At 40.5% G+C, this 104875-nt stretch overlaps 1 protein-coding gene across 1 annotated transcript; it reads right to left on the bottom strand.

The window, feature by feature from the left end:
- Window positions 1-18579: 18579 nt before the first annotated feature.
- Window positions 18580-94088, bottom strand: LOC119744613 (tropomodulin-3-like). Its single transcript, XM_038220647.1, has 9 exons — window positions 93882-94088; window positions 75942-76075; window positions 54099-54258; window positions 48028-48150; window positions 45109-45201; window positions 41555-41685; window positions 23898-24005; window positions 18965-19072; window positions 18580-18671 (listed from the first exon to the last, which is right to left on the bottom strand). The coding sequence occupies exons 2-9, from the start codon at window positions 76065-76067 to the stop codon at window positions 18621-18623; spliced, it is 900 nt and encodes a 299-aa protein (XP_038076575.1). The 5' UTR covers window positions 76068-76075; window positions 93882-94088; the 3' UTR covers window positions 18580-18620.
- Between the last annotated feature and the right edge of the window lie 10787 nt (window positions 94089-104875).

Genomic DNA, 104875 nt, shown 5'->3' with positions numbered 1-104875 from the left:
TTCAAAATAAACAAACTCCAGCGCCAACAAAATGCTGCAGCCCAGCTGGTTTCCTTGAGCAAGAAGCGTGATCACATAACACCCATTCTACAACACCTGCATTGGCTGACTGTGAAGAAGCGCATCATACACAAACTCATGCTTTTAACTTTCAAAGCCATCAACGGTCAAGCACCAAACTACCCACGCGACCTTATCTGCATCAAGGAACCTTCTCGCACTCTTCGATCAAACGCTGCTACCATTCTACAACGACGAACTGTGAACACTGTAACATACGGCCAGCGATCATTCTCATATACAGCTTCCGAACTCTGGAACCGGCTTCCAACTCATATCAGAAATGCCAAAACACTGGAACTGTTCAAGACTCTACTCAAAACCCATCTGTTTATCCTTTGACTTTGAACATCTCCAGCCAATCATTCTCGTCAATTTGTGTTGGTTTTATTTACATATGCCGTGTTTTTGCGTATAATTTGTAATTTTAAAGATTTACTCTAATTGTACACCTGTATGTTATTATGCCTGTACAGCGCATTGGGGTCTTCTTGACGGAATGCGCTTTACAAGAATGGGTTATTATTATTATCACTTGTTTCGACCAATTTTAGCTTAGGGTCCTAGTCTGTTTGAAGTCAATCTGATTGTATTTGATGTCAAATTTACGATTAACAAAAATATGAACATTTTTAAAATCAGGTGATGATGTCACCGTGACATCACTTAAGATTTTGAATACTAGTATCAATATCCACCTACCAACCAAGTTTCATAACGCTCACATGCGTTTATATGCGGTTCACAAAATAACATTTTTGATGACATCATGATGATGTAACACATTCTTCAAAATTTCGTGTATTTATCTTGGACCTGCCAAATCTTATACAAAAAGAATTTTGAATATAGCTTGTTTTGTTCCTAAGATATGCAGATGAGATTAAAAAATTGCAAAATCAATACAAAATCACATGATGATGTAATCTTGGTATGTGACCTTGACATCATTATGAAGGTTGGCATGTTGCATCTATGACCCAAGTGTGATTCCAATTGGACTTTAACTTTTGAAATGAGACCAATTTTACATGTTCAGCCTATTTTACAACTTGACCTCAGATGACCTTTAACCTTGGTATGTGACCTTGGACTTCATTATCATATGAAGGTTGCCATGTTGCATCTATGACCCAAGTGTGGTTCCAATTGGACTTCAACTTTTAAAAGGGGCCCGTTTTACATTATTAGCCTATTTTACAACTTCACCTCAGATGACCTTTGCCCCCCTTCCCGACGCCCATGGCTGGAAAGTTAAATTTTGACATGACGCAGACAGAAAAAATGTTGCAACCTGACGCCACTTTTTTCTTCATATATCATTTCAATGAAGGTCACTCTTTGCAAAAATGATGATAAGACATGAATCTGGGACTGAGAAATATTTCCAATTTTGTTAGGAAATTTTCTTGATTCTCCATAGACTTTGTACACAATCGCGGAAGTGGCGTCAGGTTGCAACATTTTTCCCAGGCTACATCCGAATCAATTAACTGTCTAGAGCACGTCTACGCCCATTGAAAATACGCATATAATTTAAAAATTAATAAAAACAAAAACTAACAATTTAAAGGATTAAAAGTGTATAAAATTATCAAAACAGATAGGGAATAAGATCATATAAAACTATAACCGTTAAATTATAATCATTTAATAAAAGAGATTATATATAGTGGAGTATAAAAGTCACTCTTGGCAAAGGACTAGAAAGAAGAATAATATGACAAAAAAAATCTGGTAAGCTGGATGTAGGAATTGATATTGCACACTTAAACACTGACAGGAGGAACCAAGTTGAATAAACTGGTGGAACAATTTCCATGGAAATATCTGTTGAACAGACTGAGGGTGTCATCTACAATGGGAAAGGAGTAATGATGAGCCCAACTCTTCACTAACCAAATAACGATCCGTCTTCTGCACCCGATATAATAGAGATAAATGGCAGGCAGAAGCTCCAGCCCATATGTGGCAACAGTACATTCGACTTTCGTTATTATGAGGTTTTCCGGACTTGGTTAATTTCCTCGTATTATCCGGAAGCTTGTCTTAAGCGGAAAGCCGTGTTTCCCCATGATCATGTGCACAAACTACGAGTGGATGCATCACAGGTGTTTTCTTTTTGCTTTCAAAACTCTTTTCTTTTTGCTTTCAAAACTCTTTTCTTTTTGCTTTCAAAACTGTTCTAATGTATAACATATTAAAGTGAAATGCAAAGTTATAGTGCATAATATGAAGCAAAAAATGTTTAATGTAATAAAGAAGAAAAGGAGAAAAGAATAAAACTGACTGACAACGTGCCAAAAAGTCAACGAACCCATCATGCGATGTCAAAGCAATAATGTCAACATCGTGCACAGCACACGTGAGTACATTAACATAAGCTGGTAATCATCTGCAATGAATGCATGCAATGTACAAGGAGGAGGAAAGTAAGAAACCACACGTTTGGAGTGGATAATAGAGAGTTCTTCCAGACTGGAGCACAGTACTCAGCCACTGAGCAGCAGAGAGCTAGTGCTGATGAGCGGAGTGTCTTTGCATTTGCTCCCCAGGTCGTACCGGCAAGCATGTGGATTAGGTTGTTTCTGGTCCGAACATTGGCAGCCACTTTCTGTAAGGTGAGATTTGAAGGTGAGTGTTCGGTCCAAGGTGACGCCAAGATAAGTGGGTCTAGAGACGTGGCTTAGACGATTGCCGTTGAGGAAAATGTCCAGCTCTTGGTCACTTCTAGCATTGTGCAGGTGGAAAACACTAGATACTGTTTTGGCTATGCTGGGCTGACGTCGCCAGTGTTTGCAGTATCCGCTGATCTTGGCTAAGTCACTGTTGATGGTAGAGCCAAGGTTTTCAAACTTTTCAGCTTGATGGGCAAGGCAGATGTCGTCGGCATAGATGAACTTCCAGCAGATTGTGGCTGGGTGGTCATCGATATACAGGTTGAACAGAATGGGTGCCAGTACCGATCCTTGTGGCAAGCCGTTCTTCTGCCTTCTCCAGGAACTGCTAGTGTCTCCCATGTGAACACGGAACTGTCGTTGTTGCAACAGCAGCTCAACTGTGTCGACAGCCCAGCGTGGTAGGACTTTGGAGATTTTAACTAGCAGACCTTTGTGCCATACAGTATCGTATGCAGCAGTTACATCGAGGAAGACAGCGCAGTCTTGAAGCGTTGCTGGTATCCGTTTTCGATGTAGGCGGTGAGGGCAAGAACCTGATCTTGTGTACTTCTGCCAGAACAGAATCTCGCTTGCTCGATGTGCAGTACATCCTCAACAGTTGGCTCGATCCGGTGGAGGATGATCCGCTCTAACAGTTTGTAGCACATTGAGAGGAGATCAGAGGGTAGCTGGAAGCCAATTTTGGGTCTTTCCCAGATTTGGGGATGGCGATGGTTTTAGCAGTTCTCCAGGTTTTGGGAAGACTTTTCTCCAAAGTAACCTGTGAAAGGAAGAGTGCAAGCCAGTTTCTTGCTGCATGTCCCAGATGTTGCAGGAATTCAGGGAGGATGTTGTCGTATCCTGGGGCTGTTCCACACTTCAGATCTTTCAAGGCTGTGTTCACTTCTTTGATGGTGATTGGGGTTACCGTTGTAGTTTGGTCTACTGGTCTTGACTTCCTGAGTGAACGCCATTCTTGTGTGATCTCATGTTTGATCTTTTTGTCAATCGGAGCTTTGCCCACGTTGATAAGATGGCTAGCTACTGCATTTGGTTTGACTGATGGTCTGGTTGAATTGGGGGGTTGTTGATTGGAGCCGAGGTTGCGAATAAGGTTCCATCTTTTTCTGACTTGAGTGTGTGAAGTTCAGGTTGCTGGTGGTTTCCTCCCATCTTAGTTGGTGGGCATTGTCAAGACATTCGATGAGGTGATCAGCAATGCCTGGGTCGCCTGAACTTGTGTACTCTTCTAGAAGTTGCCGACATTAGGAGTCTAGGCACGGGATATAAATAGGTCGGAAGCCTCACGGAATGTTGGCCTTGGCTGCTTTGAAGATTGCTTTCGAAAATCTAGTGTATGCTTCAGTCACTGAGGGCCCTTTGATGGGGATGCAAACGACACTCTTCTCAAGCTGTTCAGAGAATTTCGTCCAGTTTGCCTTACGAAAATTCCAGCATGGTTTTTGTAGTGATCTGGTTATTGGGATGCGTAACCCAACATGTGTCACAATAGGTCTGTGTTGACTCCTTGGGAAGTCATCCAGTACTTTTACGGTTGTTCGTAGAGGTTGGCCATGATGTGAGGTGACCCAGCACAGGTCAGTCACGATTCCAGCTATTTGCCTTTTCATACCCCCAGGTTGCATGGTGGCTGTTGAAGTCTCCCACATAGATGGCTGGGTGTTGATGAGCTGGCAGAGCAGCGTCGATCCAGTCGGTGAAAGGTGGCTTGTAGACATTGATGATTTTATAGCTGCCCACACGGATTGTATCAAAAAGTTCTGCTGATTCAAGGAGTTCAGTGTCAGCTATGTCAGATCGAAGGTGGCTCTTCCGTACTGCTGATGACCTGCGAAGGCCACAAGGTCGTAGTTTGCGATCTTGAGTCTGCTTCTGGGGTCCTCAGCACCAACGTGTACTTCCTGGAGGCAGATGACGTCAACTTTTTCTGTGGAGCAGATTGTAGCTAGGATTTCACGCTTTGCAGCAGAGATGCCTTCAATGTTGAGCTGGAGGATTCGGACAGCAGGGCCAATGTCTAGAAAGACATTGTCTGCGACTTGATGTTCGAGATCGGGGCCAGGATCCAGTACAGGATTTGGCCAGCTGTTTGGATCATCAGTTTCCCCAGGCAGACCTGGGTACTCACGGGGGGGTGCGACAAGAACGCTGATCCATTATCCATTAGTTGCGAGGTGGTAGCCAGGAATGGATTTTTATTTTTTTCTGCCTGGGATTTTGCTTTTTGAGGAATAATGGGGTAAATCAAATTAGGTTTTGCCCTTCACCGATGTTTAAACACTGTATACTCAGTGTGTTACCTCCGGAATGAAAGTTGGAAAAATCACTCGGGTTGGACTCGAACCCACGACCACCTGCTTTCTAGTGCAGATGTCTTACCACTCGACCACCGAGCTAACAGGATCGGTTGGCTGGTTCGAATCTGATGTACATAGCAAGGGGTACCGCATAAACTAAAGAGAAGATTGGGGTCAAAAATTCCACTAATTGGAGCACCTCGTTTATTTTCAAAACGTCACGTCGGTGAAAGGCAAAACCTAATTTGATTTATATCACCCAGGTGCAAAAATTCCATCTTATAATAATAATGGGGTACTTCAAATGAGCAGCCAGAAAATGGTGTCTCATCATACACTCTCATGGCAACAGTGAGTGGTTACTGGTACGAGTGTGTGAATTCATTGCTGGAAAATCAGGTAGGAAAGTGTACTCTTCCTCCAAAATACTATCCCAAACTAAAGAGAAGATTGGGGTCGAAAATGCCACAATTTGGAGCACCTCGTTCATTTTCAACATATAAAATACATGTACTTAAGTTAACGCCCACAGAGGTGGGCTAAACTACACAATGCCCGAAAATGGTTGGCCCTTATTGCATAAATTGGTACTTACTTTGCTTTATGTGCCAGACTCAAATGGCGACATTTTGGCTGTTCTCGACTCGAGACCAGCAAAATATCGAGACCCAAGGGGACCGAGACCGAGACCAAGACCGAGACCACAGCTCCTAAGACCGAGACCGAGACCGGCAAAAAGTGGTCTCGAGACCGAGACCAGTCTCGAGACCTACAACACTGATTGTTACACTCTATGGCGGAACACTGATTGTTACACTCTATGGCGGATATTTTATTTTAATGAACGATGATCGGGGTGGGCTTCATTTTATTTCTGTCAGGAAAATTCTTTTTTAGGCAAGGGTATGGATGGCGTTAGGCGTATTTTTTTAACATCGTTTCTTTCCCTGGTGGAGCGGACTTGGGCGGATTTTATGTAACGTACGTGAACAAACAACTGGAGTGTAGGCCCTACCTGATATCCCCGCTCTTGATTTTTTGTCAAGTATGTTTGGGTGGGGCAGGACAATTTTTTTTTTTAAATGGGTATTTTATTTTTATCGCTCAAAAACAATGCTGGGTTTGGGTGTTATTTTTTTGCCATCACTAACAATTCCCTTTTTTATTAAAAGCATTGTAAGGTTCTCTCTCTGGCAACACGAGAGCTACCGCCCCGGACCCAGTTAGCGGCAACTTGAAGAGAATCACAAGTGCATTGTCTGTCTTTTGTAAGTTCCAGTACGATCGAGATGCAAACAACGCCAGTGCGTTTTTGTAGTGTGGAAACCGCAGTGCAGTATAAGCGAGCATTATCATCGTGATGATCAACAATTCTCCAATTTTAATTGTCCCACTGATTGACACAAGGGGATCGAAAAGTGCTCGTCTTAACCGAAATCTCATGGAATCGAAGCTCGTATTAAGCATTTTTTTCCTCATAAGAATGGGCACAAATATGTCCGGACTGGTGAAATATGGACTGTGCCCATGTCCTCATGTCTGCAACGCTCTGCGGACCATCCGTGTTCTTTGCCTCAACTATGCATTGCTCTGAATGACAGACACATGGAAGGTCGAGCAGCAGGACAGTGAAAATGTGAACCTTATCTGTAATTTGGTTTCAAGTTAAATAAATGTAATTCCATTTCATGCATATCCTGTTCTGTTGTTCCTTTTGTTTCCTTCATTGTCCAGCGGCCCATAAATTGTTGCTCTTGTGTTGATAGCAAAAGGCCTATCCTGAACATGTGTTGGCAGTGTTTTCGGGTAGTCACAAAGAAAGGTCTGTATCCTATCCATGCATGGCTGAATATCTGTGAAAATTTCACTGAACGTGATGACCGATTGTTGGCCAAACAATAACCCTGGTCACCTTTCCCATTTTTGTGGGAGACAAGAAACAATCCAAAGGGACTTTTTTTTACTCACCCTGTATTGTCAAGTTGGTAAGGAATTTCAAACTGGGCATATTTTGCAAGAGCAATAATAGTTTACAGTTATATGTAGGGTGAAACACAAGGACGTTTACAGTTATATGTAGGGTGAAACACAAGGACGTTTTGCAGAGGTTACATTAAAAGACGGCTTTATTATTGTTGGATTGAAAGCCATTTAATCTCTGTTCACCTGTTTCAATATTCCTCAGAATGGCATCATGTGCTTGTACCCGTGGTCCAGCATGCTCAAAAGCAAATCCAAGCTTGAGAAGAGTAGAATTAGATTCCAGGATATTGGCAATTTCACATTCCAGCTTCTGGCCCATCTGGCAATTCTGCATATGTCAAAATGAAAATTGGGGGGGGGGGGGGTCAAATTTCGATGAACTTCATTTTACCACTCAGATTTGTTAAAGTTGGTATATATATGCTTTTTGGGTGTGGCACCTTGAAAAATAGATTTTCAAATTGAATTGATAATATTCTAGTATTACATAAGTTATGAACTTTCCAATGCAACATTGAACGAAAAAAAAAAAATCGAACCATGACAAGTAATCAATTACAGTGGCACGTCGCTTTACACTGCTATACCAAACATTTGGCTACACTGAATATCGTCTTCGGCCCCCGATTTTTGTGTACAAAATGTACTGAACATTGTTGTTGAAGAATATAAACAGAAAGTGACAAGTGGCTATCATTTCCCCAAGGAATACAAGGGGAAAGCCACCTATTGCCATAGGTAATAAGCTAAAAAATTGTGTAATTACATAATTAAATTGTCGGCATGAGTTCAAAGTCATCTTTCAGTAACTACATGTATACCAGGGCATGCATGCAGGGCATGCAGGGCGAAGTTCTGAAGAGTGCTTTTTATTTAAAAGTGAGCATTGCCACCTTAAAATCGCTATACCGAACGATCGCTATTACGAACAATTTATGTGGATCCCGCGGTGTTCGTTATAGCGGCGTTTTGTCTAATGCCGGCAAGTTAAGCCACGATGGCCTTGGCGAAAGGCTACACGTAGCTATGCTCGGCGTTCCAGGAGCTGAAACGTCACTAGATATGAATATATTTATAGCATTTCGCTCAATTTTTTTCTGAACTGGAGCGTGCCATTTAAAACCACTTTTTAAAACTGTACAAAGGCCTGCAAAGCAAACAAGCAAATCTATTCGTTACAGGACATTATATTCCTTTAAATTTCATTCAGAAAAGAAAATTGAAAATTTGAAAAAGCACGTATATACCAACTTTAAAGAAACCATTTACTTAACTTTAGACAAATGAATTTATTTCATTTAAGAAAAGTTGAATGCAACCTCTTCATACCTGGTTTGCGATCCTGAGTTCAGTAATAGAAGAATTCTTCCTCATTGCTTGCATTATTGAATTGACACCAACTTGGGTGATGAAGTTGGATTCCACATTTAGGGAAGTCAACACGTTGTTCTGCCTGATGGATTCTGCTAGTATCTGTAATTAATGCAATCCACAAAATTTAATGTACATGTATTCTTTGAGATCTATCTATCATGTCGTACTCAATTTGCTGTTGACCAATGTTGAGCACAAAACTGTGCTGTGATGGTGTAGTTCACTTTTTCTAACAGCAGACATCTCAGAAGATGGTCCATTGTCTATGGAACGCCAAAGAGGCATTTAATGTGATCATCGAATCGGTGATGCACTTTTGCAATCGGTGATGCATATTCACGATCGGTGATGGACTTCTGTGATGGCGATCAACTTTTACTGGTGATGCATATTCACGAGCGGTGATGGACTTTCGTGATCAGTGAAGGACTTTTGCAATCGGTGATGGATTTTTGCGACCGGTGATCAACGACCGGTGAACCGTCACCGATTGCAAAGTCTATCACCGATTGCAAAGTCTATCACCGATTGCAAAATATCACCTATCGCAAAAGACCATCACCAATTGAATGCCTCTTTGGCGACACAAGAATGCCAAAGAGGCATTTAATCCGTGATGGACTTTGCGATCGGTGATGGACATTTGCGATCGGTGATGGACTTTCGCGACCGCGTTATCAGTTTTGCAATCGGTTGTTGTGTATTGCGTCCAATCATTGACCCGTTTCACACTGATTTATCAGTTCCTTGCTCCATGATATCACTGACTTGTTGTAAGAACTGGAGCAATATTTACAAATTTATATCATTTGTAGATTGTATTAAACTAGATAATGCATTAATTAATGTGGCCATTGCAAATGTGCAGAGACTTATAGTTTGCTTTTCCAGTATTTCATGCCTTTCGCTAGCCTAGGATAAGTCACTTCATGAATAGTACGTAACCGATGGAATTTTTGAAACATTTCTTGGCATCAATTAGTGATTTTAGCTGTATAGCCGACTACAGTTATTGACTTGCAGTTAAATTTATGAAGAAATTAGATTTGGTCCCATGGAACAGCATATACGCTTCCTTTATTACAGTTGAACACAGTTCAGTATTGAAAACTGTTTATGGGTTGAAGACTCATGGGTTGGAGCAATGTTTGAAGAAATGAAGGTTTGATGGAAGATTTGATGAAAGGAAGGTTGTGTACGTAATTGGGGGTGTTGCCAAAATTGGGTGTCTAGGTGTATAAAATAAAAGCATGGATGTGTGTTAACTTGGACACTGTCACACAAATGCACAGTGCCCTAGCAAGATGAATTATAGTACACTAGGGACACGTTTTGGTCTGGAGTTGTGAGAGGTTGCTATGGGGACCGCCAACCAGGCCTGGCCTGGAAGAGTGTTGAAGGTCGTCGAGGGATCCGGGACTGAAGTCAAGGGATCTTACACTAAATTGTACCATAGAGCTAGGACTAGACCCAAGGAGTTCGAACTTCCCGGGCTGAAATTCCAACCAATTAGCGTTATCTCTGGTGCATAGCCACAGCGCAGCGACCGCCCGCTGAGATCTCGTAAAATTTTACGACCGCAAGGTCCTTTGAGCAGTACGATGGTCGCCGCTTTTCGCTGGTAACCCACAGCCATTGAATCGACATCGTGTTGAAGCATGCTGTACTTAATATTCCTACGTCACTTCGCTGCATGCAAATTTCACACTGGAGTGGATATTCTTCAACAAACAAAACTCTAAGCATGTGCAGATTGGGCGAATGATCGACATGTAGTTGATGGCAATGGTGGATTGTTGTTGAAAATTGTAAGAGCTTTCGAACGATGTTTGGTTTGTCGAAATTGGTTTATTTCTCGGTGAGTTACGTTTCGTTTTGTATAATTTATTGCCCAAAATACACGTGTTATTAAACCTGATATTTTGAGTAAATTCACGAATTTTCTCGGCCGAAAAATGATTCATTTTGACGCACGTATGCTGGGCTTTCCATCGGTACCATTCACTTACGTATACAACCCTATCCAACTCGAGACCGATGTCCGAAAAAAATATGAATATCTTTTTCTGAACTACCATTGAAGCAGCATACGTGTGCAGTGATTGAGGGATACACTGAAGGATATGATCAAGTTTTTTTTTCCAAAGATACAACACTGAATGTTCTTAAATTAAGTGGGGAGGATTTGCTTTTCCTTTTAGTTTTTATTACTAGTCACATTGTAAATACGAATATACATTCTCGAAATTAATTATTTATAACAGACTGGACTTTTTTGGGGAAGGGTCGACAGTATTTACTATTGCATGTTTTTTATGTTGCTGTTTTAGTGTTAGGCCTAGTACTGTACCTAGATATTTTGGTTTGTTTTCTGATTTTCTGACAGGATAACTGACATTGACAAGTCATTGTCCAAACAAAATTATAAAAATATTTATTGTGTGGCCCAGTCATGTACATTGCAACAGGAATTTTTCAAATTTTTGATTTGCTTTAATTTGAAATTTTTTTTGGAATTGGAAATTTGGAAAAATGTTTGCAACCTGATGCCACTTCCGCGCTTGTGTACAATTTACAAAGTCCATGGAGAGTCAAGAATTTTTTTTTTCCTAAAGTATTTCCTAACAAACTTGGCAATATTTCTCAGTCCCAGATTCATGTCTTATCATCATTTTTGCAACAAATGACATTCATTGATATGATGTATGAAGAAAAAAGTGGCGTCAGGTTGCAACATTCTTTCCGGATATTTATTTAGACATCGCTGTTTTTTTTTAGTGAATGTTATTAAGCCATCTGCTGTCAAGCCACCACAGGCTCCTTGTGCATACATGGCAGTAGTGCAGGTTTGACTGCAGTTCGTGACAGGTTTTCGTTTGTTTTAGTTTTTCTCTCCAAAAAAAAAAAATGCTTTTTTTCACTGTATAAAATTACATCTTCAAATTCAATTAATTGCAGATATTTATATTTTTCTTATTCTGATTCTTAACTCTGGAGGATTTGGGAAATAAAGTCCAAACTTGGAAACGAGTATTATGAAGTCACAACAACAATGTTGGGTGCGGATCCAGACTGACATTTGTCACCGTGCATGTTCAGTACCCAGACGGCAAAATAGCGTTTACAGAATAATTTAGCTGGCGCCGGCTAAATATCAACTGCCTTTTTGATCCCATCTTTTTAAAGACTTTTTAAGTGATGTTTTTCAAGGGTTTTTTGGCGACTAGCATGTCATTGTTTGTCAACCATATCACATGACAGACTCAAAATATTAATCATGTATATGCTTATCTGTTCAAAAAATATCGAATAGTGAAATACCTCTTTGCCTTGAAGTTTCAAAATTAGAAACTAATCACAAGCTAAACCACAACGTAAAAAGCAAAATTTGCTAAAATTATAAATATGTCTTCCTTGAACATGTACTTAGATGCATTATGTACATGTACAGTCGTGCACAGTCATTCTAAACAAGTTACATGTATGATGTGTTTAAGTGTTTTCTCTCTTTTCTCTCTTTCTTTGCACAGGTTACATCAGCAATATGAATACAGCGTATTAATCTAAGGTTTCCAAGGCCAGTTACTTGTTCATGGGAACATTTTTCATGAGAGTGGCTTAATTGTTGCCTTCAAGTTGATTGCATTTTCCAGTGTTGCCTACATCCTAGCATGGTCTGAGAATTACTTTATATAAAGTAGTTCTAGTTTGAACATGGATGTACTCCTTCATATGAAAGAGGAAGTGAAGTAAGTTGTGGTGAAGGTTTTTAGTTTGTCATTAAGCGGAGATTTTTGAATGGTGTACATGTACGTGTATCTACATTTTGGCAAACAGTTTTTATGGGGCCTCAGAGCATCGAAGCATGGCAAAAAATGTAACAGCCCTGAAATGTATCTGTAGACTATGTGGCAACGATGGAGCAGTTAAGCCAGGAAGGACACCATATGCCAAAGAAGCCAATGCTGAGCTTATCAGACGAGCTTTGAAAGTTGACGTTGCATATGACATTCCCAGCATACATCCGCCTTTCATATGCCTCAGTTGCTATCAAAAACTGAAGTTATGGTGGGATAAGGAGAAGCGGCACAAGAAGGATAACACTTGCAACATACGGGTGTGTGCATTTGAAGATACTGCCTGTCCCCATTGTGATCTATCGTTGGTTTCTTTTCGAGATATCGCCAGTCAGCATGAATTGTTAGTATGGCAGGGGTCTCACTTTGTCCAAGCAATGAAGATGTTCCACAACGGCCAGCCATGTGCACTTATCAAGATGTTCCCGGACAAGTCATGGAATGTATCTGTTTGCAGTATTACAGTCGAAAACGGAAACACCACTCTTGAGGGCCTTCCCACTCACCTGCATCAAATCTCAGATATTGTGGCAGCTGTCCACGTTATCTCTTACAACGATGTCTGTGAAGGAGTAGATGAGTTTCCAGCTACTGTAAAGTCAAGGCACGGGATGAATGGGGAACTCCCAGTTACAATAACTGGTGGTGACATTGTTCAGTTTCATCCGTTCATGACAGTTCGCCACAAACAATGTGCCCTCTTGGTGCCAAAATCAGCCACCAGATGCCAAGTTTGTAAACTTCATAAGAGTGACCTTGCATCTTTGGATCACAGAAGGCTTACTGCAAAAAGTTCCAGCACAGATGTCAGCACTAGCTCCTCAACTAGGAATGATTTGTTGAGTCAGAAGGATCTGATCCAGAAAGCAAACCTGCTCAGCACAGAAAGAAATCAACTCAGGAGGAGAGTATCTATGATGACGTCGAAGATAGAGAGAATGGTGATGAAAGAGGGTACAGTTCTACCTCCAGACCAAGAGGATGAGTTACAGCTCTGCATCCAAAAAAGTGACAGTGCTCTGAAGAAGCTTTTGGGCGACAATTCTCCTGGATTTCTTCTCTGGGAGCAGCAAAAGAAAAGTGCCAGCACAGGAAAAGGTATGAGGTGGCACCCTGCTTTAATTCGCTGGTGCATTGCACTGCGTCACAAATCCACATCTGCGTACAACCTCATCAGAGACAGCGGTTTCCTGAAACTTCCTCATCCGAGCACTCTCCATCCATACTCTCATTTTGGGAACCCCCGCACTGGTGTCAATACAGACATGTTGACAAGAGTAATGAGGGACATCGACATCAAATCTCTTCCTGAGTACCAACTCAATGTCTCTTTGGCATTTGACGAAATGAAGGTGAAGACAAACCTAGTATACAACACACGTTCTGGTAGAATTGTTGGGTTCCTGGATGTGGGAGATATTGCGAACGCAATCAGTTCCTTTGAGAGGAAATGTCAAGGAGATGTTGATCCCCCTCTTGCATCGCACGTCCTTGTATTAATGATACGTGGTATCTTCCACTCGCTACATGCTCCCATTGCCTTCTATGCCACATGTGGGGTTTCAAGCTATCAGCTGCTGGCACTAATGGATGAAGCCATCATATTGCTGGAGACAGCAGGTTTTAAAGTTAAGGCCATGGTTTCTGATGGAGCATCACCAAACAGAAAGTTTTATCGACTGTTTGGTGAGAGTCAAGCCGATGGGACAACATATTTTGGTGTCAATCCAGGCCACTCAGCAAGGAAGGTTTACATGTTTTGTGATGTTCCACACCTGCTAAAACTACAAGGAATAACTGGGAAAATTCAGGATGGAACAACAAGACGAGGAACTTGCATGTGAGTAAGATTTGTCTCTCTTGGTAGGATTGTGATATCTTCTGATAGAAAGTTTACAACTAACAGGATTTGTTATTGTCGAGTTTGGTTTGGAATTTTCCCTTTATTTATTTTAGTTTTTAGAAATATCTAGCTTTTCTCCTGGTTTGAAAACTTTATTCGAATTACAGTGTGTTATTTAGTATCTGATAATTTTTCAAGTAAATTTGTATGAACTGCATTTCCTTTTGTTTCTATTTGTAATAAATTAGTTCCGCAAGCAAGACATCAAGTGGTCCCACCTGGTTGACTTGTACAGCACGGACGTTGGCCTGACAAGAGCATCTCCTGGTCTTCGCAAGCTTCACAAAATCACGCACGAGCACCTCCACCTGACACCCTCATTACGGATGCGGGTTTACATGGCTGCACAGGTATTTCAATTTTTGTTGTTGAAAATTAAGGAAGGGCTGTTGTCATGTTTCAGCAATTTTGGACTCCAAAAAAGGAAAGAAAGAACAAAAAATTCCAAAAGAAATAGAAGACATTGAAAGTCTAAATATCCTCCCCCTTAAATGATCTTGAACTTTATTTTCAAGCTTTGAATCATAATTTGCCTTTTCATTTAATGTTCAATTTCCTCTTTAAACAGGTTCTCAGTTCCACTGTGGCGAATGCCTTCCAGACCCAAGGGAGACATGACACAAAATCAACAGAACTGTTCATAAAACAATTTGATCAGTTCTTTGATTGCCTGAACGTGGCAAACCCCCATGATGGAAAACGCAAGCGGAAACCAGCCCTAGAGCCCTACACATCACCGAACGACTGGCGGTTCAAGGTAAAATCTGTTTTTAAAAACTCCATTATTAATCATCGAATGCCCATACAATGAATGAAATATGGCCATTTTCATGAACTAAAGAATTGGAGACCAGTGAGGGGTTTGCCTGTTAAGTATGTTTTACATGTACATGTATTTTGTTTCAGTCTAGCTTCTTAGTGTGTTTAGACAACAACTGTCATCCATTTTTTGATGTTCTTTGTCTTGCTTTCTGGTCTTCAGTTGCTTCAAGAAGATTTCCTCGGATTCTTGGATGAATGGAAGAAAGAGGCAGAGAGCCACCAAGATGTCGACAAGAATGTCCGGCAGAAGATGTGTCTCAGCAAAGAGACGCTCCAAGGCATCAGGATCACAAGTAAGTAGTGTGTCTTAAACTTCCTCTTCCTCCTTTTAAAAAAAAATCTAAAAGGATGTTCTTAAACTTCTCTCTAGTTCATTGAAATCTTTAGCCATTATGTATGAAAACTTGATCTACCACATCAGTTACATGATACTTTTATTCACACAAAAACAAATGTGAAGTGAACTTAAAGTAAGCTATTTCTGACCTCACCATTTTTTTGGCTTTTCTACTTACAGCTACTGAACATAATTAAACACTGATCAGAGCCAAGATTTTTTTTTTATTTTCTGCCTCCTTTTTATAAATTATTTCATTTTCAGTTCGCTCCTTCGTGGATCTCGGAAAAACTCTGCTGACCGAACCAGGAGTACTTATTGACCGAGAAGTTTAGTCAAGAACCTCTTGAGGAATACTTTTCCAAGCAACGAGGCAGTGGGGGGAGCTCAAACAACCCAACTATGGAGCAGTTTGGGCATAATATGTTCGCACTCCATGTTGCATCTGCTGCCGTCAAGACATCGAAGAGGGGCAATGTTCGTAAGGCCCAGCAAGGACAAAGCTCCGTAGACCTGGACAGCACCCCTCTTCCTAAGAGACCAAAGAGTAAATATTGATTCTGATGGAAACAAGGTATAATTCTACCCACATCGAAAAAAAAAACCGGATAATGCAAAAGTGCCCCAGATGTAAGCAGCCGGTACATCTAATACTTGTTAGCGATTGGGTTTGCTAATTTTTATCCTTGTATTTTTTTTAATTTGGGGTAAGGTATAAGTCCTTAAATACATTAAATCTGCTTTTTGGGGGACAGGGAGATTGTTGGGTGGGGGAAGGCCCAAGTCCTTTTTCGTTTTGCTTTTTTATTTTTTTATGCTTGATAAATGTAATTTAATATAGGGTCAGGGTATGTCATTCATCATCAAGTCGACTCTTGAGATATCCTTTTTTTTGTAATTAGGGATGAGGCATATCCCTAGAAATCCCTGAAAAGCTGCTGTCTGATGGGAGGGGGTGGAATGCTCAAGTCCTTTGTTTGTGTGTGTTAAGCTTGAATCATGTTAATGCACATTTGTACATGTATCTGGGTTTTTTTCTCTGCAGTAAGAGATTAGATTTCCCTAATACATGTAGTTGCCGAAGGGAAGAGGCTGAAGTCCTTGTTAATGTTATTCACGGTACATTGTATTTTTCTTAAATTGTCAAAAATTTCCCAAAAACTTGTCATTTTGGGGGGTGGGGGGGGGGGGCCCTGAAGTCAGGCATGTAGCGTAGCCAGGATTTGGTTTTCCCATTGCAAAATACAATTTCCGTTGTTCAACCCAATTTCGTTTTCCCGGTTTTGCTTTCAAATATCCATCTATTGGTAATCTGCAACTGTGCGTCCCCTATGCTATTGGCTGAAGTCCATTGACTTCAATTATTATGCATGACACACATGAAAGAAAATAATCACAGACATATTATTTTGTGTAAATACATACATGTATGTACATATTATATTTTTTAATTTCCGAGCCATATGTACAGTAGTAAAATAGTTGTTTTTGCTATGAAGTGCCATTACTCTCTACCTTATACATGTGCACATAGCCTTCAGTTGCCTTAAGATTTTTCCTTTATACATGTACACGTACACTTGTCCTCTAAATCTCAAGTTGGATGCAATTGATGTCAGAGCCCTTTTCATTCATACAGACATGATTTGACCCTGAAGGAAATATTAGAAAAAGTTCTTTGCAGACCCCCAAAAGTATAACTACAGTACAGAATGTGGAAAATAGAAAGAAGAACATGAAATGAAAGGGGGAAATTTGAAATCCTATTAAATTCAGAATAATATCATGGCTGTTCATGATCAAAACAGTTAACCCATATTTGGGTGGGTATGCCATATAAGCTACATGTAGCTCCTAGCTCTATGGGTAGACGTGCCTAAATGCATATCGGTGGATATGTACATGTACATGTACTTGATTCTATATAACGGATCACATCAGCGTGAAGTAGGACTTACTTTTGATTTAATTCTTTTCTGAGACCTTTTTCAGCTTTCTTGGAGATATTTTTTTCTGCCTTCTTGATTTGTAGGTAAACATTTATAAATGCATTTGTTCGAGTTTTAATATAACACTTGGCAATAATTTCCATCAATTTCTTTGATGGATCACCACTTATTTTATCTGCAATTAAACCACACCAGTAAGTTTGAACCTTGAAATCAGAGGCTATTTTTGTAAAAAGTGACTCCTTAATGTCAACTCCTTGAAGGCCGTCTAAATGTTCCTTTGTTAGAAATGAACGTGCTATAAATTCCATTGACCGAATGAAAAGATACACTTTATCTGAAACATTAAAAAGTCCACCTCTATTTTGCACATTGATCCATTCTCTGGTGTATTCAAGCAAGGTTTCAGCACATTTTACACTAGGAACTTGCCATGATGAAAGGAATTTGCAATACAGTTTTGCCGTAGGATTTATTTGTTTTTGATATTTTTTTAGAAGTGCAAATGGAATGTATCCAGCAACATATCGTAGAACTTTCTCTTCAACTGTATCTAAAGGTTCCTGTGTTTTATTACATGCTTGTTCTGGACAATCAGTACTATTCCTTGCTTTAATCAAGCGAGCGTATACAGAGTGAAATAAAAAATTTAACGTTATAAGATTGTGCTCTCCAGGAGTATAGATACTTAAATTCCTCAATAGATCTTGCCATTGTTTGAGGAGAGAATGACTTGCTCTTTTGAAGCCAACCCACATTGCTTCATATACCTCTGGCTTTAACTTAGTTGTACTGTCAACTTTTGCGTAAGTTTCAGGAGTTATCGCTGAGTCCCATATTAAAACCATACAGGCACAGCAGAACTCCGCGAACGCAGTGTTGTCAAGGCATGATGTCAGGAGGTGGGTCACAATGGCCAATGATTGCAATGCTGCTAGGCTGTCGACATTGAAAATCAGGTGCTCTTCGGCATCTGCACATGCTACCATCGCCATCGATACTGTCGGCTTTTGATCACAAATACAGTATTTGTCTTCGTTTTGGTCATTCACAAATACTGACGAAACATCTTCGCCGACCGTTGGATCAAAATCCTCATCAGACCAGTCCGAAAAATCGTCCGGAACGTCGAAATTGTCTTCGCAAATTTCAGCGTAAGTTTCAGGAGTTATCGCTGAGTCCCATATTAAAACCATACAGGCACAGCAGAACTCCGCGAACGCAGTGTTGTCAAGGCATGATGTCAGGAGGTGGGTCACAATGGCCAATGATTGCAATGCTGCTAGGCTGTCGACATTGAAAATCAGGTGCTCTTTCATTGCAAGAAGAGAGTCTTGGAAGAAAGATGGGGCATTTCTCACAGCATCTTCTTGTGTGTACTTCGCCTCTGGTCTTGACAACACTTTAGCTGCAAAAAAGAGAAAAATACAGATTAAATTAAAAAAAAAACACAATTTTGTATTTATGGCCAGCCCTAACCCTCGAGGCTTAGATTAAATCACAAAGAATCTTCTTGGAATTGCCACTGTTGGGGATAAAGGAAGTTTCATTTAAAAAACCTGCAAACAGTTTCAGGGTTTTATGCCGACACGAGAAAATTTGCTTTTCAGCAAGGACTTGGAGATTTTTGTTCATCATGAACCCATACACCTTTAGTGATTTTTCAATACAAATCTACAATAAACATGGGAAGCAACTTACCTCTTTTATTTTTGCTCTTTTCCCCTTCTGCTTTCTTTGACGGCATATCCACGGACGTACACGTATCCTCCACAACTCCTTGCTGACAAGATGACCTGGCTGCCATGCCTGTAAAAGTTTAAAATAAAATTAGTAGGCCGAAACAATCTGAAATTTTCCCACATATGCTATCGTAATACAGGCGTAAATGTAGGGAAAGATTCCCATATCTGGCCATCATTAATTTTTCCTTTCAGTGACGTATCAGCCATCAAAAAGTGATAAAATGTCTCAAGTTTAAAAGTCAAAGTTAGCAGGGAAAATATTGAAGTGGAGAAATGTTGCAACTTGAGGCCACTTCGGCAGTTGTGTACAAAGTCTAAGAAGAGTCAAGAAAATTTGGAAATAAAACTCAGTCCCAGATTTATGTCTTATTATCATTTTTGCAATGACTGACCTTTATTGAGATGATATATATGAAGAAAAAAAGTAGACATTTTTTCCCTTCGAAGTATTTCCTACTGAGAAAAATTAGAAATTTTCAGACCAGTCTCATCGCTCATTTTCATACGGTTTGTGCACAGCATGCACAGGGTGAAAAGTGCTGGCCAGATATGGGAATCTTTCGAAAAGTATAAGTAGTCCAAAACAGATGCTCTTTATTGCAAAAAATCACACTTTTTCACCTGATGCTGAAGGCCTACAATTTTCACAGATCCAACCCTCCGGGACAACGCATCTGCCGTCCGCGTCCATCGGTAGGCCTGCACACTCGGGATGGTACCATTTCACTGCACATTCGGCATCTGCACATGCTACCATCGCCATCGATACTGTCGGCTTTTGATCACAAATACAGTATTTGTCTTCGTTTTGGTCATTCACAAATACTGACGAAACATCTTCGCCGACCGTTGGATCAAAATCCTCATCAGACCAGTCCGAAAAATCGTCCGGAACGTCGAAATTGTCTTCGCAAATTTCAGCGTAAGTTTCAGGAGTTATCGCCGCCATGTTGGATAAGCACTGCCGGTCATGAACGCGCATGCGTAGTACCGAGGACGTCGCGCCCGAGGCGCAGCAGCGCCCGGCCAAGCGCGCTAATTGGTGTTTAGATAAGGGTCGTAAAACCGAGCGATTGTGCCGCAGGGCAGTGTCGGCGATCATCCTTGTACTTTTGATGTCTTGGAGTTCGAACTCCTTGGGTCCTAGCTCTATGATTGTACAGACATGGTCTAAGCTAAATAATAAGGGAAAACATATTTTCTAAACCTAGAGATGATTATGGTACAAATTAAAGACAAAACATAAGAAAAGGAAAATAATTCACAACGTCCGCTACTAGCTATTATCGTTAATTTATATAATTACCTGGATGCAGAGTTTTTAATTGCTTATATGTTTAATGAATCAATAGTCAATGGTATGTTTTTCTACAAGAGTTTAGATTATTTTCATTTTTAAAATTTGAAATTATTATTCATTTTTTCCGGTTGTGTACACTGTAAAAAAAAGTTGGGCAAATGGGTTGATAATTCGACCAATGATGGTCGATTTATCAACTGCCTACAATATACACTCTAGTCTTGCTCAAATTGTTCCTCGCCAATAGTTTGACAGTTTTTACCTAATTCAACCCAATATAAGGTAATTTCATGCTGTGTAAATTACCGTTGCCCAACAATTGCAATGTTGGTAGTCTCGTCAGAGGGGCAAAATAACAGATTTTCCCACTGTGGTCTTAGACATACAATGAATACTCATAATAGTTCGATAAACCACTTGGTTTATCGAACTATTATGAGTATTCATTGTATGTCTAAGACCACAGTGGGAAAATCTGTTATTTTGCCCCTCTGACGAGACTACCAACATTGCAATTCTCTGCAGAATACTTCCATATCAACTTTCACTACTTCATTATTATTCATATAAGGTTTTCTTCCAGCTGACTGACTTTGTTTTATCACCCCGGCCTCTGCATTATCCTTTTGTGGTTTGCCCAGGAATGCGAGGCCAAGCAAACATCAAGTGGATCTATGGACGGGTCAAGCTCGAGTAATATCCGTTTGGGTTTTCTAGCCACCAACAACAGAACACACTGTGTAAAGTTTCTTAAAAGGGAAGGGTTTTTACAGCACTGGCTGCGCTCTGTTGTCGTGGATCAAAATCGTTTTTCACTCATATTCCACGATAAAGTTGACTGGAAGTTGTTAAGTTTAAAACACCCCCCCCCCCCCACACATTTTTGTCACATGACGTTGTTTTTTTTACTTGGGCTTGGCCTCCTAATATGCGGATAAATCACCTGTTGCTTTGTGTTATTGGCTTATCATTATTTCCTTGTAAACAAAACAATTCCAAGATCTTATGGTAAAGTAATGTATTCCCTTGCTTGTATGACAGCTGTTGTTGGATTTTTTTTCAGTAGCCCAGAAATATTAAACATGTACCCAGAGTCATCAGTATTTTGGACGAGCTTGTTTAATTGTGGAGTGCAAACAAACAGAAAAAACATTCGCTATTCAACCCAAATGGTTACATATTCTTTCACTAATAAATAATGATTCACCGGTGTGCATAGTCTTTTTTTTGGGGGGGGGGGTACTTACACATCGGAGTTTTCAAAGAAAAACATTGAATAATGTTTTTAAAAAAAAGCAAAATAAAATTTCTGAATAGGACTACAACCACAACAGTAACCTATGTAGTCAACCCGACAAAAAAAGTCTCTGCACATTCGCAATGGCCACATTAATGCATTAACTAGTTTAATAAAATCTACAAATGATGTAAATTTGTAAAAATTACTCCAGTTCTAAAGTTGGTAATATCATAAAGCCATGGTGATATCATGGAGCTAGGAACTGAAAAATCAGTGTGATAAATGCAAATGATTATAACGCAACACACAACTGATTGCATTTGCAAACCTGATCACACGGTCGCGAAAGTCCATCATGACCGACATGACCGATCGCAAATGTCCATCACCGATCGCAAAGTTGATCACCAATCAAGAAAGTCCATCACCGATCGCGAAAGTCCATCACCAATTGCAAAGTTGATCACCAATCAAGAAAGTCCATCACCGATTGCAAAGTTGATCACCGGTCGTGCAAGTCCATCACCGATTGCAAAAGTCCATCACCGATCGCGAAAGTCCATCTCCGCTCGTGAATATGCATCACCAGTTAAAGTTGATAACCGGTCGCAAAAGTCCTTCACCGATCGTGAATATGCATCACCGATTGCAAAAGTGCATCATCGATTCGATGATCACATTAAATGCCTCTTTGGCGTTCCGTAATTGTCTGAGATTCTGTTCCACAGTCACTGTCGTTGGACCTGTAGCGTATCCCCACGTATCGGACAACTCTGGTGCAAAGGTGGTTAAGTGCCTTTCAAACAAGCCAGATCTTTCAGCAGCTGGGATTTTCATGTCCAGGCATGGATGGGGGGGGGGGGTCAAAACCCCCAGCTGTCAAATTTTTTTTTCCATAGAACTTCATTACAAATAATGCTCACTTGACCTTTACTTCCGGTTCTACTGGAAGGTCAAAGTTAGGTGAATTCAAAATGAAGACATTAGCCTGAAATCAAAACAAAGCACATTTTCTTCCAAACGGTTTACGGTATGGTCACAAAACCTTGTGTGAACTTGTACCATGTTACGAAGATGTTATACATTTTGTTACGTCATCATGACATCATCAGGTATCAAATGACAAGTGATTTAAGGGCAAATTTAGACAAAATAGTTTGCGTTATATGTTTTGAACTAAATACAGTATTGTGTTTGTTTCCTAACCCACTGATTCCCAACCCCTCTGTCAGTGGGGTAGCGAATGTTGTTTTCCCAAACTACATGTACATCTATTAAACATGAGCGCCATCTGTAGACAATACTTTTATGATACCTACGCACGTACTTGTTTAATGCCATGAATTTCCATGATTGGTCAAGCAGTACGATAGCCGGGTTGGATAAGGGCGTGATTTTGGACCACAAGGTTATGGTGGGTTCTAATATCCATTTTAATGTAAATTTATGATCTAATTGTTTTGTGCATTTTTATAGAAATGCTCGACAGTTGGCCTTAACGTTAAGAACGTCTAATCTCTGCAGATTTTATTAACCCAAGAGGTACAAGTAGTTTTATAGGCTCAGCTTACAGGTCTTTCGCTTATTATTGTTGAATGACTTTTCTCCATTTCATGCATGCAAGGCAGGTTTAGAATATACAATCTCACTGTACATGTACTTGTCTTCAAGCAACCTGGAATTATTGATCCTGATTGGTCGATCAATGGCAACAATAGTTTGGTATTATACCCTAATACCATAGTCCCATATCGCACTCTGCATACAGGCTATTCCAAGATACACGCGTCATTCCTGCTGCATAGACGTGTAATAGGATAACCGCTGAACATGTACAGCATGTGTGTTTCATCTTTACTGTACATCAAGTTTGCTTGAAGATAAATTCATTATCCCACTCGCACTAATGGAGCACGGAAAATGTGATGGATCTGCATCCCACATATCACTCAGCCTTCGGCCTTTGGCCTTGTGGCATGTGGGACACAGACACATTATTCCGTGTTTGCTTGCACTTGTGGGATAACTAATAATGTACATGTTGTACAAGCTGTACAAATACATGTGCAATAATATTTCGCCATTTACTGACATGTTTTCAAGCCCTGTATGTACAGTACAATGCTTTCTGACAGCAACGGAGACAAAAATTCCTCAGCTTATTTAGGTGGTATGTAAACCTACTATGTTATCATTTCGACTACCTTGAAAGCTTACAACATCTTCTTTTTTACAAAATCTCAGAAAACAATTACAGAAGACAGTGCTGCACTTATAAAATTACAGTGCTGGAGGGTAAAAGCCAATATTAACATGAATATCATAAGTGATCCTAATACACATACTTACCTTTGCAACTGGGTCAGTAAGACGTGTGTTTGCCATGAATAACTCCTTAAGCTGTGTGTTGGATCCAAGAGCTGAACAGATGTTCTTCATTTGTTCAATAGACATGTTCTATTGAAATCATAAAAATAAAATAAAATATATAAATGTTATTAATTTCAAATACCCGTTAGCCAGTCCATTCCACTTGTTTACAGTAAGCTGCAGCAGGTCGAGTCAGTTTAAACCTTTTAGCAATAAACTTAAACAAGCTAAGTGATGCAATGGTTTTTGTTTTGCCTTCAAACAAATTACTGGGTACACTTGAGGACTTTTCACACTTAACAAAACCTTGAAAGGGGCCCAGGGTGAGCCAGGGGACATTTCATACTTAACATTCTCAACCCTGCTGGGGACCAGGGTTGAAATTCTCAATACTAAGCCAATACTCATCTTGGGGTGAAAGATATAGTGTGAAATGAATGGAGTGAATTCTCCCTGCGCTAAGTATCCGACCGTAAAAATACACCCAGAACATGTGTGCACCCAGAACATGTGTGACCTCATCTGACGACAGGTGATATAGCCAGCCCATTTTGGTCACTTACAACTTTAAGACAAGTATTGGTCCCAAAGGACACCATTGGAAAACTGCAACAAAACATGTTTCTGGGTGACCAGCAGCTGTGATGAAAGAACACAGAGGAAAAATAACAGCATTGCTGTTGAAACCCCTCAGCTAGAGTCAAGTTACCGGTATCATCTGGAAACCATTAACCTTTAACTCAACATGGCAGGGTTGGTTGATTTAAATCACGTTGATTTAAATCACTGATTTAAATTGCGATTTAAATCAAATGATATTTTTAATAAAAATCACTGATTTAAATCACTTTTTTGTAAAAATCATATTTTTGGCAAAATCAATTGATTGAGGTCTCTTTAATCATTTAAATCAACTGATTCCACTTAATTACAAAGTGTAAGATGATGTTAACACATTCAAACACCCCTACTTCATCACCATTCGACTCAATTTAGGTTTTGCATAATTACACAAAATCATTGTTTTGATTAAGTCAAGATCTGAGTTTAAAAGTTTTTCTTCAAAGTTGTTAATTTTAAAGAGAGCACACTCACATTTGCTTTAATCATTCCTTGATCTATTTTCAGTAATATTGTGAATCAACTGCACTGGTGTAGGCTTACATGAACCATCAAAAAGTATATCGAAAGTCCCAATTGATAGTCTTAGTCCTAACGTTTCTCCCTACAGATTTAGATTGAGATTTATATAAAACCTTTTAAAGGTGCGAGGTCTGATTTCTGTTCTCCTCCTTGGGCCATTAATCAAACACTATAAGTTTCACAAGGATCAGTGCTGCCAGTTTTGAAATTAGAAGCATTTTTATGAAATCAACATGCCCATGGAGAACTGTCGTATTTTTGTTTGTATACCATGTATACAGGTACCATAAATCAAGTTTTCATTCATATCCACACACAACGTATCTCAGCTGTATCAATCAAGCAATGAAAAAGTGTCTTCAGTAATAATGTACATGTACCATTGAACCAATGATGTAGACTACATGTAGAAGAAATCAAGTGATTTTTTAAATCACTGATTCAATACAATTTTTTTCAAAAGCATTTATCAATTTATTGACTTTTGTGGATGATGAGTATTATAGGAACATGTAAACTCCTTTGTGATAGGTGTGAGGGTGCATGGGGAGATTTAGACACATGTTTAGACATATCAATATTTTGAAAGTAAAAAAAATCAAAAAAATTTGATTTAAATTTTAAAAATCTGATTTAAATCAAATAAATCCATTTTTTTTGTTTTTTTTAAATTAAAAAAAATCGCCAACCCTGCAACATGGGGACCTTGACCTTTGACCACAGAACCAATCCCAACATGTCTGTACCAATGGGCAACCCCCTACCGAATTTAGACACCAAAATTTCATTTGTACCTCAAGTTATCATCGGGAAACCATGTACCTTTAACTCACCACAGTGACCTTGAGCTTTGACCGTTTGACTCCAAAACCAATCCCAACTTGCCTGTACCCAAGGGCAACCCCCTACCGAAGTTACACACCAAAATCTCACTTCCAACTCAAGTTATCATCCGGAAACCATATAACTTTAACTCACCACGGTGACCTTGACCTTTTGACCTTTTGACCTCAAAACCAATCCCAACTTGCCTACTCCTAAGAGCAACCCCCTACTGAAGTTACAATCCCAAACAACCGTAATCATCCAAAAACAAATCATTTCCTGTAGTCTGGTTCCCCGACTCCATTTAAGATGAAACGGAGTAATTTGTAGACATTGGGAATTGTAAGGTCAGGGAACCAGTCTAGCTGGCTTGTACCCATTCATAGGTGTGTAATCGATTGCAAACAAATGCGATTGCAAACAAATGCGAACTAACTAAATATGGTCAACTGGGGCCAGTATTTGAAAAAAAGCCAGATTTTTCCAACGCTGGTCGGCCAACCAGCGTTGGAAATTGATACAAAAATACAACTTTTCTTGAAAATGACAGTATATCAGGTGCCATGATTTTACAGGATGCTTAAGACTGTCATTCACTAACAGTTTAGCAAGGTATTTCAAAATAATTTGGTAGTTTTATTTTGTGATGTTTGCAAATGCTGTATTTTCCCTTTAAGTCTGAATTTCTGCCAGGAAATTAATTCTGGATAAAATAGGAGCATTTTGAAACTACTCTTTCAAACTCTACAGTTTTAGTACACGATGACAAAGAAAAGACTCCACAAGGATTCAAATTCCAGTGTGTGTGTGTTCGCACTCGAAGTACGCATGACTTTCTGAATGTGCCAAAGATATTAGCCACAGCGTCTTCCCATGAGCCTCAAGCGTCGTCAGTGGCACACCCGGGGGGGGGGGGGGGGGGGGGGGCTTGAGGTTGTCAATTTACCTGTTACCTAACAAACCAAATACAAAAAGAATTTTGCATTTAGCATGTTGGGTTCGAGAGATATGGTGATAATCTTCAAAACTTCAAAAATCGATATAAAACACACGATTAGGTCATGATGATGTCACCTCAATTTTTACCTATAACACATCCCAGTCTACCTACATACCAAGTTTCAACCCAATCGGACTTACAGTTTTTTAGATATAGGGTGTTTAAGTTTGCACATTTAAGATAACGTGTAAAAAGTCTATGGGATTTGAGGGTGGAATAAAAAGAGAAAAAAAGAAAAACGAAATAAAATCAGAACAAAAAGCAAAAAAATCTTTACGAAAACAAAGGCTGTTTCGGCAATTAATGAATGATTTTAGGGGTTGATGTAACGTTCATGACAATTTTGTTTATATTTACACCGATATATCCCAAACAAGATTATATGTTTGTTGTTTTCCTTGGCGGATTGGGACAATGCGGAAGTGTAGAACAACCTTAAATTTTTGAACTGGTATCTCACCACGTGGAATTAGTATCCCACTGTACGAAAACCCAGAGGACATAGTATCGGGAACATTGAAGAATTTTGTTTTGTTAGTCTGGTTCCCAGACCAAAAGATTCAGACTATTTCTCTAATCTTAGGTCAGGTGGTTTTTGAAAATGTCCAAACTTTGCCTAATGCATTTCGTCGACTATCTCGGATAGCGCCCAAGTACTTCTGGGTATAAAATAGTTTTTAAGACGAGATAAGTTTGCGGTAGCACCATGTGAATAAATCTCTTTTGGGAGTATGTGTGGTTCTGAAAAGAACCGGAGGGACTCAAAGTTTCAAACAGTATGCTCTGCCCGTCGTCAGGAGAATGAGGGATTCAAACGATGATGCGATGTTATAAGGATGGTGCGGTGAGGCGTGAGAAGGATGCAAACTGTTGAAGCTCGAAACCGGTGAAGCAGAGAAGGATGCAAGTTGACTGAGGGATGCTGGATGATCACTGGAGCGTGTCAGTACACAGTGAGGGGGCAAAGGGGAAGGAGCTCAGGGTATAGGTGACCTATAGGCGAGAACTGAAGCTAAGTTGTCCTAGGGTGTAGGAGACCCATCCGACTTGGACTTGAGGATGGGGCGCCAGATGTTGCTGATGTAGAAACCGATGTCTTGGGGAACAGTGTTGTGCTAGATGATCTCGATGGCTTCTCTGATGCGTCGTGGGTACCAGCGGTCGATGCTAGTGAGTAGTTCTGCTTGGCTCCATTTGATCTGGTGGTCCTCGGTGTGGGAGTGTTTGACGATGGAAGATTTCTCAAAAGTCTCCCTTCCTGCCACGGGCTTTGTGCTCATTGAGTCTGGTGGGGAGGTCCCTGCCAGTCTCGCCGATATACATTTTCCCACATTGACATGGAATCTTGTCACCTCTGGTCTGCATTCTGGGTCACACCAATCCTTGCGTAAAGTCAGCAGGTTCTGCATCTTCAGAGAGGCTGTGTGGAAGACTCGAATTCCATGCTTTTGGAGGATGCAATGAATGAGATGAGAAGTGGTGGCTAAGTAGGGGAGGGTGATGGAACTAGGGGCCCTAACTAGTTGGCTTTGGGTATAGGAGACCCTACGGCCGGGAATGGTTCTTGGGTCTTGTGTCTTGACTTGGCTGGGCTGGTATCCGTTGCGTTGCAGTGCTGTGGTGATGTGATGGAGTTCTTCAGGTAGGTGTTCATCGTTCGCAGACGTTGTACGCTCTTGTACGAATTTGTCCTGCCATCTGAAGCTAGATGAGTTGACACATGTGAGGAGCAGATCTTGAAGCTGGTCAGGGGTGAGGTCGGTGCGGTCTTGGAGAGTGGTGTCTGCTTGAAGTCTGTCCTTGGCGATGGTGCAGGCGTCTGAGGTGGGAATGCTGGTGAAGAGGGAGACGACATCAAAGCTGACCATGTTGTCGTCCGGCTGGAGGGTGAGGTCTTGGATGAATGCTGCAAACTAGTCGGAGTTCTTGATGTGGTGTTCGGTGTTTCCTACCACGGGGTGGAGGATCTTTGCAAGATGCCTGGCTGTGTTGTATGTAGGTCCCCCTTCTGTAAGCTACAATGGGACGCAGGGGAATATCCTTCTTGTGGATCTTGGGCTGTCCGAAGAACCTGGGGCACTTGGAACTAGATGGTCGTAGCTGTCTGTACAGAGGCAGTCTCCTCTCGATGGATGGCGTGGGGTACTTCTGCAGTTCACGGTAGCAAGGTGAGTAGAGTATGGCCTCAACCTTGCGGTCATACTCAGCCTTGTCCATGAGGACAGTGGCGTTCCCCTTGTCCGCTCAAAGGATGTGGACGGACTTGTCTTGGCAAAGTGATGCGATGGCTGACCAGTCTTGACTGGAGATGTTAGGCTTTGCTGGCTTGTGTTTACGGAGGGCTTACTACTACCTGACCTACAATATAGACGTCAGGGCGTCAGGGAATTGTCAGGTCAGGGAACAAGACTAGCTTTTGTTATTACGTCCATGACAATCATACGTACGTACAATGTATGTGATAATAATACATACGTACGTGATGACAACACTCGTTTTGTTGGAATCGTTTGATCGATATTTCGTTTGAAAGCTACTGCAACACTGTGAAAATATATTAAGTCTTTAGCTGTAGACTGTTGAATCAGTGTTACGGTAGCTGATTGATGGGTGGGTATGGCAAACCACGGAGAAAGCTCTGCTTAGTACCGAAATTTATATTGGGTCGTATAACAAAAATTTATACTGGGTCGTATAAATTTGCATGGTTAGATATATCAGACGTTGGTCCGGAGAAGGGCTCCGTCGGACAACGGGTGATTCTCAGACTACACCAAAACAAGAAAAGTCTCAGAACTACAGTAGGATTTTCTTCAAAGAGACAAATCAGACAAACACCTACATGTACGTTCTGTTAATGTACATGTGCAGTGCACTGTACATGCATTGAAAATAAAATTACGGCTGATTTTAACTAATGAATTCCTGCAACAAACGTGGCCCCTTAACCAGTACAAACAAAATTGTTACATTCGAAAATATATTCTTCACAAGTTTGTAGTTTTGAAGCGCAATTTTTTTTTAACTTCATAAAGCAAATAATTTTACATCGTGTTTTACTTAAATTTGTCTTAGTGGAGAATACATGGCTGCATTAAAAAAGAGTAAAGTTGCTGTAAATTTTTGTCAGCTCATGCTCGCTTGCATTTGTTTTCCTTTTTCTGCAGCGCACATTGTCAATGGAATCGTGATTTAGTATTCCTCAAATCCAAACGGATTTTCCATGCTTGTAAGAAAACACTCACCTCTGTTTACCTACATTTGCATATAAGCACGCGCAAGCACACAAACCTCACTGAATAAAAAGGCGCCCCAGCCACACCCTCGACCACTGCATGTCCCTCATAAGGCCCTATAACACAAAGGCTCGTACTACAAGTAGTATTTTTAAATTTGTTTAATTTTTTTTATAAATAATCTTAAAAAATGGGAGGGATGGTAAACAGTGATGAGTGTTTTCTTACTAGAATGGGAAATCCCTTTGGACTTAAGGAATTCCATTACAGAAAACACCTCGCCTCTGTTTACCTACATTTGCAGAGTAGCACCAAAAAGTTCTAGGGAGGGGCGGGACATGCAGCGGCAATGGAAAAGTCTTAACTACATAATAATAATAATAATAAGTTAACATTTATATAGCGCCCGTCCATGAAGAAAATCATGCTCCAAGGCACTACATGCAACTACACACCCACATGCAACTCTAAATAGCATGGAGGGGTTGTTTAGACATACCCAGGAGCTGCCTATCTATTCCAAAGGAGCTTTGCGAGCTTTGCAGGCTGCTGATCGTGCAGTTTCCTGGAGGAATTTTGGCCCATGTGACCCCCTGTTTGCACAACATCTTCCAAATATTGTAACAAGATGTGATGGTGCAAGGGTTCTTCCAGCAGGCCGCTTTCCTGATTTCTGAAAAAGAAACTTTAATTTCCTGATATCTGAAAGAGAAACTCCAAGCAGCTGGGCCCAATACGTTGACACGATGAGTGTTTCCTGGGCTTGAGATTTCGATCATCGATTATCGGAAGGACTTATTGGATTCCGATATTCATTGAGCGATCATGGTCACAGAGGCTCGCACAGGGCACCACCATATATCCTCTGACACTGATGAAGAGGATGTCAAACTTATACCTGCGGAATTAAAATAAATGCCGCCAGGACCAGGTTCCCAATGGATATGACCTGGTTCTATTGACAGAGCGTGACGTTCGCTTCATACGGTGAGCTGTTGCAGCGGCCAGTAAAAATATGGTTTTTCCTGTAAGCTGATAGAGAGGAGAGCTACCTACTGGCTGAAAAAAAGGATGGTACCCAGATCCCAAGATATATGGTATCAAAATCCAAGTAGAAGGTGTGATTGGGATGTTTTTGAGGAGATTGTTCACCATGGGAACCCTGATTGGGAACTACAATGGCTGATCTGTAACCCATGATGGTGGAGATCTGAAGACCGGTGCTGAAAGATTGCAGAAGAAAATCCCCAATTGAAGCTACAGATGCAGAATGGAGACTGACAGCTCTTTTCTTGCACCATTTGGTGAAGTGGAGAAGCCTACTATCATACGTTCTCCTGGTGGAATCCTATATGCTCCTGGCTGTCAAGGCTGTAGTTTCAGCTCGGCATCCAGGCACAAAGATGAAGAGTGGCTGGGTCTGGGTGTAGGATGTGAGAATGTGGTCTGGGTGGTTGGGAAGCATGATTGATTGCGAACAAGGAGGCCCAGAAGTGAAGGAACCATGGCTGTCGTGGCCAAAATGGAGCTATGAAGATTATCTTGGATATGACTGCCTTAATCTTTGCCAGAACCCGTTATATATATGCGTATGTCTCAAATAAATCTACAATTAAATAATACAATTGGTGTTAGTAAGCCATTGTATGGCTAGATTGTCTAGTTCCTTTAAGGTCTCCTCGCCCGAGCAGTTGTGGAGCAGGCAGTTGCTGGTGATGTGAGCAGCCGTTTGGAAGGCAGCTCCGCACTCACAAGCTGGACTAGCAATCAGGCCCATCCGGCACATGTTTGCCCGGAATCGACCATAAACAGTACGGCAACTGTTCAATCTGCACCAAGCTACTCTGCGTAGGTGGCATCCAAGCGGCTTGTTGTTGGGTTTGTCGATGTAGCCATGAAGCCTTGATGTGGACATGGACCATTGTTCCTCCCATTGCAAATCGCCCAGGTTTCCGGGGTGTGACCGTCAGCGGCTATTAGGAGGTTTTGCAGGTGATTCCCAAGTGGTTTTCTAGACTTCAGTCTTGGATTCTGGATTTGGTCAGTGGGTAGATCGTGGAGTAAGTGGTTCCCATTTGAAAGTGTTCTTAGCACAAGTTGATGGTGTCGTTGTTCTCATCTGATGGCTGGTGGGCTTATGCCACTAGTGATAGGCAGATGGTCAACAGGTGAACATCGAATGCACCCAGATACAAGGCGCATTGTGTTGTTCAGGGCCTTGTCCAATAGTTGGCAATGGCTATTCCTGCACCATACTGGCGCGCAACATTCAGCAGTAGAGTAGGCAAATGCGAGGGATGAGGTGCGGAGAACGGAGAAACTCGCGCCCCAGTTTGTTCCAGCAAGGCGACGGACCAGGTTGTTCCTTGCTTGCACCTTGGCAGAGACTTGCTTCAGGTGTTCCTTGCATGAGAGCGTTCTGTCTAAAATGACTCCCAGGTACTTTAGAGACTTCTCAAAGGGAATCTTTCATTTCGGCACCTCGAAAGTTAGGCGTTGGCATGACGATTGGCCAGGTGGAACAGGCTACAGACTGTTTTGGTGGTGTTGAGTTTAAATCTCCAATTATGGAAGTAGGTGCTAAGTGATGTGAGGTCTGTTGATAGCTTCCTTTCTATAGATCGTAGTGATGCGCTGGTGTTCAACGATATCGATATCATCAACGTATACATACTTGTATGAGAGTATATCGTTAGCAATGTATGTTCATGAATTCCCGTCCAGGCAAAGCTTTTCAGACCATAGGACCATAGGATATGGAGTATGACGTGAGCAAAGAGCTGAAAGCTGGTTGTTCAAATGGGATGCAAACAGGTCCAGAAGCATTCTGAGAATGTTGAGGACATATTTGAGAACTGATGGGTGAAGACACCATTCTGCTGCAGTGATTCGACCCCTGGAAAGAGCGCCGGCACGGACATTCTTTCCGACAGATGGGCCACTGAAAGGGAGATTTGTTGTGGATTGCACCAACTGAGTAGCTCCCAAGTGGCAAGGCAGTGAAACAGAGAGTGAGTTCTCCCTTGATGGTTGATGTACAACACTACATTTTGTACTGTGGAGTTGTCCGTCTATCTTAATTAGGACTCTGGATTCAAGTAACTGCAGGGCTTTGAGCACTACCACAAGCTCCAGGTGACAGATATGTAATTGACTCTCTTAGGTGACCAAGTGCCAGGCACTGATAGGCCATACAGATGGACTCTCCAACCCTGCCCGAGGCATCCATTGTGAGGGTAGATGATGCAGGAGGTTGAGAAAAGACCACCCCCTTAGTAGGCTGTCCTGAAATAGCCACCAGTGCAGCTGATCATGGATAAGCTGGGTTACTAGAATCCATTTGAAGATGGATCTTTGTGTAGATGGAAATGACACAGGAGATGCTGCATGGAGTGCGTGTGCATCCTGCACCAGGGGACTAGATCTATCAGACTCACCACGAGGCCCAAAAGCCAAAGCCATGCCTAGGCTGGGAGGATTAAAGAAGACCTGAAAACTCTGACCCAATCACGTAGTGTCTGACGTTGTTCCCCAGTCAGAGTAGCCCCACCTGTAGCCAAGTTGAGAACTACTGCAAGGTAGGTTGATTTTTGTGAAGGAATCACAGAAGATTTTTCAATGTTGAAGATGAAAACAAGATCGAAGGTCAGTTGGGCGGTCTTAAAGAAGGCTATTTACATAATCTGGAAAGTAGGGCCCATTATATAAAGTCAATCATCTAGTTACAAGAACAAATGAATCTGTCTTTGATGAGAGAATGTTACCACAACAGTGGCGATTCTTGTAAAAGACCAGAGGAACTGTGGAAAGCCCAATGGGTAGGCAACGAAACTCAGGTGCAAGATTCCCTGGTAAATCAACTGAAGGCAGTTTTTATAATAGTTGAGCAGTTGCAGGTTGTTTTATAATGGGCCGCCATTTGTCGGACGTTTACAGAGTGACGAAAAATGCTGAAGTAAAGCCGAGGCCAGTTCCAGTTGGAAGTAGATTGACGTAGTTCTTCCCCCAGGGAAAAGATTTCCTTCTCTAAAGCAGCCCGGCCTGTAAATTCTGTTGGAACAGGAGTTTGTGGTCAGAAAGAAACATAGCAGGGTGTTGCTGGTGAATTCCAAAGAAACTGTCTAAAAAATCTAGATGTCTGAGGTTTATACATGAAACCACCCCTGACTGGACCCTGCAGGACGACCACCTACTGGACATGAGGCAGAGGGATTTAAACTCTGCTGCAGTCAGAAGCCCTTGTTAGTTTGTGACCTTCAAGACTGGAAGGGCCATGCAGATCTGGGGGGGGGGGGCGTCTTCAAAGGTAGGCTGTGGAAGACCGATCTACGTCACTCCTGGGCTGAAAAGAAGAGCCCTGGTCAGTTGAAACATGCCTTGCTTCTTCTTAATGGCCTGGCTGGGAACAGAGGTAGAAAGGCATTTGGCTGAGCACTGATGAAGATCCAACTTGTCTCGAGGCATTGTGGCTTCCTGCTTCATACTCTTGCCGAACCTGTCATTAAACCAATCGCCCCCTCTCAGGGGAAAATCTAGCAGGCGGTCCTTGGAGTCGACTGATAGGAGGAACAAATTGTCCAGGACAAGTGTATAGCGCACTTAAGCGCTCGAGGGGGCTGGTTTATGTAGAACTTGATTAAATGGATGACAAGACGATTTCTGACTGATGTTTTGAGCTGTTTATTGTTGATCCAAATCACCCAAAATCACCGTGAAAACTGGAGACATAAATTTTCAGAAAACAAATTACAATCCAAAACACTCTCCTGAAGACGGTCAGAGCATACTGACCGGAACGTCAAGTTTATACCTCTGGTTCTTTTCAGAACCATTCTCTTGGTTGAGAAATTATTCGCACATGGTGTTTCCGCAAACCTTTCATTATTTAGTATCTCCACCATGCAAAGCCTCAAATCTTACTTACAATCCAATTTAAATGACAGCCATGTATGTTTCTGTCCTCAAAATGAGATGGAATTACATAGAGCAATTTTAGAGCCGAAATCCCCTAGAGAATCAATGAAACCAAATGCCATGAATGCAAAATCATTCAGTACAACTGGCTGTAATGTGAGCACAAAATCCCTAAAACTTGTCACTTCGATCAGAAAATAAGGGTCTGCAATAATCATGAACATTAAGGCAGACATTTCCAAATATCATCAGAATCTATCACAATTCTCCTGGAATCCTAAAAGTATTGTACAGCATCCAAAACAAAGCAGGTACATTTCTAAAATAAATGACATTAGGCTTTACAGAATACATTTGTAATTATTACTGCAGATGCAAATCCTACCGTTCACGCCTTAGCCCAGCTTATAACGTCCTACACTCAACTCTGGTCACTGACATGCATGGCTACTGCAACTCTATCTACTTCTAGCCTAAAGTTAAACATATAATAGAACAAACCTAGAGTTACCTTACATAAAACATGTTAAACATAACGCAAAACACATGTTATGTGCACTGACCATGCTGACTGAAAGATACCAAATGTGGTCTCGGAAAGTTACACAATATACCGTTAATTGAGCACACATTTTACCAGATTATGCAGGTGATTAAACAAGCAATATCTCTGTTACATAGTACAACAAATAAAGGAACATTTTTTTTACCCATTAATACTTCAAGGGACAATAACAAGCCAATATTTCACCTAAATCTTTACAAAGTGTCGCCTACACATGGCGGTAGCGTGCAATGTAACAAAATTGGCTGGAATATACGCGCACGTTCTACGTGCCTAACAACCGCTCGAGTACAACAACAACTGACGGTCGGGCGATAAGCATAGACTTGACTTCCAGTCAACAAACACTTGTGTATGCGTCCGGGCCCGTCACTTACAAAGTGAACGTCATAGCAGGAAGCAACAAATCCCAACAAGTGGGTGTTTCGGAAAATATGTGAAGAAAACTCTGTGTCTCACCTAGGAAACTCGATTAAACGTGATGACTGTGGTGAGCTTGGTGGTGGTGGTGTGGTGCCCCAGCCCTCTCTGTGACCAGGCGGGGCTGGTCGAATAACCGAGTGACCCATGGTGTCGAACCCCCAGCCCCCGCCGCCAGCAAACACATTTGACAGTGAAGCAACCTCCGACTCAGCTGCCTGTATGTGCTCTCATAGACTATCAAAGATGTGCAGGATTTCCTAGGGAGTAGCACTGACTCTAAGGCTCTTCCCCAAGGCATTTCCAACCATCAAACCCGAGGGAATAGACCCGGTTTGCTGTGGTGGAAATATAACGCTTGAAGTACTGGAAGAAGATTTACTCGATGAATCGTACGGCTTGAGCTTGAGCTTTTCTTTTTCATTTTGGCGACGTTCGCCATTCTTGTAAGCACAACGGGATATGGCTTTTTTTTAGTTAAGTTCACACTATGTGGACGCTACATTGAGCCTTTGTGTCACAGGGCCTTATGAGGCACATGCAGTGGGCGCGGAAGGTGTGGCTTGGGCGCCTTTTTATTCATCGAGGTTTGTGCGCTTGCGCTGATATGCAAATGAAGGTAAACAGAGGTGAGGTGTTTTCTGTAATGGAATTCAGTAGTTTTGATGGGAAAGTTATGTTTATCCATGAGAAAAGAACAATAACGTCACACCGTCAACTAGTTTAGGGCCAATGTTTTTCTGTTTCAGAAAAGTGGAAATTCCGTTTTCAAAAATCCTAAATTCCATTTCAGGCTGAAAAATTCTGTTTCACATTTATTCAATATTAAAAGGCATTAAAACAGATACCATGTACACAGAAAATAATTCCAAGACGATAATAAAATAGTCGTTTGGTTGAAACGCGGGAAAATTGCCCCCAAAAGATTGCTTTTTTTATCAACGGCCGATCAATGTACAGACGTAGTATTTAACTTCCTCACAGTCAAGTCGTATAATGCACCGCCACTGCCACACTTGGAAGAAACATGCAATAGCCGTACAGGCCAATCCCATGACGTCACACTTCACATCAGCTGGCCGAAGCGAAATTCATGTCCGCCATTTTGTTTTCGCACTAACGTTAACGACAAAATAGGATAGTTTACGGTAGATTTTTGGACCTAAGCACAACATGCATTTCAAAAGAGCCAAAGTTAGATGTTATACAAATAGATGATTGATTGAACGGAGAAAAATAAACCTGCCGATGGAGCAAAAGAGACCCGCAAGAGCGTGCCGTGAGTGTGATGATTTTCACCCGTGCGCTGACCGACAGCTACGGCATGCATCGGGACTGTCACTCCCATGACTACGCGTAAAAATCTCATAACATTTATTGCTCTGATCTGGAACATTTTTGTCCTGCCAAAATCGTGATATATACACCGCTCATTTGTTATATGGCTCGTCTGTTCAATAAATCATCAACAATTCGTTTTGCACTCAATAAATTTAACGAAATTATGTTTTTTTATCAACAAAATTGCAGAAGTTATTTTCTTCAGATTCAAATTCCGTTTTCCGTTTCGAGGAGCAGAGTAGTTACATGTGCATTAAAGTATTTAAAGAACAGCTCTTGTGAGGTGCCACAATAGCCTAGTGTATAGTGAGCTGAACTATGTGCCCGTTTTTGGTTTTTTGTTTGTTTTTCTCCCTCCTTTTCAGCCATTCCCCATAGCATTTGTACACGTTTTTACAGTGGAAGGCACTTAGGGCATTAAAATCACTCGGATTGACTTTATACTCGGCACACACTTAGACCAGCATCTGAAGATGTGCGCCGAACATTGACGTCATCATGACGTCATCACGAGTCAAATGGCGTCACATTATATGCGATTTTTCTATTGTGACCATTTTCTAGCAGAATTCGGCTAGATCTGACAGATTGGGCGTTATCTCCAGAACTACCTGTCCGATTGGGTTGAAAGTTGGTATGTACCTAGACCAGAAATTTACTTGACGTCATGATGACGTCATCACGTGACATATGACGTCTAACATATTTTGAAGGCCTATATCTCCAGAACTGCTAGTCCGATTGGGTTGAAACTTGGTACGTACCTAGACTGGGATCTGTTATAGATGAAAATTGAAGTGAAGACACGATGACGTGACATGTGATGTCATTTTAAAGACGACACGTGACATGCATATTTTGAAGGCCAATATTTTCAGAACTGTATTGGTCCTGATCACTCTACCGCACATGTTGTCCTATCAACCTTACATGACATAAAAATACAATAACAAATTATTTTCTTTTTTGATGTGACGTCATCATGACGTCATCACGTGACATGGGACGTCATAATTCAAAGCCCTATGAGAATGAAATCGCATATTTTTATGCCACCATTTAATATATGGGCAATTCCACACCAAAGTGGACATGACACCAAAAAATTTAAATACATGCGACTTAAACAAATTTGGCATCAAATGAAAGCTAAAAGTCTATATTTTCAAGATTTGAAGTCAGAATTTTATTTTTTATACATTTCGGTACCAAAAAATAGGATTATGTAATAATCCTGTTTTAATCCTAAAAATGTGATTAATAGTGATATGAAAGTATTCTACCAATAGACACACAAAAATATGTACTAATGCCATCAGTTTCTGTCATGAGAAAGTATTGGTCTTGAAAAATTGACTAAAACTTGTTTTTAACATTTTACGTAATTTGTTTCGCTTCAGTGACTTCTAATATTTCAGCCTTCGAAAATGTCCTTCCGTTACCGAAAAAATACATATTTTTAATTTATTTTTTAAACTTGCAGTATGAATGCATTGAAAGTTATTGTGCAAAGCAAGTTTAGGTAGGCCTTCAATATGACATTACAACTGACACTGCTGTACTTCTCGTTTTTTAATTACAATTAATTAAATCACGTCCTTCCGTTACCAAATTGGTAACGGAAGGACGGTAACGGAAGGACAAATCGTATTTTTATCAAATGTTACTACATTTGCGCTCATGTTTGAAAAATGAAAATCACTGCAAATACATGCATGTATAATGAGCATTGAAAGGACATTCATGTGACCCACCTTCACAAAAGCGGGATAAGCAGGGCAAGGTGTTTATTACAAAGGAAGGCACAGGCATGTACAACATGTACAATGTACATGTACATATATGCCGATGTACCAGTACTTGTACATGTATGGAGTTGTTGCAGAAATTCAAATCAAAAAGTTGCTGCCATCAGCATTCATGGACAATAGAGAAAGATACGAATTCTATGAAGCCATTCCAGAAGCAAATTAAGTCAAAAATGAGATGGCAGAAAGTACCGGTACTTTGGGGCACTTTCATTCAATTTACATGTGTAAGACATGTGAGGTGCAATCTTTGACAAATTATGCCCAAGTTAACAATTTCAGTTTGGATGTTTATAAATTAATTGTTACTACTCTAAATCATTGTAATTTGATTTCAAACATTGATTTTAGAGTTCAATAAAAGGAAAACCTCACTGAAGCCATCAGTTCTACCGGTAGATGTTTTTACCTTAAATGTACATGTAAGCTGGTCCCCCCCCCCCCCCACCCTTTAGGTAAACCTTTGAACCTACCGGTATTATTATTAAAAGTTGTTGGTGAACATGTAACCAATATACTCAAGAGTTCAAATACTGTGTATTTAAACTTTTAAGGATTGAGGTGATGGGTTTCAAGTCTATTTCTGTAGTAGTCCTGTGTTCGTGAATTATGTGTTTTGGGTTGTTTTTGTTTTTCTTTTGTTATCATTAATTAGCAGGCTTCTATCTTTATCTCAATAGTTTCTTGGGTATAATTATTTATGCCAGGTCTGCATATTGTTGATTTCACATTCAGTTACACATTTCAGCAATTTGTTTAACTTGTATAATTAGTGTAAATTCACATTTTGTTCATGCTATAATTGAGTAAACCTTTTGTCCTTCCGTTACCGTCCTTCCGTTACCAAATTATAATCTGCTTAAAACGTTGTAATTATATTACCGAAACACTTAAAGTCAAATGAAAGGCGGTATAGTATAGATAAAGCTTCAGGGATTCCATTTCCTACCTTTAAAATAAAATTGCCCCATAAAATTCACAGAGTTTACGCAAAACGCGAGTAAGTTGGAAAACCCTTGTCCGTTTTACCGTCCTTCCGTTACCGACCTCATTAATATTCATAATTCATAAACGGGAGGCATTCATGCCCCCCAAAAGTGTGGAAAATGAAAGTAGCATTATAGCAATACAATTGTGACATTTGTTTGCTGTAACTATGAACAGTGTCTGTGATACACACATTTGAAATTTTGTTTAATGAGTGAAAACGTCCTTCCGTTACCGTGGAATTGCCCATATACATAACCACACATCCTTCCTGGATGGGACTTATACTTGAAACATATATATGTCACAAAAAGTTACTGAAACAGCCCTGTGTTTGTCCACAAACATAAATCTAGTTTATCAATTATATTTGTTCTCCAAGTTCATCTTTGGGATAATTTTAATGGAAAACAAGACCTCGAGTAACTATGTGTTTTCCACACAGTGTGATAACTTCTCATGTCAAGGAGAGAGCGTGATGTGATTGATTATAAATTTGCCAGGATTGACAATGTCTGCTACTGAACAGAAAATTGCCACCCGCCCACCTAAGCATGCCTAAAAATAAATGTTTTCAAAGAAACCACACAGGGAAACTGACTAGGTTATGATCATTTTAAGGTCGAACAAAGAAATTGACTGGAGCGAGGTTTGAACCTGCAAGCTCCGGATTACCGTTCTGGTGCTCTATCAACTGAGCTATCCAGCCTACCATTGGCTCCCCATTTAGTCAATGTCTTTGTTCAAGAGACGCTAATCAGAAGCCATAAACCGGGGATCACTCAGAGAGGATACACTTTTTTATTACAAAGAAACCATACAGGGAAACTAACCAGGTGCATTATAATTATTTTAAGGTTGAACACCGAAATGGTAATCAGGTTGTAGGTTCAAACCCTGCTCCAGTCACTTTCTTTGTTCAACCTTAAAATAAAAATAAATGTAAGAGGAAAAAAAAGGACTTCAATGTTTAAAACATCCTCAAAATTGGTCTTTGAGGATGTTATTTTGGGATTGGGGAGGAGGTGTAAACAGTAATGCTCCTATTTACATGCTCCGTTCACAGAAATAGCTTCTGAACATGAAGAGCATTTCATGTAAAATTTTTCAACAGAACACTGATGGAATTTTGGGGTTTTTTTTCTAATTTTTGGAACTTTTACAAAAATGGTACATCTGGTTTAAAACCGGGTAGGGACACGGTCAGTATTTGGCTTCATTTGGCCCTTATCAGGTTTCATTCCAAGGGAGCAACCACAACTTATTTCACAAGATACTGGGTTGAGATCCAACAATCAGACTTTCACCCACAAATGCACATGTAAATTTATGTATACTAATAAATAATGTGCCTGTGTCATTGTTGAACAAAATGTGCGTCAAAATAAAACACTTACAATGATGTTGTTGAGATTGAGCGTCTTCAGAGAGGCGTCATTACTCTTCAGAAGTTTAAGGGATTCTTCAACATCTGTGTTATTTTTCTCATTTCCATGTACTGGTTTAGGAATACTAAACTTGGCGATACCTGAAAAGAACAACACAAATGTGGTAAAAAAGACATCAGGACTCCACATCAAAATACCAAAGTAGTGTTAAAAAACACAGAAATGCCTCGCAACCATGACTGTTCCCATGACATAACACCACTCTATTAACATCAACTTACCTGGGTCACATGGAACGTTCATTGGCATGGTTTTTGTTCTCTATAGGTTACCGGTTTATATGTAATGTATTGATGCCTATGATCCCAGAATATTTTTTTTTTTACTTTTCTGTTGGGAAGTCATCGTAAGTGATTTAAGCAAACTGACTGGATATTTTCAGTCTTATAAAGCAAGACATTTCTCAAAGGCGAATCCTTTGAGCATAATGATTTGAGCATAAGGCCTATATGACAAGGAAATCAGAATGTTTACATATTCAAAAGAAAATATGGTTATTTGAATAAGCTTAAGTTATCATCATGACATCATTTCTTTTGTTTTTAATAATGAGAACAGTTGGCCTATGGGGTCCGAAAGTAACTCGAAATCCTAAGAACAACCCACGGAGCTGCACATACATGTACCGGTACCACGGTGTAAGTCTCAAATTGATTTAGTAATACATGTACATGTGTACGTATGTTGAGAAAACTTTTTCTGTTGTTTTAATCATAATAAACTTGACCTTTGGCCTAAGGGTTAAAAAAAATATGACAGGTTTCTGGAAGATCCCCAGACTAACCGAAACACCAAGTTTTATGTTGATACATGTATGAAAAGTTTTGTTTGTGTTATGGTGGGAAAACTAGGAATGAATGTTTTGTTTATTAAGCCACAAATCGTGGCCCAAAGGCCAAATTGGATGTGGTATTACAACATTTCAATTAAAAATAAGGGTGGAGAAGCCACATTTTTTATTAAAAAAAAGCATGTATAAACAGTGTATAGGCCCCCTAATACTCTAGTGAGTGATTAAATTTGCACATGTATACTGGTTTGGTAAAAAAATAAAAATAAAAAAATTTAAAAAAAAATAAAAAAAAAAAATAATAAAATCAATAATAAAATCAATAAAAAAATCAATAAAAAAATCAATAAAAAAATCAATAAAAAAATCAATAAAAAAATCAATAAAAAAATCCAATCCAATCCAATCCAATCCAATCCGATCCAATCCGATCCAATCCGATCCAATCCGATCCAATCCGATCCGAATCGATCCGAATCGATCCGAATCGATCCGAATCGATCCGAATCGATCCGAATCGATCCGAATCGATCCGAATCGATCCGAATCGATCCGAATCGATCCGAATCGATCCGAATCGATCCGAATCGATCCGAATCGATCCGAATCGATCCGAATCGATCCGAATCGATCCGAATCGATCCGAATCGATCCGAATCGATCCGAATCGATCCAATCAATCAATCAATCAATCAATCAATCAATCAATCAATCAATCAATCAATCAATCAATCAATCAATCAATCAATCAATCAATCAATCTAGAGGTTGTTGGAACAACCGCAAACTTTGCCACACACATCAACTCAAAATGCATGTTTAAATCCATGTTTGACTTTTTTAAATGCCGCCAGAGGGCACTTTAACATTTGATGACGTCACCTGTAATGTTTTTGTACAGTACTGCCTAGGCAGACACTTACATCCTTGAAAGCAAGTTTGCATCTTCTTCAAATTTCAAATAATGAGACACTTTCAGTTATAGGCTGTTTCCCTGTTCGAACAAACACGTGTGTGCCGCGCACGTCTGACAGAAATAGGCACCGCAATTTCAACATGCTATACAACACAAGTTGAAGGAGGAATCTCGTTTTTGTTGTGTAACAAAAATACTGTAATAATTTGAGTTTATGATGTTGAGAAATGAACATCGTAAATTGCTACATGTTACCTTATCAATGCCCAAAATTTTCCCACACGTAATGACTTGATCCGAGCATGGTCTGAGCATGCCCTGAGCACTAAAAACTTGCTTCATGGCAATTATTGATGATTAGTTTTGTTCTAACAACAAACGGGTCCTTTTACTGTACTAAACCTAAGAAATCATTATTATTTTTGCAACAAGTTGAAAAATACCGGTAGCTATACCCTAAAAAACAATCAACATTTTGATTCGCAGCTTTCATCAAATTCTCTTTCTGTGGACAGATCCATTAATTTTGTAAAAGGGTGCTCCACCCTCTTTTGGAAGATTACATCGTTTTTCAAAAAAAATATACTGTGACGATTCTGAACAAGGGAAAGGCTTCTGACTCCATAAAACGTATTATTTGTTATTTGGACACGGTGAACAAAACTGAAAATGCTGGTAAATTGTGCCGAGGAAAGCACACCCTTCACTGCAAATGGTTTGGTCCAAACGAATACGTCACACTGGAATTATATTGGCTGCGCTGTCAAAGAGCACGCTTTTCATGGAGAGAATTGCAGGTGCGTACGATTTTTTCAAAGCATATCGGCCCGATATATCCTATTGTATGCCTGGCTAGAACATCGTATACAATGAAGATGAATGCGGTGACTTGTCAACACGGTAAATTCAATCATCCGTGCGCTTTAGGTTTGCCCTTTCATTGCAAGCTTTAGCATGCCTAGGGCAATAAACAAATGCTTGCCGAACTCTTCCAAACCGACATTTGGTTTCGGTTTGGTCCGGGCTCGGTTCGGAAGGCCAAGTTCGGCTATTTTTATTTCGGTTCGGCGGTACAGCTGCAGCACTAGTGGTAAATCCCAGCTGAAGTGTGGTCCACACTGTCCCTGTTGTAAAGTGGTGAGTCCCTGTTGTAAAGTGGTGAGTCCCTGTTGTAAAGTGGACAGTTCAAGTAGATGTATGGCCGAGTCTACTCAAGCCTGACATGTGAAGTAAGAAAAAGTTCAGCATACGCATGACATAGTACTGGCCTGCACTGATGTGAATGATTTCAATTCTTCAGAAGTCCAGTTGAAACAAATTCCACAAGAGTTTTCCTGTGAGCACAGATGGCATCTGAAGTATGTTGTGTGAATGTCAAACTCCACAGGGGATGGAGATCCTGCACATTTCACAAGACCTTTTTGTGGTCTCCCTAAATGTCCATTTCTTTGTTTTAGTAACACGGAACTGTCAGAAATAAGGTCTAATAGGCCTGTATTGTGTAATGCTTGACAGCCAACTAATTTGCATCGTGTACACTCAGCAGCGCGCACGCTGGGAAAAAGGTGCGAGTTACCAAGTAGTTCTTGGGCATACACTGTGTGCATGCGTGGTGACGGAATGTTCTTCCATTATTGTCAGTGGAAGTGTTTCTGCATGTCCATTGGAAATTCTTTTGTAGGTATCGAACGTAAGGTATTTTCACTAATAGAATTGAAAAACAATCTGAAACGTTAGAGGAAACTTTGGAAACGTTGTGACACCAGCTGAACACTGTAAAAAAGTTGACTGAATTACCTTGAAATCTGCCCTGGTTATCCACAAGTCTCTCATTTCTTTGTGAGGCTTCAAACTGTTCTTGATTCAGCATACCATGAAGACCGAGAATTCCTGTTTGGGTTCATCACAAAAAGTCCCAAACGTCATGTTAATTCCCATTAAAATTTTTAAAAGAGGAGGGGGACCCAAAATGAGTTATGCAAGTTACACAAATTCCCTGCAACCATGTCTGTTCCCATGACATAACACCACCCTTATAACATCAGGTTTCCTTGGAACATTCATTTATATCACCATTGTTTTGTTTATAATGATTTTAACCAGTGGCCCTTTAATTAAAAATGAATTTTGTTTTGCTATTCATGTAAAAGGAATAATAAGTAAAAAGATACATGAACAGTGGGTACAGGTCTACATAGTACAAAATGTGAAGCACACTACAAAATAATCACAAATATCACATACATTTGTAAACATCACTTTACAAAATTTAGAGATGATCTCCAATCTTGTAGTCATGCATAACCTGGCATCTTCCCTGGAAACTATCCATGTCCGACAATCTGTGGCTTCCATAAGTTTCTTCATCAATTCCCCCGATTGCTCTTTCAAGTAATCTACTGGCTTTCCTGCATCATCACGTCCATTCACTATTCATAAAACTAGCAAATTTGGGATATATTTTTCCCCTTAATACTACCTTCTCTTTAGAACTCCTTACCTGAATCTCGCTTCCCTTCTACCTACAATTTTCCACATTCAAATTAAAATGTGAACAGAAACCTACTGTCAATGACTTCCTCCACTTCCAATCTTTCTAGTTTGTAGCTAATATCTTTGAGTGTACTCGACCTTGTGATCAGTTAGCCAATATCCATTAAATTTCTGTTTGCAATGTTTTTGTTCTTTGTTGATGACTAGTGCAGTGCCCGTCTGAAATGTGCATGTTCGGGAAGGGCAAATCGCTTGGCCACTGGTTGCTTGCGGCGTTTTGGAGAACTTCTCGCGCAAACAACGCACGCGATTCAATGGTGTTGTTTTCACAGGTTGAACGCACACGTACACTCACAGGTTGAACGCACATTTTTTAATATGGACGGAATTATAGTAAGAAAACATAGAAAAAACTGTGCTATTGTTTATCCTATTGTTGGTGATGGAATAGCCCCCCTTCCCCCCCCCCCCAGTGAACTCCCCATTGTTGATAATGGAATAGCCCCCAGGTCAGCTAGCTCTTTGCACACGTACGTACACACGTGTAGTTAATTGTGACATCACACAACATTAAGGCTTCAGAAAATGCTGCTTTTGTGCCGCTTTTTCGAGAACCGCTCATCCAAACAACTTCAAACTTGAAACTGCACATTCTGAGGTCCCGAGCATAAACCCGCCAATTTTCAACTTCATACGGTGCCCGGTTCTGAAGATAATCGACAAACAGAGAGACACACACACACGCACACACACAGAGATTCCTGGAATTATAGTAAGGATGAGCACGTTCTAAAAAACAAATCGCTGAGAACGGCCTTCCAAAAAACTGCTCATAATGCAAGAAATAGTTATTGAACCCATAAAATTTGCCCCAATGTACACGTAAGTTAAAAAATGAATAACTTGAGCATCTCCATCAAAGATTTTAAATGCGAGTGCCCGTCTTAAATGTGCATGTTCAGGAAGCACAAATTGCTTGGCCACTGGTAGTGGTTGCATGCTTGCAAATTTTTTGAGAACTGCTTGTGCAAACAACGCACGCGATTCAATGGTGCTGTTTTCACAGATTGAAGCACACTCAAGTCAAAGTGTGTGCCAAGTTTGAAGTTGTTTGGGCGAGTGGTTCTCGAAAACGCTGCAAAAAGATAGGTATTCACCCCTACTGGACATTGGTATCGCCCTGCATAAGGTTGCTCAGTCAACCGCCAACAATGGTCGCTCAGTCGACTGCAAAAATAATGTGCCCGTGCAGCCACCACGTACGTGTACATACGGAAACATGGTATGCAGTGCTATTCACCCATACTGGACAATGGTATCGCCCTACAATGCACGTGCGCGTGCCCTTCCTTTTTGCATTGTTTGCGTCATATTGAGCACGCGCGCTTTAGCTAAAACATGACGTAAACAATTGAAAAGAACATCAGTACGTGGTGGTCTAGGCTATATGCTGGCACGTTTGCCTCAGAAAATATAACTTTTTTGCAGCTTTTTCAAGAACCGCTCGTCCAAACAACTTCAAACTTGGCACTGCACATTCTGGTGTCCTAAGCAATACACCCACCGATTTTCAACTTCATAGTTCATACAGTGCCCGGTTCTGGAGATAATCGAATTACAGACAGACAGACAGACAGACAGACAGACACACACACAGAAGGATTCCTGGAATTATAGAAAGGATGAGCCAACAGTGATGGTTGCTCAGTCGCCTGCAAAATGCATGTGCCCGTGCAGCTACTCACGTAAGTGAGTTACGGAAACATGGTACGCAGTGCATGCTATTCACCAATACCCTGGGCAATGATCGCCCTACAATGCGTGTGCCCATCCTTTTTCCATTGTTGCGTCATATTGAGCGCGCGCGTTTTAGCTCAAACATGACGTAAACAATTGAAAAGGACTGTGTGTGTTTTAGGCTATAATCTGCAAAGTTGAGGCTAAAAAAATGCTGCTTTTTTGCAGCTTTTTAATTTTCGAGAACCGCTCATCCAAACCACTTCAAACTTGGCACTGCACATCCTGGTGTCCCAAGCAATACACCCGCTGATTTTCAAACTCATACGGCACCCGGTTCGGGAGATAATCAAAATACAGACAGACAGACAGACAGACACACAGAGATTCCCGGAATTATAGTATAGATGTCAACTACAAAATCTTAACTGTTGCAGCTGTAAATACGGATACAATCTTTGACCTGACCTTCATATTTTGCATTACCTGCAAGATTCACCAAGTCTTCTTCTGTAGCCTCTTCTAGAGCATGTTCCCATTCAGGATCTAGCTTCACATTTTCTTCTGTTTTCTTCATCAGCTCTGCTTTCTTGGTTTCATATATTTTACCTGAGGAAAAACACAATCTCAAACCTTCAAACCAGTTCTACTTTTAAACCCAAGATTTGTTTTCACACAGTGAGAAAAACACAGATCTCAAAACAATTACAAAAAACAAACTACAGGTACAACACAATAGTTTTTCACGTTTTGTGATCAGAATAAAAATATACATACATGTATGGGAATTTTTTCCAAATGCAGAGTACATGTTTATGACATCATAATGTCATTGTGATGATACACTTACTGTCGCAAAGTAAAATTTGATTGAAAGAGAAATTACTTTTTTGTGTAAATCAGGGGTGAGATTAGACAAAAATGAAAAATCCACGAACTTCGGTTGACATGTATACATGTACATGTACATGTATTATATGTACATGTATTACATGTACATGCACGTATGTCCGTATATGACATGTACATTTTATGTACCATAATTTCTGTAATGTTTGGAAATTTTGTCGCTTCAGTAAAGAAAAAAAATGGGGGGAAAATGAGGAAAAACATAACTGGATATTAAATAATATAATCCATACGTGATTGATTCAATAATGTCTTTTTCTGTGTGTGATGTTATTACTTTTGCATGTTTGCAAAGAGAAAGAAATGATTCACACAAAAAATATTAACGGTGTTAAGTTACTAATCTTACTCATAAACTCAAAGGCTTCCAAAACATGTTTGTGTTGGTGGTGGCTGTTTTTTATAAAGCACTACTGCAGCTCAAACTGATTTCCATCCACAATGACACTTTATTACCAGTTCTTCCAACCATTCTCTTAAATTCCTTGATCAAAATCTCGCACTGCTGATGGGTCTCATCGCAACAATTTTGACACCAATGTGTTTACGAATTGCTACATGTAGCTCACGATCGTCACTGCACAGTACATGCACAATACACACACATCCACACGCGATATATACAAACACGAGGTGCAAACCCATTGAAAATTATTTTTAGTCTGGTCCTCAAGTACTCCACTGCGCACACTGCATTGATGTCTATCAGGTTCTTGACTGCATTGCTTATGAAACTTGTCACCAGTCCATCCATTATTGTAAATTAGGGCCTATACTTCACCAGAAGTTTTTGGGCAATATTACGGAAACAGAAAACGTTGGAAATCCAGAATCTGCATAAAATTCTCCAATAACAATAACATTATTGTAAATTAGGGCCTATACTTCGCCAGAAGTTTTTGGGCAATATTACGGAAACAGAAAACGTTGGAAATCCAGAATCTGCATAAAATTCTCCAATAACAATAACATTCACCCAGCCAAACCCATTCCCTGGTCAGCTTTCCATACCTCTTCCCCCCAAACACTTCCTTAACATATTTTTAAGTACATTTTCTAGTGTTTTTATGTGCATCTATACACCAGTCTGATTTTAGCTTTTAGGATCATTGTTCATTGTCGATTTTGTTTTAACTTTAATGTTTTTAACTATAGTAAAATGACCATAATTCAGCCAATTCTTTTGTAAAAATTGAATTCTGTGAAAAGTAGGTCACCATGACCTTTAATGTTACTGTGACCTTTGACCTAATTTCTGTAATAATGCATCATTCCGCTATTCAAAGGATAGGAACTCCAGAGAATTCTACGCCACGCTCAACACCGTCTACGGTCCTAGATGTAAGAGCACACACCCTATTAAAACCAAGGATGGTGAGCTGTTAACATCTCCAGAAAAATGCAAGGACAGATGGGTTGAGCACTTCTCAATCTACCAACTGATGTTGACTTGGATATTGTTAATGATATACATGTAGAAGATCATCCAATCACGGAAAGTCTTGATGACCCTCCCACTGAAGAGGATTTAGATACTGCCCTGAAAAACACCAAACTTGGAAAAAGTCCAGGTCCCGATGGCATTATTCCAGAAATCCTGGTTCATGGTGGACAGCGTCTGAGAGCATTTCTTCTATTAAACCCTGTTTACAATGTTCTGGACTACTTCAGATAACATTCCTGCAGACCTGATAGATTGCAACATCACTATCCTCTTCAAGAAGGGTGACCGCAGTCACTGTGGCAACTATAGAGGCATAGCACTACTTAGTGTAGTTGGCAAAGCATTTGCTGATATTATTCTACAGAGACTGCAACGCCTAGCAGAGAATGTGTATCCAGAGTCTCAGTCAGGATATCGCAGTGGTAGAAGCACCATCGATGGCATCTTTACCCTTAGACAACTAATGGAGAAGAGCAGAGAGCATCGCACAAATCTCTATATTGCTTTTGTTGATTTTACAAAAGCTTTTGATTCAGTCAACAGAGAACTTCTCTTCAAGATACTTGGCAAACTTGGCTGCCCTGCTAAGTTTGTACGGATCATTGGGAAGTTTTACACTGATGTTCATGCTCGTCTCATCGTTGATAGTGAGCTCACTCAAGCTTTTGAATATAACAGTGGCGTTAAACAAGGATGCAAGCTTGCACCAACCTTATTTGGCATTTATGCTGCTGTTCTTCTCTACCTTGCCTTTAAGAACATTAAGCACTCATGTAGCATCAAAGTGCGCTTTCGTTATGATGGCAACATCTTTGACTTAAAAAAGACTAAAGGCCAAGTCCAAAGTTCTCAACAGCTACACACGTGAAGCACAGTATGCCGATGACATTGCCATCTTCAATGATACCTCAGTTGGTTTGCAGCTTCTTCTAACTGCATATGACACTGTAGCAAAGTAAATGGGTCTCAAAATTAACACAGCTAAAACTGAGTGTATGTGCATTGGAAATCCAGCAGATTTTTATGTTGATGGAGTAAAGTTGATAAATGTCGACGACTTCAAGTACTTAGGCAGTCAGGTCAGCAAAGATTGCTCAATGAAAAAGGAAATCAATGCTCGAATCGAAGCCACATCCTGTTCTTTTGGCAGACTCAGAAAGAGGGTATTTGATTCTAGAGATCTAACAGTAGAAACCAAGATAATGGTCTACAGCCAATGTCTCATGCCCTTACTTTCATATGGAAGTGAGACTTGGACCCTGTACTACCATCAAGTTGTACGTACTACACAGCAGAGACATCTGAGGCTAATTTTAAAGTTTAAATGGGACGACTTTATCACTAATGATGAAGTCCTAGGGTTAGCTGGTGTTGAGGACATTGAGTTGAAACTGGTCAGGAACAGGCTACGCTTGTTCGGCGAAAGACCAGTAAAGAGCATAATGTACTGTGAACTTGCCAATGGCTCAAGATCAGTTGGACGTCCCAAACTCAGGTTTAAAGACACTTGCAAAAGTGCACTCAAATGTGGGAAGGTACTTGACGAGTGGAGTAGTACTGTAGATAATCGTCCAAAATGGAGAAAACTTGTAAATAATACATGTCAAAGTATAAATGACAAATGACTTCAGCAAAACAAGAAGAAAAGAGCCAGAAGGCACATGAAGAAAGAATCTATGTTGAAACCCGTTTCGGGCAGATAGGCGATATATATGTTTCTATACCTTATGTTTAGCCTGAAATACTCAGTGAACCCCAAATAAACTGTGAACTGCTGTGTGCACATTGCATTATTTTGGTGAGTCACAGAAAATATCATGCATTGTGTGTTTCGAAGCAGAGAAAATGAAGGAAAAAAAATGAATTGGATTTACTTAAACAAAATCTGCAGTTCATATCAGTTCTCTTTGGTTCCACTGGTTGTACAGGGTACAAGGGTAATGGTAGTATTCAGAACAGGATGTCAGCATGATGATTAATTTGTAACTCTCAAATGTTGGTTTCAGGACGATTCTAGTAACATGGAAGGGAAGCCTTTGATGAAACAAGATCCTGCCGAGAAGCAACCATGAAGCGGAAACTACAACTTTAATATGCGTCATTTTCTCATGGGAGCAGGCCAAATGCAGCCCCATCAGCTGGTTGAGTCTGTTGCAGTAGCAAGTGTGACAGTTCAACGGTAAATGGGAAAACAGTGACATTTTCTTGGAAAGAAGATACCCCTAACCTATGGGAAGCGATTAAACCCAATGTTCAAAGTGCGCTGTATGCTATACTACAATATTTAGCCCTGACAACACCAGCATTGCTATCGAGGAAAAAAAATGTTGCACTCTACACATGTATATTCAACAATCCAGTGGATAAATTACATACTTGTATGTAAAGTCAAAATGCAGACGTCTCCAGACATCAAAGGAATGTAAACGCAGTGGCCAATCAGCAGTTATGCCTCTGTGGAGCCAATTGCGTTCACCGCACACACGACCACGGTCACCGCGTTATGAACATATTTCAATAAGATTGTAAGTCAGCTGCATTGACTTGCAAAGGAGGCAGAAGTGCTTGATGTTTTGCTCGTAACTAATGATCGGTCAAACCGCGATGGATCTGGTCAAAACGCGGTTTGAGCTTTATGAGAATACGCTTAAGTTTCCCATTAAAATATAACTACCAACTGACCAAAAATTGACCAAATGCAATGCAGTCGTCAGTAAATACACTCTTGGCAAAACTTTTTGGAACACGCCCCTTTGTCTCGATAGATGCGCGTGTTTGTCTATTTTGCATATATGAAGTGAGACATTTCGGAACCAGGCCAGAGCTTATTGTGCATTCGTGCTTAGGGGTTTTCTTTATTAATTTTTTTTTACTGTCTGTATTTTGTTTGTTGAGGTGAAATTAATAATAACAATATATATTATCTTCAAGCAAACTTGAATCTTCGATCCTGATTGGTCGATCCATGGCAACAAGCCGTGCTACATATAACCATACCGCACTGCCACGGTCCATACCGCACTCTGCGTATTCCGCTGTTCCAAGATGCGGGCAACATTCCAGCTGCATACGCTAAACTGCTGAATGTCCGTGTAAAGTCTGCTAGTTCCAACTGTACTGCGCGTCAAGTTTGCTTAAAGATAAATTCGTTATCACGCTCGCACTCGTGGAACACTGAAAATGTAGTGCGTCTGTGTCCCACATTCGGCCTTGTGGTATGTGGGACACAGACGCACTACAGTATTCCGTGTTCCACTCGCGCTCGCAGGATAACTAATAATATCCTGCCAACATACCTTGCAAAACGCATGTTGTTTTATTTTCTGGATGTTATGATAAACTCAAACTGCTTTCAATACTTGTCACTATAAACTGTCCCTTTTTCGTTGCCTTGGAAGTCATGATGATGTCACAAGAAGTTCGAAAAACGTTTCGTAAAAACTACGAACATGATGAAAACACATACTCACATGGCAATGTTAGGGCCAATGATTTTCCGTTTCAGAAAAGTGCAAATTCCGTTAATAATATTGCTATAATATCCATACTGTATACAAACCGAAAAGCGAGTGTGTGACAAACACGCTGTTCCAAGTCGTTTTCACAAATTTTTCGGCATTACAGTTTTGGAATACAGCTCGTATTTTCGTAATGATTCCGCCAAATTTGGAATGGTTGGCAGGTATATATGATAAACTGCTGGATTGCTGCTTTAAAAAAAAAAAATTCGCAAAAACAGCTTTCCAGAAAACACGGCCAAGCCTACAATGTATACTAACGTCTGCACATCCGTACAACCACGTTTCACAGCTAGCCGTGAGTGGGTCTGTATATCGGTCTGACTGGGCCTGGGCCAATTACGCACAATGAACCATTTGCCGTATGGCCGTTTTCGGACATAGAAGTACTTGTACTCGGAATACAAGTACTCGTACTCATACGCGGAACTACAAGTACTCGTACTCGGAAATACAAGTACTTGTAGACCTGTACTTGTACTCCAGAGGTAAAAGTACTCGTACTTGGTAACATAAGTATTCAGCAGTACTTGGTACTCAGAAAAAAGACTACAACACTGCCAATACCCAGTGGACCAGTATTCAGTTCCGATCACTATGCACATTACAACAATTGTTATCCTTTAATGACCATACAAGGACAAACTTAGGAGTACATGTATCTTGAAGAACAACTCGGATCTTACCTCTTTTTTCTCCAGCTTTATACGGAACCTTGTCTTCCCAGTCTTTTTCTTCTTTAGCTTTCTTCTCTAGGAACTCAATGAGATGTTGTCTATCAAAAGTGCCTGTAGGGCTTTTCCTTGTCTGGTCTTTTTGCCTTTCAGAAGCAGGTAAGGACTCATTCTACAAGCATGAAGAACAACATGGTCATTTTTAAAAAGATATTTTATAGTTTTACAGTGCACTGCAATAGAAATGCAATGTTAAAAAATTTCGATCTTTTTTCGAAACTGTTTTTACCAACCTACCTACCCCAAATGTTGATTTTAAATGGTGAATGACTATTCAATATATCCTACGAACAAAGTAATGCTTCATGAAGCAGATATTTTAGGAAAATGCTCTCCCAGCTAAGGAGTTTTCAATGGCTTTTTCAAGCTTCAAGCATGCAACTTTTAGTAGAAACAGACGGAAATTGCCAGGCACACAAAACTTTGAACAATGTTTTCAGTTTTCTAAAAACACTATTAAACAATTAAAAAAGGGTTATTTTGGCTTCGTTATGATTAGCTTGTGCTGTGTCCAAAAGTGTTGTAGATCACGGCTGTTTCACAAAAATAAAAGAGTGCGCCCTCTGTGGTGAAAGATTGATAGTGCGATTCACGCTGTAGCGCGTACGCGACGTGTAGCGAGTCTATGTTTGCATACAGTTACGCGTGAAACGTGGCTTGTGGGAGAGGCCAAAAATTACTTGTTTAAAGACAAATATGAGTTTTCCCTCAAGAAATCAAGATTGCAACCTGGAGAAGAGATGTTGGCTACTCTGTTGGAGTAGAAAAAACACAAGGTACAGCGGGAAGATTTTTTATATTTGCGAATTTGTTTGGCTATTTTCACGTGTATTTTTTATGGGGATGATTAGAAAGAAAAATGGCGGCCCCCACTCGCCGTATGTCAAATGTATGTTGATTGTTGTTGCCGAGAAAAATTTGTTTTTCGTGTGGGATTGTGGATGTGAATTCACCAAACTTCTTGCATAATACTATGGGTGGCCAATAGGGCAAAAAAGACCAAAACAAATACAACATGTGTAAAACAAAACCACAAAATTAAACGAAAATACAAAAAAATAAACGAATAACTCAGAAATAAACAAACAGCTTAGAAATAAACGAACAACTCAGAAATAAACGATCAACTCAGAAATAAACAAACAACTCAGAAATAAATCATCAATGCAGAAATAAACAATCAACTCAGAAATAAATGAACAACTCAGACATAACCGAACAACTCAGAAATAAACGACAAACTCAGAAATAAACGATCAACTCAGAAATATATACGAACTCAGAAATAAACAAACAACTCAGAAACAAACAAACAACGTGCCCAGGGTGTCGAGCAGCAGTACGCGCCCACCATGTACCATACAGTACAGAAGTGCAGATGAATGTTTACCGCGGCATCCAAGATGGCGGACACCTTGCATCGCTTTGCGCGATGAACATGTAGAAAAAAACGGAGGATAAAATGTAGTGGTTTTACGTCGATGACCTCCGAAGCCAGGAAGAAGTCTATGCGAAAGGTTAGCCTGGTTGCAGTTTGATTTTCATGATGGAAAATGTCGACTTTGTAAATGTTTACAATGGTATCCCATCATGTCTGTACGGCCGGGTTTGGCCACTGTGTACTGGCGCGGCGGTGCGGTGGTCAGACCACGGACCATAAATGGTCAGACGGTGGATTATCATGATTATCCGATGTGGAAAGATTCCCATATCTGGCCATCACTATTTTTTCCCTTCATCAGTGACCTATCATCCATCAGAAAGTGATAATATATGTACTAAAAAGCAAAATTAAGCTGGAGAAAAATATTGAAGTACTTAGGAAACACTTAAAATAGAAATGTTCAGACCACTGAGTCTCGTAAGGTTTGTGCACAGGGATGGCCAGGTATGGGAATCTTCCCATCACTAATTGTTCCCTGCAGTGACCTAACAGCCATCAGCTGGGGAACATATTGAAGCAATTACCGAGAAAACACTATGATTTTTTTCAGACCATTTTCATAGGGTTTGTTCACATGGACATCGCAAGGGGGGGGGCAGGGCGCTGTCTCCCCCCCCCTCCCGCCCGGAGCCCAAAAAAAGAGGGAAAAAAAAGAAATTGAAGGACAAGAGGAGTGAAGTCATATTTGTGTACATTTAATGTGTGGGGGGGGTTAAAATGTCCCTGCCCCCCTCTAAAACTGATAAATCGAGAATATGTTGAGAAATACAGGAATTTTTTGGGAAAAATATCTTTTGCCCCCCCATTAGAAAAAATACGAGCGACGCCCATGTTTGTGCACAGGGTCACCATATGGTCACTGTCATGGAGATGTCCAGGGATCACACTATTTCTGGATAGCTTTATGATATACGTATGATTGCACTGTGTTTTACTCTACATTGCCACCATCAGGCCCCTGATTACAACTTGATTAACATCTCTGTAGGCCTGGACTTAAAGAGTTTGTGATGAGATTTTGGCAACTTTTCATGCTAAACCGTTTCACTTATTTTGTCATTTGTCCCAACAGAGTGCAGGATATTATGAACGGTGGTCAAGCTGGCTACATCAATGATCCAGATGGAAAAGCAACAGAAACTCAACTGAAAGAAAGCAACTTTAGTCTTGTCTGATAAGTGCTGCATTCCACAGCCCATGCCAAATATGGACTGAAATTCTAGCTGAACTACCAGATCTTACATACAAGTATGTAGACAGCAGCTGGCTACTAGTAGCCAGTGTTGTAGTCGAGACCGGATAGTTTGAGACCGAGACCAAGACCGAGACCTGAAGCTGCGAGACCGAGACCGAGACCGAGACCAGCCCCTTCAAGACGGACCGAGACCGAGACCGAAATGGTCCGAGACCGAGACCGAGACCGAGACCGCGGATAATAAATAATAATAATCTAAATAAACAACAAGACACTAATTACAGCTGAACAGTCTGTCCTTGAGATGTTGATGTTCATGGGGATGTGAAGGAAGTGATTGAAAGTTAGGAATCACTTGTACCTGCTTAATTGTGTCATGCGAGTGCTCTTCGTGTTTGCTTCATGCCATGAATTACAACATGGCAACAGAATTTGTTATTGTCACAATCAATTAAAAAAATATTGTTTAACTACTATAAAGTGTAAATCTGATGAAGAAACTCTAACTTAGGAGTACGACAATTTGTACTAGTTTTTGCAAAACTTGAACATGTTGAAACTTGACAAAAGTAAAAAGTTAAAGGTGGATGTTTCATCTGTTATAGGAACTCGGACCCTAAACTCCAGAGCCAGCCCTTGGTTTCAGCAATGACCACTAACGGATATTTAAATGCAACTTTAATTTTACATTGGACCTCCTTGTAAACCTGATTCGAAAAAAATTTGGAGCAAGAAAATATTGATTTATTTTTTTAAATTTCAGTCATGGAATATAGACTTGTTCATGTAGACCCAAAAAATGAGAGGTGGTAGCCAGAGGGGCCTGGCTTAGGCTGAAATGTAATGCCACTTTATTTGTGTATAATGTCAATACCATTACATATACAATGTACTATAGAAGATCGATGGACCATATTTGCCTGATCTATCTTCTGTTAATCTGCCCGCCGTCATCATCGCCATTAGCCTATTGGAGAATATGGCCGACACAATAGAAGGGCGCTGTCACAAACTGAATGTGGTGGGCGAGATGTACATGTACTTTTAGGATTCATGGCTGCGTGTGCACACCTATTTTGTGTTTTGTACCAGCGTATCGCCCGCATCGGCTACTTTGCCGGGCGATTTACTTAAATATTTTAGTAATTTACAAGTACATGTACAACAAATTGCCAATATTTCATTTGTTTATTGTGATGGCCGTAAACAGCATTTAGCGAGTATGATAAAAAAAAAAAAAAATGGCACCCTCCACTTCATAAAAAAATATGATTGGGATAAAGAACATGTTATTGAGTAGTAACTCTGAAAATTTCACGTAATTTGCATTCTCTATTCCCAAGTCGTGTCTATTTTAATAAAGAGCTCACAAAATTCAGCTGTCCACCACTATTAGCAATTTAACGGTCTACGAATTGATGAATATCCATTAATAAATATAATGAAAAAAAAATATTTCCCACCTCCACGAATAAAGGAAAAATTGAAAAGGAAAATAGAAAAAAAATCACCAATATTTCTGGGGAATAAGAGTTGAATTGTTTCCCATATTAAAAACAAAAAATCTGACGGTAAGAATAATGTTTCAATCTTGATTCATAAGATTTTAATCCCAGTTGTATTTGGAATCAATGAGGATGGCTATAAAGTGCTTGTTTCAACAAACCATCCCACAATAAAAACGAGAAATAAGAAAAGGAGCAATGATTGTTGGACTATGCCTCACTCACAAAGTGAAGAGAGACATGTCTATTAGCATCACACTGCAGTCACATTTGCCCTCAACTGATTCTTTGTTTAATCCTAAACTGGGGCCGAGGCGGAATCCGCCCCCTCACTTTTTGGCTGGTCTCAACTCGAGACCGGCCAAAATATCGAGACCAAAGGGGACCAAGACCGAGACCAAGACCGAGACCACAGCTCCCGAGACCGAGACCGAGACCGAGACCAGCAAAAAGTGGTCTCGAGACCGAGACCGAGACCGAGACCGGTCTCGAGACCTACAACACTGCTAGTAGCTGCGGCTCCCTGAATACATGTACCTTGTAAAATGGCAAATGCACTTTTAAAGTTATAGAGTTTTTTTATTACAAGACCCCCCAAAATCCACAAATACATTTATGAGAGAAAGTTCACTCGCAACCACTGATGAGCATCTATGCAGATGATTCAATTAGTTTGGAACTTGCTCGGCAACCCCTGTCCAGGTTGTCATTGAGGATTCTGTCTGAGGACTTTTTGAGGTGAAGAGTCTGTCAATGTTGAGAGAGGTGACACTAAAGGAAGTGATTCTAGCCAAACAGGACTGCAACTTTCCTTTGCAACTGAAGGAATCAAAACCCATGCTTAAGGAGAATCATGCATAGTTTCATCAAGTGCAGAGGCAGATGGCAGTTGTAAGTGTGCCTTCTTGTTGTGACCTTCGAATTTTCACCTATGCCCACATGCAGCGATGTGCTCATAGTACAGGTACATGTTTCATTCAATGAGGATTTTTGAAAACCATTGAGGACAAAATCCTCCAATTTCAAAAAGGTCAATGTTTTACCATATAAACCAGGGTTTGGGGATAAAAAGTTAAGGTTGCAATTTTTATCGAGACACCTTGCACAAATTTTATTTGGCAAAACTAGTTAATTGGTCTTGCCATAAATGTGATTGCTCTATAGTTCAAAGAGTAAAAGTGCATGTACATGTAATTAAAATTATATTTTAGACATTAACATTTTTTGTCAACCAATTGCAGACTTTTTAGTCATCTTTAAAAATCTATACTTTGCAATGAATAGTTAGTGCAATTTTAAGTGAAATATATGCACCTACATGTAGGACAGTTCAAATACATTTTTCTACAAAGCAATTTGTTTTTCTACAGAGCTAAATGTGACATTAAGAATAGGAGCAACTTAACATGTATATGTACAAGGATTGAATGTATTTCATCAAGTTTGGTTTTGAAAACTAACTTCAGAGACTGAATGTAAACTGTTAATTATACGGCAGTCCACATTTTGGAAATAATTCCATATACGGACGTCACTTGAGACCATGTATACAACTTTGAGAGTGGTCTGAACATTTCTGTTTTTAATTCTTCAATGTTTTCCCTGCTAAATTTGACTTAGTGCAACATGTTATTGCTTTCTGATGACTGGTAGGTCATTTCAAGGAAAAATTATTGACGTCCAGTCAGTGCGCAGCGTGCTAGATAATGAGGCACACAACGAAGTTTTATTTTCAGGGAGTTGTATGGTCTCGGACCTTCGAGAATTCACGAGGTTTCGCGAGCGTTCGGCAGTGCCCCTGGAAGACCAACGAGAAACCCGTTTTCGCGGCAGTGTTGGGCCAACATGGAGGGGTAAGTGAAAAAATATTTTTTGGCGTCGAATGATACCATTTTTTAGTGATTATATTGTTGTAAAGGTGATAAATTAGGCTTGCAAAATGAGGTATGAAAATCCTTTTTTGTTAGCACTACCTGCACGTTTTCAGTGATCCCGACTACCTCGGGATCACCTCGGGATAAAATTCCTGGACTCTTGAAGAGTTACATGTATGCTTTAAAACCGTACTATTCCCATCTCTGCAGGTTTTGTGGGCAATTTATATTTTGATGTGAAATATACGCGAAAATTGCATGATTTCGGTTGGCAACGTCTGATTCAGATGACGTCACTCGTGTATGCAGTGTATGGATGTGTATTACCACTACTATATGTACATGTGTACATGTACGTCCAGGGGGCATCGCGACTGATGTCGACAATAGGTTCCTACCCGTTACTTTTGCATGTCGCATCAAGTACGAACAAAACAAATACACATCCCATGTGCATGTAGGCTATGCATTAGGAAAGAATGTAGTATCCAGACGCCACTTAATTCAGCGGTTGTGTTCAAAGTCTATGAGTATGAAGAGTCAAGAAAATTATTTTTTTAAGTATTTCCTAACAAAATTGGAAATGATTCTCACATTAATCTCAGTCCCAGATTCATGTCTTTTTAGTTTTTCAAATTTTTGCAATGTCAACGACTAACCTAATATTTCTCTCCCAGTAAATGTACATGTATATTGATTGATTATAATTTTTTCTCTCCTTTCTCTATTCTTTAATATACCCTAGGTCAAGTACGCAGAGTGATTTACCCATTTTCCCTGTCAAGATAATTGGACACAACATCCGCACTGGAAGATGAACATGACCAATTTCAATGGAACTCTAGTATTTTACCATGGATTGAACTATACCACTTTTGTGGTGCGACCGGATAATGATTTGGCATGTTTAATACAATGACGTGTGATCAACAACTCACAAACTGACGAATCAGGCGCTGGGGATTCTTACGCCATGTCGCATGGAATATTGCATGTATTGTTCGATGATAAAAAAACCCTGAGGAATAAGCACTTTCATGGTACATGTAATATGCGCCATCTTGTTCACATGGCAAAAAGAACAAGCATTGCTAGATGCGGACACATTTTGAAATGGACACATTTTGGAACGAACGCATGATGACTTGGAAGCACAAAAGGTTTTGTTTGATGACGTGTACATGTAGACTGCAACGCATGTAAATTTGCCTGGTACGCAAGATGACACATTACAGTGAAAAAAAAAATAATCAGTTCAATCAAAGTTCTCTAAATAACAACTTCCAGTTTTATTTAAAAAAATTAATCAATTTGTCAGTAGCGTTTATGCTGTACATGTATATTGAAAATCGATAATACAATACAAACCTCTGCGAACGGCTGTACACTGCACTCGAAGTCCATATCAACGTTCAGAAAATACGCAGACTGCGTAACATTATGAACCACTGGCAACTTTGCTGATCGTCTGCGAGACAGTTTGCGTCTGTCTGAGTTGTCGGCGACACTTCCAGATGAAATGTTTCCATATTATCTGTTCTGCAGTTTTGGTCCCTTTTTTTTTCGTTTCACTTTGCGTTTCTTACGTTGATATGGAAACTAGCCTGAACAGAATTGATTGCTTGATAGTTTTTAACCATTGCAATCTTAAATATTTATTATTTGTTCTTATATGCCTGCATTCTTACCCTTGTAATTATTAAGAAATATAATTATTGTTGTTGCCAAGGGCTGGAGCGGTTGAATGATCTTGTTATTGTCTTAAAACGAATTGCTGACAAGTTGTGGAATTTTATAAGCTCATGGTCTATACATGTAGCAAGAGTATAGTTACTATATATGTACATGTACATTGTACATCAGTGTTTTCCAGAGCATTAATAACCTCACACACAAAAAAGAAACTGTGCCTTAATTTTCGTGTTCACTTTTTTTCAGTTCTATATTTTTAAGTCATTCCATGTTGTGAGAAACTTTCATTTGTAAAGTTTTTTTCTTGGAAACTGAAAGTGGTTCAAATATTGAAGTGTTTCAGTATACCTCAATGTTTAATGTTTTGCTAAATGCAGCTGAAAGTATGTAATTGTGATTTGATGAATAAAGTGTTTCCCAGAATTTCAGTCAAGAAAAGAGACGACTTGGTTCTTTATACATTGTATTTGTTTTCAGGTTCATGTCCACTTTCCTACTTAAGATAAAGCCAAAAATATAGCTAAAAATATAGCCAAAAATATAGTGATTTATTTTGCGAATTTGTACTCACCCATCCCTCCCAATAAATCCCCACAATGGTTAAGAAATAATTATTGCATTGCCAGTATAAACACTTAGTATAAACACTTAGGACCCCCCCCCCCCCCACCCCCCTCCCCCCAAAAAAGAGACCCTGACGAAGTCTGTTTATAATGCGTTTACATGAAACATCGTTTTACTTCCCTGTTTCGAAAGACACGCAACCAGTTTATTATAGTCAGGCACCTTTACTCCGCATTTACTTATAGTAATCCCGTGTACGTGTGGAGCAGGGCACGAAACCGCCGCGCACGTGCTTTCAGAGCGGTGTTATTTTCGTGACCTGGGCACTCAGAATAGACATTCTTTTTGTGTGATCCTGACTACCTCGGATACTCCAGAGAACCAAAGTTATAAAATAAAGGTAGCTTAATAATGTAGCTTTTCATCAAGGAGGCACTGGAGGATGGGACATTTGGTGAATTGGGTGGGGGATGAGGGGGGAGTGTGAAGTTTAAACTTGTGATTGGCCCCTAACACAACTCTCTTTAAAATTTACATGAATCTGCCAAAGATTAAATATGACAATGCCATGAATGCTGTGCTGCAGATCCAGAAGCTTTATTGTATAGCACAACTTCTGTTACAGTTTTGTAGTGGTACATGATGTCAGGCACAGGCACAGGCACAGATTGACTACAATAAAATAGAAAATAAAATGTATGTGTTACAAGAAATTACCCAGTGTTTGTGTAACCTTATTCTAACAGAATTAGCTCATTACATATCACTTTCATGTTCTAAACACATGCACACATGCACATGTCCAAAGCAATGTTTATGTACAGTGTAAATACACATGTAGGCCCCTACAATGTACATGGAGAGTGTATCGACTTTGACCTAAATCCAGTGTCAGTCCAACAATTGCATTTACACCAGCTACTCCACATTTAAAGAATACTGAGGTCAACATGCAAGAAGGGTTTATGTACACCCTGTATAAATCTCGACCCGCAGTATAATACATGTGCTTTCAAACAATAACATGATCCAAAATAACATGTGACTATGCAACCTTCAAATGCGTTGAAAATACAACTTTTAGGCTTATAAAACAGTACTTAATATCACACCAATCACTAAATCATTGATATAAATTGTTTAAGAGTAAACTGCTGTACCAACCATTTAATAAACCTCAGCAGGATTATTGCTTTGGACGAAGAATTTAACACACAAGTTGCAAACTCTAAAACGCTAAAGCCATGTTGCTTTGAATGCTTGGTTATCGTCTTTCTGGTACAGCGCCCTCACTAGGCAAATAGACGAAATCTGAGTTTGGCCGCTACATTACATGTATCTAGTCAAAATTAAATAATTTTCACAAATATTTGCAGAACAAAATGTAGCACCTCTTCTAGTTTCTGTGTGCAGAAGTCGTACAGTTACAATTTACATGTAGAACTGAAAATGTGACATGCATTTAGATGAGTGAAAACGAAGACTAAAGTACATGTGGGCTACACAGACCCAAAAAAAATTGGCCTACTGCATTTAGTGAGGGCTAAATATTGTAGTATAGCATACAGCGCACTTTGAACATTTGGTTTAATCGCTTCCCATAGGTTAGGGGTATCTTCTTTCCAAGAAAATGTCACTGTTTTCCCATTTACCGTTGAACTGTCACACTTGCTACTGCAACAGACTCAACCAGCTGATGGGGCTGCATTTGGCCTGCTCCCATGAGAAAATGACGCATATTAAAGTTGTAGTTTCCGCTTCATGGTTGCTTCTCGGCAGGATCTTGTTTCATCAAAGGCTTCCCTTCCATGTTACTAGAATCGTCCTGAAACCAACATTTGAGAGTTACTAATTAATCATCATGCTGACATCCTGTTCTGAATACTACCATTACCCTTGAACCCTGTACAACCAGTGGAACCAAAGAGAACTGATATGAACTGCAGATTTTGTTTAAGTAAATCCAATTCATTTTTTTTCCTTCATTTTCTCTGCTTCGAAACACACAATGCATGATATTTTCTGTGACTCACCAAAATAATGCAATGTGCACACAGCAGTTCACAGTTTATTTGGGGTTCACTGAGTATTTCAGGCTAAACATAAGGTATAGAAACATATATATCGCCTATCTGCCCGAAACGGGTTTCAACATAGATTCTTTCTTCATGTGCCTTCTGGCTCTTTTCTTCTTGTTTTGCTGAAGTCATTTGTCATTTATACTTTGACATGTATTATTTACAAGTTTTCTCCATTTTGGACGATTATCTACAGTACTACTCCACTCGTCAAGTACCTTCCCACATTTGAGTGCACTTTTGCAAGTGTCTTTAAACCTGAGTTTGGGACGTCCAACTGATCTTGAGCCATTGGCAAGTTTACAGTACATTATGCTCTTTACTGGTCTTTCGCCGAACAAGCGTAGCCTGTTCCTGACCAGTTTCAACTCAATGTCCTCAACACCAGCTAACCCTAGGACTTCATCATTAGTGATAAAGTCGTCCCATTTAATCTTTAAAATTAGCCTCAGATGTCTCTGCTGTGTAGTACGTACAACTTGATGGTAGTACAGGGTCCAAGTCTCACTTCCATATGAAAGTAAGGGCATGAGACATTGGCTGTAGACCATTATCTTGGTTTCTACTGTTAGATCTCTAGAATCAAACACCCTCTTTCTGAGTCTGCCAAAAGAACAGGATGTGGCTTCGATTCGAGCATTGATTTCCTTTTTCATTGAGCAATCTTTGCTGACCTGACTGCCTAAGTACTTGAAGTCGTCGACATTTATCAACTTTACTCCATCAACATAAAAATCTGCTGGATTTCCAATGCACATACACTCAGTTTTAGCTGTGTTAATTTTGAGACCCATTTTCTTTGCTACAGTGTCATATGCAGTTAGAAGAAGCTGCAAACCAACTGAGGTATCACTGAAGATGGCAATGTCATCGGCATACTGTGCTTCACGTGTGTAGCTGTTGAGAACTTTGGACTTGGCCTTTAGTCTTTTTAAGTCAAAGATGTTGCCATCATAACGAAAGCGCACTTTGATGCTACATGAGTGCTTAATGTTCTTAAAGGCAAGGTAGAGAAGAACAGCAGCATAAATGCCAAATAAGGTTGGTGCAAGCTTGCATCCTTGTTTAACGCCACTGTTATATTCAAAAGCTTGAGTGAGCTCACCATCAACGATGAGACGAGCATGAACATCAGTGTAAAACTTCCCAATGATCTGTACAAACTTAGCAGGGCAGCCAAGTTTGCCAAGTATCTTGAAGAGAAGTTCTCTGTTGACTGAATCAAAAGCTTTTGTAAAATCAACAAAAGCAATATAGAGATTTGTGCGATGCTCTCTGCTCTTCTCCATTAGTTGTCTAAGGGTAAAGATGCCATCGATGGTGCTTCTACCACTGCGATATCCTGACTGAGACTCTGGATACACATTCTCTGCTAGGCGCTGCAGTCTCTGTAGAATAATATCAGCAAATGCTTTGCCAACTACACTAAGTAGTGCTATGCCTCTATAGTTGCCACAGTGACTGCGGTCACCCTTCTTGAAGAGGATAGTGATGTTGCAATCTATCAGGTCTGCAGGAATGTTATCTGAAGTAGTCCAGAACATTGTAAACAGGGTTAGACGAAATGCTCTCAGACGCTGTCCACCATGAACCAGGATTTCTGGAATAATGCCATCGGGACCTGGACTTTTTCCAAGTTTGGTGTTTTTCAGGGCAGTATCTAAATCCTCTTCAGTGGGAGGGTCATCAAGACTTTCCGTGATTGGATGATCTTCTACATGTATATCATTAACAATATCCAAGTCAACATCAGTTGGTAGATTGAGAAGTGCTCAACCCATCTGTCCTTGCATTTTTCTGGAGATGTTAACAGCTCACCATCCTTGGTTTTAATAGGGTGTGTGCTCTTAGATCTAGGACCGTAGACGGTGTTGAGCGTGGCGTAGCATTCTCTGGAGTTCCTATCCTTTGAATAGCGTTCTGCCTCTTCCGCCTTTTTCTGGAACCAATCATTCTTGAGTTTTCTTATACGCTCACGAAGAGCATTCCTGTACATCTTTTTGTCTTTCAGCAGCCTTTGTATTTCCTCATCCTGGTCGTCAAACCAATCATTCTGTTGCTTCTTTTTCTTTCCAAAAACTTGTTTGCCTGCGTTCTGGAGCACACTTTTACATTCTTCCCAATTTTCGTCTGTACATTCGTTCAGCTTCTCTGTTATGAATTGGTCCAGCAAATCTTTCTTCTCTATTGTAAGGTTGGTGTCAGGTTTTCTTGGTGGCTTAGTACCTCTTTTCTTTGGTTTTATCGAGAACAGACATTTGCAAACCAAAAGCCTGTGGTCAGTGAAACAGACAGCTGTTGGATTGACTTTAGTGACTGTGATCCATTGCCTAGCATCTTGATTAGCAAGAACATGGTCAAGTTGATGCCAGTGCTTGGACCTAAGGTGCTGCCATGTGTTCTTAAGGGTGTTCTTCATTTGAAACATGGAACCCATTATGGATAGCTGGAGGCGGGTACAGAGCAGCATGAGGCCATTTGAGTTCATTTTGCCAACACCATGCTTACTGATGACAGATGGCCATGCTTGCCAGTCTTTTCCAACGTGAGCGTTGAAGTCTCCAAGAACAATGATGGAGTCATTCTTTGCTTTGGTTATACATTCGCCTAACTTCTCGTAGAACGCCTCTTTCTCCTGTGGTGTTCTCTGCATGGTTGGCCCATACACACTAATAAGTGTTAGGTAGCTTCCATTCTTAAGCTCAATCATTTATAGGTATGGGATTAATACCTTGGGCAGCTAGTTTGTTGGTTATGGCAAAACCAACACCAGCTGTCTTGTCTTCTCCACCACTCCAGAAGATCGTGTGGCTCCTCTCAACAATGTTGCCAGCGCCAGGACGTCGTACTTCGCTGAGGGCACAGATGTCAATGCCGGCTTTTTCTAGCTCCCTACAGATGATTGCTGTTGCAAGCTCTGGTCTAATTGAGGTGCTGGAATCATTGGTAGTACGAACATTCCAAGCTCCCAGTGTTAGAGGCTGTCCTCTGGAGGCTTTGATCTTAGGGACACAATCTTGATTGTCGGCTTCCCCGGACGCGGTAGCTTGATATGGTCTTCGCACATTTGTCACCACTGCCATACGTTGTGGAGCATCGGTTTCCCCAATGCGATAGCATTAGCTTCATTCCTTTCGTTGTAATCCATGTTAGGCTGCACCTGAGATGTCGACACCACTTGGCGCAATGTGGTGTCCCTTCGCAGGATGCTCTGTGTATCGACGGCACAGCATAGCTGTGACAGCCGCAGGAAACGTCTTGCTGCAGGTGTCACTGGCTGCTACCTAAGGTCTCCTCTCTGCGCCCTCTTCGCCGTTCGTCAAGTTGAACTTAACCTCCGCCGCAGGGCTGGTGACTGCCCTGACTATTTACCCAATAGCTGGGATGGAAGGACTATTTAACCCATAGCTGGGGCAGTGACTGACATGGCGCTAGGGCGTGTCCACAAGCCGGTGGGCCTGCACGTCATGTCTCTGGGGGCCCACTGCTGCTCCGAGATCCCCTGCAGTTCAGCCTGGGGCCGCAAGATGCCCAGTTACCGTGTGCTGCCACGAGGAGGCACGGCAGGAGTCTTGATGGTGGAGAGGCTATGTACTGGCAGAGGGAGACTTACGCACTCGGCTCCCCTTTTCGCCCCGAACGGGTATAGCCAGCGGCAGCAGCTGAAGGTAGAAAGTGGGGTGTGCAATACTATCTACAACTACACTACTGCACTAGACGCATCACACACACCCTGTGACAAACACTAACTGTATAGAAACAGTTTAACAGAATAACTAACCATGTCAATGGCTTTAAGCATTTGAGAAGCAGTTCGACTGGTGGCAGCGCAATCGACAGATAGCATCACGATCAACCAATCGTGCTCAACATTATGGTACTAAGGGCCTTTTCCGTTTGTAAACATTGAAGCGTAAAAATACTAAAAAAAAATTCAACTCGAACTGAAAAATAATGGGTAAAACGTCTCTGTTATTAGAATTATGAAAAAAAATTTAGAGTCACGGAAGTCGTTTGATCTTTAAAGCAGCAAAATGCTTAAAAAATAAACAAGACATATGGACCATGCCCGTCCGGGGAAAGAATTCCATAGATGGACGTCACTTGACACCCTGTGTACAAACCCTATGAAGTATGAGTACATGGAGTATGACTATGAGTATGAGACTGGTCTGGAAATTTTGTGTTTTCTCACTAGATACATGTACTTCAATATTTCCCCTGCTAAATTTCACTTTATAGGACATTTTACCTCTTTCTGATGGCTAATGAGTCATTAAAGGGAAAAACTAGTGGCATACGTATATGGAATTCTTTCCAGTCTGACCACCGTGCTCATGGCGCAGTGCCAAGCCGCGCCATCCCAGCCCAGTACAGTGGCTAAACCCAGCCCAGTACAGTGGCCAAACCCGGCCGGCATTGGCATACCGTTCGTACACGTGACGTACAGACTAGACATGACGGAATGCCATGGTAAACGTTTACAAAGTCAACGTTTTTCATCATAAAAATTAAACTGCAACCCAGGCTAACCTTTCTCAATAGACTTCTTCCTGGCTTCGGGGGTCGTCGACGAAAATCACTACATTTTTACCCTCCATGCAAGGTGTCCGCCATCTTGGATGCCGCGGTAAACAACATGTCGTCTGTATGTACTGCTACTGTACTGTATGGTACATGGTGGCGCGTACTGCTGCTGGACACCCTGGGGATGTTGTTCGTTTATTTCCGAGTTGTTCGTTTATTTCTGAGTTTGTATATATTTCTGAGTTGGTCGTTTAACTCTGAGTTGTTCGCTTATGTCAGAGTTGGTTGTTTATTTCCGAGTTGATTGTTTATTTCTGAGTTGTTCGTTTATTTCTGATTTGATCGTTTATTTTTGAGTTGTTTGTTTATTTCTGAGTTGTTCGTTTATTTTTGAGTTGTTCATTTATTTCTGAGTTAATTGTTCGTTTATTTTTGAGTTGTTCGTTTATTTCTGAGTTATATTCGTTTATTTCTGAGTTGTTCATTTATTTCTGAGTTATTCGTTTATTTCTGTGTATTTTCGTTTAATTTTGTGGTTTTGTTTTATATTTTTTTTTTTTGCCCTATTGGCCGCCCATATAATACAACCTATGAGAACTCATTGATCATGATGATATTTCTTTTGTAGCTAATAAAAGTGACATTGATTGTGTTTGTTGACGCCTACCGGTAGCCTGTAAACAAATGCATCTGACAAAAAATGTTAAATGTTAGTTTGCATCGTTGCACATTTCCTTACAGTTGCAGTTATTTTATCTCAGGAATCTACAACATATTCAAGATGAGATGGTTATCTGATTATGGATGTCGGGACGTGGACCAACCATGCAGACAAATTTTATCAGTGTACAGATAGGGTGGTAATGGACATGCAAATGATGAGGGAAAAAAATCCCTCTAAAAAGTAAAATCAGTTTACAAAATTTTGTTTCTCAATTTCACGTACAGATACGCCTGACAGATCTTGAAGAACTGCAGATCCAGCATATGCGGTGGGATGGCTTTCTTTGAAATCGGAAGATATATGGCAGGTTAGTGATTTTTATTCAAATTAAGATACATATTGAGACATTTTTCTATTTTGGTAATTGGTTACAATTTGTACGATTTCTTACTGACATTTATGTGCATGTACTTTTATGTACAAGTACAGGTATGTACAATGTACATTGTACCTGTACATGTACACTTTGTTACAGTGCGTGTACAAGTACCAGTTAGGATAAATGTACAATTTTAATGCACATCATGTACATGTACCGGTACATGTTCCATGTATAACCATGCTCCATTTCAACATGGCACAATTTTGTATCCATGCACGTATTAAAGTTTTACAGAGTAAGCACATAGCTTTCTTTCCACTGTGCCAAAATTGGCGAGATTAATTATTACACTACATATGTGTACATGTACATGTATATGTACAAAAAAATCACTGTCAAAATGGGAAATGAAGTACCGGTAGGAAACCTGAAGACTGTACCAGTAAAAGGTGCGTGCATAACAAATCCACATTTCTTTCAAATTCTACAAATTTGAACTGACATTATTTTTCTTCTTTCAACTTCCAGTGAGGACTTTTCCCTGCACATCTGGAGTCATGGCAGGATGATGACGCTTCATTGTTCGCAGGGGGTTTGTACAGAAGGAGGACTGAGTAAATTCATTGGCAAATTGTACAGATGAAGATGGTCTCTTCCTGGGGATCCTTGACTAGTACATGTATCTCCAGTTTATGTGAAGGGGTGAATGGGGTCATACAAGGTTCTAAATTAAATGGATGTACATGTACCACTTTGTCATAATCCATGAGTGTGCAAGGATGTGCCATGTTTTTTAAACAGTTCACAAATATTGCACTTTCCTCTTTGGGAATGCCTGTGTCATTCAGGAAAAAGTGTGGTTTTTAAGCTGGTTGCACAATATCCCAACACATCACCGACACAATTTAGTAGGATAACCACAGGGCTCGTTCAACTATAGTGTGAAAACAGTGTTCAATTTTTTCCTGTAATCAGTACAATCAGCTGAATGGTTTTCTGGATTCCCATAGTTATTAGTGTTGTTTGATTCCCCATAGATACAGCAGAGCTTTCGCAGTGCCTGTTTTTGATATTCTTAAGTCATTTCTGAGTCACATCTATAGGGCAAAAAAGGATTAAGTCTCTTAACTGTACAATAACAGTGTCCCCATGATGACTCTCAGTTATTACTTGATCCAAAATCAAGGAGCAGCTCTAACTGTCTAAGCCTTTAAAATACTGTTATATGTATTGCTTTCATGGGATTGAAAATGTCATCCTGAGGGTCATAAATTGTTTTTCATAATAAATGGTCATGTTGGCTACCATTTTGAAGCTGATAAGGTACAAATTACAAAAAATTCACTCAATTTTACATCAAATGCAAAATTGACATGACAATGGGTGAAAAAAAGCAGTTATTGGTCAAAAAGCAAAATTTTAATAAATTGCAATTTTAGGTATATTTTGCCAATTAATTAAGTATATTTTTCTTGAATTTTGTAATTTAAGCAAAAAAACACGTTTTATTGCCTAGAATTACAAAATTGAATTTGTTTTGCATTTTACCCAAAATCCTGCCGCTTTTAAATTTTACCAAAACTATGTGTCACTGTCAGTCTGTTACCGAAATATAAAAAAAAATTTTTTTTAGTGTTTTACATGTATATTAGTTAGAATAACTTTCTTTTTTGGATTCTCTGTAGTCATCAAGCTATAAACAGAATTGACAAAGAAAATTCATGTACCATTTTGTTATTATTGAAATAAACCATGGTAACAGACTGACGCATGTGGTAACAGACTGACGGTAACAGACTGACAAATGTACAAGTCTATGGCTCTAGATGCAAGGCATTGTGGGTAAAGTGCATAGTTAAATCAAAGGCCCAGGTGAAGGTATTCTTACCACTACTTCAGCCATGTACTTCGGCCTATTTTCCTGAAATTTGGCAAGAATGGTGGTTGGTACATGTAGATACTTAAAGTTGAACTCATTTGGTTGTGCTACTGCCACCACAAGAGGGCGCTTTACTTTTTTTATGTTTTTGCATTTTTTTGTCAAAAAACAGTATTTTGGCAAAATTTGTACATTGTGCATTCAAATGCTTTTAAATTTGGTACAAATATTGTTTGAGTCAATATAGAAGTATTCAAACAACCTTCGCCATCCTACGGCAACACTAGATTGGATAATGGCTGCCAAAATAATGAATATTTATTAATTGCATAATGCGACCAAAGGTTTATAAACCAGACGGCCCTGGAGTAACAATAATTACTGTAAAACACCCCCTTGACATCTTAAATAATAGTTCAATAATATTTATATAGTTATATATAGTTTGGGTCGAAAATGAAATGAAAAGGATCAAAAATCAGAAGTGTATGTACCAGCTTTACCAACATCGAGTACATGTACATGGTTTCATGTGCATACCATTCTTGTTGTGAATAATAATGTACTGTAGGCCAAAAGATAATTAAAAGAAATAATAATAACAATAATAACAACAATAATAATAATAATTTTTTTTTAAATTCATTTTGTTTTACTGTCTGTATTTGTTTGTTGAAGTCAAATAAATAACAACAATAATAACATGTGCGCATTTTTTTTTTTTTGAGATGCATGCTATCGATGTTGAGTTTCGAGTTCGTATCGTGTTTTTACACACAATGATTTAGGGCCACCGTATGTTAGAAATATCCTGCCAACATACCTTGCAAACGCATGCTGATTTATCTTTTCTGGACGTTGTGATAAACTCAAACTCTATTACCAATTATTCCAACCATACTCTTATTAAATTCCATGATTAAAATCTCGCACTGATGGGTCTCATCCCGGCAATAAGCGACCAAATGTGCTCACGATCGCCACTGAAAAGTTCTCACACATACAGTACACACACCCAACCACATATCCACGAGATGCACACAAATGGCACACCATTGAAAAATATTTTTAGTCTGGTCCTCAAATACTCCACTGCGCACACTGCATTTATGTCTATCAGGTGCTTGACCGCATTGCTTATTACTTGTCACCAGTCCATCCATTATCGCAACATTTCGCCAGAAGTTTTCGGTCAAAAACGATACTTTACAAGTATTATTTTTTTTCGTTAGGTAGAAAATGGGAAATTCGTAATGTTTTAGTGGCAAATCGTATTTTCGTAATTTAACAAACAATTCGTAATAATTACGAAAAAATCGTAATAGTTGGCAGCTATGTATATGTCGATCATGGAGGAATAAGAACTGTACGACTAATATATCGACAGGGTACGACATGTATGTTGACAGAGTACGACTAATATACCGACAGGGTTCGACATAATATGTCGACAGGGTATGACATATCAAACATATGACATAATGTCGACAGGTGACGGTACGTACCACATATATGTCGTGCGTACGATCTTATATTTCGGGTCGACAGGGTACGATATATGTCGCATACGACTTTGTCGTACATAAGTACGACTTAATATCTCGTGTGTACAACATACATGTATGAATGTTTACTAGTCGTACGTTCGACTTGTTTGTCGATTATGTCGTACATACGACATATCTTGTGAGTACGACTTGTATCTCGTACGTACGACTTATGTATTGTAACTCGTATGCATGACTTGTATGTCATACGATTTATATGTTATACCTACGACTGACATGTCGTACGTATGTCGTAGGTATGACATACAATTTGTACGTACGCATTAAAATACATGTGTCGTACATGTATGTATGAGATATATTGCACATGGTACGAACTCAGGGAGAGAGATTTTATTCGTATATTTCCATCCCAAAGTCAATAGCTCATTTCATGGCAGTCAATTCATACAGTTGCGACATGTCTTATAGATACGAGTTAACCTGCATTCGATAAAATGTGTACGATTTGACCTGGGTCCGAGTTGACCTGTTTCCTACATTCGCTGTCAGAATGTCACGGGTAGGTACGGGTAGTGGCGTGATAATGAACGCTGTTGCACCGACAATAAACGTCGGCGGATATAACTGTCTTGAACTGTCCAATTCGCAATACATTGGAAATAGTATCATTTTGAAAAAAAGGTGTTCATTCATATAGCGGCATATTTCATTTGTTTGGAATAAAACTGGAGAAATGGTTTAAAATCGGATTGAAATACCTGGACATTTTTCTTGAGTGAACATACGTGGTGTTTACGGTAATTTGCGGGCTCATGAATATGTATGTCGCGGGTCAAAGTTTACGGGCTTTGATTGGATATCGTGTAATATATGCGAATCAGAAATTCTTGGCCGAGTTTGGCCGAAAATATAAAGAATCACATAAAGAATTCGCCACGGTTGCGTCAAGGCTATCCTCCGCCTCGACTTACTGTACGACTGTTTGCGGAAGTGTGTGTGGGGTGTACAAATATGCACACAAAGCACATGCAAGGGTCGTTGAGGCTAACGGTATAGTAGTGTAGCGGCACACTGTGTGTGCGGTAGCAGGAACAAGCTCGTATTGGAACAAGCTGATAGCCTTGGTCAAGGCTAAATGCGCAAGTGTCAGTCTGTTACCATGGCAACACATAAGTTTACCAGACCCCAAAAAAGAATAAATTTGGAAAGAAAAACTGCAGGTTATAGGGGCACTTGCAATGAACAAAAATGTACTTGAGTTTTGGTCCTAACTTACTACAACAACCTTACAGAAGGGATACACTGTGAAAACCCCTCCCAAAATGTCAGTCTGTTACCCATGGAATTGCCCCATACAAGAAAGTCAGTCAGTTAGTTCGTCAACTAAAGAAGGCTAAAAACAGCATTTACAACGGCTGTTTGGTGTGTGAATTTGTTCGTTCTCGAAACAGTCGTTGGATCACCTCAGCTCCCCATTTTGAAAATTATTTTGTCCGACTTTCTTCGGAATCATTCGGCAATTCAAAAAATTATGTTACGAGTGAAATAGAAATTAATTTACTTCAAACATAAAGTTGTGAGTGTCTTGTATCAACCTTGATAAGTTGTGCAATAACGGGTTCCACGACAGTCCCGTTTTGCTGGTAAAATATGTCATTTTCAGTCGCTACGCCACAACTTACGCCACCTAAAATGATTGCGCAAGATACGCCATAATTTATTGCGCAAGTCAAGGACTTATGAACTATCCAATTTTCGTGAAGCATGTCATAAGTGAAATGTTGCGCAGCGTGAAATGTTGTGCAACTTATGCAACAAATTTTGGCGCAAGCAGAATTGCGCTATTGCATACGGTTTCGTGAAATTGGCTACAGGTATTCTATTCTCTCGGTCAAAAAAATGAAAATCACAAAGAATTGTATTGAACAGTTTTCCCAACTTCACAATGAAAGAGAAAGGACCTTCCGTTATTCCAAAATACATTGTGCTTCAATAGTCAAAAGTGGTACTTAAACACATGACATTTTGAACCAAATTGTATGTCTGACATATGCAATTAGTTTACGAACACAATATTTTCTTTGTATAAAATTTCAAAAGAAAGTTTCAGCTATTAGAGGCCATGGGCGTCGCCAGGATTTTTTCTAGAGGGGGGCAAAACATATTTTTCCTAAAATAATCCTGTATTTCTCAACATTATCTCGATTTATCAGTTTTAGAGGGGGGCAGGGACATTTTGCCCCCCTCCCCACCCATTCAATTTACACCACTATTACTTTGCGCCTCTTTTTCTTTTCTTGTTTCTCTTTTCTTTTCTTTTGCGATGTCCATGTTAGAGGCTCGTTATCATGATGAAGTAATTTGCTTTTACATAAAATAGTTTTCTTTTTTTATTTAAGAAAATTCCTGCACAACAGAACTTCAAAAAAAAACAAATAAACTACATGTTCACTTCAGACAATCAATAACGCATAGCTTACATCAGGATCCAATGAATCAGCTAACTGTTCAAGTTCCTCCGCAGTCAAAGACTTCAAGATTTCATCTTCATCCACATCCTTGTATTTGTCCAAATCTCCATAGATTCCATATTTTGTGTTTGCCATTGTGCGCACTGGTATATTAAAAAAAAAGTAAAGATCGCCAGAAATTAGTTCAGTGTTAAGCTTAAATACAATTAGTATATGCATCATGTTAAAATTTCCCACTCCTGCAGACACAAACACCGACTTTGTACATAAACATCAGATCTCAGAGCAGGCAGGTTCATAAGTCATTTTGCCAATGATATCATTCCGGTACTTGTACAAAATGTAGGTATTTTGTGCGAGGAGGAGCAAGCAGTACTTTTCTGTCAAAAATCTTGGTACATACAGAAAAGTCCTGCTGTCTTCAAAGCTTGCGTTCTGTATCATTGTTTGCAGAACCACTGACAGAACGTTTTTCCTTTTTTAATATTTTTTTTTTTACCTTAATTTAAGATCCATTTTGTTGAAGCAAAGTACACCAGTATACTATTACATGTACATTTAGTTGATTTTGATAAGTTGAAAGTTCTTGTGCTCGTGAATGAAAACATGGCATACACGGCCGCGGATAAAAAAAGACAGCAATAGTCGCGCACCAAGGAGGGGGAGATATAGAGGTTCCAATGGACAGACACATTCAGGAACTGAACATGGTGAACATGACAGTCCCACAACATGTCTTCGATACGATGTACTTTGTCTTGAAACATGACATGCCCTTTACTGCCAATCCAAACTTGCTTAACCCTTTCAACTAAGCCCTGTGTAAAAGCGATCATCGGCAATCAAAATTTTCAGAATATTGTAATTTTGTGTTTGCCGCCCTCTTTTGACTCATGTTTGATACCTTTTTTTAGCTTCATAGACTGGCTACCCAATGGTGTTGTTTGTTTATGCATTGAAACGTAAAGTTTTCATAGGAAAAAAAAAACAGATTTCTGTTGTTTACCATGCGTGCTTTGCGATTTGTGTTGTGACTGTTCATGAATTCAAGTTGTGACCGTTCATGAATTCATGATTTGTGTTGTGACCGTTCATGAATTCAAGATGGTTTAGCCATCTTTTGAAAAAACAAAATAAACCGAAACAGAAATTCAGGTGATGCAATATTATTGACAGACACTGTGACTGCAGCCCTTGTGGCATGGTGTGGCCAACGTGCGTACTATCAAGATCCCACGGTATTAATTTCTCCAGTTGGATCGGGACTGACAGTGAAATACATGTAGATAGATTGAAACAGTTTTCATGATACCGCGTGGTAATACCATGCGTTTGTTCAATCAGTGGAGTAACTCTTGATCAACCATATGACAGAGAGAGAGAGAGACGATGGTTTTGCAAAAGAATTCATGCCACGTGGTTAAGGGCAGGCACAAAAAAGTGGCACTTTATCCTGGCCAGATATTCGGGGGGGTTTTCGGATTGGTTCGGGTGGGTTTTACCTTATTTTTTTGTCGGGTCGGGTCGGTTTGGGGGAATTAAGATCAGTTTCGGTTGGGATTCGGTTTACATTGTATGTGTAATGTTTCCGGTCGGTTTGGCCTGGTCAACCTGACCCGATGCACATCATTAGTCTCGAGTCACAGTCACAAGTCACTTGTTTTTAGTTGTTCACCAAACTATTCAAATTGTTTTTAAAATTATTTTTCAATCATCCATTCTGTCTTTTAAGTAAATCCCAGTGTATATAGTTTACCTTCTGTGTGTACATGTTGTTTAGACCAAAAATGTGTTTTCCTTTTAATTCCCATCCCTAAAAAAACCTCCCCCGTCCTATCCCTCCATGTTTTATCATCCAAACAGTATTCCTCAATTATCCATTCCCAAGCAACTTGTGTACACACAGAAATGCGTAGTCTGCTATCCAACATCAGCGCGCACAATAAACGTACCTGTGCAATTGGGAAGCACTCCGGAGTAATGCAAAGTAGTGTTCGCCTGGTATTAGGTTAATTCGGGATAAGAGTTGCCAACTCATGAATTTTCAAAGTACATTTTCTGCAAGTCATTTTTTCTTATAAAGTAGACAAACCAAGCTTTCAGAAACAGTTTTTGCTTTCTACTACTGCACTTGGATTTATCTTTATCAAGGCTTGAAGTTTCGAGAAACAGAAGTAGCATTTTCCTCTATTTTTTGATGGAAATGTTAGTTCCCCTCTGTCCCAATTCTTATACTTCAAAGATTTTGTTTTTGCTCGACTATGAAGTTTCATGCCGTCCCTATCCAGCACTATAGAATTTTAAACCAAAAGATGAAACATCACAGTCTTGCACCATTTTGAAAAAAACATACAGCACGGCGCGGTGCTAAACGATCCATGGACAGCAGCGCGGGGAGCTTGACTTTCACTACGATAATAAACATGATATTTGAGCATTTATACTGCTGTATTCTTGTCATTTAGTTGCCCCTGACCATGAAAATGCATGAATTTGGTCCAGAAAGGAAACGAAACTTACAAAAAACTACATGAAGCAACGCAACTCAAGTCCATAATGATGTAAACAGTGTCGACACTATGCGATGTTTGCACGTCCATACTGCATAGTGCCATACAGTACGTGTACACGTACACACAATCACTCTATGCCAACAAACCGCGTGTGGTCAATTGGCCAACCACATGTTTTACAGGCCGACCTCGTGTTTTGGCTGACCCGGTCTGTCTGCACTTGCGACACGGGTACGCGTGGCCTTTTCTTCCTCGGGAGGGGCAACTTTGGAGACGATTATTACATGGAAAATTGGCACTTATTCATGTTATTGGCAAGATTAAACCATATTTAGTGACTTTATATCCCCATTTTGCATAATCCGTACGCGCGTTCTAGAATTATGTGAAATTTCTGCTTGTTTTGGGAAAGGACATTTTTGGTAGGTTATAAAATCTCCCCCCATCAAAAAAATGACAACCGCGCATACTTCACTGGAAAGATGACGTCTCCTTTGTAAGTTGTTACCTAATTGGTCAATTCACGATTGGGTTCTCCGTATCAAAATGACATTTTAATGTAGCGCTGAGAGAAAATGATGGGGACAATTTCCGGGTTGGCATCGCGCTGCGCACTGCAAGTATAAGTAGTCTGGTACCACTCCGACCAAAATATTTCCCTTTCTTTAATGTACACATGTGAAGGGGAATGCGCCTGGTTATTGCCGTATCATATCCGAAAAAAAAAAACATAGCATGCAGGATCAGAACAGCCAGCCGATCACAGTGCACGCAACTTAATTATAATATGCTAAATCGAGGCGCGCGGCACTGTGATTGGCTGGCTGTTCTGATCACGTATGCGATGTTTTTTTGGATATGATATACCACACGCGGTACCCTTCACGTGTATATGTAAAAGAAAGGGAAATATTTTGGTCAGAGAACCAGACTACTTAAACTCGCTGCAGTACTTGTCATGAACTTTCAATTCGGTAGACAAATTATTTTTTTTTAAGAGACCAATTTCACCAGAAGGAAGCACGGGGAAGTCGTAATTTTGGGGGAATATTGAGAGGTACGGGTAAGTGAACCCACCTTCCGAGTTTGAGTTGGAATGATTGAAATAAAATTGTTGGGTTTTTTTGTTTTCAAATCCTCACTTTTGGCAATCAATGCACGTATGGCCCAGGATGTAGAGTCTACTCAGTGCGGGCCATAGACTAGGGCTAGGCTACTTCTACAATTAGAAGGCCTCTCTCCGTCAGCCTTCTAGCATGGCGATTTTTCGGGAGTCAGCACTCTATGGCTTTTGGAAATGCCCTTTGATAGACGAAATACCTTTGTCTGAAATTCTACTTCCTGAAACACAAATCCACCAAAAAGTTGAGCTGGTTGATCTATAACTCTGAAATGTTTTAGAACGATTGACATTTGAACCATGGGACAATTTTTTGGGTTGAAAATCTGAGTTTTTATTCACCAAACCTCGCGTTGCCGATCCGACGAATACAGCGGTCATGTTCATGTGTGTTTACGTACGTTGCGCGTGCGCTGATCTTTGCGTGACCTCAGCAGGTCGGCTCGACCATTTGGAATAGGGGAGATTGTATGCTTTGCATCGCGAAATAGTACATGTACATGTACATCATGATGTACATCATTTTGGCGCGCTGAATACGCTGTGTTGTGTCGTGACAAGTTGTCAGTTTTGGTGGACTGTTTTTAAATTTTAAAGGATGAAAAGATCCATCAGTAAACATACGTAAACACACATGAACATGACCGCTGTATTCGTCGGATCGGCAATGCGAGGTTAGTGAGGAAAAAAATCAGTTTTTCCACCCAAAAAATTGTCCCATGATCCAAATGTCAATCGTTCTAAAACATTTCAGAGAACTTTATAGATCAACCAGCTCAACTTTTCTGGTGGATTTGTGTTTCAGAAGGTGGAATTTCAGACAAAGGTATTTCGTCTATCAAAGGGCATTTCCAAAAGCCATAAAGTGCTGACTCCTGAAAAACCACCATGCTAGAAGACTGACGGAGAGAAGCCTTCTAATTCTAGAGGTAGGGCTAGGCTAGACGATACAGTCGTTTTCCTAGTTCCGGATAGCAAACATCATTCAGGCTGCTTTCGGCTCAACTACTACACGAATTCAAGTGACATTGATTAAAAAGTTTACCTTGAGTGATGGAGAGACCATGAAATCATTTTCAAAATTTAAGCTCTTTTTATTTTGATTTTACGACGTCAAAAGTACCGATGTCACTTTTCCTAGTTCCGGGTCGATTCAATCAGTTCCAAATAGATCAAAACTGCTTCACGCGAAAAAAAAAAAAATCACAGGAAAAATTCTTCTTCTTTTTCAGCCAGAACCAACCGAATCAAGCATACAATGTAGGCCTATTTTCTGATAAAGTATTATTTCATTTTCCAAAAATAGTTCATTCAAGAGAATTCCAGCAAATTTTAAAAAGAGAAAAAACATGAATGATTTTGAAACTTTTGTCTGCAGCGCAACGGCTCAAACTCCCGCACGGACTAGAAATCTTTGACCCAGCAAAGAATACCTCACACAAAATAGATTAACAAGTGTGCAGTTGGGTCGTAAGTGCACGCGCTATCCGGAACTAGGCAAAAGCATACGGTAATTTGTTGGCGCATTTTCAAAAATTAGAGACTTTACAACTTATTTTGATTCAACAAGCATTCGATGGAAGAGTTAATATACGACTGTAGGCCTAGTGTAGTCCGAGTAACTTGAACCCAACTTATCGCCTTTTTAACATACGGACATGGTCTGGCGATAGTAGGGTCCAAGCTAATCCTTATATGCCGAGCTACACAATTCTGTCATTAACCCAAAAACCCAACATTGCCCAACAAAACATCAGATTTCACCCTCAAAACGGCCTCCAAATGACTAGATATGCCACCTGAGGTACAAGTAGACATCGGTAATTAAGATGGTTGTACTGAAGTTTACTTACGATCCGGATGAAAAGTGAAATTTCCCGTTCAATTCCGAGAGCTCCCCTCGCGATCGTGAACACTTAAATTGCGATGTGGTCTTCATGCCCAGCATTCATTCGATGGCCCCCGTATCCCGATTACGTTTGTAAACACAAGTGCATTTCGAACGATAATAGGGAGTCGGGAACTAGGGCAGATTTTATGGACGGAAACCAGTTCAAGCTAGTTCCCGACTCCCTTTTTTCGTTCGAAATGCACTTGTGTTCACAAATGTCATCTAGTCTACTCATTATCATAATCGATGCATCGCGCATGCTCGGTTGCATCGCGCGCGCTCAGTAACGGAATCACACTCGGGATATGGGGGCCATCGAATGAATGCTGGGCATGAAGACCACATCGCAATTCAAACACGGGTCTGAAATTGAACGTGTTCACGATCTAGAGGGGAGCTCTCGAAATTGAACGGGAAATTTCTCTTTTCATCCGTATCGTAAGTAAACTTCAGTGCAACCATCTTAATTATCGATGTCTACTTGTACCTCAGGTGGCGTACATGTATCTAGTAATTTGGAAGCCGTTTTGAGGGTGAAATCTGATGTTTTGTTGGGTTTTTGGGTCAATGACAGAATTGTGTTGCTCGGCATATAAGGATTAGCTTGGACCCTACTATCGCCAGACCATGTCTGAATGTTAAAAAGGCGATAAGTTGGGTCCCAGTTACTCGGACTAGGCCTAGTGTATGAACAAAATATTCGAAATCACACGGTACAACTACAAGTGATACACCGCAGAGAAAATTTATTGTAGATTCGCAGCTTCCGCGATTTTCTACAAACCGTCCAAACATGTCGAAGTGCGAGTCTGAAATCTGGCCAAAATTCCTCTTCTAGATATTTTATCGGAAAAATCTTTGTGTATCAAGGAGCTTACATTTTTCTTTCAAAATATAGTCAGAAAAAAAAAATATTGGAGACTAATCCAAAAGAGGAAGGTTTTTATTTGACGGTATCCGGAACTAGGAAAAATCCAAAAGAAAAACGACTGTCGTGACTGTAGCCAGCCTGTATGTCTACGAACATGTTCGGGTTATTGTTAGGCCTAATGTAGTCCCACTAACTGGGGCGCTAGAACTCCTTTTTTGACATTTGGGATGTTGGTCTGTCGTACTAGCGTCCCACTACAGAAGTATTGTCAATGTTACAATTTCAAAGTTCACCACAAAAATCACGCAAAATACTTGACAATAATACCTTTGAAAGCACCTACTGGCATTCCACATGTCAAAGACGAAGTAATGGGGCTTCAATGATACTCACAAATATTTTTTGGGTTGAAAATCCGTGAAATTCAACCACTATTGAACAGACATCATACAGCGATCATTCAAAAATGTTATGGCTTTTATCTACTTTAGAATGCATTGTCTATAGTAGTATGGACGTACATCATGTGCACATGTATACAAACACGTCCGTGAAGCAGGGGCCGGGACACGACCGCGACCAGTGCCGAAAAACAAACTCCGCATGTAGATCGGGGAATGCGCCTACGACTGTATTCTTGTACCGCGCCTTGTCATGAAACAGTCGTAGGCGCATCCCCCGATCTACATGCGGAGTTTGTTTTTCGGCACTGGTCGCGGTCGTGTCCCGGCCCTAGCTGGAGTTACCCAGCCCTAAATTTTATCATTGGGTTGTCATTTAGGGCTGGAGGACATTTTTCACGTGAACCAGCAGAGTTGGCAGGTCCCAAAAAAATTCGACCCAAACCTTGCCTGGGATAACCATTACACAGGTCCTTGAAGTAAAAAACGATCCACGATGAAGATTCAGCCTACAATTGCAATGAAAAAACGAGGCATAAACCGACAACCGTGCGGTCATGGCGAGGCCCGCAATTGGATTTGTGCACAGCGCGTTTACCAGTTCATTCTTGCCGGCTGCGCTGGCTGATGGCGCATGACGTCACTAATGCGGAAGCGGAATACCCGACGACTGTTGAGGTTTACCACTCGCATCATAGCTGCGATACTGGACGGCAACCAAAGTTTGCCGGTTATCGTGCATGAAACAGTCATCGGGTAATCCGCTTCTGTGTAAGAACACAATACTGGAGAACAAAATAGGGACATGGGGATCAAAAATAAAATTGGTTGTATTAATTTTGTTTCCCTTTTGTAATGCTCGACCGGCCTTCCCTCTTTAGAAAATAATAATGAGAAGATAAGTTTTAAAGCATCTTTCCTTTATTAGCAGCTTTATGTTGGTGATAAAGAGAAAGTTAACGTTAGTTACATGGTGTCCACTTCTTGCTTGTTACCAGACCAAAATTGTCAGAAATGGAGATTATTATAGTTTCTTTATTGCAATATAAGCTATTCATTGCTGAAAATCAAAAATTTAGACGATTTTTTTTTTATATACCGTAATTTTCGGAGTATAAGCCGCGCGGCGTATAAGCCGCAGCACGCAAAAATCTACAAATTAAGATTTGAAGTCGGCATATAAGCCGCACCGGCGTATTTTGTAAGGCCTCCAAATTCTAGCCAAAATGCTTTGAACCAGTTCCATTTACACTACAGAAGCTAAAAAAAAAGGGCCACAAAAGTTGTATCAAATCATTTACAATCGATACTCTCACAAACAAATGTGGAAATTGATGATGAGAAATAATCACCGGGAATTGCTGCCGGCTGCCCCGTCCGGTCCCCGGCCGTAAAAGTTAATACATCGCCCGGCGCGGCAGCCTGCGCCGCGCCGGCCTAGGACAATATTTTCCTGCAGCACGTGAGAGAGTATGCAACCCACCTTGATTTCCCCCATTGCGTGTGTTGTCTGACCGGAGCGCTACGTACAAATCTTGCTTTGTGGCAACAGATGCTGATTTGTTTTGTCCTAAAAATATACAGGTCCGTTTTTATCTCAAAACTTATCAAATTTTTGTGATTACTAACGAGCAGTATTCAAGTTTCGATCGTAACTTTCTTCGAAAATAGTCAAAACGATGCGGCCATTTTCATGGACGAATCCATTAATTTTGTAAGGGGTGATGTAGTCCCTGTTTTGAGGCTTACATCGTTTCCTGAATAAATTTCAAGTTCAAAAATTATATTGTGACGTTGAACAACTGATTATCGAATAAAGAAATGTTTCGAACACCATAAAAAGTATTAGTCGTCTTTTTTCTTTTTTTTTAAACAGCGGAAAAGTTGTTTCCAAGATAGTACACCCCTATATTACCTCAAATGGTGTGGTCCGCTGGGGAAAGCATGCCAGCTAGCTAGCAGCACTAGAATCACGTACGGCTTGTTGCAAGCGTCGATCGAAGACAGCTTTCACCGTACTTTTTACCGCTTGGCACCTTTACGTGGCACGTGGTTTCGGTTCGTTAATGACTTTCTTAATTGATAATTCATTTCAGCAACATATCTCTTCTTATACCAGTACATTAAATACACATGTGAATTTCATTTTTATTCTTTAACCCTAACCCCCTAGGCCCTTGTTGCTTACAACCATCCTCAATCCTCCAAAATCCTCCAAAAATTTTCAACTCCGCCTAAATTTTTCAAAATTGTCAGACAGTCCTGCCTCAAAATGCATTCATCCTCAATCCTCCAAAATCCTCCTCATCCCAAAACTTTGCACTCGTGTTTAAATGAAGGATAAACCAACGCCAAATCCTTCAAAATCATCAGACAGTCCTGCCTCAAAATGCATTCATCCTCAATCCTCCAAAATCCTCTTGTGCTTCAATCACCATTCATCCTCAATCCTCCAAAATCCTCATGTGCTTCAATCACCATTCATCCTCAATCCTCCAGAATCCTCATTTGATTCAATCACCATTCATCCTCAATCCTCTAGAGTCCTCCAAAACCGCCAGGAGGATTTTGGAGGAGTGAGGTGGGTTAGGCTCGGCGAATAAGCCGCCCTGTGTATAAGCCGCAGTAAACATTTTCATGGGCAAAATCAACGTATAAGCCGCGGCTTATATTCCGAAAATTACGGTAATATTTTGTCGCAAATTTAATAAGTGGACACCGTAACTAACGTTAGTTAAATGAGAGATTTAGCTGTTAAACCATTTTAATAGCAGATCAATTGAAAATTTTATGACCACAGTGTCTCACAGTAAGGACCTCAGAGGGAAATTCATCCATTAAACATTATGCTCCTTTCACGATCTTATATGGACCTCTTTTGACAATCTCTGTATCAAAATGTTACGTAAGTTACATGTGGACACCACATAGGCCTTCATAATTTACATAACTTTATATTATTATTAAGCCCAAAACTGATATTAAATTGTTGTTCTCCATACTACCACAGGGACCCATTTAAACTAATAAACAGCAACATTCCACTGGAAAGTTGTTGCTTGGAGATATTAACTATCGTACAAAGTGCACATTGTAACTAATGCAACTTTGGTGTCCAGCTGTAACTAACGTTAAATCACATGCATGGCATTTGTACTCCTATTGCTCTGGATATCACAGTAAATATTTTAAACTGCTAGATACTCCTTAGAAAGTAATATGCTCTTCAAAACCATTTAGCTTTTATTTACTTTTCTACCCCTGTAGCTTTATACTTACGTTAGTTAGTTACACCATTTAGTTGACACCATTTATCGTTAGTTACATACATGTAGTGTAGAATGACTGATTTTTTTTTATGTAGATCAAATGTCCTAATTGTGATTAGATATATTGGTACACATGTAGAGTACAACATCACTGTTAGAGTATTTGGCCTTCCCTCCTAACACATAATGAATTAGGCATTCATTATGTTGAATAAAAATGGACACCAAAGTGGTGACCCACCCTTAAATCTAAATTAAGGAAAGGTCAAGTTTAAAAACATGTCATTGTGTATAAAGGAACTGATATTATGCTTCTGAAGACTCTATCATCTGAAATTACTGTAGGATAAACTAAGGAGGGTTGATAAAGACCCCAGTAAATATGCTAAATAGGTGGACACCAAACGTAACTTACGTTAAATAGTTTATCTGGCATCCCTGTGCACAAACCAGAAATATTTTGAATACAGGTTACCTGTATTTGTAAAATTCATTCCATTACTAACAACTTCAATACAATATTCATCTGAGGAAATAAATTGTAAGCGTGTTTTTAATTCATTCAAAAAGGCTTACTTGTTATGTCCCGTTTTTAAGTGGTATTTTGAGGTAAATTTTCACCAAAATCAAGAATTTTACCACTAAAAAATGAAAATTGTGGATTTTTTTTAAATTTTATTTATCTCTTCATACTTGTACCTAACATGTTAAACCGCCAAAACAGACTTTACCAAACTGTTTAGTTATCAGGAGTGACAACACTGAGTTCCACCCTAAAATTAGCCAGTATTGTGTCCTTACACCGCTGCGTGACGTCATGCGCCATCAGCCAGCGCAGCCGGCAAGAACGAACTGGTAAACGCGCTGAGCACAAATCCAATATTCAAATTTTTTTGGGGACCTGCCAACTCTGCTGGTTCACTTGACCCGTGAACAAAAGATTCTGACTATTCCTGATGAGGCCGTGTCCGAAACGGGCTTCAGAGCTACGGCTAGGTCTATTGTCAGCGCGTTCTCACGTATTTTCAATGGGCGTGGACCTAGACCTAGCTCTAGACAGTTGATTCGGATGCAGCCTACATGAGCGTCGGGAATAATTGTCAGGCCTGGGAACCAGACTACCACCGGGCCTGCGGTGTGCCTCGTACACGCGTGATTGACAGGTGAACGATCCCTGCATATTGGTTCGTATCCCGTCAGGTATTGCGCGAGGTCATTGTTCAGTTGGACTGAAAAGTTGCCAAGAAGGCTCCAGAAAATATTGTAAATTACGCAGCAGCTGGGCAACTGACACTGAAAGCAGGTTCAAACTTTGGTATTAAGAGGGTGAGTGTATTTTTAAGGTAGTGGATATTTTGCCAGAGGTAACACCGGCAAACTAACGTTTACTAAAGGTTTGCCGGCGGCAATCCATATCAACAGAGGGCGCTGTATTCCTTAAGATAGGGCTGAATTATAACATGTATTGAATTCCCACCAAAGTTGTGTAGCACAGTCGGTGCAGTGGTTAAGCAAAGGCTCTAGTGAGTGGGATGTCCCGAGTTCGAATCCTGATCCCCGCCACAGTTTTTAAGGGGTTTTTTTTCCCATCCCCAAATAAATAAGAATATTCTTCTTTTATTATTTTAATATCTCTCAAACATTTTATTGCAGAGTATTACTTTTTCTTTTTCAGATTTGTGGCTCTGGAGGATTTTTTTTTTAAAGGGAAATAAAGTCTGAAATTATAAAATGGTCCGATTCCCATCTTGTAAATACAAAAATACAACGATAATATTGGCATGGAGCCAGACTAAAATTTGTCACCGGAAAATGTTGAAGTAAAAAAAAAACAGTAACTGCGCATGTTCAGTGCATATCCGGCAAACTAACGTTTACTGAAGGTTTGCCGTCTCCGGCAAAATATCCACTGCCTATTTTTAAAGCATAAATGAACTGGGTCTGAAGTCGCAATGTGGAAATCACTTTGAAAACTTCGCCGAGTAGGTTCAGTGATGGCGGATGTGTGGCCTATGTTTACGGAGGCAGTCCAGTAAACTGGCCACATTTGGGGCTAATAAAAGCCATATTGTTTTTGAATGATCGCTGTATGATGTCTGTTCAATAGTCACCCATAGTGGTAGCCCCACTAGTGTGGCCGCGGTATGCTGCGCTGAACCTCTGGCCACACACAGTGGTACCGCGCGCTACTGAGGACGAAGTTTTCAAAAAAATTACGCTCAGTTTCTTACATTCTCAGTTTCTTACTTTCTTATGGTTGTATTCAATGATGTCTCATCTATCACTTCTGGGATGCTTAGGTGTAATGATGTTCAATTTTCCGAGATATTCTTGAATTTTTCTGGAGCCCATATGCACTCGTAAAACGTCTGGTGATGGCAGCCATTTGAATGTGTCAAGAGATGACCTCAAGCTGTGACGTCGCGTTTATGCAAATTGCTTGTCGAGCGAGTTGCAAATACGACGGCTGTTTCCTTTGCCGTGGATCTGAATAGAGATCAGTGCACGTGGCCCCCAGACGATAAATGCATGGTACAGGAAACAGCCGTCGTATTTGCAACTCGCTTGACAAGCAATTTGCATAAACGCGACGCCACAGCTTGAGGTCATCTCTTGCCACATTCAAAATGGCTGCCATCACCAGACGTTTTACGAGTGCATATGGGCTCCAGAAAAATTCAAGAATATCTCGGAAAATTGAACATCATTACACCTAGCATCCCAGAAGTGATAGATGAGACATCATTGAATACAACCATAAGAAAGTAAGAAACTGAGAATGTAAGAAACTGAGCATAATTTTTTTGAAAACTTCGTCCTCAGTAGCGCGCGATACCACGGTGTGTGGCCAGAGGTTCAGCGCAGCATACCGCGGCCACACTAGTGGGGCTACCATAGTGGTTGAATTTCACGGATTTTCAACCAAAAAAATATTTATGAGTATCATTGAAGCCCCATTCCTACTTCGTCTTTGACATGTGGAAATGCCAGAAGGTGCTCAAAGGTATTTTTGTCAAGTATTTTGCGTGATTTTTGTGGTGAACTTTGAAATTGTAATATACTTAATTCCGTAGTCTGGTAGTGAGACGCTACGACAGACCAACATCCTAGCCCAGGTGGACTCCCTTTCCTCCCTACGTAACGGAGGGAGTCCTGGGTAAAAAGTGCTCAAAACTGAACGAAAACATTTCTGACCAATAATTTCAATATTTTTACCTTGTTGGAGAAGCTAATTTTTACGTCGTAGTATTCTATGTGTCCTTATCTGTTGGGCCGCTGGGTTCAGGAATTCCATATGCGATGCTGACTGACGTCAATCAGGAAAATAAACTCGAAAGCAACGTTAAACTTGTACGTGTTTTTAGTCTCTTTTCATCAGTTTCTCACCGCCGAGTCTATTCTAGTCGTACATCATGTACGTCTGTGCAGCGTGTAGTCTGGTTCCCTAGACCGGACAATTATTCTCGACGCTCATATCACATCTGGTCCGGGGGACAGACTATGCCGCATGAATATGCAGTGCGCACGCGCGATTTGCTTAGTAACCACCCTCATACGCACGCGCACTTACTTGAAGGCGCGGTCGATAATCCAATGACCGAGTGTGTTTTCGCGCCAGTTACCAGAAAAATGTTTCGGCTTTGGTCATTGGTTGAGCATTTTCGTGACATCGGTTGGCTGGAGTGACGTCATGGTTCCAACCAAAACTAAACAAATGAGGGCACTAGCGTGCGTGCGCGATTTCGGATCGTACGCACGTACAGTTGTACATATTATGTACATTGTACATGACATACGACTCTGGGAATAAACTGATGAAAAGAGACTACACACATGACAAGTTTAACGTTGCTTTGGAGTTTATTTTCCTGATTAACGTCAGTCAGCATCGCATATGGAATTCTAGCCCCATAAATGTGGCCTATTTACTGGACTGCCTCCGTAAACATAGGCCACACATCCACATGTACAAAAACGTGTCGCACTTTGCCAAATTTTGATTTTCGCATTTAGGCTTAGTTTGTAGGGTTTTTTTTGCTTTAGAAGCATACTCACCCTCTTTATAGGCAAATCAGAAAGTGCTGCCTTTTTCAGATGTATATTTTTCGTGAAATTTCCAGATTCATTTTCACACGTTTGCGTATCAAAATTTCAACATGAAATTTCATAAAATTAGACATCTGAAAAAGGCAGCACTTTCTGATTAGCATATAAAGAGGGTGAGTATGCTTCTAAAGCAAAAAACCCCTACCAACTAAGCCTAAATGTGAAAATCAAAATTTGGCAAAGTGCGACACGTTTTTGTACATTGTGGATGTGTGGCTTATGTTTACGGAGGCAGTCCAGTAAATAGGCCACATTTATGGGGCTAATGTAGCTCTACTGAGTGGAGCGTTGAATTACGGGTGCCCCTACATACAAACGCTCCACCGATTTGCCATATTTTGGTGACACCGTCACAGTAGCATAGTCACAAACCCACGCGAGGACAAAAAGACCCCCCAAAAACGGTAAAGAGAATACAAATGAGAGAGACAGTTATCCTGGATTGATCTATACATTCTTGACATTCCATGAGACCCCTTATATTGTTCCCAAACAGCGAAAATTTTGACAAAAAACAGCAAAATAGTCTGAAAACTTACAGCTCAATGTGTTTGCAGGGAGGCTCAGTTCTTGAATCGACTTGTCGAATGAGGGCGTCTGACGTGACGTCACCGTCGTTGCTCGATCGCGAAGAAAAACAAGTTGCGCTTTATCAACGACTGTTTTGTGTAATGATACGTGCTCCGATCCGCGCCGCGCCGTACAACAGTATGGGCTTTGAACACACCCTCGGAGCACGTATCAATACACAAAACAGTCGTTGATAAAGCGCGACTTGTTTTTCTTCTTTTTGTAAGTTTTCAGACTATTTTGCTGTTTTTTGTCAACATTTTTGCTGTTTGGGAACAATATAAGGGGTCTCATGGAATGTCAAGAATGTATAGATCAATCCAGGATAACTGTTTCTCTCATTTGTATTCTCTTTACCGTTTTTTTGGGGGTCTTTTTGTCCTCGCGTGGGTTTGTGACTATGCTACTGTGACAGTGTCACCAAAGTATGGCAAATCGTAGCCCCATAAATGTGGCCTATTTACTGGACTGCCTCCGTAAACATAGGCCACACATCCACATGTACAAAAATCGTGTCGACTTTGCCAAATTTTGATTTTCACATTTAGGCTTAGTTTGTAGGATTTTTTTGCTTTAGAAGCATACTCACCCTCTTTATAGGCTAGTCAGAAAGTGCTGCCTTTTTCAGATGTCTAATTTTTGTGAAATTTCATGTTGAAATTTTGATACGCAAACGTGTAAAAATGAATCTGGAAATTTCACGAAAAATATACATCTGAAAAAGGCAGTACTTTCTGATTAGCCTATAAAGAGGGTGAGTATGCTTCTAAAGCAAAAAAAACCTACAAACTAAGCCCAAATGTGAAAATCAAAATTTGGCAAAGTCAACACGATTTTTGTACATGTGGATGTGTGGCCTATGTTTACGGAGGCAGTCCAGTAAATAGGCCACATTTATGGGGCTAGGCAAATCGGTGGAGCGTTTGTATGGAGGGGCACCCGTAATTCAACGCTCCACTCAGTAGAGCTAGGGCTAATGGAATTCCTGAACCCAGCGGCCTAATACTAATAGATAAGGATACATAGAGTATGTAGGCGTGAAATAAGCTTCTATAACGAGGTAAAACATAAGGTACAACTATAGAATGCAGGGCCACTTTACTCTACATCCGCGCCTCCGTACGGCTGCGTGGAGGCGTGGAACCGCAGTCGACCTACCTCCGAAAATCGATCGTGGAGTCGTGGAGCCGCAGAGAATTGCGCCCTCTATCGGTGCGCGTCTCTGCGACTCCGCAACTCCGCGCCTCCGCCACTCCGATCCAGTGTATAGTGCCCCGCGTCACGCAGAGAATTGCGCCCTCTATCGGTGCGCGTCTATGCGACTTTGCGACTCCGCGCCTCCGCCACTCCAGTATATAGTGCCCCGCGTCTCCGCGATTCTGCGACTCCAAGACTCCGCGCCTCCGCCACTCCAGACAGTGCCCCGTCGCCCTCCTCCCTCCCTAATTTGCGCGCCCATTTAAAGCGATTCTGCGACTCCAAGACTCCGCGCCTCCGCCACTCCAGACAGTGGGCCCTGTCGCACTCCTCCCTTCCTAATTTGCGCGCCCATTTAAAATGGATATGGATGCTTCGTTCTCAAAAAAATTCCGCCGAGAATTGCGCCCTCTATCGGCGCGAGTCTCTGCGACTCCGCGACTCCGTGCCTCCGCCACTGCGGCCACTCCAGTGCCCCGCGTCTCCGCGATTCTGCGACTCCAAGACTCCGCGCCTCCGCCACTCCAGACAGTGCCCCCAACACATTTACAAGCACGCCCTCCCTTCCGATCCTTCATGAGAAGCTTAGAAGACAAGTGCAGTGCATTCCTTCGCTGTACTTAGCACTTTTTGCAGGTTTGCATTACTCCTATTCCATCCACGCCTCCAGGCAAAATAAAAAACCTTGCTTCGGCGTGGCCCTGCATTCTATAGTTGCTCCCAAAACTCTGGTAAAAATGTTGGGTGGTTTCATGTAGAGAATTCTTGCCCTGGACGTTAGCTCTACTGAGTGGAGCGTTGCATTACGGGTACCCCTCCATACTAGCCCCACTAGTGTGGCCGTCGGTATGCTGCGCTGAACCTCTTGGCCACACACCGTGGTACCGCGCGCTACTGAGGACGAAGTTTCATAAAATCTGCGGTCCGTTTCTTACATTCTCAGTTTCTGACTTTCTTATGGTTGTATTCTATGATGTTTCACCTATCACTTCTGGGATGCTTAGGTCTAATGATGTTCCATTTTCCGAGATATTCTTCAATCTTTCTGGAGCCCATATGCACTCGTGAAACGTCTGGTGATGGCAGCCATTTTGAATGGGACAAGAGATGACCACAAGCTGTGACGTCGCGTTTATGCAAATTGCTTGTCGAGCGCGCGAGGGCGCGAGTTGCAAATGCGACGGCTGTTTCCTGTGCCGTAGATCCTGAATAGAGATCGGTGCACGTGGCCCCCTGACGATAAATGCATGGTACAGGAAACAGCCGTCGCACATTTGCAACTCGCGCCCTCGCGCGCTCGACAAGCAATTTGCATAAACGCAACGTCACAGTTTGAGGTCATCTCTTGTCCCATTCAAAATGGCTGCCATCACCAGACGTTTCACGAGTGCATATGGGCTCCAGAAAGATTGAAGAATATCTCGGAAAATGGAACATCATTAGACCTAAGCATCCCAGAAGTGATAGGTGAAACATCATAGAATACAACCATAAGAAAGTCAGAAACTGAGAATGTAAGAAACGGACCGCAGATTTTATGAAACTTCGTCCTCAGTAGCGCGCGGTACCACGGTGTGTGGCCAGAGGTTCAGCGCAGCATACCGACGGCCACACTAGTGGGGCTACCCTCCATACCAACGCTCCACCGATTCGCCATACTTTGGTAGCACCATCACAGTAGCATAGTCACAAACCCACGCGAGGACAAAAAGACCCCAAAAAACCGGTAAAGAGATTACAAATGAGAGTGACATCCTGGATTGATCTATACATTCTTGACATTCCATGAGACCCCTTATATTGTTCCCAAACAGGGAACATTTTGGAAAAAAACAGCAAAATAGTCTGAAAACTTACAGTTCAATGTCCTCGCGTGGGTTTGTGACTATGCTACTGTGACGGTGCCACCAAAGTATGGCGAATCGGTGGAGCGTTGGTATGGAGGGGTACCGGTAATTCAACGCTCCACTCAGTAGAGCTAAGTGGGACTAGGCCTAATGTTATACTCACACTGGTTCCTGCGGCTGAGCTCTTCCCCTTTCCGTACCCACTAACGTTAGCTGCTACACAAAGTGTCACTGGAAGTGGAAAACAAATTTTCTTCAAGTTTGACACTATACATAAATTAATAAAGTCCTACACAACTCCCCCGATTCAGAGTGAGAATACGAGTACGTACATATACAAGGGTGTAACAATTTTGTTTTCTTTGTATTTTGGACAGTATAATGTTTACGCGTGGTACACAAGACTGCGCATGTGTACAAAACATCTTTAAGAAAAATGCCCTAATAGTAAAAAGTAAAACCTAGTCCTGGAACCTAAGTAAAACGTAATCACATCTTCTAATATCAATGTTACGTAAATTCTTTAATTTACAAATAATCAATCTTATTAGTCGTTATCCTTTATGGCGCATACATTTTCCGAGTTGAATTTCCATGGATCTACATTTTGCGACGCACCTTTTTAGACTGGTTCACTGGTGGTTCCCTTGGATAGTGCTCATAGTGCTAGTCTAGTTGAAGACCCAGCCTCGACTCCATGGGCGCGTGCGCGTTCCTTCACTCGCGCAAGGCATGATGGGAAACAACATGGCGCAGCAAGATCTCGAATTTTTTTAAACTTTGTGGTATGAAAGGACTTAGGGAGCAAGTAACCAAAATAGACTGCCATGGTTACGGGCCATTATGTGTTTTGGCCATTTTTCGGCAATTTTGAGGCTGCAAAAATTCTTTTTCGCGTTATTTTCAAAGGTCATCCAGCCAAACTGCAAAGTAATGTCACAAAAGTAACTATATCACGACAAAGTATCATCCTTACCCTTACAAGAAAAAAAATAGAAACACTTCTGAAAAATCTCCTTTATACTATTTTTAGACCCTATAATACAGCATGTTTTACCCCATTTTTATCCCTCCAAAATGGCACTTGCCAGGGCACTCAGAATAATTTCCCTTCGCCTATGGTTAGTTCAGACATTGGTCTTTTCATAAATCTGGTGAGAAAATTTTGGGTTATTGTATAGCCTTTGTGCAGTAGCGCTTCAAAAATGGTAAATTTCACAAAAACCTTAAAATGTGTATTTTCAGTGTTTTCCTTTGTTTTGAGTAATAACTTGTATAATTGGTATTGTTCATGAATCTAGCACATTTTTACAAACAGAATTAGACTGTGTATCATTTCTAGACCATTGGATGAATAGTAGGTCGTGTACTTCCCCCCCCCACACCTGGCTATGCCCCGCCCACTCCCCCTGTGCCACCGAATTTTGAACTTGTATGTTGCATAACGAAACCTAAATATGCAAGTGAACACTTTAGAAATAACATAGAGTTCCTTTTCACAGCATCCCCTTCCCCCACCCCTGGGGCATTGCTTGGGGTTGAGGGTGGGGTGTGACCACCCACCAATAACTTGGCATTGTCAGTACAATCATTGTCACATGGGCAAAACTCATGTGTTTGCAAGCCGCAATGAATAATGGCCATATCAATTGTTCTCTGATTGAACTGCACCATCATTCCAATGATGTCCAGTCCTCCCCCTCCTAGCTAGGCCCCCCCCCCCCCCTTCCCTTGCCACCAAATTCAGATTTTGATTTCTGCTTGTATTTGCCTAAATTAATATTGTAAATAGATGTCAATTTGCAAGTGAAGCTTTCATAATCTTCACCAACAGGCGTACCCGTCTCACAGCCCACCCCCTGCCATCCCTCTTCCTACTCCAGTGCTCATTATGAGCAACTACCCCTCCCCTCCCAAAGAATTGTACAGAATATGTATTTTTGTCAAGGTTACATATTGCCTTGCGGAAAGTCCACATATTTACATACACTATGTAGGTTTCGCTATTTTTTTGTCAACGTGGGTGTTAATGTCAAAAATGTTTGTCAGCGGGCGTTGTAGCGCGCGCGCCTGTCGCACGCGCGCCTTTGCGCGTGTGCGCTGCGCTTACAAAAATAATTGTTCCATTTCATATTATATAACTGACATACAGATCCTAGTCATTTGATTGGTGGAACTCACATCACGTGGCATTCGTTATTGCTCCCATTCATGCCACGGCTCAAAAAGTACTATCCGCCCATGGGGAATGGGAAATACTATTCAACAGTTAGGATCATGACGCGGTATTTGTGTGCAAATGCATGCTGGTGTGCGCGTTCAGCGTTGCGCGTAGCGCGTATTGTTCCAAAGAGCCAGCGCTACAGCGTTGGGTTCAAACATTTTCGTGAAGGGGTGGTTTGGAAGAGACAAATACACTTTCCTCCAGGTTTGTATTGAAATAAAAGTTCAAATATATCAAATGACAAGGATCTATATGTCAGTTAAATAAAACAAATATTGAGTGGCTTTAAATTGTGAAATGGGAGGAATATTATCGCTCGGTAAAATCTGGACTTTTCCATTTCACTCGGCTTCGCCTCGTGAAATGGAAAAGTCCAGATTTTACCTTGCGATAATATTCCTCCCATTCCACGCTGAGCCACTCAATATTTGTATATTAGCTTCTTCATTGATTTTTACATGTTTGTAAAATAAACATCGTTCATATAACTATAAGTGTGCTACAAATGCCAACAAATTCGTAAGTAAATTAAAATACTCTTTATTGATTCATTCATTTTCGGGCTGCATGGATGTTCATGACCAAGATATGATGTATATTATAGCTTATTGGAGCCTATCGTAATGTTCGTATTGTTTTACATATAACTTATCGTAATGTTTGTATTGTTTTTTGCATGTTTATTGTTACAGATTAAACTAGCCCAGTGGACTCCTCCGTTGTGTACAGTCGCAATGCAATGTAGACGACGTCCAACCTGGGCTAAGATTAAACGAAGTTATCACCAGTCGTGTGATGTCGGTGACCAAATTATTTGTAGCACAGCCGCCGCCGTCGGTATCTTCTACAGTGGGAGTGGTTTGGAATATCTGGAAAGCGCAGGGGGGGTGTAATATGGATACATGTACATGGTACATGTATATGGTACATGTACATAATGCTGAATTTTTTTTAACATAATTGCATTTACTTTATTATTTTCAATACAGAGAAGTGATATGGCGATTACGAGAGCAAATAACTCATATTGTTATATTGAAATACATGTACTTTAAAACAACTATCACTCTAGTGAAAACTCAAAATGGCCTCTATATTGATTGATTGATTGAATTGAATGTGTAAATATGGTCAGATCAAGCACATATAAAGTCGAATATAGTACCGTTATGGGTGCTGCTATGCCCTCCAAAATTGTAATTTCGTAATCAGCATGACATTTTGAGTCTCTTTCAAACTGTCATCAGCATTCAACATGGCCACACTTCTGTGGTGCATCCATTGTTACATGGCAAGCAATCTAAATGTATTGGTGCTTATAAATTACAGGGTTTTTTGCATACAAGCAGGGAATGTTTTGTTAATGTGTTAATTAAAAAAACAAACCAACTTCCCCACCGAACCACAAGTGCTTACATATGTTATCCCTTTCTGGCGGGTATTTGGGTTTGTTCTGAAAGGGAGGGGTACAGCACACTGTGATCCCATGTTGATTTGCATATACTTTGACCGATTTTCCTACAACCGATTTGGCAGGAAAATATTGGTTGACCATTAATTACTCTATAATATGACATTCTTGGTTCTTTTGCTGTTACCACTAGAGGTGTTTTCTATATATTTTTCCAAACTCTTGTCTAGATAACATTTTGGGCATAATTTCTGTATTTATGTGTAAACATTCATACCAGTCAAGCAATGCATCCATTGTCACTGCCATAGGGACTTATAATTACTGATTTTATTCCAAAAATGTGTGGGTTTTCAACCCGAATTGGCAAAACTAAAGTAAATATACACAATTGTGGTGATGTTATTTAATGCTCTGCAATTGATTCATGTAATAACTATAAGAAACGTATAAATCAAAACAAACAAAATGGTACAGATTGAGAGGTGAAAATTACATGCGCTTCTCGCACCAATGGCGGCCACGTTACGTACTGAGCATGTATTGTTGTTAATTATATAGCCATGAATTTCAGTCATAGGATAATACTTCCGTGATAGGCTTTGAAAATGGAAGCATTTTTGACTTTATAAGTTTATGAGCACCGATGTCTTTACAACGGTTGCCATGGTAATAATAAGCACACTACCGAAGTGTATTCGGTGCCACAACACTTCATGTTGATCAGGCAAATACAAATTTGGAGGACACTTCCACTAAAAAAATACTTCAGACCCTAACTACATGTATATAGCCAAGTCAAGTCAGAGTGAAATTCATGCAATCAAATTGATGCTGTGTTCTCTCGGAGCTAGCTGTCACTGGAGTGATCGTTGTTTTAAAGTACATGTATTTCAATATAAACAAATAAGAGTTAGTTGCTCTCTAAATCGACAGCTCTTTTCCGTTTTGAAAATAATAAAATAAACGTCATTTTGTTCACCACACCTTTTACTGTAATTCCAAAGTGGCTTGCAATATAAACAAATGTGTACAGCGTACATGCGTGTGTCCAGATCACCCTTCCCACCCCCAACCCCAAGCAATGCCCCGGGGGTGGGGGAAGGGGAGGCTGTGAAAAGGAACTCTGTTATTTCTAAAGTGTTCACTTGCATATTATTAGTTTACATTTGTTTCGTTATGCAACATACACGTTCTAAATTCGGTGGCACAAGGGAGTGGGCGGGGCCTAGCCAGGTGTGGGGGAAGTACACTACCTACTATTCATCCAATGGTCTAAAAATAATAAACAGTCTGGTTCTGTTTGTGAAAATGTGCTAGGTTCATGAACAATACCAATTATACAAGTTTATTACCCAAAACAAAGAAAAACACTGAAAATACGCTTTTTAAGGTTTTTGTGAAATTTACCATTTTTGGAGCGCTACTGCACAAAGGATATACAATAATCCAAACTTTTCTCACCAGATATGAAAAGACCAATGTCTGAACTAACCATAGCTGAAGGGAAATTATTCTGAGTGCCCTGGCAAGTGCCATTTTTGAGGGATAAAAATGGGTAAAAAATGCAATTTTGCTAGTTGTAAAAAATGCTGTATTATAGGGCCTAACAATAATATAAAGGAGATTTTTCAGAAGTGTTTTTATTTTTTTCTTGTAAGGGTAAGGACGATACTTTGTCGTGATATAGTTACTTTTGTGACATTACTTTGCAGTTTGGCTGGATGACCTTTGAAAATAACGCAAAAAATGAATTTTTGCAGCCTCAAAATTTCCCCAAAATGGCCAAAATTTTGGTTACTTGCTCCCAAAGTCCTTTCATCCCACAAAGTATTAAGTATGAAGTATTTACACGAAATGACTCTTAAAGACCTTACTTAGTCTGGTTCCCAGACCTGTTAATTATTCCCGACGCTAACAACCTCGTCCCCAGTGCTTAGATAGTGGTGGGCGCGTACTGCTTGACACCCTGGGGACGAGATTGAGGTCAGGCCATTGATCTCCATATACGGAGATCAATGGGTCAATGGAGACCACGCCGAGTTTTGGATAATCCTGGTAACGGTCGTAAAACTCAAAATAGTTCATGACGCAGCCAAAAAAAATCGCCCCTCATATAGGATCCGAGTACATTTGATGTACAAAATCGTCGTTGAATTTCAAGTTTTCTAAATGAAAGCAATGAATATTAATTATCAACTAATTTTTCTAAAGTTTTTAAAAAGAAATTAGTAGTTAATAAAACCTATATTGACTCAGAAATACTCGGGCGCTATCCGATTGTCGACGAAAAGGATTCGGCAAACTTCGGAAATTTCCGGAAATTTTACCTGACCTCAACCTCGTCCCCAGTGCTTACTTTATTTCCAACCTCGTTTCCAATAGTAAGCCCTGGATAGGAGACTTCCAACCTCGTCCCCAGTGCTTACTTTATTTCCAACCTGGTTTCCAATAGTAAACCCTGGATAGGAAACTTTCTTCCTGTATCCTGATTCGATACCGCAATTGGATAGTAATGGATTTTTATCGTGTACTTGGTGTTATTATTCACAACGTGCAGTACGTGTTTTCGCGATCATTTGTCCATGCCTTCTCGAAAATACTAATTTCCTTTCCAATATGGTCATATTAATATGAAATATGATACTGCATGTTGTCTCGATAAAATCGTAACAGTTTAATTTTTAAAAATCGTGTTTTTGTAACTCACGCCGTGCTCGCACTGCGACGAATTGACTCTGTTTTTACCCCAGACACCGCATACAAAAACAAACGCTAATGTAACGCATATCCAGACTATTGCTCATTTGCATACGTGTTCAAAAATCTTGCACATGCAAATGATCCAATACCAGGGTGAGAGAGCAGGTAGTGATGGGCGCGTACTGTTCGACACCCTGGGGACGAGGTTGGGAGACTTCCTTCCTGCACCCGATTTCACGAAGCGCTGCGACGCGTCGCAACTCGAGTTACGACGTGTAACACGTCGCAACTCGCGACGCGTCGTATCTTCCATTTCACGAAAGTTGCGACGTGTTGAACGCGTCGTAAGCTCCTTGACAACGGCTTAAAACACGTCGCAAGTTAAGACGTGTCTAGCGGTCGTCGCAAAATAAGAAGAGTCATTTCTAAGCCAGTTTTATGCCATAAACATTACATTAACGAGATTATTATACCGAGGCAATGTGTGTAAAGTGATAAATAGAAAATTCATTGAATAATTATGAATTAGACCGGAATATTAGAATTGAAATTTCAAAGTAGCTATACAGTCCAATGAGAGTTTGTTTTCCTTCAAAATTGCATCGCACGGCCGCCATTTTGTTTTACGTTTTAACAAATTTCGAGCTGAGATCCGACGACTCTTTGTTGAATATCAGACGACTATTTACTGTACGCTGACTATAAATTATACATAAAACAGTCACCGAGTTGTGCTATAAATACACCTACGACGCGTCGCACTTACGACGTGTTTTGTGAAATGGATCGCAGGACGCATCGCAGCTGCGACGCATCGTAGAGATACGACGCGTCGCATCGCTGCGATGCATCGTAAGTTACGAAGAGTTTGATGAAATCGGGTGCTGTACCCTGATTCGATACACTGATCTCTATATAAAGACTGGATAGCGGATATCCATACACCATTCACACGGTAGACTTTGCATATTGACCAATTCGCCCCGGTCTCACGAAGATTGCCGCGCTCTCTCATTACTATTGGAAACAACGTTGGAAATAAAGTAAGCACTGGGGACGATGTTGGCCTGACCTAAGATTCATCAGGAATAGTCAGAATCTTTTCAGAATTATTTCCAAAACGCCGAAAAAATGAACTGCGGCATTAAAAAGTAAACCACGACGTTAGAAAAATTGTAAACCTTGGTCGGTGGTGGTGGTCAAACTGTAAGTCAAGTGAACCGCGATGTTACAAAAAAAAATCATGCTGTCTATAAAGAGGGACACATGTGCTTTGTAGATCACCAGCCGGTCTCACCGGTCTCGACTCACCAATGTGGCGTCAAATTCATTCATGGTGCAGCTCTTTATCCGCTATCCAGTCTTTATGTAGAGATCAGTGATTCGATACCGCGATTTGCTAATAATGGATTTATATCGTGTAGTTAGTGTTGTTATTTCCAACGTGCATTACGTGTTTTCACGATCATTGTAATTATAATTTCCACGCCTTCTCTCAATAATACTCTTTTTTTCTTTCCAGGTTGCTCATATCAATGTGAGATGTGATGCTGCATATTGGCGGGCCAGATTGTAACATGTTAACTTCCAAAAAAATCGCGTTTAACGCGACGAATTGATGCTGTTTTTACCCCCAGACACCGCATACAAAAACAAACGCTAATGTAACGCACAGCAGGCACCAGACTATTCCTCATTTGCATACGTGCTCAAAAATCGTTCACATGCAAATGATCCAATACCAGGGTGAGAGATAGCAGGTAGTGGTGGGCGCGTACTGCTCGACACCCTGGGGACGAGGTTGACCTGACCTAAGATTCATCAGGAATAGTTTCGCTCGTACCCCCCGCCCTGCAAACAGGACGCTGGGATACTCTGAAGAATTCGCGCTCTGATTGGTTGGATTTTGCGTGACCTGTTACCTGCGCGTCAACACGGTCATGACTCCGCAAGGTATGAAACGGCCGTTACGACTGATTTATTACTCTTTTATTCCAGTTTTGAGATGTTTCTTTTTCGTTGAAAAGCGTAATAAGGTAGGAAATTCTGTAAAACTTATCTGTGTTGTAAATTCACAATTCCCGGCACTTGCTAAGGATCCGTTTCGAATCACGAACGGTCGGATTGCGGCGCCCGCGACGCTCAAAATTTTGTCCACATGGTACGCAATGAAACAGAAATCACATCCGGTATGGAATGTGTGCATTTCTATGGGAAGTTTTCGGATAGCATTTGCGCACATTAGGCCCCAAAAAAGTCTCCGGTTTCTAGTATGCGCGCGCGTCGCCGTAGCCATGCGCGTCGGCAAAATGAGTTTTTTTTTCAATGAAAGATGATGTCTCAAAACCGCCAAACTCACTGGTTTGACTGATATCCTGCTGCTGCACAATTTTAACTTGTTTGTAGATTGGGTTATGGTCGGTCGAGAATAAGCTTTATGTGGCCTCTCTGGACTCCCATATATTTGCACTAAGTTTAGTCGGGCACCATTTGCAGTCATCAGCACACATTTGAAGCAAAAAAATCAGGTTAAAAAAAAAAAAAAAGCGTCGCCGCACCACCTTTTGGGCAAGCATACCAGAAACCGGAGACTTTTTTTTTGGCCTTGTCTAACTGAATGCGGTCTTGAACAGCAGCAGCCAGATGCTTTATACATAGGTCATATGCCACTTCCTTCACAAGATTCTGTGAAGCTCATCAGCGTATCCCAGCGTCCTGTTTTTTTAACAAAACATCTGTCAAAGGTAGCTGAAAATCGGCTAAAACGGTCACCCTGACGCTGATTTACTGTCTATATTTATATACAGATCATTGTTATTTGATTGTTGGAACTCACATCACGTTACATTCGTTATTGCTCCCATTCACGCCGGGGCTCACAAGATTCTGTTAAGCTCATCAGATTATCCCAGCGTCCTGTTTGCAGGGCGGGGGGGGGGGGGGGGGGGGGTACGAGCGAATACTCTGATGAGCTTCACAGAATCTTGTGAAAGAAGTGGCCTATGACCTATGTATAAAGCATCTGGCTGCAGCCGTTCAAGACCGCAGTTAGACAATGTGCGCAAATGCTATCCGAAAACTTCCCATAGAAATGCGCGCATTCCATACCGGATGTGAATTGTACATTTACAACACAGATAAGTTTTACAGAGTTTCCCACATTATTACGCTTTTCAACGAAAAACAAAATCTTTAAACTGGAATAAAAGAGTAATGAATCAGTCTTAACGGCCGTTTCAAACCTTGCAGAGTCATGACCGTGATGACGCGCAGGTCAAAGGTTACGCAAAATCCAACAATCAGAGCGTGAATTCATCAGAGTATCCCAGCGTCCTGTTTGCAGGGCGGGGGTACGAGCGAACCGGTGTCATATACAAATCCAACCGTGTCCCAGGGTGTCGAGCAGTACGCGCCCACCACTACAGGTTGGAAATAAAGTGAGCACTTGGGACGAAGTTGATAAAAATCTAATATGCCTTAGTCTTCAACATTATGAAATTCTGAATTCAGCAAAAATGGTTATTTGACAGAGAAGACATAGCAAATTTGCAAAAAAAGTACATTTGTTTAAAAGAGCTGCAATCTTTTCAAACAAATCCTTGCATAATGGGACAGGTTGGCTAGTCTAGGTGCTGAGGTTCACTGGGAACCGGCCTTTGTCGTGTCGCAGCCACGTTTCCTAAAATTTAATAATTTACAATTTCATAACTCTTTATGTGACTACTGATTGTCTTTAATGTAATGCGAACCTTAATTAAGGCAATTCTACAACATCTACAAGTGATTTTAATTGTGTATAGTGTATTTCGAGTAACTCTGGGAAATTTGACAGATTTTTGAAGTGCATTTAGCAGAATTTGGCCATGACCTTACGGTCACCCTAATACACATCGATTTCGCCGTTAGTATGGGCACTAATTTGCAAAAAAAACAATATGTGGGACATTTTTTTGAATTTTTTAACACAGCAAATCATTTTCTACGCATTTTTTCTGATCTAAAGACGTCAATTAGAAGTTGATTTCCGAGGGTGCACGGTAACCCCTTCTTCAAGCTGTCCCACTAAACTATTTAAAATACCCATGATGCCAGCGGCATCGTCCTTTCCTCTTTTCCGATGTGAAGTCGTATTCTACTGAAACTTTCTCAATATACGATTTTCGCTAGTTCATCCAGAAGTGTTATCTCTTTTAAACTTACTGTTGGCTTACTATTGAGTTCTTGTTAGTTCGTTACAGCGTTTCTCAGATTTTCTTGTGATTAAATCCAGTGTTCCGAGTGAACATTAATTTTTGCTAACGTTTCTCATTTTCGTTTATTTTCAAGATGGCGGATGCAAGTAACGCGCGGCGTGGTCTCACCCCGCCTAATGTTGTTACTTGTACAAAGTGTAGAATAATTAACCTCGATCCAGGCAGGATGCGCATGATTTATGCCCCAAGTGTGGGTTTGTTTCTCGGGGCCACCCGTGCGTGATATGCGAAGGATGGGTTTCGATGATTCGAATGGAGTCTCAGCGTGGCTGCGCAGTCATTCCCCGGTGGTGATTCGGTACGGAGCGTTTCTTCGAGCACCTTTGGCCGACAAAAAGTCTTCCCTACTAGGCTCTGCTGACATGCCTGATAGGCCGCTGTCCAGCACGCCGGCAAGAGTATAGAGGTAGAGCTGTGCCTGGTAGGCTTACTACTAAACGGGTAAGTAAATCCGCCTAATCAGCCCGAGATACATGCCTGCTAGGCCTCTGTCCTCGGGGCTTAGTGCCAAGAAATTCGGCCGGCAATACGGGGCCGGGGCCGAGGGAGCCTCGATTCTCATCACC

This window comes from Patiria miniata, unplaced genomic scaffold (genome assembly GCF_015706575.1).
Source record: "Patiria miniata isolate m_02_andy unplaced genomic scaffold, ASM1570657v1 HiC_scaffold_7, whole genome shotgun sequence".
Taxonomy (NCBI): Eukaryota; Metazoa; Echinodermata; class Asteroidea; order Valvatida; family Asterinidae; genus Patiria; species Patiria miniata.
The sequence above is the reverse complement of the archived record's forward strand: the minus strand, read 5'-3'. Positions and strand labels throughout refer to the sequence as shown.

Bases quoted from the DNA above. Each gene is read 5' to 3' on its own strand.
- LOC119744613 (XM_038220647.1), bottom strand. From the start codon at position 76,067: ATGGCAAACACAAAATATGGAATCTATGGAGATTTGGACAAATACAAG. The intron at 41,686-45,108 runs GTAATTCAGTCA...TGTTCTTTTCAG, and splicing joins TAACCAGGGCAGATTTCAAG to GTATCGCCAAGTTTAGTATT. The intron at 18,672-18,964 runs GTAAGTTGCTTC...TCTTTTTTGCAG, and splicing joins AAAGAGCAAAAATAAAAGAG to CTAAAGTGTTGTCAAGACCA.